This window comes from Lissotriton vulgaris, chromosome 5 (assembly GCF_964263255.1).
Source record: "Lissotriton vulgaris chromosome 5, aLisVul1.2, whole genome shotgun sequence".
In the NCBI taxonomy this organism is placed as follows: domain Eukaryota; kingdom Metazoa; phylum Chordata; class Amphibia; order Caudata; family Salamandridae; genus Lissotriton; species Lissotriton vulgaris.
In genome coordinates this window covers 1,281,885,091-1,282,029,269 of record NC_141693.1, presented here as the reverse complement: position 1 = coordinate 1,282,029,269, position 144,179 = coordinate 1,281,885,091, and positions in this window count along the sequence as shown.

Genomic DNA, 144,179 nt, shown 5'->3' with positions numbered 1-144,179 from the left:
GTATTTCTATTACTGCTTTTCTAATTTTCTTGTACATACTTGCTATACAATTCAGTTTATCATGGTTTCCGTCGGCTATATTTTGACCCCACTTGTTTAGTGCTTCCATCTCTTCCTGGTCTACTCCAGGCCTGTCTCGTTCTCTTATTAAGCAATTTATGAAGAAACGTAATATACAACCTTGAGTGTCAACTTTCTGGTGAGCCAGGGCCTCTTTAATACTTTCAGGATCTTCCCCAGTCTGGACAAAATGATATATTCTATCTAGGTGTTAAGTCATTCCTGGAAATAACACTAGGTAATCTGCAACTTTACGTAAGCGTAGTGATGCTAACAACATTCTATCGTCTTTACCGGGTACTGGATCATATCTGCAAAAAGGAAGGGGTTCTTTAAGCATGTCGAGATGGGGTGATTGGGGTGTACGTTGCTTCAACATGTCCCTAAGGTTTAATCTGTGTGTTGCTGGCGGGGTCTGGAGACCTCCTGTCGCACCTCCTGAGGCAGAGGCTTGAGCATTATTTCTCTGTGGAGTCTGTATGTGTACCTAAACTTGTCTCTTATTAGGATCAGGCGCAATTGGATTTGGTATATTAATCTTAGATGTGGGAAGTGGTGGAGGTGGAGGAACAGGTGGAACAGGCTGTCGAACGGGTGAATCTTGTTGCGGCAATGGCGGGATATTGTCTTGAGGCGGGTTGCCACCTCCGTCACCGTCAGTAGGCGGGACGCGGGCACGTGGGTTGGTGTAAGCGGGTGCTACATCATCTAGATAGGAAGCAAGGAATATGTCTTTGGTGGTCCTGTGACTTACTTTAGTCGGAACCCATGGCGGCAGCAGATTTTTTGGTATTTCTGAAGTGGCTTCAGGCAAACCCTCGGCCACAAAGTACATGCCATTTACAAGATTGTTTCGCATACGGTCTACTTGTTCTGCTTTTACTCGGATCCCTTCATTAACTAATTCGTTTTCTCAGACTCTATCCGACTCTTCTCTATGTCTGTCTTCTTTTCGGAGTGCTTTTTCGGCACGTTTATGCGATTCTTTACGCCAAAACTCTATGGCGTCTTTCTGAGATTGTCTGGCTTTCTTTTTCCATAGCGCTTCTTCTACCTTCATGATGCACTCGGCATCCCATGTTCCTGTAACGGGCCATCTGTGTCTCTCGTCTAGGTGCTTGGTATAATCGGCCCATAAATCTAGATACAGTATGGCATCTAAGCCATGCTTATGGTACATAAAATTTCCAGGAGTGTCCCTAGGGGGGATAGGAATTTCTTCCTCTAGTATCCCTTTCCTAGTTCCTATCTGTCTTAATTTATTGAAAAACGGCATCTTGTTACTTAGTACTGGATACTCGATACTTGTTACTTACTCTGAACACAGCTAGTTACACAAAAACGCAATAATGTACATCAAACAATCACTCATACCACGACATTAATTACATGAAAACATTTTGAACATATATGACTACCCACGATACTAGATGTACTGCTAAACAGCACAGATACACTGTTGAGAACAGTGCAAGAACTTGAATAACTGATATACTGCTAAACAGTACAGATACGCTGTCTAAAACAGTGCAGACCGTGTTTGTGTACCCAAACTCGTCTTTACCGGATACATAATAATGCACCCGTCTAGATGCGTCCCCAGCAATGGTACTCACCTGGAAGCACGGAACAGAAGGCCTCGGAAAACTCGACTGGACTGGACCGGACTGGACTGGACTCGACTCGACACGTGGATACTTCGGAACTGGTGGGCCTCTTGACACCTCGGACCTTGCTTCTTTCGGCTAGGCTCTGGTCGGGATCCTCCGCACTCCTCACCGCCTCGTCTGGGTGCTGATCGCAGTCTCCGTCACCTCCGTAGGCCTGAGGGAGATACAGGAAATCCTGCGGGTACGCGTAATTGTCCGTCTTGACTTATGGCAGGGGGCAAAGGTTGCAACGCACCAACCGGCGCGTAAGGTGGGGGAGGGGTCCCTATTCGGGCGCCAAAATAATGTGGTAAATATTTGATTTACCGTCTTAATTCCTATGCAGGTAAGTACTAAAAGAGAGAATAACTCAATCGGAAAGAAAGACGCAGAGTCCGTGGTGTTAGAGTTCTTAGGGGTTTTATTCCTTAAAAAGGAATGGTTCTTGAACCGGATATCATGTTCCTGACACCACTGGGGTTCAGGAAGGGATAGAGCATACTTTATTGACACGACATAACTTTTATACTTAAAGCATATACTGAAAACCAATACAGTAGGCGTAACAGCTGAGAGAGACAAGATAAAAGCATACACGTGTTAGCAATACGTAATCAAAAAGGCGTGAACTAGGCGTGTGTGCTAGAAACGTCACATGAAAGTGTCACAAGTAGGTGGGTACATAGCAGAATCTTGCAATGTCAGCAGAAATCTGAGGTCTGGATGCGCGCGCAGCTGCATGACGTGTGATTGACATGGAGCTGGAGGGTGCAGGGGACTTGACATTTACACTAGCGGAAAGAGACAGAAGTCTGGCATGTCAGATCAACTCGTTCCTATATCATATCTGATATCTGATGTTCGGGAACCATATTATCTAGAAGGAAAGGTCTCTTGGGCAGAGGCTATTCTATACTGACTGTGAGTGCGTGTATAAGCGTCTACGTGTCTGCATGAGATGCGAGGGGGCATGGGCCTACCATGGTAACAGAAGCTATGAATTACTTGCACGGAGACAGTGAGACCGGGCCCTTTGCTCTGCAGCTGGAAGGATGTTTACTTGAACTAGTAGGCAGGAATGTATTTTTTGAGGAGCGGAGCAGATAATTCGAAGGTTGAATACAGTCTTGGCAGGCAACAGGCTGAGCTAAGCGCCGTTAGCCGCGCAGGGAGTAAGGCAGAGGTCACGGGTACAGAGGCAGCCCAGGCTGAGGCATTCAGTGTCAGAAGGCAGGAAAAGGCTCAATGGCAGAATTCAGGGGCCTACTTCGCCAGAGCTGGAAAACGTGTGAAGTACACCACAAAAAGACGTTGGCATGGCATACTTAGGAACGGAATATTCAACCCGTTCAGGGTGGATCTGAAAGAGGACATGTTAACGTTGGACGCAAATGTATTTGCGTCTTCATAGCTGGCACAGGAGGGAAGTTACATGCACTTTAAGCTTGTACATGGAGACGGTGGGGTACACGTTAGGGAACATTTCTTGACCATAAAATTTATATTTCCTCAAACATTTAAAAAAACCTGTGAAATTCACTGAAAAAACCATAGGTTTCATGAGTGTGATAGTTAGCTGGACATTTCACTCGAACAAAACCATAGAAATATCTCTGTTATAGTTAGTTGTGCCAACTATAACTCGTGCGCCCGCAATGCACTGATGATGATGTCACATATTAAAACATCCATTTAGACACTTATTTACCCATTTATTCTTCCATCGACCTTTAGATATACATATATAAAAAATATTTATTTTTCAGAAATACACACATTCACTGGATGATGTCATCAGTGATGTCATTTGAGATGTCATCAGTGATGCCATGAGTGATGTCACTGACCATGTCAGAGTGATGTAATATGTGACGTCATCAGCAGTGCATTGCGGGCGCGCAAGTTATATTTAGCTGAACTAACTATAACGGGGGAATTTCAAAGGTTTTGTATGAGTGAAATGTCCAGCTAACTATAACATGTTTGAAACCTTTGGTTTTTTCAATGAATTTGCAAGGGTTTTTAAATGCTAATTCCTAACTATAATGTGTGTGAAACCTATGGTTTTTCAGTGAATTTGCAAGGTTTTTAAATGCTAATTCCTAACTATAACGTGTGTGAAACCTATGGTTTTTTCAGTGAATTTCAAAGGTTTTTTAAATGATAAATATTACATGTATTAATTATTATATTTCTTTCTTTTTATACTAATTTCTTACATTTTTTAATGTAAATATTTATATTTATTTTATTTTTTAAATTATATTTCATATTCTTAATGTAAAATAATTACAAAACTAAATTACATTTTTTTTTATTAATAATTTTTTTCTCCAAGATATTAAAATTGAATTCTATATAATTCCTTTTTCATTGTTTTTTTTTTTAATCGTACCGCACGCGTACGGTTACGGAATTACACCAAATTTGACAGAGAGGTAGAGTTCAGTTCGCAAATTGTGCTTTTTGTTAAATGGTGTAAATCTGTTCAGTTGTTCCTGAGAAACCCCCTATAGACTATGCATGTAGTGTTCTATGCACCAGGAAACTTGTCTTTTATACCTTCAATTCCCCAATCTGTATCCTTACACTTCCAGTAAACACTATCACACTTCTGTTTCATTATTGAAGTGACCATACAGCACTATGTGCTTATCTATACACTGTTCAAAAGAATCCATTCACTACAATAAAACACTAATCAGCAGATGTACAATAAGTGGTGCATCCCCAGAGATATGCCAGTTATTGTGTACTGTGATATCACCTCCTTCTGGCGCAGGGCTTTATAATGTGATGCACCTTCCAGATGTGTCTGATTGTAAATATTACACACCATGGCACATCTTTTGCACCACCAGTGCATCACAAAAGTGATGCAACGGCTGTGTTAAAAGAGGTACAAGAGGGTTTTAAATCCACCCGTAACACATAGAAATTCATCCAGGCAGTTTCACCACCAGTGCAAATTCAAGCATAGACTTGTAACATATTTATGTGCATATGTTACATTCAAGTGCTTCGGAGGTACTACAGTATACTATAGGTAAACTGCTTATAGATTTATGCTGTAGCAGTTCCTTATAGTTCTGCACTTTCACATTCACCATACATTAGTAATGTATTCATTCATTCATTTAGGAACTACACATTCATTCTGAGAAACTTTTATACACTAACATAGAAATATATTTCCTTCTTTAAACAGTGAAGGTAGTTTTAAAAAGAACAGTTTTTTTTAGGTTTTTTAGTTTTCTATTTTTTTGTGTTTTTTCAACAAGTTTTTTTTAAAACCAAAAAATATGGAACTGGAACCCAAAAAGTGTCCAACAGAATCAAAAAAATGAAAAAAACCCAACTAATGTGGAGGACAGTGATGCTCCTGCTTCCTGCGTTTTATCAGGTCAATAGACTGTTCCCCATAACACAAAGGTTTATCGCAATAAATGCATAGAATTTTAACTTCACCCAAATCAGAATCAATTTGTGGGTGTGGACTGCTTGCTGAAAATGCTGCTGCAGCAGTTGATGTGCTTGGTGCAGTAGCAGGAGGGTTGTCCTGCAACCTCCATCTTGCAGCTCGAGCAAAGTTGTTGGGTTGCAAGTTCTTCAAGTGTCGCACCATATTTGCTGTGCCAAATGAGTATTTTTCAGATGGATCACCCCTTGAAAGAGTTGTTTTGCAAATTTTACAGGTTACTTTTGGAGCATTAACCTTTTTTTGCCCTTCAGGAAAAGTAAGAAACCTCCAAATTAGAGCTTCTTTCCTCTTCTTTGGAGGTTCTTCAGGAATGAAATCTCCCTCTGAAGAATGGCTGGAAGATGAGTCCATTGCTGTTATTATGGTGATCTTCCTTCTATTTGACAGGATCTTCAGAAGAGATGCTTCTTCTTAGAAAGTCAAAGTAGAATGATTAAAATGGGACGGAACTTTCAACAGTTGGAATAAGAAGTGTTATTAACCAATCAAATCTCTTCTTTTAAAGTCACATGGCTTTGCGTACGCTTACGGTGTGCTTACGGTGCTCTTACGATGTGAGTACGCATGACATTGTACCGCGATTTGTGTAATTGCTTTTAAAAAGTATATACGATTGTCAAAAGTAAAAAAAAAATCATTTTCATAATTACCCTAGATAATGTGTTCTGTTAGTATGTACATTAAATACATAAATATATGTTTTGAAACAATTAAAAACATTTGCGCCTTTCGCGTACGGGGCGCCGTACATGACGTCACATGGAAGCTTTGATATGACACGTAACGTTAAAGTGTATACGTAGCGTATGCGCTGTTATGCGCTGAGTATGATTAGCAGTACAAAGTATTGGGCGATCACCCTCTTTGTGTCAAATCAGAGCACAGGGCGCGCTACGAGAATGGTTACAAGTGGTCACTCATTGGAGATCTGATTCTGGGCCTGCCTCTGCGCACATGATAACCCCGCCCCATATCTCTCTGTTGTTAATTGTTGGTGCACACACTCACACTTGCACATGCGCGGTGCACGCCCGCCCACACTCCCCAGATGTCAACACCTAGCTTTCTTGCTATTACTAAGCCTGGAAGCCAATACATTAGCCAAGGGGAGGTCCCCCAGGGCTGTCATTCTTGTAAAGCGTGAAAACGATACCAATGACGGCCCTGGACTTGGTTTGGTGAGCCCCCACGGTTCCCATATAATGCGGGCACTGAGGTGAGCAGGCTCTCTTTTGCCTGCCTGTGCTGCGCTAACAGACAGACTCTCGTCGTCATCGATTGTACTACGAGCTGTTTGCTCGAGCGGATGGGGACTTGTGACACTCGAGGTGATGTCACTGCTGCTGCCGCCCAGCCAGGCCACCATAGGCGCAGTAGCGGTGGCGCCCGCGCCCAGCCTACCCCAGGCCCAACCAAAGCCCCAGCCTTTGAAGACAAGACAAGATACAACAGAAGGAAAGGTAGGAGAAGCCGTCAGCCTCCGCTGTAAATTGTACTTGCAACATAGTATTTTTTTTAATTGTGCCACGTGGCCCTCCCAGCTCTGTTTTGCTTTATTTTTTTGCACCATGTGCTTTGTGCTTCTTCGTATTTGTTCCCTCCTAATCCTCCTGTGACTTTTAATTTTTATTGCTGCCTCACGTGGCCTTCCCAGGCCTTTATTCTTATTGATCGTATATGGTTGATCATAATATTTCCTTCTGCACCACGGGGCCCTCCTAGGCCTTTTTTAAATAAATTGTGCATGCATGAATTTCTGTGTCGTATTTTTTAACTGTATCACGTGCTTTAGCCTGTATTGTTATAAATTGTGCATTCATAATAATATTATTTTTTTCCTGCGTCACGTGCCCCTCCCAGCTCTGTTTTACTTTGTTTTTGTGCACCACGTGCTTTGTGCTTCTTCGTATTTGTTCCCTCCCAATCATCCCGTGACTTTTAATATTTATTGCTGCCTCACTTGGCCTTCCCAGGCTTCTATTCTTATTGATCGTATATGGTTGATCGTAATATTTCCTTCTGCGCCACGGGGCCCTCCTAGGCCTTTTTTAAATAAATTGTGTGTGCATGAATTTCTGTGTCGCATTTTTGAACTGTGTCACGTGCTTTAGCCTGTATTGTTATAAATTGAGCGTTCATAATAGTATTTTTTTACTGCGTCACGTGGCCCTCCAAGCTCTGTTTTGCTTTATTGTTGTGCGACAAGTGCTTTGTGCTTCATCGTATTTGCTCCCTCCTAATCCTCCCGTGACTTTTAACATTTATTGCTACCTCACGTGGCCATCCCAGGCCTCTATTGTAATTGATTGTAATATTCCCTTTTGCGTCAAGGGGCCCTCCTAAACCATTTTTTAATAAATTCTGCATGGATGAATTTCTGTGTCATAGTTATGTTACTCTTGATAGTAAAATACTCTATATATACTAGGGCTGCTCATGTAAATGCTACTAGTGGGCCTGCAAAAGTAACTGTGCCACCCACACAAGTAACCCTAAATAAAAAAAGTCAGGCTTGGCACTGCAGTGCCTGAGCGCCCTTTCTAAAACTGCCATGTTTTCAAACTGCATCCATTTGGCAGGCCTTACCCGTCCCTTTGTATGGACTGTACTCTGTATCCTTCACTTAAACATTGTGGGCATATTGAGCTGTGAAGACGGGGTGACAGTTGTTTTACTAATTATATATTCACACATCTTTATAGCCATTTATGTCTTTATACTTGAATGTGAGCATATAAAATGTGTTCTTTACATCTATAATGCTTTTCTTCTAACGTTTTTTCCTGTTTATCTTCATTTTCCATAGAAATGAATGCCACTAAGTACCAAGATCTTCTGGATTATATAAGCCGTAATGTGTATCCTGATGGTTTCAGTAAATTCCAGAAGCATGGATTGCATAGACTATCTAAAAAATTCTCTGTTGACGGTAGTATAATTTTTAGGTCGAGGTCTTGGTCAGAGATTTAATGTTTACTAGTATGGGTGCTTTAACCTGCCCCTCTTTTCCATTGGCTGGCTTCCTAAACGGAGGCCAGCCATTGGAGGAGAGGGGCATCACTCTGTTCAAGCCCCATCTTTTTCGGATTCGGGGGTGTTTTTTTTCTCTTCTTACTATTTTCTTTCTCTCCTCTTCCCATTGGCTGGAATTTTACCTTCCAGCCAATGGGAAGAGGAGAGAACGAAAACCACCCCCCAAATCCGAAAATGAAGATGCTTTCTCCGAGGCATTTCTGCTGGGCCTCGGAGAAACATGGCCCTGTGGAGCGCTCCTCTCTTGCCTTCTGGAGAACGAGCGCTTGTTTGTTTTGAGAATCTGGTCACCCTACCCACAGTAGTCAAAGTCTTATGATATAGATTCCGGAATTCATCTGTTTTTATATAAAGCGGTCTGCATAAATTCACACTCTTAACTGGTCAGGAAAGTGGAATGCTGTAAACTTATACCCCTTGCTCAATATGCTCATTTAAAGCCACTCGACATCTAGGTTAATGTTGTTACATGCTCGGAGGGTGGGGGAGACCTATAACGTGAATAAAGCCTACTGGCTTTAGCACTTCACGCAGACAGAAGGTTAGCGAGACCTATAACGTGAATAAAGCCTACTGGCTTTAGCACTTCACGCAGACGGAAAGTTAGCACTCTAGCTCTTGTTCAGTACTCCGAAGACTGACCGTGCCTCAGGAAGAGGTGGGCTGGGAAGAGAAGCTCGGTGTTCAAACAAAAGAGGGTTATAGCTGCATCGTAGCAACCGTCTTCATACCAACCATTGTATTTTGTTTTCAGATAGTAATTCCTATCGAAATCGCGAGACATGCGTGACATTCTCGTTGTTACTGTGCATATTTTAAATCATCGCAAAGGTGTCTAGAATGAAATATATTTTTAAGAATACCCTAGAACAAATTGATTATCTTTGCTTATGTTTTATGTATTTTTTTTAATGGGATGTTTAATACACATTAGCCTCCGTCGCATCGGTTAACCGTATTGTTTATATTCACTTGCCAGTACCGCTCATGCGTGAATCGCTCAAGTCACACAGAGGCCATGTTGGGCCTGGATGTAGGAAGTAGGGTGGTATCACATTTCAACCTACACGGCTTGCGGCCAGGCCATGAACCCCCAATTAGGTCTGTAAGGTGCACAAGGATTGGCTGCAAGCGTTGCACGTGCGCTTGAGGGTAGCGTGGTTGGCTGCTCAGTCCAGGAAGTGAGGGAATTTCTGAGGCTGACACTGGTCATGGACAAACTGCCCGGGCTAAAGTAGTTCGATGCATATCCAAAGACTTTGGAGGATTTCAGGATTAAGACCTGTGAAGGGGCTGTAGGTAAGAAGCAGTCTTATCACCTAGATACTGAGAATGGTTTGTTTCATACAGCATGAGCTTATGAATTGGGAGAGTTACATATCATTTTTTGTGAAAATACGGAGAGTGGCAGCCAGTTCATGGTTTAAAAGGGGAGAGACAGGCCTTTCGTTGTGCGCATCGGAAAGGTTCCTGGTATTCATTTTAGGTGACAGTTTCATTTGGCTGTTAATACTTCCCGTTCGTTGCATATGGATCATGAACGTAAACATCTCAGATGCACATTTGCTCTTTTTATGAATATTTGACAGTGTGTGTTGGTTCCAGTGTATATATATTTTCTTCTCCACTTTTTTTTTACATACATTTCAATTCAGATAAATCTTTGTCTAGACAAAGTCCAGTTGCTGAATTCCTTTCCAGCTGGTAACTGGATTTATAGGAAGGAAACACCTAATACTGTGTATGTTTGTGTGGTTAGGGTTGTGCAAGTCAGCAATTTCAGACGAAGAGCCGATCAAGTGGTTTGAGTTAATTTTTATTTGATATAAGAGATCTGAAATTATGAATAAACATGTCCTACCCAAGGACTAAAAACTTGTGCATAGTTTGAGATTCAATTATAAAAGTACGTAACACAAATCGGTGGAGAACATTTCGATATTGTGCAAAGTTTAGTACTGTGTGCTTTTTATATAGCGTTTACTACCCCCACGTTGGCACTGGAACACATTCTGCAGTGGCAGCATGCTGCTCTGTGATATGCTGACTGCCTTAGAGACTTGCATAAGAAATTACAGTTTATCATGTTGATTATTACACAATTTGAAACGGGAGTTGGAAACAATTAATCATACAATTTTTAGAGTAATTCAATGTACATGGATGTTACATGTCTATCTTGTTCTTTGGGTAGTAAGGTTGTTATATAATGTCATGAGAACATCATGCATTATATCTTTTTAGGTCTCGGCCTGCGTAGGCCGCACTTGCGCAGTCTCGTTGGCCGAGAAATGATGTCCTAGAGTATTGAGGTAAACGAGCCAGCTCTTCTCCATTGGCTGGCTTCCTAAATGGCGGCCAGCCATTGGAGAAGAGCTCTGTCTGTCCCTTTAAGCCCCGTCCATTTCGGATCGAGGGGCATGCTTTTTCATGTCCTTTTCTATCCGTGGCGTCATCCGTCACTCAACAAAAATACGCCCCCCAGTCTGAAAAGGACGGGGCTTACATCATCGGTGTGCAGCACTGTGGTTGGTTCCTTCCCCCTAGGAATTGCGGCAGCGTCATCGGCCTGCCGCGCTGGGAATGGCTCCCGCCTGCAGGGACTCCCACTACGTCATCGTGGGCTGCGCTGGGATTCGTCCCAGCCTCTGAGGGCTCCCCCTCGCTCATCCAGGAAGCGGAGCTGCTGCCCGAGGCAGGGGTGTGTCCTGAAAGAAAAGCCGACCACGAAGAGTTCTCCTTGCTCCCAACACTTTACAGTTTGCTCAAGCGAGAATGCGGTGATTTGAACCCAAACCTACTGGCTTCAATCTCTGAAGGTGAATCACTAGACAGAATGTACCTCCCCATGAAGCCTGGCTCCAGCACAGACTCGTGAGTGGAAGTCTGTTCGTAGTTAGCTTTATCTTTTATACCAAAAACGTGTAAAAACGTAATTAATAAAATTACTACGTAAACAAGAAAGTTGTCGGAAGAGGCAGTAGCGATCTTGTTGCAATTATTGCCCGGAGCTGGAGAAGGGTGGCGAGGGCTGGAGCATCCTGCTGCTGTGCGCACTTACAGTTACACAACGAGCCCCGCAGCCCGGTTCAGGAGAACAGAAGAGAGGGTCATCTTTGATCGTAAATGCCCCACCCTGACTGCTAACGCAGTATCTGCGAATCACAATATTGCTCTGATGCACGTGTGATCTGTGGCAGGGGGACGGCTTGCGCTGGATTGGGCTGTCAGACTGTGTTGGCTCTCACCTCCGGCGGGCATCGAGTCATCCGACGGACGGAGGAGCAGCAAACCTGGAAACAGAGAGGACACAGGAGGGCGGTGGCATGCTCAAGTTCTTAACCCTTTCGATGCTGATGACGAGCTCAGCTCGTCATCACCCACGGGTGTCATGTGCTGATGACGAGCTGAGCTCGTCATGGAAACAGCAAAATGGCAATTTCCAGCACTGGGGAAAAATCAGTGCAGCAGCAATGTGGTTAAACATGACGCACAATAAGCCGGCCAAGGAGCAGGTAAATGTTGAATAAACAACTGTCTGTCTTCGTAAGCAAAACTTGTGTCCATTCATTAATAGACGGAGATGTCAGACTTGGTTGCGTGGCTCAATGAACGAATAGTTGGAAGGATGAGGAGGGGGTGGTTGACTGAATTTAACTTTGGTTGAAAATGAATGAAGACTTCCAGTGGAGAACATGGTCTCAGAGCACTCGTAAATGGCGAGTGCTCAGGTATTGAATTTAGCTTATTCATTGCAACTTCAACAACCACCAAACACGCCGATCCTTATGAAACATGATATTCCTGAAAGTTTTGTAACATTGTGCGCTAATTTAGCGCCTCAAATAATTGCTCTCATCCACCCACCTCCTTCTTTAACTCTTTGTTCTCTTCTCTCGTGCTGATTTGCTGTTCTCTTCCACCCCACCACCTTCTCTAACTCCCTGTTCTCTTCTGCTGTGCTGATCTGCTGCTCTCTTCCACATACATCCTTTTCTAACCGCACACACACACATACATACAACCACTCACACACACACATACAACCACACACACACAACCACACAAACGCACACAACCACCACACACACAATCTCACATACAACCACACACACAACTACACACATACGACTACACACACACAACCACACACACAATCACACACAACCACATACACACACAAACACACCCAACCCCACACACAACCCCACACACAACCGCACACACACACCCACAACCACAACCACACACACACACAACCACACCCAACCACACACACAACCACAACAACACACAGCCACACATACAACCACACACACACACCCACAACCACACACACACATAACCTCTATCTATCTATCTATCTATCTATCTATCTATCTATCTATCTATCTATCTATCTATCTATCTATCTATCTATCTATCTATCTATCTATCTATCTATCTATCTGCCCCACTCTATCTATCTATCTATCTATCTATCTATCTATCTATCTATCTATCTATCTATCTATCTATCTATCTATCTATCTATCTATCTATCTATCTATCTATCTATCTATCTATCTATCTATCTATCTATCTATCTATCTATCTATCTATCACCCTCACTCTATCTATCATACTCACTCTATCTATCTAGCTATCTAGCTGTCTATCTCTCGCCCTCACTCTATCTATCGCCCTATATCTATCTATCTATCACCCTCTAGCTATCTATCGCCCTCACTCTATCTATCTATCTATCTATCTATCTATCTATCTATCTATCTATCTATCTATCTATCTATCTATCTATCTATCTATCTATCTATCTATCTATCTATCTATCTATCTATCTATCTATCTATCTATCTATCTATCGCTCTCTAGCTATCTATCTATTGCCCCCCCTCTATCTATCTACCTATCGCCCTCACTCTATCTATCTATCTATCTATCTATCACCCTCACTCTATCTATCTATGGCCCTCACTCTATCTATCAGTCTATCTATTGCCCTGAGTCTATCTTTCTATCTATCGCCCTCACTCTATCTTTCTATCTATCGTTCTCACTCTATCTATCACCCTCACTCTATCGATCTATCTAGCCCCCTCACTCTGTCTATCTATCGATCTCCCTCACTCTATTTATCTATCTATCATCCTCACTCTATTTATCTATCTATCACCCTCACTCTATTTATCTATCTATCGCCCTCCCTCTAGTTATCTATCGCCCTCACTCTATCTATCTATCGCACCACCACAGCATCACTCAGGGGCACCACAGCATCACTCAGGGGCACCACAACATCACTATGCGATACCACAGCATCACTGAATGCCACAGCATCACTCGTCGCCACCACATCACTCCTTGGCACCACAGCATCAATCTGTGCAACCATTGAACAACAACTGGTTCAAATATGTTCTCTCAATGTTTCAAGCTTCATTACAAATGTCACAAAAAGATGTTAATATTTCACTTCTGTTCTTGGATTTTCGTCACAATAAAATACACTGAACATAATCTTCACAAACGTTATTTACAAAAGTTTAAGCTATTGCCATTATAAATTACAATAACTTTTATTTAAGTATTAATTATTTATAAAAATTAAAAGCCATTGTTATTTATAATATCAATACATCTAAGTCACGTAAATAAAAAACATGTTGCATTACAAATGCTATAGGTGTCACATTTGCAAAATTTAAAAGTATTGGCATTGTAAATGACAAAGCTATTAATTTAGCTATTTTCAAAATCAACACATAAATAAAAAATGTGTCATTTACAAGATCAATAGCTCAAACTTTCCTACTGCACGACCTATTGCATTGCAAATGCTTGGGTGTGTGTGGCTCTCTGTTTACATTTAGAGTATGTTAAAAAGTATTGTGGTGTCTGCAACCAAGATACTTCATCAATGTATATGCAAAACTTAATGGTAAGTACCCTCAATGATTGAAGATGCTGAAGATCAAAATTAAGTGATATAATTCCTTGGGGTGTTTTGGAGGCATTAAGTCTCCAAATCACATTCGTCTGATGCACCATGTATCTTAAAATGACTCAGATAACTGAGACATTTGCAAGGGTCTTTTCAGAGTTACGTCCTCCATGATGCTTAGCACCCTTCCTAGTTATGGACTCATTACCACTTTTAAACTGAGTGTTGAGAGGTCACTATGTTTACTATGTAAATACATATAACGTTTTCATTTCAAAAAGCTATTGACCTTTAAACAATGCAATGTTAATAACAAGTTACTTTTCACTATTTTCCCAACAGGCCCAATGTTTCGAATGCAGCAGATGGGTCCACCTTGAATGTATCAAACCAAATGTAACATACTGGTTACCTTTTACTGGTTACAAATGTACAAAATGTATGTCTTGAAGTAAAGATGTGATCGCATGCAAGACGTCTAATTAGATCTTTTGCATACTCCTGCGATCTAGTGTTGTGTCCGAATTATCACAAGGAGTAATGTTGAGACACACTTCCTTTAGCTGTCACGATTTGCAAAATCCTTTTAGAGTTGGGCCAGACTTCCTCTAACATTCCTACTTAATTTTCTTGTTCAAATCAAGCAACTATTTTGTTAAGGTGTTGAAATATAAATTAAAATCTTCCTCCTCTTTGAAGGTCAACAAGCAATACCGCTTCTCCACACATTAATGTTCAATGGTAGTCTAAAAAGTAGTGGTAATTCCACTATCACTAAGGTAGACATCTGACAATATATGATATAGTTACACCACTAATCCATGGGCCTAATCCAAAAGGTGTGTTTAGAGTCAACAAAAAGAACAATTATGCACATTTTATGCTGGGCAGTATTGCTTCTAAACACCCTTTCACTGCTTTCTTCTATACCTTCAAAAAATATTTAATGGATTTACATGTATAGTCTTTCAGGTCTGTATATCTGTAATGTAAAACAAGCGTACTTGTTTTTCTTTTCTTTTGTCACTGACATATATAAACTCATCAGTCACTGCTATGGCAAGCTTTTACAATCCTGAATGCTCAGTGGTGGGTTTTGTGTGAGAGGGTGTCCATGCATAAGCATGCTAAGTTTTCTTTGGCTGCATGGAAACATGTAGTGTAACCTGTCAAACACTTTGAAATGCTACCCTCCTACTAGTCCTAGAGGCGGATGTAGAATTCAACCGTTCTACATAAAATAGAATTGGATGTCACTAAGTACAAAGTATTTCTGTATTATGCAAGCCTTAATGTGTCCTTTGAAGATTCCAGCGAAGTCCAGACACATAGTCAGTGAAACACACCAACCATTAGTAACCTGTAAAATTTGCCAAACAACTCTTTCAAGGGGTGATCTATACAAAAAATACTCCTTTAGCACAGCGAATATGGTGCAACACGTAAACAACTTGCATCCCAACAACTTTGCTTGAGCTGCAACACAGAGATTGCAGGACAACCCACTTGCTGCTGCACCAAGCACATCAACTGCTGCAACAGCACCTTCGGCAAACAGCCCATACTCACATATTGATCTTGATTTTGGTAAACTTAAATTTCTATGCATTTATTAGAATGAACTTTTGTGTTACGTGTAACAGTCTATCGACCTGATAAAAAACAGGAAAGGGGAGCATCGCCATCCTCCACATTAGTCATTAGACATTTATTGAGCTTTTTTGTTGTAACTACTACCCCGGCCGAAGGCAGTGTGATATTTGCACACTTGGTGCCTTTCTTGGCTGGGGTTATCAATTACTGTTCAATTTCATATTCTGATTCAAAGTCAAGGCCGTTTACCAAGCCTTTTTGTTGTAACTACTTCCCCAGCTAAAGGCAGTGGGTAATTTGCACACTTGAAACCTTTCTTATTTTTTACATTTTTTATCTTCCACTCAATCAACACATCATCTACACGTACACATACCTACTTGCTGCCTTTCTTGGCTATGGTTATCAACTATTCTATTTCATATTCGTATTCAAAGTGCAGGTCCTTTATCGAGCCTTTTTGTTGTAACAACTACCCCGGCCGAAGGCAGTAAGAAATTTGCACACTTGCTGCCTTTCTTGGCTGGGGTTATCAATTATTCTCGAATTTCATATTCTGATTCAAAGTCAAGGCCCTTTATTGAACTCTTTGTTGTAGCTATTACCCCGGCTGAAGGCAGTGGGAAATTTGTGCACTTGCTGCCTTTCTTGGCTGGGGCTATCAATTATTCTTGAATTTCATATTCTGATTCAAAGTCGAGGCGCTTTATCGAGCCTTTTTGTTGTAGCTACTACCCCGGCCAAAAGCAGTGGGAAATTTGCACACTTGCTGCCTTTCTTGGCTAGGGTTATCAATTCTTCTTCTTGTAATACAAATTAAAAGTGCAGGGCCTTTATTGAGCCTTCTTGGTAACTATTACTCGTGAATGGCAGTGGGTAATTTGCAAACTTACTGCCGTTCATGTACAATGAAAAGCTTAACAAAAGTCTCCCAACACTAAAATTGAGTCAGTATGGGCTATGGTTATCAATTCTTCTCTTTGTTATTCTAATTCAAAGTACAGGCCGTTTATTGAGCCTTCTTGGTAACTACTACCTCTGAATGGCAGTGGGTAATTTGCACACTTGTAGCCTTTCTTTTTCTTTACATTATTCATCTTCCATCCAATCAACACATCATCTACACGTACACACACCTACTTGCTACCTTTGTTGGCTATGGTTATCAAATATTCTCCTATTTCATATCCATATTCAAAGTGCAGGCCCTTTATTGAACCTTTTTGTTGTACTACTACCCCGGCCGAATGCAGTGGGAAATTTGCACACTTGCTGCCTTTCTTGCCTGGGGTTATCAATTACTCTTGAATTTCATATTCTGATTCAAACTCATGGCCCTCTATCCAGCCTTTTTCATGTAGATGCTACCCCGGCAGAAGGCAATGGGAAATTTGCACACTTGCTGTGTTTCTTCGCAGGGGATATGAACTACTGTTCAATTTCATATTCCTATTCAAAGTGCAGGCCCTTTATCGAGCCTTTTTGTTGTATCAACTACCCCGGCAGAAGGTAGTGGGAAATGTGCACACTTGCTGCCTTTCTTGGTTGGGTTTATCAAATATTCTTGAATTTCATATTCTGATTCAAACTCATGGCCCTTTATCGAGCCTTTTTGTTGTAGCTGGTACCCCGGCCAAACACAGTGGTAAATTTGCACACTTGTTGCCTTTCATGGCTGGGATTATCAATTATTGTTCAATTTCATATTTTAATTAAAAGTCAAGGCCCTATATCAAGCATTTTTGTTGTCACTACTTCCCCAGCTAAAGGCAGTGGGTAATTTGCACACTTGCAGCCTTTCTTCTTTTTTAACTTATTCATCTTTCACTCAATCAACACATCATCTACATGTACACACACCTACTTGCTGCCTTTCTTGGCTATGGTTAAAAACGGTTCTTCTATTTCATATTCGTATTCAAAGTGCAATCAATCCTTTTTATTGTAACAACTACCCCAGCCGAAGGCAGTAAGAAATGTGCATACTTGCTGCCTTTCTTGGCTGGGGTTATCAATTATTCTTCAAGTAAATCAAATTCAAAATCCATGCCCTTTATTGAACCTTCTTGGTAAGTACTACCCATGAATGGCAGTGGGTAATTTACACATTTGCGTCCTTTCTTGCGTCTTTTCTACCGCGTAGTGTGTGTACTTTGTGGACTTGCTTAACTCCTTAGATGAGATACCCGTTTCTCAGGCTCCCACTGCGGAATCCGACTCGCATTCTGTAATGGACTGGAAAACCAAACACCCATTTCCTTTACAAGGCAGTGGGTTGTTTGCGCGTCAGCTACCTTTCTTAATTTTTACCTTATTCTGCATCCACTACCTGAAACACACCTACCTGCTGACTTTCTTGCTGCCTTTGCCAAGTATTATTCTAATTCAAAGTAGAGGCCCTGAAATGGGCCCGGTGTTGTAATTTTTCAGCCCTACTGCCCACAGTGGAAACTTAGTGCACTTACATTGCTTAATTCGATGTGGTGGCTATTTCTCAGGCTCCCACTGCGTAATGAGCTAGGTATCCAAAGATCCACTTCCCTTACAAGGCAGTGGGTACTTTGCACTTCTGCAGCCTTTCTAATTTTTCACCTTTTTTATCTTCCACTCAATCAACACATCAGCTACACATACACATACCAACTTCCTGCCTTTCTTGGCTGGGGTTATCAATTATTGTTAAATTTCATATTCTGATTCAAAGTCAAGGCCCTTTATCAAACCTTTTTGCTGTAGCTAGTACCCCGGCGAAGGCAGTGGGAAATTTACACACTTGCTACCTTTCTTGGCTGGGGTTATCAATTATTGTTCAATTTCATACTCTCATTCAATGTCAAGGCCCTTTATCGAGCCTTTTTGTTGTAGCCACTACCCCAGCCGAAGGCAGTAGGAAATTCGCACACTTGCTGCCTTTCTTGGCTGGAGTTATCAATTATTCTAAAAGTAGCTACAAGCTCAGGAACAATATTTTCATTTGGAGACAAATTGGAAAGTAATCTTCTTTGTAAAACGTCTTTGCCATGTTCAGTCATTTTACCAATTCTTATATCTTGTAGAATAGTTCCATAATCAGCATCATTTGCTTGTCGCATATTTGTAATAAGTTCCTTTTATTCAAAATATGACCAAATGTTAACATTTCCAATGCTACCCAAAGCCTTTCTGGTATCTTCATGCGCAAGTGTTTTAAATACTGTTTGACCTTTTACAGGAGTAAGTTGTACCAGATCTCCAAATCTAGAACAATCATTTGGGTGAGTCTAGGTCTTGCTGCAACACGAAAACGAGTACTTAAATCTGTAGAAGAAATTGAATATTTAGCTGTAAAAGAGGCAGAAAGTACAGATATTGTGAAACAAATATGTTGTATACATATTATCCAAACAGAAGTCATCATCTTGAAAACATATGTCTCTATGAAGTGCTTCAAAACTGTATTTTTAAACAGAATATTATAGAACACATCAATAATGGTATATATGCTGTGATTGGTTCTGAAGAATGTTTGGTGAAACAAAGAAAAGGACATTTGATTAATCACTGAAAACTTAGTTGCAATACTCCTGACAAAAGAGAATTTTACTTTTTATCTCTTTTGCAACTCTTCAAGCCGTGGCGTTCAGAATAGGAATTACTTCAACACAACTAAAGATATTATAGAATGTCCTGTTTTTGCTAACTATGTGAAAATGTTGAACGACGAAATTGAGCAAGAAGCTACAATTGCAGCTGAGATTGCTAGAGACAGTTCTCAAGACAGTCAAACTTCTGCTCCGCTGAGTCAGGATCCACTAGGAGAACCAATTGTTCAAAATGAAGCAGCAACTGCTATGGAAGAGGTGGAAACAGCAATGTATCAAGCTCAAGAAGATGTAACAAACTTAGGAAACTTGGAAGAACAACTAAATGTTGAGCAGAAACAAATATATGAGCAAGTGAAAGAACAGATTGACCATGGATTACTTCATGAAAAGAAAGAGTGCTATTGCTCATCATTTCAACCGATCCGAATTTACTTGAGTGGACAAGCTGGAACAGGAATACGTTATTTAATTAAAGTAATTACAACTTATCTACAAAAAACAACTGAGTCGCATTTGTCTTGTGTTGTCACTGCTCCAACTGGGTTGGCAACACACAATATTAATCGAATTACTTTACACTGTCTATTAATGCTACCAGTAGAGCATGAAAACAAATTGGAATACCACAAGCATTCTGGAGAAGCTTGTTGTGAAGTTTCAAGAGTCTTGAAGAAAATTAAACTTCTCATTATTGATGAGGTAAGCATGGAAAGGGGAGACCACTCGGTCACCCCGAACGTATGGATGGGTGACCCGATCCCCCGGGAAATCGTTGCGGGCGGGGGGCGTGTCCCGGCCGGTATGCCCATAGTGGCGTGGCTGGAGCACGCCCCTACCGCCCAAAAAGGGGTGTCCTAAACATCCGCCCGGAAGTCCGTGTACCGATGGGCGTGATGGGGGCGCGGCCCCGCCTTCCCACTGCTGGATAAAAGGCGCGGGAATCCAAGGAAGCGTCCTCTTGTTCCTGTGCTCTGAAGGCAGCACCACTCGTCGCTCGTGAGCCCTCAAGGGAACAAGCTGCAGTTTTTTGAACTTGTAATCGTTGTTTTTCTGTTTCAGTCATCAAGGCGTAGCTGGAGTTCGAGTCACCTCGGGAAGACAGGCTGAGCTAACGTTGAACGCGGACATGCCTGGCAAGAAGTCTGGAAAGAGCTCCGAGATGGAACGCATGCTGCGTACATTGTTGAACCAGGTTTTGGCGATGGACCGAAAGTTCGGTAAAGTAGACCAGTTTGGTCGCGGCTTAGCGGCCCTCAGGAAACAAGTTGAGGCTCAAGCTGGCCCCTCAGGGCGACCTAAGAGAGTCATAGGGCCGGCTTTGCCAAGAGTTACCCCAGGGGGGTATAAGGGGAAAAAGAGGAGGGTGAAAGCGGGTGCTAGCTAGGCCCCAGTCCCGATGGAGGTACCACTGATCCCAGTAGCGCCAGCGACCAGCCAAGTACCCATACCGGATGGGGGTTTGCCAATCCCTATGGTTATCACACCGCTGGAGGATGATCAAATGCCTCCTGAATTAGTGCTTCAGTTAGCAGCTGTGTTACCCTGGTTGAAAAAGGGAGCAGGGGGATCCGCGGCTGTGGAAGACCTGGCCGAGGAAGCTAGACTGATTATTGAACAGTTACAGCAGACAAGGGGTGCTGGGGCAGCGAACTGCCTTCTATTTCCCCACAGGTGGCGAAGGTGGTCCCGGCAGATAACCAGGATAAGGCGTCGGACGCGGCTGGAAGTGCGGCGGGAGCCGGTAAGAGATCGCTACCGATGATGGGGGAGGGCGCGGTACCCTCAAGGCGGGAAAGCTTGGCGCAACATGTTCCCATGGTTACTAAAGAGATGGTGTGGGCTAACAAATACATTAATATGTTTTCACTGTTGACTGATCATCGAGAGTTAGAATATGCCAAGACCCAGAAAGATTTATGGCACCCCAGTGTATGGCGGGCAAAAATGGCGGAATTCAGGGTCGAGGAGTCGATGATGAACTGGATCAGGGCCTTTTCTATCTTTGTGGCAATTATCGCTGAACGTACACCAGAACTGTTGAGTGACTTGGCTTGTTGTCAGAGCAGGATCACGAGCTTCCATGAGAAGTATGGAGGTGAGGAGTGGAAAGGGTACGACGTGGCTTTTAGAAAAGCGAAAGAGTTTAATGAAGCATTGACTTGGGATTGTTTGGATACGGTATCATGGCATGCACAGCTCTTGCCAGGATCAGCGGGTGGTTCAGGGTCAAGCACAAATGGCTTCAGGGCATTCCCACAGAGGCAGTCACAGCCCTTTCGTCAGAACTACGGGGGGGAGTCTCAGCCTAGATCGGGCGGGAACGGAAACAAGCGAGGGGTGTGTTGGGGTTTCAATAAAGGAACGTGTAGCAGGCCGCAAGGAATGTGTAGGTTCAGGCACGCGTGCTCCGGTTGTGGTAACACCTCACACCCTGAAACTAGCTGCCGATCCAGGGCCAATGGCACCGGAAGCAAAGGGGCTACCAAGCAGGATTGATACGGTGCCCCGGAAGTCCACATCTTCGCCCGTCGATATTTCGGCTTTGACCCCTTGGCTGAACAGATACCCTGATCATGCATCCGCCGGGATTCTGCGAGATGGCTTCTCATATTGCTTCAGGATCCCGGCGGGTGATTTTCGAGGGACCGCCTCTTGTAAGAACCAACTGTCTGTTCAGCACAACCCGGCGGTTGCCGCTAAAAAGATCGCCAAGGAGGTTAGCTTGGAGCGAGTGGCAGGACCTTTTTGTGACCCACCAACGGCTGGTTTTGTATGCTCCCCATTAGGGGTGGTGCCGAAGAGGGACCCGGGGGAGTACAGGCTCATTCATAATCTATCGGCACCAAAGGGGGCTTCTGTCAATGAGGCAATCGACCTTGAGATTTGCAGTGTAAAGTATGCATCTTTCGATGACGCAGTGGTACTGTTGAATCGCTTAGGCCCCGGTGCGTTGTTAGCAAAGTCAGACATTGAATCTGCATTCAGGTTGCTTCCGGTGCGTCCCCAAGATCAGCGCTTGTTGGGTTTTATGTTTCAGGGGAAATACTACATGGATATGTGCATGCCAATGTGTTGTTCAATTTTGTGTGCCTATTTTGAAATGTTTAGCTCCTTTCTGGAGTGGGTGTTCGCAAAGGCCACAGGGCACCAACATGTGATGCATTATCTTGATGATTTCCTCTTTCTCAGCCCAGCGGGCACTCGGGACTGTGCACGGGCACTGCAGGACTTCTGCGTGCTCATGCGGGGTTTCGGGTTTCCATTGGCGCCAGGTAAGACAGTGGGGCCGACTACCTCCCTGGAGTTTTTGGGCATAGAACTAGACTCCGTGGAGGGGTGCTTCCGCCTGCCGGCGGAGAAGATCGCCAAATTCAGGGCTTCCTTGTTGCAGTGTCTCCAGACTGAGAAAGTTACATTGCACCAATTACAGTAGACAGTGGGTCAGCTTAACTTTGCATTAAGGGTGATACCGATGGTTCGCCCTTTCTCTCGATCCATTGCCCTGTCCATGGTAGGCCTCAGGGAAGGGCACCACCGCACGAGACTGTCAGCGGAGGTTCGCCAGTACATGCTCATTTGGCTGGCATTCCTGGCGGACTTCAACAGCTGAGTGGTCTGAGCAAACCCCCGGCCTCGTCGGCGGAACTCGGCCTATGGACCGACTCGGCGGGCAGTGTGGGGTTTGGTGCGATCCTCGGAAACCGTTGGTTGGCACAAAGATGGCCGGCATGGTGGCAAACAAACGGCTTGACGAGTAACATTGGCTTTCTAGAACTCTTCCCCATCTGGGTGGCTCTGTCGGCATGGCCGGAGGATTTCAGAGACCGCTCGGTGGTATTTTGGTCCGATAACATGACTGTGGTTGAGTGCATTAATCAGCAGGCAGCACGCTGCAAATGGATATTGCGATTGTTGAAAGAAATTGTGTTACGATGCTTGAGATCAAACGTACAGTTCAGGGCAAAACATGTGCCTGGTGTACTTAATAATTCAGCTGATGCGCTCTCTCGTTTCAAAATGCAGGCTTTCAGGGATTGTTTACCCTCAGCGGAGCTAGTGGCTGCACCATTTCCCGAAGCACTATGGCAAATCGGTGCCCCGGACTACAAAACCTCGTGGCAGCCAGTTTAGCCCCCAGGACAAGGAAAGCTTATGAAGGGGCGTTCCGCTCATACTGCGCCTTTTTGGGTCCGGTAGGGGAGCATAGATGGGGGCAGGAGGAGTCCTTGGTCCAGTTTTTAGCGGCACTTCATGGAGAAGGCCAGTCGGCGGCAACCGCAATTGGGTATAAGGCCGCCATATCATTTATGGCACAGCTCCATAGGATCAGGGACCCGACGGACTCCTTTCTAGTCAGGAAGGCTCTGCGCAGCTGGCAGCGCTTAGAAGGGTGCAGAAAGGATAACAGGCACCCAATAGGATTTGATAAGTTGACCACCTTGCTGGCTAAACTAGAAGAGACATGCTCCTCGCCTAGCGAGGTAATACTATTCCGGGCAGCATTCGCATTGGCGTTCTATGGGGCCCTGCGTGTGAGCGAACTAGTGGCGGCAAATCAGAGAGATACGGAAGGAGGTCTGCGCAGGGATCACATCCAAGTAAGGGGGGACTCTCTGCTGATCTCGATAGCCAGGTCAAAGACGGACCAGGAGGCCCAGGGGAATAGTGTTGTGTTGCACTGTGCCCCAGGTAGTCCCGGTTGTCCAGTAAGGCATGTTGAGGACTACCTAAAACAAAGGTTGACAACGTGGGGGGGGGGCCTTGCTGCGACATATAGACGGCACCCCGTTGACAAGGTTTCAGTTTCGGAGGGTGCTGGCAATTACGATTGCAGCAGCGGGCCTGAACCCAAGTGATTTTGGGACACATTCATTTAGGATAGGGGCTGCCACAGAAGCTACAGCTCTAGGTCTGCAGGCAGACGAGGTAAAGCAGTTAGGCCGTTGGTCTTCAAACTGTTTCAAGAGGTACGTGCGACTGCACATGTTGTAAGTTACTGATGAAGTGCACTCACGCTTGTTGTCTTTTGTTTGGATTACAGTTTCACGAGCCTGTGACGCAGGACGGAAATTGGGGCCGGCCCAGCATCAGCTAACCACCACTTCGGGAATAAGGAATGGAAGACGTGGGGTCTGGGTCGTGGGCCACTAATACGTGAGGCGTTCCGGGGACATATTCAAGACAGGTGATGCGATCCACACATCTGAGGAATATGGGTTCAGGGTGTCCGTCCATGGGAAGGGCGGCCTCTGTATTGACCGACTGCAAAGTTTTGTGGAGGAATTATTAGGGCGGCACAGGTCACGGCCATCTATAGTCATAGTGTACATTGGGGGCAATGACTTGGTAAGACTGGGCAGACGAGCTGTAGTTGAGCACATACTTTCTGTAGTTAGCTGGTTAGCCAAAAGGCTCCCAGGATGAACGATTGCCTGGTCTCACATGATTCCCAGGAGGGTATGGCGGGGTGGTTTGTCCACGACATCGTTGAACCATTCGGTCAAGAGGGTCAACAAAAAAATGGAGAAATTGTTTTGCTCTGCCCATCTCCAAAGCATATCTCATGGGTGCATCTGGGGCGATCACTGTTATTCTGATGATGGGGTACACCTGTCCAGGGTGGGTAATGACTTACTGATAGGAGACATGATAGCTTGGCTAGTGGGTTTGAGGAGACATGACCTATAGGAGGTGTGGGGGGGCCAGATAGTCGGTCAACTATCTGGCCTGTGGCGGTAAGGTCATGATCGGTCAGCAGTGATTTCAAGGTCCCCAGGGGGGGGCGCCACCCACTATGGATGGGAGCGCCCGGGGGGAGGCGGCCATTGGCCCCTCCCACGGGGGCAGCACCCATTACGGATGGGTCGCCCAGGGGGAGACGGCCATAGGCCCCTCCTCAGAATTTCCGGGGGCCGGATATTCGCTCCGGCGGAAGAGAGTGCGGGGAAAGGGGGGAGTCCACGCTGTCCTTCTTACGGATACCTCACACGGGAACTCGGACGACCTTAAGATGGCGTCGAGTGAAAGGGGGCCCCCACGACAAGGGAAGTTACAGTTGGCTGCGAGGGTAAAGTCCTCTGCGCATGCGTCACTCACAAGTGAGGGCGGGAATTTGGTGATAGGGATCTGACACCGGTTAAGACCTTGCCGTTGGCCCTTAATGTTAGGATGTACAAATTTGAATGTAATGCATTTGTCATGATGTTAGACTCGGCTAGGAAATTTTTGCATTAGAGATTTGTTAAGGTTAGCCTGAATACCTGTCTTCATCAAATGTAATTGAAGTTGAATTTGTACATGATACATGAAACGTTTTTATTTAAAGTTTTAGATTTTGTTTCATATTTTATTAAATACGGCTGGGGGGTCGTGAGGCCCCCCTGCCTTCCGAAAGTTCAAAACTGTGTCTGTCTCCTCCCATTGGGATTGGTGTTGGAAGGGGTGGCGGGCATCCCGGCTCATATGGTATCAAACTTAATGCTTGCCTTTGTGCATTTAAGAATGCAGCACATTTTTAAAACAGAGATGTATCGTAAAATATAGAGGAAAGCATGTCATAGTTTTTGGAGATCTACTACAACTAAAGAGACATTATGTTATGCCACACCATCTCAGACTTATGTCTGTCGACTAGTGCCTTTGATCTGCACTGCAGACAGCAGGGTTCACAACTTGAATTCAGCTTTACATCTACACTACGGACAGCAATCAAGTTGCAAATTGATTTACGTAAAGCAGAGACAATTTTGTTAATGGATGCCACAAAAAACATTCCTCAATGGCTGTACTAAGTATCAACAGAGTTTACTGCTTGATACCAGGAGCGCATTGGTAATACAGACAACATGGAATTTAGTCCCGATTTATTTAAGGCAGAGACAATTGTACTAGGCCCTCAGATTCTATTAATTGTACAAATTAGCATTCATCGATGTTTGTGTCGAGGAGTACCTTCGATCTACATTACGGACAGCAGGGTTCAGAACTTCAATTCAACTTTGAATATAAATTTGTCTTCAGTATCTGTGCTGAAAACTGCCTTCAATCAATTCTGCGCTCAGTAGAGTTGACAACTAGATACCAAGAGTGCTAGCACTACAGAAAACATTAAATACAATCTTCATTTATTTAGAACAGAGACAATTGCACAATGTCCTAAGATTTTCTAAAAGTTTGAACAGTAGGAAATTCAACCTTCATTTATTTAATGCAGAGACAATTCTATTATATGTCTTCACATTTTGTTTAAATAAGTGACAAAAAGCATTCGTCTATGTCTGTGTCAACAACTGCCTTCAATCTACGCTGCAGACAGCAGGGTTCACAACTTGAATTCTGTTTTCCATTTACACTATGAACAGCATTCAAGTTAGCCTTTATTTATGTAAGGCTGAGACAATTTTGTTAATGGATGCTACAAAAAACATTCCTCAATGGCTGTACTAAGTACTGCTTTCAAATGTACACTGCAATCAACAGAGTTTACAGCTTGATACCAGGAACACCTCAGCACTACAGAGAACATTGAATTCAGTCTCAATATATTTAAGACAGAGACAATTGGACACAACTTGATTTATGTAAGGCAGAGACAATTTTGTTAATGGATACCACAAAAAACGTTCCTCAATGGCTGTATTAAGTACTGCCTTCAAATGTACACTGCGATCAACAGAGTTTACTGCTTGATACCAGGAGCCATCAGTACTACAGACAATATAGAATTTAGTCTCGATTTATTTAAGGCAGAGACAATTTTACTATGTCCTCAGATTCTGTTAACTGTACAAAATAGCATTCATCGATGTTTGTGTTGAGTAGTACCTTTGATCTACATTGCGGACAGTAGGGTTCACAACTTCAATTCAGCTTTGGATGTAAATTTCTCTTCAGTATCAGTGCTCAGAACGGCCTTCAATTAATTCTGCACTCAGTAGAGTTGACAACTAGATACCAAGAGCGCCAGCACTACAGAAAACATTCAATACCATCTTGATTTATTTAAAACGGAGACAATTGCACAATGTCCTCAGATTCTCTTAAAGTTTGAACAGTAGGAAACTCATCCTTCATTTATTTAATGCAGAAACAATTCTACTATATGTGTTCACATTTTGTTTAAATAAGTGACAAAAAGCATTCATCTATGTCTGTTAACAACTGCCTTCAATCTACACTGCTCAGGGAACGTACAAGCTCAGCGCCAATGATATTACTTACTCAGTGCACCATAAATCATCGCAAAGAAGAGTGAACAATTTTATGTTCCCCTGAGACATACTGTCCCTTTTAAATGGAATTGAAGCAGAATTCAATCGACAAAAGACATTACTTCAATTACTGTGCCTCCCCCCGACCACACATCATCACAGAGTACGTTCAAGCTCAGCGCCAAAGGTATTACTAACTCAGTGCACCAGAAATCATCACCACGTGACCGTATTGAAAGAGATGACTTATTTAGAAAAAAATATATCATACTTTTTGGAGATATAATTCAACTTACTTCAGTGAATGGACAACCAATATTTATTAGAAAACTTAATTTTAAAGACTTTGCTACCAATGCGTCCTGCTTCGACCACGCATCATCGCAGACTCCACAGAACTTTGTTGCTTCAGGTGCAACTAACTCGTTCCACCACTTATCATCGCTGCGTTCACACACACTAAATTACCAATATTATACAGCTGTAATCAATAACATGTAGTCATGGGCTCTTGCTAACCACTGCCTACTCATATTCAGGCAGAATTTAACAGATTCTTCATTCATTATGTATAAAGTGCAGTACCAAATAAAGTTACCACCGTCAAACCTACACAAAATCACCAATTGCCCTTACTAAGCCAGAATTCACAACACAAAAAACATTAATATCAGTACGTCCTGCCCAGACCACACATCTTTGCAAGCTCCACAGAACCTTGTTGTTTCAGGTACCACTAAATTAGTGGAAACCAAACTAAGTATAACACCTATTTCATATTCTGATTCAAACTCAAGGCTCTTTATTGAGCCTTTTTGTTGTAACAACTACCCCGGCCAAAGGCAGTGAGAAATTTGCACTCTTGCTGCCTTTCTTGGTTGGGGTTATCAATTATTCTTGAATTTCATATTCTGATTCAAAGTCAAGGCCCTTTATGGAGCCTTTTTGTTGTAGCTACTACCTCAGCCAAACACAACACGACATGGCAGGACTATGAAAAACATCTAAATCTACAGTACTACATGCCAAAAAAAAATGCTTACCGTGTAAGTGACATTTTCCATCTGTAAGATATAAGATCTGTCAATAGAAAAGAAACATGTTCTCAGTGAAGTGAAATGAGTTTTTGTGATATATTGAAACTATTTTCACAACTTATTTACTGTTGTTTGTTGTTACAGTGTTTTTTTGCTCCTCACGTTCAATATTTTAAGCTACACTGCAACTAATTTCACAACTTTATTACTGTAATATCGAGGTTTGTGGTGCTCACATAAAATATTTTGTGATACCTTGAAACTATTTTTGAAACTTGTTTACTATAATATCAGTGTTTCAACTGCTTTCATAAAACATTTTTGGATACATTGCAACTAGGTGGTAACAGAAAATAAATGTGATACATTGTGCTGTGTGGTTTACTACAATATTAAAACAGAAGTGTGATAGTGTTTGCTGGAAGTGTAAAGATACAGACTGGGGTATTGAAGGGATAAAACTCAAGTTTGACGGTGCATGGAAGAGTGCATACATAGTCTATAGGGGGTTGAAGCAGTCCATGCCCTAAGGCCCACTTTGCATCATGAGTACTTCAGTACTAGCTGAATTATTACAATTCTGCAAGAAGAGTGTCTCAAACCTTCATTATTATATAATAATAAATGTATTCTTGTAACATCTCATAATTTAATAGAGCTTCTAAAATAATCATGTATCTCATTTTCCTGATTATCAATTTTAAAAGTCCTATGATCATACTCGAGGTCATCCAATGCTTCCACAAAATCAGCATCCAAGATTTTGTCTAGGAAATCACAACTGATATCTGCAGCATTCATATCTTCCTCTTCATTCCCACTATTTGTAAAAAGTATGTTCAGCTCTTCTATGACACTGTTACTAATTTCGAGACCATCTTCCAAATTGTTTGTTGATTTTCCATACTGAATTTCTTATGTTGTAGGTCCTTGTACAAAAACATACACACTTCATTTTATCCTTACTGTAATATCTGCATATGTGGTGATTCTCATAGAATAAATTACATATTTATATTGAAAATAAAGCAACAATATTTTGTACTTGAGTGTATATTATTTTATAAAAATTTGAAAAATAAATACAATAAATACAGTGTCACTATGCATTGGGTCAAGTGCTTTATTTAGGATATACAGGAATATGTTACCTTTGATTGTAATGACATACAAACCAAAACAAGACTGCAACTAAAGCACATTTTATAATGGTACAAAGCATGTCATTGAAATGATGAGTATTAGGATAACATACACAACTCAAGTAATGTCTTTCCAAGAAGATTTGAATATTTAAAAGGGTAAAGTAGGAGGGGAAGAACAGAGGTAAGAGGTTACATCTCAGGATGCAAGAATGGATGAAAAGGGTGGTCCAAGGTCTGCATGTACAATGGCCAGTGGAGACGTTTTGAGGGCGGGTACACTCAAGGTATTCTATAATGTGCAATAAGTGCTGACAATACCACCACACAGAATGGGCAAGAACAGATAAAATGATGGATTGTATGTGCTTAGACTATGATGAGAATACACTGTAAGAGGACCATGGTCAAGTGAAAAGATTAAATACTTAAGACATAGCAAACGAGGTGTAAACAAGGGCCAGGAGGGTCCAAGAGTGGTGGAGGCTGAGTTTCTTAACCCATGTCCTACCTACTGTGTTGCAAACTTAAAACAATGACAACAGGAGTGCCTTACTTTGACTCTCCCCATTACGTTGTCAATTAGGGTGGAGGGAGGGAAAGGAAAGGAGTAAATTACATGTCTATAGATGCACTGCTATATTCAGAACACTGGATCAAGCACCGAATAAACAAAGTCAGATACAAAACAAGATGCACAAAAAAGAAAGACAAAGGAAAGGTACACAAATAAGGCGGTGAATCTTCAACACAAACTGGTAAGTAAGCAAAAGAACAAAAATGCAAAGAACACTGCAACGGACGCTACGCTGTGGAACTCATTTTGATGAGAGGTAGAAAGATACTGTAAATAAAGTGGAATTCAAATAAAGAAAAAGTAAAAAGATACATGGATGACAAAGTCACTGGGTAATACTCTGTTCCCCAACACAAAAAAGATTTTGCAGAAATTATATGTACGAATGTTTAAGGAGCTGCAAAGGGACCCCATCCCCCGGGACTCCAAAAATATCATTGGGGACCGTGGGGGGAGCCCCAATACCCCCACAATCCCAGCCGGCTCTCCGCCTCCTTCGGCTCTCCACGTCCTTCGAGAGCCGGCATTGCTTTGCCAAATAGAGCAGCTTATATGCTGCTCTCTCTAACGAAAAGCAATCTACTTTCCTACTTGAAAGAGAGGAGATTAACTTGCTCTCTCTTTCAAATAGGAAAGCGGTTTGCTCTGGTAAAGTGGGAACCGCGACTCTCCCGCCCTACCATAGCAAACAGCAGTGTCCCGGGGGCAGGCACTCCGGGACACTGCAGGAGCTGGCCCTGGGAGATGGTGGTCCCCAGGGCCATCAAGGGCTCCAGGAGGGAGGACGAGCGACCCCCTTCCAACATTAAAAAGCCCCGAGAGGTAGTGGTCCCCGGGACTGGGAGGTCCGTGCCATCATGGACCCCCCTTTTTTAAATATTTCTGCCCCAGGAAGGTGGCGGTCCCCGGGGCGTGTGGAGGGAGGGCTGAAAACATGCTTACATTTTTTTTTTTAAAAAGGCCCTAGGGGATGGTGGTCCCCGTGGCTACGAGGGGGGCGTGAGCCCCCCTGCATACATATAGTTAAAGCCCCGAGGGCAAGCGATCCCCGAAGCAGGGGGACCCCTCTGGGCCCCCCATTATTAAAAAAAAGTTGCCCCGATATTTGAACCCTCCGGTGGCTAATTAACAACAAAGCGGTCTTTTTTTTCCCCAAAACACGTACCATAGGAGTACCACGCAATTTAAAAAAAAAGAAAATTGGCCCTAAAGATCCTTGTGGGACCCCCTGAGCAGGCCTAGAGGATCAGGATGTTTCTACCCTGCCCCCTTTCCTTATTTTTCAAATTTGTTTTACTGTTTTCTTGTGACTCAGTTCTACCGAGGCACAAGATGGCTGCCAAAACCTCCTGGTTTGGAGTGTTGACAGACAGTTGCCATCCAATCAACATGCAGCTCATGCTCGTAAATGTACGGTTTTCGGTACACTTACTCTACACGTAGGGGGGGACGGCTGAAAACATACTTAAAAAAAAAAATTTAAATACCGAGAGAGTTGCGGTCCCCGGAGCTGCGGGAGGGGGGCCGTAAGCTCCCCCGCATACTTCAAAATAAAACCCGGGGCTCGGGAGACCTTACAAGCCCCCGATTATGGACAAAAATTACCCCCAGGATTTGGCCCCCCTGGGAGCTAATTAAGAATAAAACGGACTTCTAGTTTTTTTCCCTTTTCCACCGCGTACGAGTACCATATGCGTACCCCGCAACTTTTTATTTAAAAAAAAAATTGTGGGGCCTAAAGTTCCTTGTGAGACCCCCTAGCAGGCCTAGAAGGTCAGGATGTTTCTACCCTGCCCCTTTACCTATTTTTCAAATTCGTTTCACTGTTTTCTTGTGACTCGGTTCTACCGAGGCACAAGATGGCTGCCAACACTGGTTTGGAGTGTTGACAGACAGTTGACATCCAATCAACATGCAGCTCGTGCTCGTAATTGTACGGTTTTTGGTACACTTACTCTACACGTAGGGGGGGACGGCTGAAAACATACTAAAAAAAAAAAATTAAAAAGTCCTGAGAGAGTGGCGGTCCCCGGAGCTGCGGGAGGGGGGGCCGTAAGCTCCCCCACATACTTCAAAATAAAACCCCGGGGGGTGGCAATCCCCGGGGCTCGGGAGACCTTATAAGCGCCCCATTATGGAAAAAAATTACCCCCAGGATTTGGGCCCCCCGGGAGCTAATTAGGAATAATACGGACTTCTAGTTTTTTTTCCTTTTCCACCGCGTACGAGTACCATATGCGTACCCCGCAACTTTTTATTTAAAAATAAATAAATTGTGGGGCCTATAGATCCATGTGAGACATCCAATCAACATGCAGATTGTGCCCGTAATGGTACGGAATTCCGTACGCGTGCAGTACTTCGTCTCTAGATATTACTATGATTTTACTTTTGATTTCCCAGGAACTACTGAACGGATTTACACCATTTAACAAAAAGCACAATCTGCGAACCGAACTATACCTCTCTGCCAAATTTGGTGTAATTCCGTTCAGCCGTTCGGGCTGTAGGCCTGGTTAAATTTCCCTATGGAAAATTGTATGGGGAAAAAATATTTAGGGACCCCCCTTTTTTCTCATCCGCCACTTGATGAATCACCCTTAAACTAACGAAAAGCAATCTACTTTCCTACCTGAATGAGAGGAGATTAACTTGCTCTCTCTTTCAAATAGGAAAGCGGCTTGCTCCGGTAAAGTGAGAACCGCGACTCTCCCGCCCTACCATAGCAAACAGCAGTGTCCCGGGGGCAGGCACTCCGGGACACTGCAGGAGCTGGCCCTGGGAGATGGTGGTCCCCAGGGCCATCAAGCGCTCCAGGAGGGAGGACGAGCGACCCCCTTCCAACATTAAAAAGCCCCGAGAGGTAGTGGTCCCCGGGACTGGGAGGTCCGTGCCATCATGGACCCCCCTATTTTAAATATTTCTGCCCCAGGAAGGTGGCGGTCCCCGGGGCGTGTAGAGGGAGGGCTGAAAACATGCTTACATTTTTTTTTAAAAAGGCCCTAGGGGATGGTGGTCCCCGTGGCTACGAGGGGGGCGTGAGCCCCCCTGCATACATATAGTTAAAGCCCCGAGGGCAAGCGATCCCCGAAGCAGGGGGACCTCTCTGGGCCCCCCATTATTAAAAAAAAGTTGCCCCGATATTTGAACCCTCCGGGGGCTAATTAACAACAAAGCGGTCTTTTTTTTCCCCAAAACACGTACCATAGGAGTACCAAGCAATAAAAAAAAAAAGAAAATTGGCCCTAACGATCCTTGTGGGACCCCCTGAGCAGGCCTAGAGCATCAGGATGTTTCTACCCTGCCCCCTTTCCTTATTTTTCAAATTTGTTTTACTGTTTTCTTGTGACTCAGTTCTACCGAGGCACAAGATGGCTGCCAACACTACCTGGTTTGGAGTGTTGACAGACAGTTGACATCCAATTAACATGCAGCTCGTGCTTGTAAATGTACGGTTTTCGGTACACTTACTCCACACGTAGGGGGGGACGGCTGAAAACATACTTTAAAAAAAAAATTACAAATCCCGAGAGAGTTGCGGTCCCCGGAGCTGCCGGAGGGGGGCCGTAAGCTCCCCCGCATACTTCAAAATAAAACCCGGGGCTCGGGAGACCTTACAAGCCCCTGATTATGGAAAAAAATTACCCCCAGGATTTGGCCCCCCTGGGAGCTAATTAAGAATAAAACGGACTTCTAGTTTTTTTCCCTTTTCCACCGCGTACGAGTACCATACGCATATCCCGCAACTTTTTATTTAAAATAAAATTGTGGGGCCTAAAGTTCCTTGTGAGACCCCCTAGCAGGCCTAGAAGGTCAGGATGTTTCTACCCTGCCCCTTTCCCTATTTTTCAAATTCGTTTCACTGTTTTCTTGTGACTCGGTTCTACCGAGGCACAAGGTGGCTGCCAACACTGGTTTGGAGTGTTGACAGACAGTTGACATCCAATAAACATGCAGCTCGTGCTCGTAATTGTACGGTTTTCAGTACACTTACTCTACACGTAGGGGGGGACGGCTGAAAACATACTTAAAAAAAAAATGTAAAAGTCCCGAGAGAGTGGCGGTCCCCGGAGCTGCGGGAGGGGGGGCCGTAAGCTCCCCCGCATACTTCAAAATAAAACCCCGGGGGGTGGCGATCCCCGGGGCTCGGGAGACCTTATAAGCGCCCCATTATGGAAAAAAATTACCCCCAGGATTTGGGCCCCCCGGGAGCTAATTAGGAATAAAACGGACTTCTAGTTTTTTTTCCTTTTCCACCGCGTACGAGTACCATATGCGTACCCCGCAACTTTTTATTTAAAAATAAATAAATTGTGGGGCCTATAGATCCATGTGAGACCCCCTGAGCAGGCCTAGAAGGTCAGGATGTTTCTACCCTGCCCCCTTTCCTTTTTTTTCAACTTCGTTTTACTGTTTTCTTGTGACTCGGTTCTACCGAGGCACAAGATGGCTGCCAACACTTCCTGGTTTGGAGTGTTGACAGTTGACATCCAATCAACCTGCAGATTATGCCCGTAATGTACGGAATTCCGTACGCGTGCAGTACTTCGTCTCTAGATATTACTATCATTTTACTTTTGATTTCCCAGGAACTACTGAACGGATTTACACCATTTAACAAAAAGCACAATCTGCGAACCGAACTATACCTCTCTGCCAATTTTGGTGTAATTCCGTTCAGCCGTTTGGGCTGTAGGCCTGGCTAAATGTCCCTATGGAAAATTGTATGGGGAAAAAACATTTAGGGACCCCCCTTTTTTCTCATCCGCCACTTGATGAATCACCCTTAAACTTTCAGGGAAGGAGCGGAGCAGGCCATTTTCTTGGAGAAATTCACAAAGATTCGTCCACCAACGCCAAAGTTATTCCAAATAGAATGTTGTGGTTTTCCTATGGAAAGTAGGTCCTAACTATAACTACTTACTGGCGACCACCAGTAGGTAATAGACACTCATGTAGTTAGTGACCAATTGATGCAGCAGGTTATACAACAACAGAGACAGTGATACACACATTCACATAGTTTGGTTACTAACCCGTAGATTTAGTGAGACATATTTAATTACTCACTTAAACAGTCAGACAGCTACTAAATTCTCCATCCAGACAGTTATATATTCGCTCAATCTTCAATACAGATTGCTATATATATATATTAGATATTTAAATTTCAAACAAAACCACATTCACTGGATGATGTCATCAGTGATGTCATTTGAGATATCAACAGTGATGCCATCAGTGATGTCCCTGACCATGTCATGAATGATGTAATATGTGACATCATCAGCAGTGCATTGCGGGCGCACGAGTTATAGTTACATATATAAACACACGTTCACAATATAGCTCATGGGTAAAATTACTATATAAGGATTCAACAGCTTTAGTAAGGGTCAATGATATGCTCTCCCATAAATTTTTTTGTGTTCAATAAATTTATTACATTTTAAGAAAGAAAAGAAATAATTAAATAGAATATAGAGTGATACAAACAAAATCCATTGGTGCATTAGGCATATTTGAATGAAGAACAAATAAATCCCGCAAGCAATATAATTGTGAAAAAAAAAAGAGAAGAAAACCATGAGGGGAATATCAGTGAAACACAATCTTCGTATAAATTTAAACTCAGCTGGTCCCATTTTGCCACTTCTATTAGCCACTGGTCTCCTAGATAAAGGTAACACCACTCACCAGAGATAAAGTGATTTGAAACAGATGGAGACACAAAGCACCGGACAATACTGTATGCAGATGATGCTGTCTTATTTATAAGCAAAACTCAGAATCCTTTTTTCCTGTGCTTTTACAAATATTCAATGAATAAGAAGAATATTTAGGTTATAGAACCAACTACTTTAAATCAACAGTATTGGTGATTTGTTAACGGGGGATAACTATCTGACGCAAATGAACATTTGTAGGAGTAGAGAAGGGTACCTTCGAAATGAGATCACATGCAGATGGTATATACTTCAAGGGCAAAACCTATGCACAGCATTAGCCAGGTCCCAGGAGAAAGAGGAGAGATGTAGAAACCGCTAACTCGCAATGCTGGGAAAGACCTTCATCATCAAAATGATATGTAAAGGTTGCTTTTGTCCTACAAAATACGTTTTTTGTAGTCCCTGCCTCCTATTTTAAGCAACTGAAATTAAAACGGAGAAACTAGCTGAGCGATGAGAGCTCACGGCACTTTGTGCTGACCATACTCTGCCAGTCTATAGTGGAGGGGCTTGTCCCAGCTGATCCTTATAGGAAGTGTAAAGGGGAGGTAGGCACCATTCTGTGTATTGTAACAGGATAGGTGTTTTGAAAAATATACGTGACACACTATCGGTACTGGCGAAAGGGGTACCACTATCGCCACAATACTGAATGATGTGGACGTGCCCAAATAGAAATTCAGAGTCTGCTATCCAGGACTCATGCTGGACAAACGAGACATAGAATGTGAAGTGTGAAACGCACAGGGTCATAAAAGGGAGAAATGATAACAGCAATGAGTTCTAAAAGACATTTCGAACATGGCTTGTGTTGTTGAAGCTTAAATGAAGCAGGAACAGATGCGCTAAGAAACTGGTTTAAACATGAGTGTAGGGGTCCACTGTAAGTGAATGCATGTCAAATGAAGTATAGACCAACAATGGACCCAGCAGCATACTGTCAGTCATCCCTCCCCTCCATTCCTCTTTCTCTCAGGCTTTATGTACATATGCCAATATATGATGAGAAGACAATATATTATAGACCAAACAGAAAGACTCCTGCATGGCTGATTAAGCCCCTATGCCAGATTGAATACTTTCTTTGCTCTTATTTGCAAAACCAGTTTTGACATCGAGTTATTAAGGGGTATAGGGCTTTTCTGTGTTCTGAGTGCCTGACCCGCAGCATCTCTTTATAGAAGTCCTGGACTGTTTTGCCTTGTTACCATTTAGGGAGTCAAGTGCTTCAGGGAAGCACCTGATATTTTAGTTTGGGGCTCAGTAGAAAAAACTCCAGTTGTCACAATTGGATTCCAGTGACCTCTGATGGCGCAGGGACCACCTGACGCAAACCCACATCTACTTATTGAATATAAAGCAGTTGGCGGTGTTGATGCTGCAACTTATGTTTAGGAAGTGTCAATTCGCAGGAAGGGGAGAATTCTGTGCTCAAATAATCAGTCAAGTTCATTATGGAAAAATGTGCACCAATAGGCTTCTCCAGCTTTCAATTTTGTAGATGTAATCAAATATAATAGTTATCATTACAGAAAGCGAAGGGTAGTTAGAATCAGTAAATTCACTAAAATGTAAAAAAATACCAAGCATCATTTAAGAAATTAATTAGCCAAAGCACATTATTAAATAGTAAATTAATAATAATCCCTAATTACAAAAGGACGACTTGTGCGTGCAAGAAAGAAAGCAGCAAAATGAACAATGCCGAACGAGAAACAAAATGAACAATGTCTCTTTAAAATAACAATCAAATAAAAAAGACTGACAAGGGGATCATTCAAACCTCAACTTGTGAAATATACATTGATTTGATCAACAATATACACATTGACATGAAATGAAATGAAATGAAATTGTCCCATCAAGTCCGAAGATAAGGCCAAAAGTACTGTTGATCCACTCTTACAAGAAGATACTTCGACTGGGACCAGACCCAGTGATAGCAAACTTATTTATGTGTTGACAAAAGCCAAACTGATTTCAAAAAGCAAGTAGTGGACACTTTTCAGTAATCAACATTTCTTTTCTTCTATGGGTCCTATTTTTGAATTGTTTTCTTCATCACCTTGATGCACAGTACGAAGAGCTATTGCTATGTATATATTGTTGATCAAATCTATATTTCATGAGTTTGGGTTTGAATGATACCCTTGTCAGCCTTTTGATATTTCGTTTATATTTTCCCAAGCTCTCAAGGGGGAAATGGGTTGCCCTTGTTTGTTGCAAATCTGTAAAATACCAAGCAGCGTTTTTCAATGTGCAATGCAGAAATGCCTAAAGTCGGCCATATCGCTAGCTCTCTTCAAATCACAATCAGCTTCTAAATTACGAAATGTCTGCAGATCTTTTATAATATTTTAGGCAAAGACAGCACACACTTTCATGGCATGTTATTGCGGTAAAACACAGCACAAACATATTTACTTGTACAGCAATCTAATCAAACTATTAGCTGAGTCCCAATCCACCCTAAAAAACCCTACTTGCATATGATTTGCATTGGCTAATAACTCACACCATTTAATTACATAGAGGAAATAAACAAGAAACAAAACTTAATACAAAGGACTGTTCTGCAGTACCATAACGACGGACATCGCAATGAAGATTCAGCACAGCCTTGTACTGTTTCAAAACACATCCCTTCGGCTGAGGAAGCTAGAGAAAGAAGTCCTTTAACCCCTCCCCTGCTGGTGATGGAACCACTCTGTCATCAGCTGCGGTCGCGCTGTGCTGATGACGGAGCGGTTCCGTCACGGCCCGCTCGGAACGCCTGTGCGGCGCGGATTCCGCGCCTGCGCTGAACGTTCTATTGAGCGGGCGGGGCCGTCATGAGCACAGCGTAACCGCGGCTGGTGATGGAGTGGTTCCGTCACCAGCATGCGCACACGGCGCGGCCACCCCACCCCATAAACGTACTGTGGCACCTGCTCAATTTCGATGATTTTCAGAAAAGCAAGGAAAAACTGCTTGCACACAACATTTAAAGTTGCACTTTCAATAATATGGCCTAGTTATGTCAAGTGAATCTAACCTACATTAAAAAAAAATTCCAAATAACATTTATTTTCCGCTGTGTAATTCTTGTCTGATTGAGTCGTTAGCAGTCGTGTAACAATAGCCCCCAGTGCAGTGTGGGGGCACCCTGCTCCAGCACAGGCGGGCCTGAGAGTTCCTGACAGTCCGGTGTGTGGGCCCCCACCCATGCACTTTACAGGGGAGTCCCCGCACGTTGCACTACACACAGGTCGTAGGTTTAGAATCATAGGTACCATCACCGAACACTTCAAGAGGTAACCACTGACAGGACTGGATTGCACTTTGACATGGATCCAATCTGTGTTTACATCTAAGACCTGAAGAAAATGAGTTTTCACTAGGTCCTATTAATTCCTCCATTCCTTGCCATCTCATGACAAAACCCTGCCTACAGCCTCCATTTCTGCTGACGCTAAAAAAAGATTGCATTACCAAACCCACCTATTCTTTGCAGTTAGCCGATTCATCAACAGAGAACCATGAGACATCTACGCCCTGTGTAAACAAGCTTGTTTTTCATCTTCTCCTCCCTGCTTGACAAACATCCTTGACAACAATTTCAGGTTATCTGAGCAATGGTCTGAATGTCAAACCTTGATCAAGCTGATTGAACAATGGTCTGAATGCCGAGCCTTGATCAAGCTGATTGAAAAATGGTCTGAACATCGCCATGATGAGGTCATCAACTACAAACACTTCTCCAGTGACCATGTGTGTGTTACTAAGCCATCGCGCCGAAGGGCGCAGGGGTCCCTTGAGTGAGCTGTCCATCACAGTGGGTAAATGGCGGGAAGACGGTGCACACCGCAAGTGTGTGGGCGGTGCCAAACGGGCAGGCCTTCTATGCGAATTCACATGCCTCTTGTGTGTCTAAAAGGTCAGAGACTGATCAGAGCAGCAGATGAGGAGAAATAAGCTCCTAGTCACAGGAACTGCACGGGGATTGCCCTTGTGAAAGTCAAGGATGCAGAGGCCTCCATCCAGCATCACAGCTAATTTTTGACTGTAGATATGGGTAAAAAGTGCACCTGCCCAGCCTCGACAAAGCTCATGATTGTTTTTGGGCTGATGAATGCGTTACTGAATTTGAGCTTCAACTTGGGCACCTGCTTTATTTATATCTGTAAGAGCTTCCTGTTGAGGTTTAATTTTTGTGACAGGAACATCGTGCAAGAATGAACCCTGCCCTTCATATTTATCCAAGAAGATGCCACCGGTTTGTGCTCAACTGCCCAAAATCCACCTGCAAGCGGATTTGCGAATTTTTCATCAATTTTGCGAGATTTGTGGATCGCGAAATTGCTGAAAATCTGCAAAATCCACGAGCGGAACGGATTTTGCGCCCACCCTTTCCCCACTCCTCCGTGAGGTGGGCTTTTCTTGGTTCTACAGATCCTCCCCATCACACCCTTAAAAACTTCTAAATGATTGATCACATCTGGTGTCTCTTATTTGTCATTTCCTTTTTGCACTTTTGATGTGCTGCACATGCTCATAGACATCGATGCTGGAGAGAAACCTTTTACTTCCTATTTTTAAATTAGGAGGATGCACAATAGTACACTACTGTACAAGTATTTCTTTTTTTATCAAACACAAAGCAATTCTGCAAACATCACGTTTTAAGGCACTAACAATCCTTTGGCTCTGATCTCTTCTGGTTAATTATAGTGCTGCTGTTAGATAGCTGTAGCATCTGCAAGGATTTTTTTCTTAAACATCAAGAAGCTTAAGGGAAGAGCAATAAGCACTTACAGTAGGCGTGGGAGGTATGAGTGGGCAGCCCAGGCTTGTACTGCTGGGCCGTTCTGTGTGTGTGCCTGTGAAGCCTCTGTGTTTACAGCTAGATGCATTTTGGTACTGCTATTGTAGCTTTTCTTGGCACTCCCAGGCCAGCCGAGACAGGACCTTGGTGTGCCCATTAAAGGCTTTGACAGTATGCCACAATAGCACCCTGGCTGGCACCCAGGCCATTGCAGTCAGGCAACAATAGAACCCTTCTAAAGGAATATAAACAGGCTATGGGAGAACCATCTTTCAAGTCATTCCAGAATACTTCTCTATAATTCTGCATAGGCACACATGCCACAGTAGAACCTATGTAATGCATGTATAATATTAATATATTGGTTTAATATTGTACTTCATTCTTCCCTTCTGCTATTTCAAAGCACGTTAAATACCATATTTTGCTATCACCCACTTTTATAAAATTGTATTTACCAACAATGGAAACATTGCAGACAAAGCCTGATTTGCTTGGAACAGAGCTAATGACCTTAAGATCACTGCAGATGTCTGTGGCGCAAGTTAAATTAGTAAGTAATACTGACATCTTGATTTAAGTCAAACAGCAGGTAAACTCACAAAAGAAGTTTCAGATTAGCCAAAGGCAGAGCTTTAAGAGGAATAAAAAAAGTGTGTGTGGGGGAGGTGCTCTCAAAGAGGCAGTGACTCCCCCTTACGTACATGTTGCCCATGTCCTGGGACTTGAGTCACAGGATGCATACCAGCATCATGGCGGCACATATCAGAGCCAAAAGAAGCCCTGTTGTTACTTGTATGCCACAAAAGACAGCCAATATGGAATGATCTGGGACACATGTGAAACGCCAAAGAGTGGGATACCGTACCAACTGTGACACACAGAACTAGCAGTCCGAATACATGACTCCCTAAACAGCCTTATTGCACAGAGGTGACACACCCACCATCCATTAACAAATTCCAAAATTGCTCGCACTACATGTCGCACCCACACTTGTCTGAGTGAAGTGCCTGAACAGATGAGTGACATACACGCAGGGAAGGTGTTTTGGAATGCATTTATTGGCACATGCTGTGCCTAGGGTCATTCATCGTACTGTCCCATCATTGCTAAGGACCGTCACATTGTGACGTCAACATGAGAAGAAATTGTCAATGATGGTGTTCCTATGGGCTATTCCTGCTGTGGCTGCAGTGGGGTGTGGTTCACCTACCTCATCTTCATCATCATCGTCCGGTGCATCTGGCACTAGTACCAATGGAGCATTAGTGCGTGCACATATGTTTTGCAACACACAACATGCGACGATCATCTTGCACACGATGTCTGGGCTGCACAGGAGCCTTCCACCTGTGATAGCGAGGCAACTGAAACGTGACTTCAACCCACCAGATGTGCATTCCATGATGCCCTTGGTGTGTTTTAGGGTCAAATTGTACTGCCTCTGGGACTGTGTGTTCGGGGCTCGGAGGGGTGTCATCATCCAAGGGCAGAGTGCATTTCCTTGATCACCTGTGACAGTGCAGAGAGGCATGAGTCAATACTTCGTACTGCATGATTTGTTGGCAGGCTCACTGGTTCATTGGTGTGTGATATGTGTGACTTAGTGATTCCTGTATGACATATACTGCTTGTTGCAAATGAGCAGCACCAATGTGTATTACCTAGACTCACTGCTGCTCCTCCCTCCCACCAAGCATAGTCACTAGTGTGCGCAGTACGGTTGCATCCCTTGCACCACTATGGCACACCATTGTCACGCCTGTCTGCGCATGTCCAAAAGCCTGACTACGACACAGTGATGATGGGCGCTGAAGGTGGCCAGCCACGCGTGTGTAGGCCCATTGTAAGAACAGGGCTGACACAGATGTAGAGCACCTGCCTGGCTGAAATCGCCATGCGGTTGAGGGTAGACATTTGGCGCATGCGGCGCTAATAGCAACACATACCACAGTTGGCATGTGTGATCCCTGACGCCGAGCGGGCATGCCCTTCCTCATATACCCCTTTGGCCGAGCTCGCACTCTTAGGGCATGCCACATATCAACATTGTCCATTGCGGGATGGGTGGCGCAGACACTACAACAGAGACACATGCATTAGTCACTTCTTTGGGAAGGCCTAAACTTAACCACACCCAGATCAACGTGTTGAAGAGCCACATCCCTACGCTGTACAGTCGTACGCCTGTCCACTCTTCTTACGCTCACAGGGAGGTACGACACAGCTACATGTCCCAGGTCTACCGCACTGCCTGCGGTGACATGGTTGCGCCCGCTGTACACAGCACAATGAATGTGGTATGGCCCAGGGCCCTCATGCATACATAATGACGACACAGACACACTGAGATAGTATGTGGAACTGGCTATGGGCACGTGTGCCCGGGCCCTTTTATTGCCAGGGTCACATGTCCAGTGACGACTGTGCTGGATGGGTGTTGGGTAGTGTAAACCACCCCTAAGGGGATGATTGGTGCTGGCAACAACCACAACAGTGATCAGACAATCAATAGTACAAGGTTCAAACAGCAAGGGTCCATGACTTGAACTGCACAGAGTTAGTGGCCCGGGATGCACTGCGGCCAGCACAGGCACACCGCCATGGGACAGTGACTTACGTTGCACTGAGGTAAGGCCACGTGAGCTGAGCGGGTCCTTGTCGATGTCCAAGGTGAATGTCGCGGAGGGTTGAGGCGGACAGTTTCAGCCACATGATAATAAAGACAACCCTCAGCTCATGGACTCAGATGCCACCAAAGTTCAACCAGAGAGAACCCATGAATTTCAGGGCACATATTTAGATGCATCAGAGATGAAAGAGGATGCAGTCTGCGATGAGGCCTTTGCAATGACGTAAACTCTGCCATGAAGAGGGCAAGACTCAGTTACAATTGCGTGACCTACTCGACCGCAGTGTGTGCCGGAGGCAGCGGTCAGCAGTGGCCTACAGACACATGTTTTTGGCTTGCGATGCACAGAGTTAGTGGCACCAGTGCAGTTGTTGGTAGTGTCCCATCACCTCCTTAACGGAGAGCCTTTTCTCCTCCCGACTGAAGCGCGTCTTCCTCTTACCCCTCTCCCTTCGTACTGTGACATGAACACTGCCATGAAGAAATCAAGACTCAGGGCCATATGTATCAAAAAAGACTTTTGCAGTCTTGAATTGCTCTTTTTTGTGAATCGCAATTAGAGAATCGCAAAATGCAATGTATGTAGGATTTGCTAAAAATTTTGCGAATCCTACATATTCCTTATTTGCAAATCGCAAATTGAGATTCGCAATTAAGGAATACCTTCTCATTCATTCCTATGGGCTAGAAGGCCCTTAGGAATGAATGGGAAGACATTCTCAATTTGCGATTACCAATTAGAGAATCGCAAATTGAGAATGCAATTTCAAGGTTGCAAGGGTGACAAAAGGATAGGATAGGATAGGATAGGATGTGAATTTATAGAGCGCGAATTGCTGCCCGAAGGCGTCCAAGCGCTAAGAATACCAGGTCCAACCAAGGGAACACAGGGGGAAGATGGGGAAGTTTAGACTGGGTGGAATAAGAAGGTTTTTAATTGTTTACGGAAGGCCGTAAGATTGGAGTTGGATCTTAAGTGCAGTGGAAGGGCATTCCAAGCCCTAGCAGCATTGTGGGAGAACGACCTACCTCCAGATCTGGATCTTCTTACTCTCGGAGTGACTGCTAGGAAGGTCTGGTTAGATCTTAAGTTCCTGTTGGGCCTATAGTGGTGGATTAGGTCCTGTGTGATCCTGGGGCCAGAGTTCCAGAAGGACTGGTGGGCTATGCACATGGCTCTGAACATAACTCTTTGGCGCACCGGTAGCCAGTGGAGAGTGACTAGCCCGGACCTTACTGACTGTCTGCGGCTGAGGTCGAGTAACATACGTGCGGCACAGTTCTGCACAGTCTGCAGCCTTTTCAAGGTGTATTCCGGGGCGCCGAGGTAAAGGACATTATTAAAATCGAGGCGGGATTGGATCAGGCCTTGTACCGCTGCTTGCTTGGCTTCCATAGGGAGGAGAGGGAGAATTTTTCTAAGCATCTTCATGATGCCGAAGCAGGTGGCCGAGAGTTTGGTAGCTTGTACGTCGAAGGAAAGAGATCTGTCCATCCATATTCCCAGGCTTTTAATGCTGTTTTTGGGGATTGGTGGAGGGCCCACGCTGGGTGGCCAGAGGGAAGCTAGGGACCGAGTTGCCGAGGACCATAAGCTCGGTTTTGTCTCCATTTAGTTTTAAGGACAATTGGGACATCCAAGTCTTTACCTCCTCCAGACACTCTCTGAGCCCGCTCTGTACAGGTAGGTTGGTATCCTGTGTCAAGGAGACCACAAGCTGCGTGTCGTCCGCGTAGGAAATGATCTTAAACCCAAACGGACGGACGACATCGGCCAGTGGTCTCATGTACAGGTTAAAAAGTGCAGGGCTCAGAGAGTATCCTTGGGGGATGCCGCAATTCAAAGGTTTGCTGGTGGAGACCGAATCACCATCGAACACCTGGAAAGATCTATCTTCCAGGAATGACCTGAACCAGGTCCACGCTTTGCCCTTGATCCCGACCTGGGACATGCGGTGCAGCAAGGTGACATGGCTGACCGTATTGAAGGCCGCACTGAGATCAAGGAGGATCACTGCCACTGATCCTCCCTGATCTAAGATTTTCCTAGCCTCCTCGGTGACCATGAGGAGGGCGGTCTCGGTCCTATGTTTGGGTCTAAAGCCGGTTTGGGTGGGGTCCAGAAGATGGTGGGCTTCTAGGAAGTTGATTAATTGGTGATTTATGTATTTCTCCAGGACCTTACTCGCCCAGGGGAGCAGGGATATGGGGCGGTAGTTTCTCAGATCCGTGGGGTCTAGACTGGGCTTTTTCAGCAGGGCTTTCATCATAGCTTGCTTCCAAACTGTAGGGACTTTACCCTTGGAGATGGAGGTGTTTAAGACCTCCCTTAATATGGGTAAGATGGTGTGTGAGGCCGCCATTATTATCTCTGGGGGGGCTGGATCATAGGGGGACCCAGATTTAACTTTGCGTGCCAGAGGCTCAAGCAAGGCAAGTTCCAGTGGAGGAAAATGGGACATCGTGGGTGGCTGTATGTTAGGGTCTGATTCGGTAGAGTGTGGGGAGGTAATGGGGAGAGAGAGATTGTTCAGGGGGAAGGCCGAGTAGATGGAACTGATTTTCTGATGGAAAAATTCGGCAACTTTGTTGCAGTGGGAGGTGGGTTTGTCCATCGGTAGGCTGGGCGGGAATTTAGTTAGTTCTTTTATGATTTTGAAAATTTCCTTCGGTTTAGATTTTGCGCGCAGAATTTTCTCCGAGAAGTAGGCGGCCTGGGCTTCTTTTATCAGACTTTTGTAGTCGCTAATAGCTTCTCGGTAGAGTGTTTTATGTTTCGATGAGTAGTCGGTTTGCCATCGTCTTTCGTATTTCCTACAGCGACGTTTTTTGTCTCTCAGAGTCTCCGTGTACCACGGGGCAGTTTTATGGAGGCGCTTAAGCGTGATTTCCTTTTTCGGAAGGACAATATCGAGAGATTGGGAGATCCAATTAACGTAGGCCTGGTTGGCTGGATCGGGGTTGTCGGTGAAAAGGACACCCTGTTGCACCCCTGAAATATGCTTGTGTGCACATTTTGCGCACATGCATGCCCTAAGGGAATGTATGTGTGACATATGGCACTTTTAAAAAAATTTAAAAAGTGATTTTTTAATGAAAATCGCAAATTACCACCAACTTGAAGTTGGTGGTCATTTGCAAATCCTTAAGGCCAAATAGCAAATTTCTGGTGCTTTCAAAAGTGCATTTAAGGAATCGCAATTTGCAATTCCTTAATTGCATTCGCAAAATAGAGAATCGGTAATTTTGCAATTCTCTATTTTGCGATGGCCTTTTGAGATGATACACCCCAAAAGGCTTTTTCCAATGTGCAAATGGGTGGATTCTGAGAATCTGCCCGTTTGCAAACGGGAAAAAGGCTTGATACATATTGCCCATAGTTCCAAATGTGTGACCTAGTTGACCACAGTGTAGGCCAGAGGCAGTGGTCAGCGCGAGTCAACCACTGTCCAGCCTTCTCCTCCTGGATCTCTAACACACAAAGTTGGAATGGCTTGTGGAGAAGATTTGTGTCTGACGGAGGTAGTGGCACCAGAGCTGAGCAGGTGTGCAGCCTGCGATGATGCTGTGTCCGGCCTGATATGGACTGCATTGTGGTTGGAATGCTATGAACAGAGTTGGTGGCACCACATCGAAGGGAGTATAGTGATATAAACTCTGCCATAAATAATGTTCTCTGCCATAGTGTAATCAAGTCTCAGTTCCAGATGTGTGACCTACTAGTCCGCTGTGTCTACCGGTAGAGTACGTCAACGAGAAAGGAGTACTGCAGGCCTGTGTCGCGGAGGACGTGATGGTCTGAGGAGGCTGCCAAGGTCGGGGTCCTTGGGCTTGAAAATTGCAGCTGCACATGGTGGGCCCTCCGTGACACACGCCGGTGTCAGCAGGTGAGCAGTGCTGCCTGGGTGCGCAGGAGTGGGCAAGATAGCTACGGGGCCCAGCAGCCCAGGGTGCAGCAGGCACACAGGATCGCAGGCACCATCACTCATGGCATCGGCCTCGTGACGGGGTGAAAGGTGCCGCCCTGGCAGGGACATTGGCCATTCCAGAAGAGACCCACCCCCAGGGCTACGTGCTTTTTATTCACACCCCTACGCTAGCCTGGCGTACGCAGGGCTAGCCCACTCCGCACATGCTTACTGGGGGATGTAACAAGCTAGATTTCCGTGATCTCTCCCACTGGCTGGGGTGACATGGTTGCATCCACTGTCCACTACACTCCCTACACCAGTGGTGTATGTCGACATGGATATGTCTGTGGTCTGCATACCGCAGTCTGCATCAATGCCACACTTGGCATTGTGGTGTGTAGGTAACAAGGACCCCCTGTAGAAAATAGATACAATTCCTAGGACAGGGAAAACATAAGGTGTAAGTCAAACCTAGCCATTTTGAACCAACTTAGAGGGAACCAAGATTGCAATGGAGGAGAACAATTGAGGCAAAAGATATTAAAATAGTATTATTTTTAATTAAACATACATATAATAAAAATTACAGTTCATAATAAACAAATCCAATAATAAACAATAAAATACATAAAAATATACACAGTTTGTCCAAATAGTCAATTTGAAATCAAAAAGTGGCAAAGATTAGTGTTGACGTGCCTTTCGGCGTTAGGAAAAACGCCTTCTTCAGGAGCCACAAATATTTCTGAAAAAAACATAAATAAATATAACTATTTAACTTTCTACAATAAACAATTTGTATAAGTTTAAAAACCATTTATAATATATCTTTTCAAATCTATATTTCATCCTAAGACATAACAACCTTTTTCCCTCTTTAAATAACAAACAGTAATTTCATTTAAAAATTAATCAATATAACAACAAAATGAGTAGCTGCATTTAATAGAACATAAGGGACGTTCGTCCTCAGAAAACACCACATGTAAATATACTATATTTACGGTGTGTTGACAATATTAAATGAATCAGGGAAGAGATGGATGTAACTTTATTTCATTGGGGCCAAGTTTGATGAAACCTGTAGATAATGATTCTCTAACCAAACAGTAAGGCCTGTATTGCAAGACACCTTTTTGTGTATAAATGATAGCCCTATTATTTCATCAGGTCTAAGCTTTATTGAAGATTATTTAAACCCACTAATAAAAAACGTACTTAAAACACGGTAGATGTTGTTTTCAGATATCAATATTCGATATTGAGATAGCAATAGCCTAATTTTCTTTAAAAACACAAGGCAGTTTTGATGGAAATATCACTGTCTGCACCTATTTGCAGTTAATGAAAAAGAATAAAAATAGTTATTATATTTCTTTACTCGTAATGAAAACAGGGTGAGGAGAATTATTTTTAAAAAATAGAAAGGGGATCAAAGCGCCATATATAGTGACTCGATAGTGACAGCAGTGAGGTCATTGTTAAATAATCTCCCGGTACAAGGTACTGTTAAGTGTTCGTCATGTAAGTCCTGCACCAATATTCTTGGTGGCGAACACTTCTCCCATAATGGCTTCTCCACTAAAGCGTGCGAAATCTGGAACTGCAAAACAGCAAACGTTGTGTATTTTATTGAATGCCCCTGTGGTCTAGGCTACATGGGAGAAACCTGTAGACCTATTCAGGTACGTCTTACCAAACATAGATCAGCTGTTAAGACAGGTAAACTTTCAGCACCGCTAGTGAAATACTTTTTAGAGAACAATCACAAAGCAGAAGATTTTAAATGGTGCATCCTTGAAAGAATCAGAATACCTGATAGCAAGGGTGGCTGTGCTATCCGTAAAAAGAAAGAAGTATACTGGATTTTTGTGTTGAATACTTTCAAACAGGGATTAAATGGAGACATTCCATGGGAAAATGCTATATTTTAAATCATCTAATTACATGGAACTTTACTATGTGATATGGTGACTGGTTTTGATATAAACTACCAGTGCTAACACCACACTACGCTGAGATTGTCCATCTGTGATTCACACTTTTATAGTGTAGTACTCTCATTCTCTCTGAGTTTAGAATTATAATTAGGTAATACATACTGAAGAAGATAGACTAATTAAACTTAGTTGGTATTTTTAGTGGAGCATATATCTGTATTATTTCTTGAGATCATATACCAGTTAAAGCGTATTAAATCATTATATGATTTAACATTGGCCAAACATATTGTGCGCTTTCCTGTCTTTTTATTTTTAGAATGTTAGAATCTCTGATCTGACACTTTGTGTCACTTATTTGACGTTGTTACTTTAAATTGTTTCACGTTACAAATCGCGTGACTGCATTTAGATCGGTAGTCCGTTGGATCCTGCAACACATTTCATCTATAGAACGCTGTCGCTTTAATCTGTAATTCGAGGTAAATCACATGATGGCCTAGAGTAGCATATTTAAAAAAGAGTCAGGCTCAAGGTAGGTGTTGCCGATTTTAACCGCCAAGAGGACGCCGACAGCCATCTCCTGTACGGGCCCCTGTTAACCTGACAAATGACCGCATCTTGGTAAGAAATCTTTAGACTAGGACACCGTCGTTATTTACTAAACTAAGATATGGAAACAGTCGGTAGCCGAACTGACAATGTTTTTATTCTTTTTCACGCACATAGACTCGTATTTCTCGAGCCTGCGTCACAGCGACCGACAACAGATTAGGAAGTCGCACTTTAATTTCACATCGCTATCTGACCCATGTGAAGTAATTCGAACTTACCCTGGGGATTATATTGCAACCCCATACGGTGAGTAGAGTTATACAATATTTCACATAACCATTTTGTGGAGAAGTGTGGCTCAATGGTTAGAGCGGCAGAGGTCTAGCCCGGGACCAGGGTTCAATTCCCCGCCTCGGTGGGTCTTGGCTCAAAATTCCACGGACCTGATAATTCTCGCCTCGGTGCCTATTCTAATCATAGAGTCCCACTCTGCAACTCTGGGCAATAGCTTGCTTAATCTCCACAACGTCCCCCACAACGCTAAGGATGCCTGGCCTTCACCCGGGGGTGCCCAGGAGTGGACGCCTCACAGGGAAAGCCAGGACGGGTTCCACAGCGGTATTCGTACAAGCGCCTTGAGATCCTTGCGGGTGAGTAGTGCTCTATACAAGTATCAATTTTGTTCATAATAGTTGCACACAACTAAGTACTTTAATACGTATCAGTACTTTTTAGATATCCCGGACCAAGAAGTTCCGACTGGGCCATATGAAGTCATTGTTACCGACTGACCCGCAAATGTCCAAGAGTAGAATTTAAGAAATATCTAAAAATAAATAGAACATCGTGAAAATAAATGGAGCAACCGAAAAGGTAAATCTGTTAATAATGTTGTTTGAATCCAGTAGTCTAGTTGCGATTAGTTAATGACTGGAGAGAGCCTAACAACTAATTGTATGCCTTTTTAAATATAACAGTGATCATATATAAAAACATCCCCCCGATGAGAATACATCAACATACGGTTGTCGTTGTGTTTCTGTGAAGGATTATATATTTATAGACACCGCGAATGGCAAGTTCTTATTGGTGAGTGAAACATATTATCCTCACTGCTGTCACTATCGAGTCACTATATATGGCGCTTTGATCCCCTTTCTATTTTTTTAAAATAATTCTCCTCACCCTGTTTTCATTACGAGTAAAGAAATATAATAACAGTTTTTATTCTTTTTCATTAACTGCAAATAGGTGCAGACAGTGATATTTCCATCAAGACTGCCTTATGTTTTTAAACACAATTAGGCTATTGCTATCTCAATATCGAATATTGATATCTGAAAACAACATCTACTGTGTTTTAAGTACGTTTTTCATTAGTGGGTTTAAATAAACTTCAATAAAGCTTAGACCTGATGAAATAATAGGGCTATCATTTATACACAAAAAGGTGTCTTGCTATACAGGCCTTACTGTTTGGTTAGAGAATCATTATCTACATGTTTCATCAAACTTGGCCCTAATGAAATAAAGTTACATCCATCTCTTCCCTGATTCATTAATTTTTCGATTTAATATTGTCAACACACCGTAAATATAGTATATTTACATGTGGTGTTTTCTGAGGACGAACGTCCCTTATGTTCTATTAAATGCAGCTGCTCATTTTGTAGTTATATTGATTCATTTTTAAATGAAATTACTGTTTGTTATTTAAAGAGGGAAAAAGGTTGTTATGTCTTAGGATGAAATATAGATTTGAAAAGATGTATTATAAATGGTTTTTAAACGTATACAAATTGTTTATTGTAGAAAGTTAAATAGTTATATTTATTTATGTTTTTTTCAGAAATATTTGTGGCTCCTGAAGGAGGCGTTTTTCCTAATGCCGAAACGCGCGTTGACACTAATCTTTGCCACTTTTTGATTTTAAATTGACTATTTGGACAAACTGTGTATATTTTTTATGTATTTAATTGTTTATTATTGGATTTGTTTATCATGAACTGTAATTTTTATTATATGTATGTTTAATTAAAAATAATACTATTTTAACATTTTTTGCCCCAATTGTTCTCCTCCATTGCAATCTTGGCTCCCTCTATGTTGGTTCAAAATGCCTAGGTTTGACTTACACATTACACTTGGCATTGTGTACATTCTCAATGATGGGGCACTTGCCTCCTTCACACATGCCTGGTTCCAGCATCTCCCCACATTCTGCTAATGTGTGGCTGTGGTGCCATGCTGTTGATGGCGTGTGTACATGGCTAGCCCAGGTTCCCACAGTAAGTTCGCTGTTGTGTCTGGTGGGTGGGCATGTTATTTGGCATGTTGTATGTGAGTTTGCAACATGTTTATTCTCAGAGTTGTGAATTGCATGATTGTGGATTTGAGGTGTGTGCTGTGTTAATTTGGTACTTACCAATGAGCAGTGCATTTCCAGAGGTGCCAGCGTGGAAGTGCTGGTTGATGATGGACTGTCATAAGATGTAGGAATCATGCACACTGCCTGGGTAGTTGGCAATGACGTTGGTGAAGAGTCCACTATTGCCTGCACATTGATGGAATGCGTGTGCTTTCTGTTGAGGTAATTGTGTGCAGTGTCAGCAGGGGGCAAAAGTAGGACATGTGTGCAGTCAATTGCCCCCAACACATGCGGGAAGCCAGCTATGGCGTAGAAGCCTTGCTTGGTCTCCAGCTGTTCCTGTGCAGTGTGGGGAAAGTATAGGTACTGGGGTACCAAGCTGATGATGGCATCCAGGACAGCTTTGTGGATCTTGATAGGGCTGGCTGTGAGACTCCTCCGACTCTGGCAGCTGTTGGTTGGAAGGTACTGGAGGCCAACAGGTGCAGCACAGCCAGCAGCTTCGTCTGAGGTGGGATGTTGGTTGTCCGCTGGGTTGGTACCGTCAACCTGTGAGCAATGTTGTTCAGGATGCGGAGGATGTTGGTCCTTTTGAGACTGTAGTGGGCAATGACGTACTCTGGTGTTATGTCTGTGAGGCTGGTGGATTTTCCGAAGGGCCTCTGTCTGTGTCTGCAGTGCCTCGGTGGTGGGCTGGGGAGGGGGCGGGCCTGGTGTGGTGGGTGGTGTGGCCCTGTTGGGGGTCCGAGCTGCATGATCAGTAGATCCATGGCTTCTGTTTGTCTTCAAGTGTGGCTCTGGGCTAGGCTCCCTTTTCTGGTGGAGGCTGCCGTCCGAGTTTACACCAGGTCAGAGCAGGTGTAAAATTCCTGCTGCTGACGCACCTTATCGCTTGTTTTGTGTTCTTATCGCCGATCTGCCTGGTCGTTGAGAATGCTGTGGAGTGTTGTTGTAGCGACTCTTTGCACGGGAACACCTACTCTGTATCTCATTAGCGATAGATACAGGGGTCCTCTGTGGCGATCTTTGATGCGGCTGCTATCGCAGGTAAACTGGTGATATGGGCAGATAGCACCAGCTTGTGAGTGGGGCAATATTTTTATCTCCACTTTGGCTGCGATAAAGTGCCTATAACTCAGCAATAAATCCTTGAGAATATGCCCCTGTGGGTAGCATAGTGTGCCACCCGACTGGTACTTTGCTGTTTCTGGTATTGCATTCAGATATATGATACAACAAGTAACATTATACCTGTAACAAGCCAGGAGTATTGGCTTTGTCAATGGCTGTTAGTTGCATACGATAAATAAGCAATAAATATGGCTTTGTTGTATAGAATATTGAAAATGCATCAGTTCTGAGATGATGAGACTGTGAAAGAACTAAAACAAGACTCTCTGAAGCAGTGGTACTGCTGCAGACTTGAGGGCTTTTTTCCCCCGGAGGGTAAGGGCAAAAATGGAGAGCCCGATAGGGACCCATCTCAGCACCTGATTTAAAGAACTGCTGGTGCTGCGCACTGGCAGGACCCAACCCAGTTAACGCCCTGGCCAAAGGGACACTCCGAGACATTCCAGACACATACCTGCAGGTCTCAATAGCACCTTGAGACAAACCCCAGGGCACTCATCAGCCCATTCCAAACAGGCACCAGCGGAACCCCGCCGCTTTCAACTCAAAGAACCTGCAGCACGGTCCAAGGGGATTAACTTCTGGGCTATTGTCCACCAGGCTACTGAGTGACCCTCCCATCGACCATTCCATCCTCAAGTCATTTTAACATGAAAAGTGTAAACGACAGGCTATTTCAGACAGCACAAACTGACGGTACCTATAGCTACTTTAGCAAGCAAAAGCGGAGCCCAGTCTTCATAGTGAGTTGGCATAGGTGGACATTTCCCGTTTTAGATTCCTGGATGAACAGTGGGGTGTGCAAGCGCTCCAGCAATCTCAGTGTGTTCTTTTCTGTGCACTTAAAGGCCCTGCCACATCCTTGTCCAGCTCACGCTATTGCCAACATGTAGGCGATACATATTTACCTTGGATACCGAACAGAGTGGCATAATATCAAGCACTGCGTTAAAAATATCGACACTTTAGCGGCAGAAAAATGCTGCTAAAGCGGCGATAATGGGCTTGATAATACGCCCTTGAAAATTCCAATAGAAGCCCATGTTGACACCAGAACATGGGTTTCTATTGGAATTCTCAAGGGCCTATTATCAAGCACATTATCGCCGCTTTAGCGGCAGTTTTCTGCCGCTAAATGGCGATAATTTTAACGTTGTTTCTTGATAATATGCCCCATAGATGGCTCCAAACTATTAAAGTGTGGTGTTGATTGGGTGGTCTGTAGGTGGCTGCCACTGCATGTGCTCAATTGTATCTTCTGTGTGATGATGTGGGTGTTGCTGTTGGCTGCTTCCGCTTCAGTGGGAGAGTGCTGAGTGTGCACTACGGGGGGCCTTTTTACACCTCACACAAACACCTACAAAATCTGCTGGGATAGGACAGGATTGCAGCAAGGACCAGACAACAATCTCAAGGGACCCGACAACTCATTTAATGTCAGCAAGAACAACAACAAAGAAGATTATTGGAACATGAATACTCCTGACCAGAGCAAAGGAGGTAAAACTTTAGTGGTGAGTAATTTGACTTTCTTTCTTTAGAAGGAACCAGGACAAACTGTTTTGGAAATCGGTCATGATGGTCTTACAGGGCGTAAGTATGTAGGGCAAACATGCATATATCTGTTATCCAAATTAAATAACCTACAACAACTTCATCAAAGGATATTAGAATAGGCAGTCCAAGTCAAGTGTGTGCTATTCACACATGTGATTGAATACTAAGTAATGCTACACAACATGCAACATTGGCCTGCTGTCTTAGGCCGGCCAAACACACATGAGCACTTAAGTTTCTCCAACCGGGCTGCATTGAACAGCCGCAAGAATTCACAAAGAAACCGGACAAAGGATAGGAGCACCGAAATCGAAACTGAAAGTCCCTGGGTCCCATGCACTAGAATCACCAGCACCCTGTGGAAATCCCTGCTTGTGCCCTCCTCCATGCCCCGTCTGCCGTTCCCACACCGGAACACTCAAGAAGGGTAATAAAGCAACACTCACTGCTGCTGTCATCTGCTACAGTGCACGGGGAAACTGCACGAAGGAGCGAAGGCCCAGAACAAAACTGAAAGTTCCCGGGCCACGCAGGCTCCCACCACCCTGCACATCGATGTGGGCCCTTAGCACTACAGGAGCACCGGAAGGAAGAAGGAAGAATGAAACTATATGGAGACTGCTAGAGTGCTCTGACCTCAGCAGCCCCGTTGACAAAGGATCACAGTACCCCAGAGAAAGGAACGCAGCCTCCGACCCCTACTGATGCTTTAGGGGGTAAGAATAACAGAAAATCACCCAGGCACTCACCTCATGTCTAACCTCTAATGTGGACCCAGTTCCGTGACTGAAGCAGCGGAAGAAAGAACAGTACAAAGACTCCATGACAGCACAGGCTGTCGCAGCTCCGGGATGCCTGACTCCATGATGGCCGCCCCGGCCAGCTACTAGCAACCGGACCCGTTACACTGCTGAGCCATCATGTGAGTACTAGAAGTGAGGTACTCAGACAGCCTCTCACCAACTCCTAGTGGGGCACGCCCCCCCTGCAAATTAAGTCCCGAGCTAGCATAACCCCCCACCACATGCCTGTGCCTGTCCCTAAGATGGCCGCCATGCCCGCAAATTGGCAGAATAATAACACAAACAACCTACAACTTATAACCTAACTGCGTCATCGATATCCGGACCTACATCCGACCTGCCCTTGATGCAGTGCAACCATCCCTCGCCGCAACCTGTGACTAGCCTCTCATCTCCCGAGGTGTAGAGCTTTCCAGTGCCAATCACAAGATGGCCGCCTAGGACACTGAACCCTGACCTGACAACCACAAAACCACCACCACTACATGGCACTCTCCCACCATGGATAGGAGCTCCGCGCTGTTCATTGTTTGATGTTGACTGTATTTGGTTTAATACATCCCTGATCTCATCTGGTCAAATACGACCACCTCTGAGTGGACAACACCCACCATGGAATGAGTTCTATGCTGCTCAGTACCCCCCCAACAGGAAGAGAGCAGAGAGATCGAGCTCACTTGTGACCACCATCAATTTGTGCTTAACCTTTAGAGAGTCGCCCAGGACCATAACTCTTGACAGAGGCGACCCCACAATCTACACCGCCTGCACCCCATTCCACCGCACCCCTGAGTCTGCTCTCATTAGCTAACCCATGTAATACCATCTAAAATATCTTCACCACTCTCTTACTACCCTCCGAGGACTCTCTGGAAACATTTTTCCGTCCTCAAGTAGGAGCCTGCCCCCTTCCCACTCACACACAATGCCCTCCGCCAGGGCAACCTGCACTGTCCCCACCCCATCCAACCATGTAACTCCGCACGGCCTGAACTTTCTCACGATCAGTTTCTCGCCTGACCTCTCACCTATAACAAAAAAGAACTTTAAACGGAAACTGATCAGACAGCATCCCTAATCACTTTTCGCAGACCACTGCTCCTCTAAAGGAAAGGTAAAAATGGACCTTATTTTCCACACTGAGAGACACAAAGTATGGAAATCCATCCTCAGATCGCAGCTCAACATTCCAAAAACCACCAACTCCTCACATAGCTGCAAACTGACAATATCACTCCCATACCGCTCAAAGCGTACTGGAAATAACAAAGTGACCATCTACAGCAACAGCACAGTCCTGATACAAGCCAACAATGACAATCTAGAATCCTTTAATGCGCTTTTCCCCTTTCTCCGGAATACACCCTCTCACAAACCCCTCCCCCTCCTGCCTCTACTCCCCGACGGAGAACCCACCCCCGCTCCGGTACTCCCTTCAACCACACATGCCCATCATTATGCGGCATCCACCCTACCACCCCCAGGGAGAACATGTCCCCCCCCACTGCCCCCGTCCGGCTCTCATCCCCATCCGACACCTATCCTTCCAGTATTCCCTAGCAACCTTGCACGCCCACCTCCACGTGACACCCCCTCACCTCCCCAGGGAGAACAGGACCCTTCTACTTCCCCCTGTCAGCTCTCACCTCCGGGAAACATCCTGAACAACGAAGATTGTACAACGACTTACCTGAACAACGAAGCCGGAACCACGACTTACAAAAACCACGAATTTCATTAAGCACGACTTCCCTAAACCACGAGTCTCTCCACTACACTCTGCACCTGTAAAAAATAACTCCAAAGAATTTAGGGATAAAAGGGGGGGGGGGGGGGGGTGGGGGGTCTCCCCCCACAAAAAAATGATGAATAAAAATAAAGAGATAACAGTATGCGTTGTAAAAGAATAAAAAGATAATACATTTAGATCCGTTTTTTTAAAAAGAAAGGTTCACGGAAGAAGTATTATATTTACAATAGTGCCATCTAATGGGCAAAAACGAGATATAACATTTCGTGGTTAAGGGAGTCGTGCTAAAAAAAGGTAGTGGTTAAGATAAATCGTAGTTAGGCAATCGTGGTTAAGGAAGTCGTGGTTCCGGTAGTAGTTGTTTAAACATACAACCCTCACCTCCACCTGCCACTTACTGCTCCGATACTCCCCAGCAACCTCACCTGCCCCTCCACATGACATCCCCTCCCCACCCCCGAGAAAACACAACCCTCCTTCTTCCCACCTTCAGCTCCCACTCTCATCCGCCACCTATTGGCTCTCATCCCCACCCACCACCTGCCCTCCACCCACCCCAATCCATTCTGAACATCCTTAAAACCCACCTCCCCAAGCCCACAGGCAATAAAGCTCCAACACCCCAGCAAGACCCTCGCCACACGACATCCCCCTCACTACCCCCATAGAGAACAGGATCTCTCCACTCCCTACCTACGGCTCTCAACCCCATTCGACACCTGCAGGCTCCCACCCCCACCAGCCCCTTGCCCTCCACTCCCCCCAACCCACTCCAAACTACCTGAACACCCACCTTCCCAAACCCACAGGCAACATAGCAACAATGCCCCAACAAGACTCCCACCAACCTGCACTCATGGCCCCGCCCAGACCCCACACGGACAATACATCCAAAACAAGCCTGACCAATTCTGTGAGATTCTTTCCCCCCAGACCCGACAAGGGTAACACAGCCACTACTAAGCTACCCAACACCCTGTGACTCTCCCCCTCTAGGCCAAACACTCCCACACAGGACCAGCCCCGATACCTCAGCGAGTCAAAGACTGAGCAGCGACTCTCCAGGATGGAAACCCAGATAGCAACTATAATACAGGGCTTTAGTAATATCCTAGCCAATGTCACGGCACCCCAGCAGCGTCAGCGCACCCACTCCTCCACCACCCATACACAACAAAGACCGTCCATAGTCCCCCCTCAGAGATGGGTAGAGAACCCCATCCCCAATCTGGCACAGAGACCCAAAAGAACTAGAGACGCTATGTGTGAGAGTGATGTGGCGGACCTCGCCTCATCGTACGACAACCCTTTGGCTGTCACCCTCCAATCCAAAATCCAGGTGATCACAGACTAGGAAGAGACCAAGCCCCTCCAAAATCACCCAGACCGCCGACCACCCGCACTAGCATCCCCACAGCCTCCCTAACTAAGAAACCCAAACCAGAGACGACCCCCACAAACTGCATGCTCATAAACTGCAGATCAGCCACCAAACATGCCACTGAATTAGCAGAATGTGTCCTCACTCATGACGTAGACATAGCATTCATCACCAAAACCTGGCTTAATGACTCCTCCCCACCACTCCTGGACACCCTCGTCCCCCCAGGCTTTATAATCACCAACAAAGACAGAAAAGACCAAAGAGGAGGAGGCATAGCAATCATCTACAGAGACAATGGGGCATATTATCTAGGGGGTTTATCTCCGCTTTTTTGGCTTTAAAAGCCAAGAAAGCGGAGATAAAATTATCTCCCTATTACCTAGCTGTCGCTAACACCAGTTAGCGACAGCTAGTAGGAGATAGCGACCATCTTGGGCCCCACTTTGCATTTCAGTGATATTTATCACTAATGACATGCAAAGTGGGCGTGCCAAGATGTTAGCGACTGAAAACAGTCGCTAACATCGCTATCTCCTATTACCAACTTTTGGAGATATTCGCGCTAAGAGCGAATATCTCCAAAAGCTAACACCTGCCCTGAGCAGTTCTTAGCCATGTTATCCAATGGGAGGTGGATAACATGGCTAAGAGAATTAGCTCGGTAATGCATGAACATCGCTGACTTTTCAGCGATATTCATGCATTGCGGTGATTTTTATCGCATTCGCGATAAACCTTGGTAATACCAAGGTTTATTTGCGGTAAAAATCGCCGCAGCTCAGTGGTACATTTTTGTCTCTAACCAAGCAATAGCGATAATTATCGCTATTGCTTGGTAATATGCCCCATTATTTCCGTGACAGAAACTGACTCCTTCAACTACAACACCTTTGAGTGCCTAACAGTCAACATCAGCACGAGCAACAACAAAACACTAACCTGCCACCTTATCTACCATCTCCAGGCAACTCCACCACTTTCACTGAACATCCGTCTGACCTGATTGCCCACTGCTCACTACAAGATCTGAATAACCTAATTCTGGGCAACCTCAACCTACACTGGAATGAAGACAACAACCCGCTAATCCAAAACCTGAGCGAGTTGGTACACAACAACAACCTTACGCAACATTACACAGAAGAAACACACAACAAAGGAGCAATCCTAGATGCCATTATCTCCAAACTTGACACAGTGACGATAAATCACACCCTGCCTGTGGATTGGTCAGACCACCACTTAATCCTCTTCCACCTCACTCAGCCAGCCAATCTACAACCCCCCATCCAAGAACAGTCCAAATGGGCCAGAAATCTCACCCAGATCAACATGACTGACCTGGAACAAAAAGTCACATCTGTAGTGAAAAATCCAATTTTTTATGCTTCGTTCTGGACAATGCAAAAAATAGGCCCAATGAACTATTTAAAATCATCAAGCAACAAACCACCAAGCCCCCATACCCTCTACCCAGGCCTCCAAGGAACTATGCGAAAACTTTGCCATCTTCTTCAAAGAAAAAATCTCCAAGATTGAGCTCTCTCTAGACATCACCCTCTCCTATCCAAAATTCTCGAAAAATGCATCCTCTCACAACTGACTCAGCACATGGACAATATCAACCTTCTTGATCCCCACCAATCAGGTTTCAGAAAAGGCTACAGCACTGAGACGGCCATCCTCAACATCACAGATGATATTCATAAGTCACTTGATACCGATCACTGCTTTCTACTCATTCTCTTCCACTTATCGGCAGCCTTCGACACAGTAGATCACCAACTTCTCATCAAGGGCCTACAAGAAAGGGTAGGTGCCGATGAGACGGTCCTCTGCTGGTTAACCTCCTTCCTCCGCAAAGGATAAAAATCAAAAACTTCACCTCCGTCAGCAGGGGTGTGCCCCAAGGTTCAGTGCTCTCACCACGACTGTTCAACATATACATGGAACCCCTCACCACCATACTTAAGAATGCTAATATCCTCTTCCACCTATATGCTGATGACACCCAGATCTATCTGGAAACCTCCTCCCCAGACAACATCCTCAGACTAAACAACACCCTAAAAGAAATTCAACACTGGCTGTCCCAAAATCACCTTAAACTCAACCAGGACAAAACGGAGATCCTCCTCATCTCCAACAAATAAGAGAACCCACAAATTGCAGAATGGTTTAAAGCTTTGGATGCTCTAAACGGTAATCTCAACTTGGCTAACTCCGTAAAATCACTAGGAATCACTCTGGACCCTAAACTGGACATGACCAAACACATCAAAAAACTCTGTAAAGACTGCCTTCCTCAACCTGACGCTTCTCTACAAAATTAAACCATTCATCCCTACCAAAGACCTCAAACAAGCCACCCAATTACTGGTGCTATCCAGACTCGACTATGGCAATGCAACCTTAACCAGCACCGCAAAAACCCACCTAGCTCCCCTAAAAACAACCCTCAATGCAGCAGGCAGAATGGTCACCGGAATCAGGAAATACGACCACATTTCACCAGCACTAAGAGAACTACAATGGCTCCCAGTTGAACGGCTTGCCTCACGCACAAAGCCCTACACACAGGAAAACCGGACTATCTGGCCTCCAAACTGTATGTTTAAGACTGCTCTACTATGTAACTCTTATGAAACACTGCTGTAAAGCGCTCCGATAACCCCGGGTCAGGTCAGCGATATATAAAACTCCTAAAATAAAAAATACAAAAAATAAAGAAACAGCACAGACTCCTGTGCCTGGACATGGAATCAAATGAGCCCGCTCAGGCCAATCCCTGCACTGCTCTAATAGCATGAGAGCACCACAGGGATTTCAAAGAGAGTCTGTGATGCTGTCCCAGTGCCTGCTGGGACAAGGAAGAACAGTGAGGCATTATTCGAGAGGCAGCTGGCAGCTTCAGGTAAGTTCTTTTAAAATATATATATATTATCAACCCCCCTCACTATCCCCGTATCCTCTCCACCCCGCCACCTTTAGTTTGTAGCCGCTACCACAGGTAAAATGGCACCCGCAGCTGCAATGCACCATTTAGCTTTTTATGGGGCCTGTTATCAAGAAAGCTCGATACATTATCGCCGCTTTTATCGGCAGGAAACTGCCGATGAAACAGCGATAATGAGCTTGATAATATGCTCTATGGAATTCCAATCAAAGCCCATGTTAGATGTGAAGATATCTAACATGGGCTTTGATTGAAATTTCATAGAGCGTATTATCAAGCCCATTATCGCCGTTTTATCGGCAGTTTCCTGCCGATAAAAGCGGCAATAAAGTATCGAGCTTTCTTGATAATATCCCCCTAAGTTTTCTAACCTTGATTCCCAGTCTATGACTGTTGTGATTCAGAGAGTTTTGATATATATGTGATTCTGTATTGCTGCAAGCACAGGCGATATCCGCATATTTTTGCACTATTTTCTGTACATCAGTTGCGCTTGGCTATTTCTTGCATCCACAGTATCAATCTTTGCAAATAACAACATATTGTCCCTGGTATGTGGTTGTGACGCATCAAGATTCAGCAACTTCTACGGCAACACATCTACTAGACTCAAAGCTTGTTTGTAAGCATCAACACCCATGTCTCAGGAGAGAAACCAATGGAGATCTGGATTTTTTTTTTAATTCCTTTGGGATTGTTCTTCCATTAACTTTATAGACAAATCAGCATGCTTCATGCTGTTGCCTCAAACAATCAGCAAGTGATGGGATACCAGATTATCATTAGCAGAATCCCTTCTGGTATTAATACCCTGTCCTAAATATCATCCACATTATTGAACAATTTACACTCATTGGGACAATATTTTTGTAAACTATATTTAGGACTTTATCTATATTGATGTGAAACAATATTTCTCTATATGATATTCTGACATACAAATGCAGCAAATGCCAACATGTCTGTAGCATCACCATAACCCTGGTCTTGAGCCTTCAGACCCATCTACTGGCCATACCCACTTCAGAAAATAAACATTATGGAGGGCCAGGAAATTGGGAAAAGAAGGGGTATTGCAGTCAGTAGTTAAAACATGCATTAAGGGCAGCTCCATATGAGGCAAGGCAAACTTTAAAAAACAGAAAGACACAGGATTTGTGAAGACAAGCTTAGGTTGGCAAGAAGATGGAGTGCCGAGTGGGACTGGGTTGGGGGATTTGACGTAATCTTTCCTGTACTTAAAGCTAGATATATAAATACCTAAGGATATGATTATTTGAAAATGCTAAATGGACATGAGTTTCACTGTACGAATCTCAATAGAAATAATGCCTTTGGACTATTAGAGTCTAAAAGCTTAATTAAGATAAAAAGATGTATTTGCCAAAATACAGTTAAATAACAATGTTCATAAGGCGACAAATATTAATGATTAAACTTATGTATGTGTATAGACAAAGGTGAAACAACTTCACTTGCACCTTCTTTGTGAAGTAATCAGTCTTAAAACATTAGCTATAAATTGAATCAGAACAAAATAAGCTTCTACATCTAAACAACTGAAGTCTCAACGACACTTAAATCATTCTTCTGTGTGTCAAAGTTCGTGCTCAGATAATCATAAAAACGATGTGAACAGTGCGTTTTGGCTGAAGCATTATTTCATTCACCCTTCATCAGGGTGAGTAACCATTCATTCTGAGGGACCCAACTGGTAATGGGTGGATCAGAAGGAAAGTCCTGGCATTGTGCCACATAAGCACAAACTCAGTCTAATCCCTGGATATGTACGGCTAAGCCTATCTGGGAGGTTTGTCAGAGGCCAAGTAATGGAAGTCACAAAAGATTATCTCTATCTTTGAACGGGTTAAAAGCAACAATGTTGTTGCTTAGTTGCATGATCTAAAAAAACCGTGGAAGGAACGAGACTATTCTTTTTTGTTACCGCCGTTTTTGACACTACTCAAACCTCTCACAATAGGCTTCATCTTGTGTATCCATGAATTTGATTGAGTTCATAATGGAAGGGAACTTTGGGACATCATAGTAAGAGCGTGACTTTCTCTGAACTTGTGTTGCACTGATCCTTGTTTAACACTATAAAATAATTCTGCAGAAGATATTCTTGGCAGAAATAGTATTTATTTTCTGGAGAACGCTATTGTGGCATCAAAATATAAACTTGCTGAGAACAGTTCTACATTATTCTCTACCATGGAGTAATGCAGGAAGTATGGAAGTAAAACGAACTGCAACCTTTGGCTTGGCTTAAGATCAAAATGAACTGACTGGACAAAAAAAAATCTTTGCGCAGGCCAAGGAAAACCGTCACAAACTTTGCAGGCAGGTACAATCTTTGAACAGCCATAGACCGTAAGAGTTTTGAGAATGTGAGAGAAAAAGCATGTGATATACTGGATTTGGGGCACACCAGTTGGTGGGTGGGAGGGTGCACTGACACAGACACCAAAATAGGTGCACCTAAACAACAACCCACCTGGCCTGTGCCGGACAAAACTACTGCTCACTAAATGACAACTGCCTGACAACCCCCCACCCCCACCCCTAAAGTTATCCCCAACATTGCAACTGAAATAAAAACATCCGCTCAGCAACCTACCCCCTACCCACCAACTGAATGACCACAGTGACCTCAATGACCTCAACCCCCCACCTACCAATACAGCCCCAGGCCTCCTGCAATTACGCCTCTATCTCCTTAGGAAAGCGCCACCAAGTACCAGCACCTGTTCCAGCGACACCACAACTCTGAACACCCTAAAATCCCAGTGCACCATCATCCAACAAAACCCCTCTCAACCTCGACAGGACCCTCCCCAAGGCAAGACCCCCGTGGCCAACCATCCATCCCAAGGGTAAAAAACACACAGGGAGGGAGGGCGGGACAAAAATTTCTAATGGACCACCCGGCTGCTGTGTCACTGCACGACAAACGGTGTGTAGTGACACAAAATGTCCGGTTTTATTAGGACCCGCCCAAAAGGAGCCCAAAGGGAGCCCAACTAGCCCAACCAGCCCAACTACGGAAACCCACAGTGCTCAACCTTTCCCCCCCCCTGCTGCCCCAAACTTCCCGGGGGGGGCAAGCCTCCCGCTGGTCGGCTGCCCCCCCAAATCCCCATTGGGGCACACCAGTAGGTGGGGGGGGGAGCACTGACACAGACACCAAAATAGTGTGATAAAGGCCGCTTTATTGGAATCAGGTGCTCCTAAACAACAACCCACCTGACAAAACTACTGCTCACTAAATAACAACTGCTTGACAGCCCCCCACCCCCACCCCTAAAGTTATCCCCAACATTGCAACTGAAATACAAACATCAGCTCAGCAACCTACCCCCCTACCCACCGACTTAATGACCACAGGGACCTCAATGACCTCAACCCCCCACCTACCACTACAGCCCCAGGGCTCCTGCAAATACGCCCCTATCTCCTTAGGAAAGCGCCACTCGGAAGTCGCTTATGACTTCCAACCCCCCCTAGGACTCCTGCCTCCTGGGATACCTGAGCACCCCCAAAGCTCCATCCAACGCCTCCTTCAACTGCACTATGTATAATTCCATTCCATACCTAGATAGGTGGACCCCATCCTCCCTGGAAAAATACACTGCTCTGTAGTGCAATTCCGGATGCTCCATCCTCCCCACCCCTTCCTTGGCACAAAAGTCCCTCATCTCTCGGTTAATCTTCCTCCGGGCCCTGTCTATAGCTCCGGGGCGCTCCGCTCCCCTCCACGCCCGCCTGGGGATAAACTCGGACCAGATCACATGACAACCCGCCCATTGCTTCTTGATTTCCCTCAGGTCCCTCTTCATTTGTTTGAGCAATGCCAGCCCCTTACACTGCACCAAGTCATTTTCGCCCAGATGAATCACCACCACATCCGGGCATACACCCCCTCTGACCACCGTATTCAACAAGGGCAAAAACGCCTGAGCTGCCGTCACACCCCCTCCCGACCGCCTGGGCCCAGCACCACCCAAGTCCCAACCCCCGTTGGTCCGTCTTTGAGCGACGCAAACGCACCACCACCTCCAGCGCTCGCAACTCCACATCCTCCCACAACACCCCCCGCCCCCCTCTTGCGCCCAGCAACTCCAACACTCCAAACGCTCCAAAGAACAGCCAAGACATCAGGGTAGAAAACCGCACCGCCTCAACCCCTTCCCTGCACACCGCCGGCAGCGCGCCAATGACTCCTTCCAGCAATTCCACTGTGATGGGACATCGCAACCGCACTTTAGCGCCCCTCTCCCTCGCCCACCTCTCCAGCAGCCGGGTCCCCAATTCCCCCACCGATGGGGAATAACCCCACCACAACTTTCCCATGAACGCCACCGCCGACAGCTTGCCCGCAATCATCACCTGTGACAGCCCTATATCCATGAGCGCCAACATGAACCTTACCACTTGTTCCTCGCGCATCCTCCGCCCCCCCCCCCGCCTTAACGCGCCAGACAACAGGAATTCCTCCCAGGCTTGCTCGTACGCCTTCCACGTCGACACCGCTATGGACGCCTTCACCAGCTGAAAGACCCGGCCTCGCCCACCGACCACAGTTCTTCCGGCCCCGGCGTCCTGACCTCCTCCGCCGCCGTGGCTAGCCCATGGAACCTCTCCCACTGTGAACGAGACAAAGCATCCGCAATGTCATTGTCCACTCCAGGGACGTGGCGCGCCTGAAACAGGATTTCATTCACTAAGCAACGCAAAACAAACACCCTCATCAACTTCAGCACTTGTGGGTCCCGGGCCGACTGCCTGTTCACCACCTGCACAACGGCCATGTTGTCCATCTGAAACAACACACGCTTGTGCGCCAGCACCCCCGACCACACCCTGACCGCCACCACCAACGGGAACAACTCCAAAAATGCAATGCTCCGCCCTCCTGCTTTCCATTGCGCCGGCCATTGCTCCGCGTATCATTTGCCATCCCAGTACAGACCGAAACCCCCGCTGCCCGCCGCATCCAAGTACATGGTGACGTCCCACTCCCAGTCCTCCGCCGGCGCCATAGGTTCTCCATTGAACCGTTCCAGGAACGCCCGCCACATGATGCGCAAATCCTCCTTCATCCCCGCCGAAAGGCGCACGTGGTGATGAGGCAAGGTCAAACCGGACAACGCCAAAACCAAACGCCGGCAAAACGTTTGGCCCGCCCGCACCACGCGACAAGCAAAGTTCAAATGTCCCAACAGCACCTGCACCTCCCTCACTGTCACCTTCTTTTTTGCCAACATCCCATCCACCAAAGCCAACATAGCTGACCTCTTTTCTTCCAGTAGGCGTGCTTCCATGGCGACCGAGTCAAGCTCGATACCGAGAAAGGACAACACCGTACTGGGACCGCACGTCTTCTCTGGCGCCAGGAGAACACCGAAATCCCCCATCAACCCGGCCAAACCGTCCAGCTGCCGCTGGCAGTCCGCCGCTCTGGGCCGACCCACCAGGAAAAAGTCATCCAGGTAGTGCGTCACTGACTCCGAGCCTGTGCGCCTGGAAAAAACCCACTGCAGGAATGAACTGAAACGCTCAAATAGCGCGCATGAAATGGAACACCCCATCGGCAGCGCCTTGTCCACAAATATGAGTCCCTCGAACTGAATCCCCAACAACTGGTGATCCGCCGAGTGAACCGGAAGGAGTCAGAAAGCCGACTTGACATAGCCCCTCCCCGCCGCCAAAACGAGCCTCCGCGCCACGTCCACCGACGAGTAAGTCACCGACGCCAAGTCCGCCGAAATGTAGGCATTGACCGACTCCCCCTCCGGCCAAGACAAGTGCTGTATCACCCGGAACTGCCCGTCCTCTTTCTTGGGCACCACCCCGATGGGGGAGATGATCAAACCCGGCATCGGCGGCTCCGTGAAGGGGCCCGCCATCCTACCTTCCCTGACCTCTTTGAACAGCTTCTCCCTCACAATGCCCTTGTGCGCGTTCACTGACTTCAGATTGTCCGCCCAGCGAGCAATCCATGGGCTTTCATAGCCCAGCCAAAACCCCTCCTGAAAACCTCGACGCAGCATCCTCCGCCCGCGGATACGCCGCTAGCCAGGGCTCCATCTGCTCGATCTTAACCGGTGTACGAGCCTTTGCCCAAAGCTCCGGCTCCCCCCCTCTGCCTACCCCCCTCCCGCCGCCCTGCCCCCCCCCGGATTGGGCACCTCCCTGTGCGGGCTGCTGTCCCGGTGGGCCCCCAGCAACGCAGCACTGGATGACGCCGCCCGCATTTTGAGCACTCGTGCCGGAAACGGCATGCCGCCCGCCCGCACCCTCCTCTTTTAAAGTCCCAGCAAGCCCCGACCATGGCCTGGCTGCTAGACTCCCCCTGCCCCACCCCCAATGGGTGGGGCCAGCTGCAAAGGGGGGCGGCACCAGCGGCAAACTTCTGGCAGTGTAGATGGTGCGGCCAAACTTGGCCCCGCCCATCATCTGCTGGTTAAGGTCCGAATCCAGCTCCCCCCATTGCGCCTCCGGGTCCGCCTTCATGCGCGCCCGGAATTCCTCGTCATAGTGCGACCACGCAAACACGCCGTATGTCACCTGCGCTCTCCGCACCACATCCATGTATTTGAAACACGCGACGGACCGTTCAGGAAACTTCTCACAATACACTCTCGCAAATATGAGGAAAGCCGCTGACCAGTTGTCCAGGTTCAGCGGCTCCTTTGGGTGCCTAGCCAACTCTTGCTCTTCCTCCTTCGACCCCTCCTTAGACGCAACTCCCTGTGGAGGAGCTTCAGAATGTCAGTGTACTCCCCCTTCCATATCTTCTCCTTCGTTGCCATCAAAAGGTGCGCCCCCAGCGGCTTAGTCAGCCCCATGTACGGTAACTTACGTACCGGCACCACACAACTCTCCTTCCCCCCAACTGCAGAGTCTTTTCCGCTGACCGCCGCCGACCCGCCACACGCGCCTGCTCCGTCGCCACCCGTCGCCGCACCGTCCGTGCCCACTCCTGCGTCCTGCACGTACCGTCCCCGCACCAGCCGCCAACCGTCTTCCCCCTCGCCCCTAGTCCTCACCGAGACTTGCACACAGCGCCGCTTGCCACTCCCCGCTTTACCTGGCGTCAAGGTCGGCGTCCTTGCTGGATCCCGCCGCCTAACCAGTGGAGCTGAGGGGGCCGTCACTCTGGGCACATCTCGCCTTGCCGGCACCTGTAATACACTGCCAACAGCATTACTCGCCCCCCCTCCTCCCGAATCTCTCCTTCCTCCTCCGACTCTCCATCAGCCAGCTCCACGCAACCCCGGCCCCCCCTTGGGGGTTCCAGCCGGCTCAACCCCGCCTTCTCCCGACACACCCGCATCAAATCCACCAAATCCACATTCCCACTCCCGTCCGTCACACTCGCATCACCACCAGAAGTATGTGCATCCATCCTCACTCCCCTACCCCGGCGGCCGTAACAACCCTTTGGGGAGGGGCCGGCAGAGACGACTCCCGCCTCCATTCGTTGCGGTCATTAGCCAGGTCCCTCGCTGGAGCTCGGCCGCCCGCACCAGACAGAGCCGGCCCATCCTCTCGGTGGTGTGGAGCCGCATGCTGCTCACCTGAGCGCTTCGCGAACAGCTCCTGCCAAGGAAAAAAGGTGGAGTCCAGCATGCCGGGGTGGAAAAACCCCCTTCCCCCTCCATGCACCCCCCTCTCCCCCAATGCCACCGCTCCCCGAATCCCAGCGTCGCCCCCGCCCCCACCCTGCCGAGTGGCCTCCACGCCGCAACGGGATCCCCCCGCCACCCAGGCCCCATCCCCCCCTCCCATTCCCAGCCCCCCGGCCCTCCCCACCCCCCAAACCCCAACTGGGCCCTGCACCCCCCTGCACTCCCCTCAGGCCCTCCCGCCGTACCCCCGCTTCCCTTCCCGTCGCCACCAATCTCTCCTGGTGTGCCACTCCCCCCCGCCCCCCCACTACCCCCCGCCCCACCCCCACTACCCCAACCAACCTACCCACTCCGCCCCGGCCCACCCGACCCCCCCGCCGCTTTTCCGCTTCCGCACTCTTCCCTCCCTGTACCCCCCGGCCCGCCATTCCCCCCCGCCTGGCCCCCTCCACCACGTCTCACCCGCCGCCCCCGCCCCAGTGACGAAAGCCTGCTTGGGCCCACCAGGCCCCCTCCCTCCTCCTCCAATGACGAACTCCAGTCCAGTTCCGTGTCCGCCCCCTCCCCCCCTCCATCTCCACATCTGTGTCCTCAATCAATAGTGGGGAGCCAGCCCCCCCACGTCCCCACCCCCCGCCCCCAGAAGCCCACCCTGTTCCATGCGCTGAGGCCCCGCTCCCCCCGCGTCCCGCCCCCCCGACAGCCCCGTCACCACCCCCCGTCCCCAGGCCCCCTGCCCCACTCCCCACATCCACTTCTGGTGCTACCACTTGGTCCCCCAGGCCTGCCCCCACTCCGCCCAGCCCTCTCAACTCTGTGTCCGTCTCGCGGGCCGCCCCCCACCCCCCCAGGCACCTCGCCTCTCCCCCCCACCCCTTCCACAAATGTCAGCGCCTGTTACTTCCCTCTCCGCCCGGCCCTCCCCGCCCCTCTCCGCGCCTTCTTGACGCGGCGCAGCCTCCTCGCGCTGCCCCCCGCCCCTCACTCCTCCGCCCCCCTCCCGCCTCACAGAGCCGGCCGTGGCCGCGATTGCGGCAGCTCGCAAGCCAGTACTGCTGCAGCGGCGCCGTTGGCAGCGCGCCGCTGCGGCCTTACCTGGAGGTCGGGCCGCACCATGTCCATGCGGCCCGCCTCGCCCAACAGACTCAGTGCCTCGGCCACCCTGGGGTCTTCAAAAGCCGCCATACCACCCGTATATACCGACGCACTGCACCGCAACACGCTGCCTTGCCGCCCAACACCAGCCAAGAACGCTCACCGCGCACAACAATTTAGAACCCGAACCAACAAAACTTTCTAATGGACCACAAAAACTTCTAATGGATCACCCGGCTGCTGTGTCACTGCACGACAAACGGTGTATTGACACAAAATATCCGGTTTTATTAGGACCAGCCCAAAAGGAGCCCAAAGGGAGCCCAACTAGCCCAACCAGCCCAACCAGCCCAACTCCGGAAACCCACAGTGCTCAACCTCCCCCCCCCCTGCAGCCCCAAACTTCCCCGGGGGCAAGCCTCCCGCTGGTCTGCTGCCCCCCAAATCCCCATTGGGGATCTATTGCTATCCAGGATCTAAACTAACCCTCGCCTCTATCAACATTTTGGACAGTGATAGAGTGGGATGAAGGGTCTCTGACTAAGACCACCTTCCTATCTAAAAACCGAATGGACACGGAGAGTAAGGATAGGCAAAGACTTCCTCCAGGTAGCGGCGCCATGGAGTTATAAACAGTCTGCCCGCCACTGCTCGCCAGTCTCTCTCCATCTTACAGCTCTCAAAGGAGATGTGATGGCCAGATGCGGGATATTCTTTCTGAATTCAAGTGTAAATCAGGAAACCGGCCCGGAACAGCCCTTCCTAGAAACACAGCAAGGATGGTGAGAGGCCTCTTTCCAAAGCATACAGATGTTGGAAGAGGCCATATACTCCAATAGTGGTGATCCTATATGTGATATGAAAATTGGAGAAATTCCTGTCAAGGTAACAGTTGACTCGTGTTCTCCTGTCACTATCTTATCTGATATATTTTTCTTTAAAGAATGGAAAAATGTTGATTTAATACCCCCTGACATTCGCACTGTAGCTTTTAATGGACAGGAGATTGTCATGATGGGTTATTTTAACGATAGTCTTACCTTTGAAGATAGGGTAATTGAATCTAAAATATACATAGCAAACAAGGGTTATAATATGCTTGGTTGGAAGGATCAATGGAAGTTTGGCATGGTATTAAGACCTGGCACTGATAATCCTATTTCTCTTGATCATTCCAAAAATGTGAGTTCTGTGTTCTCAGATGGTTTGTCATTAGAAGCTGTGATTTATAAACATCGTGATGTCTTCTCTGATACTTTAGGTTCAGTCAAAGGCTTTGAACATAAAATAATTTTGTACCCGGATGCCTTTCCTACTATTCACAAAGTTAGACATGTTCCCCTCAGTATTAGAGATAAGTTAAGAGAAAATCTTGATCAATTATGCAATGATGGAGTTATTGAGCAAATTGATTCTTCACTCTGGATTTCTCCCATTGTAGTCGCTCTTAAAAAGAATTGTGATGAGCTCAGACTGTGTATTGATCTGAGATCATTGAATAAGAATATTCAAATTGATTGTTTTCCCTTACCCCACATCCAGGACATGTTAGCCCAGTTAAAGGGAACGAAGATTTTTTCCACCATAGATTTAACAGCCGCATACCACCAAATTGAATTGCATGAAGACTCCAGAGACCTGACTGCATTTAATACGCCATTTGGTGCTTTCAGATTTCTGAGGTTTCCGTTTGGCCCAGCCTCTGCGGCTTCTGTTTTTCAGAAGTTAAGGTTCCAATTGTTTGGAGATGTTAAAGATGTCTTGGCTTATCAGGATGACATTTTGATTTTTACCAATTCAGTACAGGAACATCTTACCAAACTAGATCAGGTTTTAGGCATATTACACAAATATGGTATGACGGTAAAGAGGCAAAAATGCAAATTTCTACTAGATCAGGTTGAATACTTAGGTCATGTCATTTCTCAAAGAGGTATTAGTCCCAAACAAGATTTGTTAAAGGCTATTCGAGAATGTGTTAGACCTACTAATAAAGATCAATTGAGGTCTTTCCTAGGGTTGAGCGAATTCTATTGAAGGTTTGTACAACATTTTGCACTGATTAGTGAACCTCTAAGATTGTTAACTAGGAATAAAGTTACATTTATGTGGGGCAATGAGCAAACTTCGGCTTTTGAGAAACTCAAAAATTTGATAATTACTGCTCCAGCTCTCAAACCCTTTAATCAAAATTAATCTTCGTATATTACTGTTGATGCTAGTAATTGTGGATTAGGTGCTGTCCTCAGTCAGATGGTTGATGGAGATGAAAATATAATTGCATTTGCTTCATGTCAACTATCTTCTTCTGAAAAGAACTATAGCACTATAGAAAAAGAGGCCCTACCTTGTGTGTGGGGTGTTAAGCATTTTTCCACCTATGTTTGGGGTAAAGAATTTACTTTGATTTCGGACCATAAGCCCATAATTTTCATGTGGAATGATAAAGGGACAAGAAATGCTAGTCCTGGGCTGGTTCGCTTGTTTTCTAAACTTTATGATTTTAATTTTGTTATGAGGCACATACCTGGAGGTAAACATTTTAAAGCAGATTTTTTATCCAGCTGTCCCTTACAGGAATTGGCACTTGATTCTGTGTTGGATGATAAAGAAGTTGTAATCAGTCTGGTTGATGGTTTAAATTTTATGGAGAATGTTATTTCTCAATCTGATTGGGTGGAAGCTTCAGCAGAAGACTCTTAAGAAATTCTTAGACGATTCATATCTGTGGGATGGCCAAGGGAGAATCAACTTGATAAAAATGTGCTTCCTTTCTCTAAAATAAAGGATGAATTGAGTCTTGAAGGCAATTTCATTTTAAGAGGTTCTCTACTCATTCCTCCAAACTCAGTCAGAGATAAAATTATTACACTAGCTCATAAAGGTCATGGGGGAATCACTAGCACTAAGAAAAGATTGAGGCTACACTACTGGTGGCCTGGTATGGACATTAGTGTAGAAACTTTATTAAACAATTGTGTTGAATGTTCTCATGCTGAGAAATCTCTTTGCACATGCAATTCTCCGTTATCCCCAGTTGACTTTCCAAATAATCCTTGGGAGAAGTTAGGAATTGACTTTTTGGGTCCTGTGGTTGGCTTGAATCAAGGTTTCAGATTTATTTTGACCATTGTTGATTACCATTCCAGATGGGTGTCTTTCAAATTCATGAAGGATCCTAATACTGAAAATGTGGCCACATTTTTGAAGAAACTGTTCCGATCAGAAGGGGTTCATGCTTATCTGGTTTCAGATAATGGCGTACAATTTGTTTCGCATGTTATGAGAGATTTTTTGGGTACTCTTGGTATAAAACATTTAACTACAGCCCTTTACAGCCCACAGGGAAATGGTTTAGTAGAAAGAGTAAACCGTGTACTAAAAGATTCTGTCCAGTTGGCTATTTCTTCTGGTCTGTCAGTGCAAGAGGTTGTTGGTGACAGAATTTGGTCATACAAAAATACTCCACACTCTACAACTGGAGTTACCCCTTTTGCCATGTTGAGAGGGAGAGAGTCATTTAACCAACTTTCCCCAGAATGGGTTGTGAGTAAAACTCATTTTGACAGAAGTGTACCTAATTTGGAGTTAGTTAAAATGACTTTAAAAAAAACTTTAAAGTCTAAGGCTAGATATGAGGTGAATAAACATGTCAAAAATCAAGAATTCATGGTGGGTGACAAAGTTAGAATTAAAAGACCTTTTAAAGTTAGAGGGTCTAAATTCTATCCTGATACAACGATTGTTAAAGTAGGAAAACATTCTGTCATGGTTGAAGGTGGAAAATGGTGGAGCAACAGAAATGTTGCTAGAGTGGACAAGTTTGTGGAAATGAACTCTAAGAAGCATTCTATTCAGTCCTTTCATTGTCCATCTAATTTTAAGTCAGATTCATCTTCTAATGTAAGCGATTTTTCTGTGTATAATGATTTTAACCAATTTTCTCTTGATGGTAGGCATACTCATGATGTGGGGCATAAAGCTTCACATAATCTTGTATCAATTTCTGATGTGCACACTGGAAATGATTCTGTATCAGTTTCGGATACACAATTGGCGAACGATGTCATTTCTTCTCCAGATTTATGCAGTGCACAATTGGCGCACGATGTCATTTCTTCTCCAGATATATGCAGTTCTTCTGTTAGGTCTAGCACTAGGTTGAAGTTTACACCTAAATATTTGGAAGATTATGTAACTTAAAATGTTAGATATTGTAAGGTGAGGAGGTGTGTTATATCCTATAGTTATTTATTATTTCTGTTTATTCATTATTTTGTTTTACTATTCATGTATCTTTAACTATGCTGTATTGTTAAGGCATCTTTCAATTGATAGAGCTTAGCAGTTTAGAATGTTGGGCTTGTACTAGCCAGTATGAGCTGTAGCTGATTGAAGAAACACTCTGCCTGGATCTCAGTGCTGTACTTGTTTAAGAATAAAACTTATTCTTATTTACAATACCTTCTCAACTCTTCATTGGATGCAACACCATCCCTTCCTGAAAGCGCCAACAGGCACCAACGAGCTGTATCAAACGTGTGGTTATTGGTGGAGGAGATGCATCGGAACGTGCAGTAAGTAACAAAACCAAACACATTTTTTGGCTATTATCCGATAATCATGGATATGTGGGGAAAGCACGCTCACATTAAAACAGACAAATACGTTCATAACCTGAATTAGTTGAAGATGTGAGCATCGGCCTGCTCACGCTGCAGTAATGCGGCTCTGCAGAGTGGCAACCATTAATGTAAATGGAGACAATAGCTTAGGGTAGGATTGAAAAGATGGAAACTGACAGGGAGACGCATTGGAAAGGCTATTAGGTCTCACCTTGTTTAGCTATTGGAATACCAATGCTTTAAGCAAGGATGTGCAGCATCAGGAAACAAAAATATTAATAATAATAATGTGCGATGACACGAACGTGGTCATGACGCTGCCAGCGGCCGTGTCATTCCGAAGATGTGCACATGCCATACAGGGTGGTTTCTTTATCGGGGCCCTGGGGCATTGACCCTCTTATATTTATTACCCTGCTGACCCATACTTAAAATAATGTTAAGTAAAAGTTGTCTTTAACCCCCAGTCGTGGTGCTTTCATTTCAGCCACTGCCAGATCACACTGCGTGTGAGTGCCTTTCTTCTATCATGAGTGTGTGGGCAGGGTTGGGCTCTATTATTGACATCAAGCTGTCAGGGTCGGCCCTTCAGTGAAATGTGCATGTTGGATTGGACGGGTGTCTTTCTGTGACCAACCCGACAGGCCTCACCTACCTGTGCAGTGCTAGTGCGCTGAGGCTCATAGCCGCAGTCTCCTCATTCTATTAAGGATCGCTGGTTTGACCTGCCCCAGCCAATCCTGGCTGTGCTCTCATGCTGTTTGCTAATATAAACAGATAAGGAGTAGCATCTGGAGTGGCTCTACAGATGCTAGAAGGCCTAGTTTAACCCTTTCGATGCTGATGACGAGCTCAGCTCGTCATCACCCACGGGTGGCGTGTGCTGATGACGAGCTGAGCTCGTCATGGAAAATGTAGTTCACAAAGAGCCAGCACAGCGCAAAAATCACCGCAGCAGCGATGCGGTTAATAGTGAGACAGCGAATGGGTGGGTGGTTTGTGTTGACAAAACATGGACAATCACTGTAGGTCTTTATTATGGCGCCATGCTGTGATTGGCCATTTTCTATCCCTTGCTAGTCTCTACTGTTCCATTTATAGGCCTAGTGCATAGCACTCAAGGACTGAGTAGGAAACCTTGTTACAAGGGCTAGGCCTGACTGAGAGTTTACTATTCATATTTCTGCCCTCCATGCGGTGTCCCACACATATGCGAAGCGTAGTAGTAAGTACTACATCTCATCTGCTGCTAGTTTTTTTTCGTAACAATATTCTCTGTGCTGGAGTTAAAAAGAACTGGCCCCTTCCTAACGCCCCCTGGAGCTCAGGACTAAGCATGGGCGAATTTTGCGAATCTCGCGTTCGCGAATTTTGCGGATTTGCGAACTCGCAATCCGCAAAATCCGCGAATTCTCGCGAATTTGCGGATTTTTTTTTTGTGTTCGCGCGGGTTTCTGCCAGTTCGCGAGGGTTTTGTACAATTTCGCAAAACGTGAACTTTCCTGTCGGGTCGCAAGTTTCGCGAACTTGTTGTTTCTACGTGTCCAGCCTGTTTGGGACACTCTTCTTCATCACTGCCACTCTCTGTCACCACTGCCACTCTCTGACTACTCATGCCACCCTCTGGCCCACCCATGCCTCCCGCTGTTTCATCACAGCACCCTCTGGTTGTCCAGTCAGTGTACATTATTGTGGCAAAGCAAGCACACCTTCCCTGCCTCAAGTGACCTGAATTAATTTGGGGCTGATTAATGTGTCACAGAATATTTTTTTAGCTGGCACCTGCTTCCTTAGTGCTTCCTGATTAGTGATCTTTTGCACTTGCTAAGTGCTTTCATTGTTGCAAAATTAGTTACAACACCTGCCCTGCCCCAACTGACAATAATGAATTAGGGGCTGATTAATGGATTTGAACTTCCAGCCTGGCTCCTGCTTGTCTCCCTTAGCTGTAATTCAGGACCTTTGTGGCATATGTGTAACTATTCTGAGGTTCAGAGCAGGGTCACATAATAGTTGCAACTGGCAACTGAACTCTGGAGGGGCCCCTCAGGAAGCACTACAGGAAATGGCTACTAATGATGAGCCTGAACTTTTCAACCTGGTAAGTAGTTTCAGTTTTGCTAAGATCGTATTTCTGCAATTTTGCGCTTATTCGCGGGGCGCGAAGTTGTAGCAAGCCATAAAATCCGCTGCTCGCGGATTTGCGGATTTTGCGGGAGATTCGCAAATCTCGCGGATTGCGAATTTACCGAAAATCCGCAAAATCCGAGAGCGAAACCGATTTTCCGCCCATGCTTACTCAGGACCTAAGAAATTGCTGGCCCAGAGACGTGCAAGGTAGGCACCCAGCCACATTTAAACCAACATGCTTGACTAATAGTCTAGAATGCGCTCAGTGTGTGTGGGAAATGCTTCAGGGCATGTGTGTGTATGTAAATATTCAACAGAGTGCATTATTCTGTCACTTTCAATATTTCTAAACTGCAAAACACATGAACTGCCGATAGCTGCTGCACAGTTTCATTTGTCCGTGAAGTGGCCATAAAATTTCAGTGATTTCAAGTCATTCCATGCCAGCACATCCATTTCCATGTGCACCTTTTGCATTCTGCTTCTTGTGGTTTTACATGCACTATCATATCAGCAGGACTACAAATACCAGAATGCAAGAGTTAAAACCAGGACTGGGTTTAAAAACAGGCTGGCTGTAAGTGCCAAAATCATGACTGGCTTATCTTCTCCGTCTAAATATCAAATAACATTTTTTTTGGTCTCTTCTTTTGTTTGTTTCACATAACCTTGGTGGCAAGCTGTGGTCGAACTACCCAGCAGGCAGTCCCATTCCCTGGCGCTATTTTTGTGTTAATGAGGAGCTTAACGAGAACTGCATGGCCATCGTGTTTGTTTGGTGACAAAAGACACATTTTTACCAGTAGCGTCTCCTGGAGGGAGGGTGAGGCGGGGAGCAGTAAACTACAGCACACGGCCGAACCGAGGTATGTACATAAATAAATAAATAAAACAAATTACATTGCGCACACTGCAACGCCAAATGGTGATGCAGCGTGCACATTGTAATTAATTTTATTTATTTATTTATGTACTAACCTGGGTTCGGCCGTATGCCGTAGTTCTCTACCCTCATCCTACCCCTCCTCCACCCGCAGCACTCCATCCAGGAGCCGCTACTGATTTTTACTATCTCCCGTCTTGATTTGCAGCAGCCCCTTTTGCCTTCTTTTTATTCCCTGGGTGGTGGAGTTTTTAGCCCTGTGTGCTACTTTTGCTGCGTGTGATTTATCTGAATTTGTGCAGTAGTACTAGCATTTAGCAAGTAAAATGGAAGAAAAACATGTGTAACTTTACGTTGCACTACAAAATGCATTCCTCTTTGTGGGGCTTATAGAACTCTCCGCCCACCTTCCCACAAATTGCTTACTCTCTACTAGGTAATTTAATTGCATATTTAGTCCAAGATAGCCTCTTTGACATATTGTCAGTTGGTTGGTTTACGGGGAGCATCAGAATCATCGCATTCCCGAACTACTTTGCATTAACTTCCATCATGACGAGAGCCCTTTGTGTTGCTAAATCAAGCATGATGGCCCAGATAAGAGGGATTACTGCTGGTCATGATGGCTTTGTTGAGCCTCTACACCATCAAAACCAGCCACATCACTCACAATCTTTTTTGATGCTGCTGGTTTTGATGATGTAGTGTTCCGGCAAGGGGAGCTAATGAAGTTCTATCAGTAAGGGGGGAAGTGATCATATTTCCTCAGGCACTGTTCCCTGGATAAGACATCCAGTGGCCTGAAGGTTGTCCTTTATGGCTTTTGTCTTTCTGTCTCCAGTCAGAACACACATAAGTAGATCTGGTATTTTCTTAGTAGCTTTAATTTGTAAAGATAATAAAAAAGAAATCTGTGAGGTACTAAGCATATGGGACACGATTTAATGTGTTTAAATGTTAACAATTGCTTTATAACCTTCTTGCTTTCTCAAATTTGCTTTGAAATGCGCCATTTGCTACTTTTGTTTCAAAACTTTCTCGGGGGAGTTCCCATCAGATCTACCTTGTGTCGGCTGGGCTCACTTGCTTCTCTCCTGACATAACACTCATCCACACCTTTTAACCCCACCACTTTCAAATGTCACCAGCTGCCACTGGCACATGCATGATGATATATGTGCATACATGCACAATGATGAACTGATGCTTGTACAATTTTGTGTTTTTTACTGATTCAAGGAGGTGGACGGCTCTTGGAATGGTAAGTCAAAAAAAAGTACTCGGGTGAAAGTGTCTTCTTTGGCAGCAGAATGGAGTGGCCCAGGAACATATAAACCATTTGGTATAGGGACCCCAGAGGGATGTGGATGCCACAGAGGAGTAAGGGAAGAGCAGGTGGTGGAAGGAACCTACAGCAGGCCAGTAGAGTAAAGGAAGAGTGTTGGGTCAAGAAGAGGGGGAATTAAAAAAAAGCTGAGGTGGGGTAAAGAATGGATAGAGTGTAGGTGGAGAGAGTATCACAAAGTGTATGGGGCGGGAGCAAGTGCTAAAAGGGAGAAGCAGCACATGAGGGATATGGAAAGTGTGGAAATGAGGCAGTAACACTGAGCACGTGAGGTGGGTGTTGGAGACGTGGAGTACATAAGGGAGAGGAATAAAACACCCATGGAGTGTTTAATGGAAAAAGTAGATCCCTGAAGGTGAGCAGTAGAAGGATAAAAGTTATACAATCAAAAGGGTGGTAAAGAAGCTATGCTCAAAAGGGAGGGACAAACACAAGAAGAGGAAGGAAAGCCACTGACTAAGAATCAAACAAACAAGACTTGACATGATCAACAAGACTTCAAAGCAAAAAGAATAGTACAAAACAAATGCCAACATACTCGATGCTGAGGGAGGGCCAAAAAAATATTAATTTGTACATATACATGACATACACAGGAGAGAGAGTGCATGAGAGAGAGATATTCAGGGCCATCATCCTTCCTGAACAGAGAGGCCACAAGCACCTACCATCTTAAAACACTGAGAGGTATTCCTCCTCTGGTACTTGTTTATTAGGCCAAGCATTCGAGACCTCTTGTATATACTTTAGTATATATTTATATACTTTAGTATATACTTATATGTGTATGTACTTTGTGGGCTCTAGAGATCAGCCCTAGGACTTGTCTGCTTCCGAGTAGGGACTTTTTTTTTCTGTTCAACTGAGTCTATTTACTGTCTTGATAGAAAAGGACCAGCAGAGGTCAGTAAAATATCAGAATGGCTTTTTGCTGAGGGACTTTCTTTTTAAAGTTTTTCTGGCAACTACCTCTATTTAACTTTCGTGATAGAAAACGACCAGCAGAGGCCAGTAAAATGCCAGAATTACTGTAGCATTCTCTAGATTCCAGTCTATAGAAATTGTCTTCCTCGAGCATCCCTAGACAATAATATTTGTTTCAAATCTTGAATTTTCAGAGATATGACCACTGAAGGCCATGATTTTATATTTAAAACAGAGCTTAGGACTATACCATTTCCATCTGTAAGGCAATATTTCTCTCCATGTGTTCCCACACTTGGTGTGTCACGCAATTTGGTGATTACTTTCCCTCCACGTTAAAGAACAGTAGACGTTTCAGTACCCAGGCTAATGTGCTGCATAGCTAAATACATATAAGGTCCCAAAGGCGAGACCGATTGCATTGCAAATGCTTGTCTGTAGTGGCCACTGTAACATTTCAGTGCCATCTATCCATTTAATGGGAAGTATATTATATATGCATACATATGCATGCAAGGGCAAAAGTGCAATATGCCCATTTTCTGCAGGGATATTGCATACCTTTTTTGAAGTGCTCATAGTTGGAGAATTGATTAATTTGAAAAACACAATTTGCTTGGTTACAAACGCATTGGGTTTCTAGAAGAAATTTACTGCGTATGCTGTTTTTTCTCCAGAACCCAACAAATAGCACTGATTGGCGTTGTAATGATTAGGTTTTATTCATCCTTTAATTAATTGTTGAATAAACAATGGACAACGTTAAGGCTCTACAGAGCGATGTGGACTGTCACCATGATGCAAGTTCTTCAATATATAGAAAATATTTCAGTGAAAGATTGGTTTTTATACCACAGCATTTTGTGCAACGAAAGCAGGAAAAACAATATACCACTAAAACACTTGTAAGACATTTAAATGTCGTGTGAAAACACTAGCACATTATATCACAACCAGCTGCCCCACAGAGAACACCATTCACTTGTCAAGCAAAAACATTCAGCTGCACACAGAACATTTTAGCACCAAATTTGGGGCACCATAGTCATAGGGCCCAAAAAGTGCATTCAGGTAACATCCTACAAATGTTGCAAAAGCTTGTTGCATGGCGTTATCCAAAATGTACACCAGCAGTGGATTTTCCACGCCCTTGCAAATTCCATAGAGATGAACAATAATAGCCAGTACGCAAACGCTTGACACAGCAACATCTCTCTTATCACCATACTAGGCAGTTGAACATGTTTCTGGCCCAGTGCAGAAGAAGACCTTCGCCTGCATGATGGATGATTGGATGACAGCAAATGGGCACATCTCACCTCATTCACGATACAATTCACAGATACGTTCCCTGGAAAAACAAACTCCATCTATTCCGAGCCTGTCAGTCCTACTCAATACACCCCATAACAACAGATAGCGTCCATCAGCTCATGGAGGTCATCTTTTCCCTAGCCTCGCAAAACTCAGCAAAAAGACATTTTCATCAAACATTTGTTTATTTGTTAAACATACAGTAGTCAATCCGCAGATACAATACTGTCACAAGCAAGATATATCACAATAAAACAAGCCGTATAAAAACATATACAACAATATAATATCATCGTCCCAACCTTGTTCAAACCACTGTTGAACAAGAAAAGGTTATATTTTAGGGTTCCAATTCATGCCTAATTCCTCCAATAACATCTACAAAATGTTAAAAACGTCACAGTAAAAAATTCTCATACTGTAGAAGAGATGACGCTGTTAGCAAAAGTGCAGAGTGATTTCTTAAAACAATCATAAACGAATACATACAGCCGTTTAAAATAAAAAAAAATGCCGTAGAAAGTTTTTCAGCCAGTAGCAAGTATTTACAGAGGGTGGATGCAACATTAAGAATTACACCGCCTCACGTTACACAGGAGAACTTATTCCATATTGGAACAATATATTTAAACCTCAGAGCTTCTACAACTGGACAAAAGACCAGCACATTAACTAAATCTTGTATAAAGTATCTACCTATTTTTACACCACTGTTACCCTCCCCTCCTAAATCTTTTGTATACCACCCTTCAATCTTGTAGAGCGCTCTGATATCCTCTCGGGTCTGGTTCTCGCTCTATAAAACTTTAAATAAATAAATAAATAAATAAGCGTTACTAAACTGACAACTGTGTGGCTCTTCAACACTTTCAAGTTCTGTCTACAAATTAACACTTAATGGGAGCAGGCCACATTTGAACTTCATATAACTAGACCTCACCTGAGGCTCTAAATGTTCTCAAATAAAATTGCATTGCACCATGAGTAACAAAAGAAAAGTTTAATTGTAATCTTGAAATCTGCTAAATACGCACTAACTTAGATAGCTTTTGTGTTTCATCTGTTTTTTCAACTGAGATGATAATCAAGTTAGTTACAATAAGTTCATCTTTTGCAAGATCTACTAGAAATACTGAATAACAGAATAATATTGCAAAAGTAAAGCTTTATCAGAATAGTACACAAATGCTCCCCACATGAGTTCTTCATGCCTAGAAAAGAGCCTATATGCATAGCGTAGGGTGTGATCAAAAGGCCTGCAGTTAGTACTTGTTATTGACAGCTCTAAAAGAATAATTTATATTGTGGATGATTGTCCCACACCTAGATAGAATTTCCAGTTTTTACTCAATGCTGGCATAATTTTCAGGGCAACTGTTGTGTGAGCTTCTGTTGCATATAATACTACTGACTACAGAAGGTATTTTAGGGACGTACACCTTTAGCAAACTTGTAATGTCTCTACCGCCCCACAGAATTAAAAACATTTCTTCAGACCAAACACAATTGCAGAAGTTTTAGACATGTGCCACTTTTTATGGGTCGATGATGAAAGGTTATTCGAAATAATTGTCCCCAAAAGTTGTGCGCCTGTACAGTTTCTAGTTTGGACCACTCATAGAAACATTTGTTTCGAAATATCAGACCAAGATGTCTTTCCTTGTTTCACTCTTTAGTTATGGGTTTCTGAATAAACTACTTGAGCATCTAGTGGACTTTGGAGACCAACTAGCATGAGACACATAAAAATTAGATTGTCGGCATACATTAATAGCGAAACTGGCTTGAAGCCTGACTTAGGACGATATGCATTGGTGATCAGTTGAGGAACGTCAGCCAGTTATAAAGAAAAGAAAAGTTGTGACAAAGTACAACCCTGCTTTAAACCATTTAAAACTGCAATATCAGAGGAATATTCTAATCCAGAACTGAGCAGAACTTTCAGGGGTATATATTCACAAGGACGTAACTCCGTTATAAGCCCACCTTACCGCATCAAAAGCGGAGATAGATCTAACACTCCTTTCACAAGCTGGTGCAAACTGCAGACATCTCCAGTATTCCCACGATAACTGCCCCAGAATTAACCTCTACAGTGGACACCACCAACTAACCCATATGAGATACAGAGTAGGCGTTCCCGTGCAAAAAAACACACCACCACTTGCACAACGAAATGCCCGATCCGCGATGCAAACCAAAAACTTGCATTAAGCCGCGATAGCAGCGGGAAACGAACACCTGCCCTGACCTGGTGTAAAGACGGACCACAGCCTGCACCACAAAAGGGAGCCAAGCCCAGAGCCACACCTGAAGGACAACAGATGCCATGGAGCCAACAATCGTGCAGTTCAGAGCCCCAGGAGGGCCACAACATCCACCACCACCACCCCCAGGGCTCCCCTCATCGGCACCCCCTCAAACAAAGACATGCCACATCAACTACACTCAAACTTGTACCAAATAATCTGCATGATTTCGCCCAATCACATCTGGTGACATGCATATGTCACAAAAATGAGCAGCACACATTCACTTACGAAGCAACAAATGATAATTTAATAAAATAAACACGGAACAGAAATGAAGACACATGGCGGCTCCCCTCCAGACAATCGGTAGGACACAGCCTTCAAGACAAAGATCAGGATGAGAAGGGGTGAGAGAGAACGAAGGAGAGAGAGAGGAAGAGAGGGGGAGAGAGAGAGAGTGCCGCACCTGTGCACCCAGGCCACACTGCTCACCTGCTGCCACTGGTGTGTCTCCAACCATGTGCCGGTATGTAGTGCAGTTCACCAGGTCCCACATCTGAGACAGACCCATCTTCTGAAACAGAGTCCAGATACATGAATGGCACAGTACAAACAATTGCACAAGACATCATCGCCTGCCCGCCCCTGCGCACCGAGACAGAGGCACCCCAGCCCCTCCGAACATGCCTGCCCCTGCTAACCCAGGCAGAGGCACCCCTGACCCTCCCACCGCCCATCGGAACATGCCCACCCCTGCGCACCCAGGCAGAGGCACCCCAGCCCCTGCCACCTCCCATCGGAGCATACCTACCCTGCGCTCCCAGACAGAGGCACCCCAGCCCCTCTCGCCACCCATCGGAACATGCCCGCCCCTGCACACCCAGGCCTCACATCTCACCTTCCTCCACCAATGTCTGTAAAAGATGTCCCACCACGTGCCGCTGCAAGCCACAAGCCCAGGACCCGCGGACATGGCACCCTCCACATCATGCAGCCCGCTCCGCAGGCCACCAGGTCCCACATTTGATGCTTTGTCTTGATTCCGCCATGGCAGAGGAGGTACCAGTGCACAGGGCATCATCGCAGGCTGAACACCCGCTCAGCCCAATAGGTGCCACTGACTCTGTGATCCCGGATGTGATGCCATGTGGTGGTAGGCCCACGCTGCCTGTTGGCTCTGGCCTACACTGTGGTCCAGCAGGGCACACACATGACGCTGAGTCCTGAGTCATCAATGGCTTAGACCACATCAGTGCACACCTCATCATCACAGGCTGCACACCGCTCAGCTGGTCCGGTGCCATTAACCCTGTGCAACCCAAGTCAGCGCCACGTGGTGGCAGGCCCATGATGGCCGCAAGGCCTCGACTGCCACTAACCCTGTGCAGCCCAAGTCAGCGCCACAAGGTGGCAGACCCATGACAGCCACAAGGCCTCGGGTGCCACCAACCCTGTACGCAACATCTCATGAGCCCTTTATGATTGAGCACCGTGGAGCATCTGTCATCCATTCTCCACCGGCAGAGGAGAATGTGACGTCATCGGCCCCTTATATTTGCGTGGTCACATGGCCTGTGACGCCTGTGCCGGATGGGTGTGGTGTGTGTGCAAACCTGCCATCAGGGAGTGGCCATGACATGCTGACAACTAGACCAGTGACCTGTACAACACCTGCATGAACACTTGCGACAGGTAGCTTTGTGCCCCCCCCTTGGAGCGTAAGCGGAGTGGTCTGGCGCACGCCATGCCAGTGCAGGACTTGCAACTATGACTCGGGGGCTCTGGGCGTGGTTCAGTCCATGTCTGGACCAGGAAGTGATTAATGCTTGTCCCTGTTGCAGTGTTCACGGCACACGGTTTAAAATCAGCAATGTAGCACACTGTGACTTGACGTAAGGGGAATCACTGTCCCTACAATTATCCACACATACATACATGGATGATGAAAGACATGACACAGCACAGCAGTACGTTACTGGATGTTTATTGCACATCTAGTGGAGTCATGCAGCTGGAGCGGTACAGAGCCATGCCTAGCACACCACACAATATGTGCCCGTGGAGGGCCAGCCAGACTCCACCCGGGGATGACAGGTACTGCGGAAGAGGAAGAGTACAGTCCGCAGTCTGGTCGCCGTGTCATTGGTCATCAAACAGGAGATGGCAGTCCATGTTGCAGTCCAAGGTGAGTGCAGCGGAGTGTATCGGGGTCTGTGGAAGGTCATGAGATCATGTGCGGCACCAAGCAGAAACAGGCCAGGTGGCGGAGATGAATGCTAGTGCCTCCTTCTGACAACAATCCCATCCACGTCCTAATCCGCGGATGTGTGCTTTGCCCCACCTGCGGGCGTTGCAGGACTGGCTGAGGCACTGTGTGCCACTGACACATCAGGGGCCGGAGGAGGATTGTCAGCCGCACTGTGTGGCAGTGACACATCAGGTGCCGGAGTGAATACGCCTGCCGCACTGTGAGGCACTGACACACCAGGGGGGGGAGATGTGGACGGTGTGGGGGCAGCAGCATTCATCAGTGCCACGCCTTGTGGCAGCAATGCCATGATGAGGATCTGCAGGGCATTGTAGATCCCAGCTACATCTCGCTGATGTGCAGTGTGGCTGCCATCCTTTCCGCCTCCATCCGCACCATATCCTCCATGAGCCTCAGCATATGTGCCAGCTCAAGCTGGTATCGCTGGAGCCAGTCTGAGCAGTAAGGTGTTCTTCTCTCTGCGTCAGGACTCCAGCGATGTCAGTCAGGGCTCGTTGGAGACCATGGAGTGGGCAGTGGGTTGTCCGTCAGGGACTAGAGCTAGTCCCTCATGGGACCTAGGCACCCATAGATGGCATCCAGTTTGGTAGCCATGAGGCTGAACCCCACCTGCACCTGCTCACCCATCTTCCTCTGGCCCTCCAGTGCACGGCGTTGAAAGGCCATGGTTCCTGGGGGGTCTTGGGAGACTGTCGGGTCAGTGGGTGCCTCCTGCTGGGTGGTTTGGGTAGTGGGTGGGGTCTCTTTGATGCAGCTGGGCTGTCCTGATCCTTGAGGTGAGTTGCGGACCATGTCCATGATGTGTTGGAGGGCTTGGGTGTCGATGCTGGGGTTGTGCTCCTCGTCATCAGTGAAGAGTGGCTGGGACTGCTGTGCAGGAGGTGTTGATTGTGCCTCTGTAATGTGGAGGGGAGATGGTGTATTACAATGTGGCCACATGTATGTGGCCGCATTGAACAAGTTGACATACAGACAGCATGGCATTGTACATTGTGACAGTGTGTAGATCAGGGCCATGGCCCAGAGTCATTGTGGGTGTGCACTGTGCTCTGCTTGATTGTGCATGTGTTCCATTGTGCCCTCTCCACCCATCCCCCAGTACCTGGTGGTCACTCACCCTGTTGCTGTTGTGTTGTGTCCTGTCGAGCAGTGTCCATTCCCCCATCTCCGGCCACAGTCTCCACACTGATGACTGTCAACAGCAGCTCCACCATGTCATCCAGCTCCAGCTGTGGCACTAGGCTCCCACCTCCAGTCTGCATTGCTGCCTTCTGGTTGGCTGCGAGTTTCTGCTTGTTCTTCCGCTTGATGTCAATCCATCGTCTCTTGGCCTCATCCATTGACCTTTTGTGCTCCCCAACGGCATTCACCTTGTCCACGATGTCCCGCCATATCCCATTTTTGGTGCCCAATGACACGTTGTAGGTGACGAAGAGTTGTTGGTGGTGTTCCATCACCTCCGTGATCAGGATCCTGTTTTCCTGCCAACTGAACTTCGTCTTCCTCTTCTTGTCCTTGCCCTTCCCTGTCCCCATGGTCCTGGGCTGGTCGTCCGGGGTGCTTGTTGTGTTGCGCTCGTCCTCTGCACCTGCTCCAGCGGCCTCCATGGTGCTTGGGTGTTGGTCAGTTTGTGTTTGTGTGTTTTTTCTACTTTTATAGTGATTCTTCCCACCTGCCATGTGTGTATTGCAGGCCTGACGGTGCTTATTGCTGATTTCCTCAACGCGAATGGGCTCATGGCACGTTTTTCATGTTGAAGTTTGTGTTTTTATCTCCGTCGCTGTGGTTGTATCGCGGACATTGGCTGCGTTTTCGGTGAACTATCGCATGGTACCGCGGTGTTGTGAATTCCACATTAACACAGGGTTATTTTCCCGTGATCGGCTGCAATGTGTAAAGGTGTGTTAGCATTTTTTGGTGATATTTACCACATGTTCTTGTGAATATACCCCTTAGTCTCTTATCAGAGTATAAACAAATTTGGGCTGTCCCAATGTATTAATTGGTACCACAGTGGGGGACTAGTAATTTTGTCTTAGGCATTACTAAAATCAACAAAAGTCACATAAAGCTTAGTCTTTCTCACCTTTACATAGTATTCTGCAATATTGTAGAACAGCCTTCCCTAAAATCACATTGCTCCATTGGGAGGAGATGGTTTGAGTTTACCCATTCTAAAAGATTTTGTAGAAGGCATTTGGCAAAGGTTTTACTATTAAAACAAAAAGGGCAATCAGTCTATAACTTTAGGGATCATTTCAATCACCCTTTTTTCATAAAGGAATAATAATGCTTCCATTCCGTGAGTCTGGAACAGATATAGAGGTTAAGCAGTGTTGTCTCAAATATATATTGCCCACGAATTGGGGCACATTTTAATATATCCAGAGAGAATGTGTCCAGACTGGCTGCCCGAGAATTTTTCCATCATATGATTACATTAGTTTTTTGTTTTTTTTTTAGTCCTCATACACCGTATTGGGCATTCTTGAAGGGATTCCTCCACTCTTCTCATTTGGCTTGCTCGTTCCAGACCAAATATTGGGCCAGTGATGATAATGAGATGAGGTTCCTTCAAGTCAGAACTGTTTCCTTAGTCCACTCCTGTTCACCACAGCTCCCAAGCCATGTGTTACTTAGGAGAAAAAGAACCAACAGTACCCAGGTAAAATCACGGTACCACTTACTTATTGCGCGAGGCCACAAGGGCCAACCATATCTTATCCAGGCTCGTATTGTCACAGGCAATATCCGATTCACTAGTAAAAATTATATGTGACAGGCACTCTGCAAAAGTCGGGGGATTTGCAAATTTCCCTGCTCTACAAATCTCTCTCCTAGCTAGAATAACAACATAGAAAATAAATTTAGATGCTAGGTCTTTCAAGCAGTAGTCTGTAGTCAGGCCGAAGAAGATTGTCCTAGGGTTAACCTCCACCTGTTGTTGAAGAACGTCTTCAAGAAACCTTTTCACCTCAAGCCAATAGCTGATGATCTTTGGAAGATCTACAAACATATGAAAGTCGTCGGCCGCCAAGTACTTGCATCTAGGACAATGATATATTGACCCTAATGCTTAGCTAATTTCCCTGGGGTCCAGTAAACCCTATAGACCGTGTAGAGATGATTTATCTTGAGGGCAGCTGGTTTTACCACTGTCCGCAACAAGGTGAAAGAATCCCCCCAGATGTCATCTAAATTATGCATATCGGGACAAAAAACATTGCCCCAAAGATGCTGGGTTTCAGATGCCACCAGACTTTCATCTTCCAACAGGGCCCAATACCAGGAAGAGATTTCTCGCTTAATGCTCCCTTTACAGAGACAAAGTTAAACCTGACACTCAAATCTTCGTGATCCCACGACTGGGTTGCCCACCACCCCGACAGTTGATAATATTTAAATCTGGTGAGCGTGCCACCTGTTATGTTGGAGAAAGATTCCCAGCTCAACACCTGTGAATCCTTCTGGAGATCACCCCAAAATTGAATCCCTGCAGTTTTCAGAGGCTGCGAGAGATGATCCCTGAGACAAGCAGGAGTGCCCGGAGAAGTCCCAAATGGAGCCTGGCATGTGTAGTACAGTATTTTGAGACTCTTCCTGACGTAAATCCAATTATTTAATGCAGCCCCCAGGACCTTCAGCCTGACTTTTTAAAAAAATGTAGGGTCCCCGAATTTGAAGAGAAAAAAACCCTGTCCTTGAGGAATATCGTGGAGTAAAGCCTGAAACAGTAAGCCCAAATGAGGACGGAACATGTTTACTGGCCAATATATCTTAGAGACAGGAAGCAGGCTGTGTCCCTCCCCCCCTTCCAATCTTCCTTCTCCTCTGTGCCCCATGGGGTACCCCAAGGCTCGTCCATCAGCCCCATTCTTTTTAATGTTTACCTAAAACCTCTGGTCACATTAATAAAAACCCCTGGGCTAAAAACCATTAACTACGCAGATGATACACAGCTTATTTTCTCTTGGGATGGGTTAGAATCGATTCCTCTAGAATCATTTCACGATTGCCTGAGAGACACCGCTAAGTGGCTGCACAACAACTCCTTGCAGTTCAATTCTGCCAAAACTGAGGTGTTGTTTTGTGCAGGAAGTAAGATTCCCCGCCCGCTCCCAACCGATTTCTGGCCCCCAGAGGCTTCAGAAAAACCACAGCCGGTGTCTACTGTCCGCAATCTGGGGGTTATGATAAACAACAAACTAAGCATGGAGACTCAGGTTGCGAGAACAGTGTCCACCTGCGCGGGCCTACTACGCTCTCTTCGTAAGATTATGCCACTCCTTCCGGTACAAGCCCGGGCGTTGGTAGTCAGGTGTACTATTCTTAGTCGCCTTGACTACTGTAACGCTTTGCTACTTGAGTCCCCAGCTGTTCTGTTAGATCGACTCCAAAGGACCCAGACGGCTGCCGCCAAATTAGCCCTTGGCTGGACATGGAGATCTTCGGCCACTGCGGCTTTAGCCGAACTGCACTGGCTCCCTCTGAAGCAACGAGTGGCTTTCAAAGCACTCTGTCTTGTGTTCAAGGCTTTGCACGGAGTCGGACCTAGACCCTTGCAAGCTATGTTCACTTGGTATACCCCTACCAGAGCCCTCCGTTCAGCTTCAGCCTACCTTGTCTCAGTCCCAAGATTCAACAAAGTAGGACTGGAGGAAGATCCTTTGGAGTTGCAGCGGCAAAACTATGGAACAGTTTGCCCCTGGACATCCGCCAAATACCGCAACTCCTTCCTTTCAGAAAACGCATCAAGACCTGGCTCTTCCCCTAACCTTTGTGTACTTCAACCTCCTCCCCTTAACCTTGTTCAAAACCTCCTATTTTAGGTCACTCCTTCTTATCCTCCTTATCTTTCCCCCTCTGTGGAGCTACTCTCTGTTTAGCGCCAGGATGCCTGCAAGGCGACAGCTGCGCTCTACAAATACTTTAAATAAAATAAAATAAATAATAAATAAATATTCTAAATTTTTTAAAATGAAACGCATGGCAATAATTAAGTAGATCTGGTAGGGCTAAACCCCCCTATTTAAATTTCTCCTGAGCTTTTTCCAAGCAATTCTGGGCGATTTGGTGTTCCAGATAAATGAGCCGATTTTTCCCTGCAATTTTGAGATATCCAAAGCACAAAAAGATACTGGGATAGAGTTCAATAAAAAAGTTAACCTAGGCAAGACAATCATTTTTATTAGGTTTACCCTACCAAATATATTCAACGGGAGGCTTGACCACCGAAGGAGGAGACTACAAACCTCTTTGGAGACCCTGCTCCAATTGATCTTGGGGATATCCTATATTTTCTGAGCTAGTTGGATTCCCAGATACCTCATACGAGATTTAGTCCCTTGTGTTCCATTAGCCTGATTCCACTCCATGATCTCAGTCTTGTCCCTATTTATTCTGTAGCCCGAGATTTCCCCGAATACTTCGGTCTGCTCTACCAATATAGGTATAGACTGTGCTGGATTGGTTGTATACATAAGCAGGTCATCTGCGTATAGGGCAAATTTTAGCACGAGGTCCGAGATTTTGAAAGGTATAATTAACGGATCGGTCCTGAGCCGGCTAACAAAAGGTTCTATATATATAAAAAAAAAAGGGGGTGATAGGGGACACCCCTGCCTGGTGCCTCGGGAGATATTAACCCTGTTCGAAAGAGCGCCGTTAACTAAAATTTTCGCTCGGGGAGCAGAATAAAGAGATCTAACGCTAGAAAAAAAATCGCTAGGAAATCCAAAACTATTTAAAGATACCCAGAGATATAACCAGCTCACCTGGTCAAAAGCCTTACCGGCGTCGATGGCAACTAAAGTTAGCAGGAGTTGTTTATCTACCGCCACATCGATGGCGCCAATGGCTTGGAAAGTGAGTTCGTTCAACTGTCTTCCAGGAATAAAGCCCCTTTGGTCTTGATGTATTATAGTTTTAATAATTTTCACGGGTCTAGTTGCCAATACACCAGCAAAGATTTTATAATCTATGTTTAAAAAAAAAATGGGTCTGTAAGACTCAGTTTTTAATGGATCTTTGTTGGCTTTAAGAATGAGTGTAACCGTGGCTTCAGACCAAGAATTTGGAAAGGGCTCTCCCAAAATATATTTTTTATTGAAATGATTTTTTAGGACAGGCACTATTATATCAGATAAGGCAAGATATACCTCTGTGGGGAGGCCATCCGGACCGGGCGCCTTACCTCGGGCCATTTTCTTAAGCTGAGCCTCTACCTCGCCCTCTGTAATGCTGGAATATATAAAATAGCCCGATCCACTTGAGACAGCTGAGGAAGATCAATCTGATTTAGCCAATCCTTTGCTTCCTGAACGCAAAAATTCAGATCTTCCTTATATAGGTCCTGCATAAATAGTCTAGCCTCCTCCCGAATCTCATCATCGTCATGTAATATGTTTCCTGTGCTTTTTTGAGATAGACTATTTATCTGATTCCTTGCTCTATCCGCCCTGGCCTTCCAAGCCAGGAGAGAGCCACATCTTTCCCCATAACAAAAGTTTTGGAGTTTGCTGGCGTCCCACCCATCCTTTAAGATCTTATCCAAATTTGCCTGAAATTCTGCCCGGAGACCCTCAGGCTCAGTTTGTAGACCTGGGACTTGGTTCTGAGCGCTTACCGAGGCCCACTGCAGCTCCTGATATTTCTTTTTAATCTTACAGAGCCCATCCTCCTCCAACTTTCTCTTGGATTTGTTTTGTCTGATCATTAGCGAGGTTAACACGCCTCTTAAAAAGGCTTTAAAGGCCTCACATACTATCTGATCATTTGTAGTGCCGAGATTATAACTAAAGTATTGTTCTGCTTGAGCTACTACTTCCGCCTTGACCGCCTCTTTTAATAATAGGGATCTAACTAGGGTCCACATCATCTGACATTTTTTTGCTTTAGATTCACTGCCAGTACCACGGCTGAATGATCTGAGAGAATAGCGGGGACATAGGAGATTGAATCTACATCCGAAAAAATAATCTGATCTACCAGGAAATAATCTATTCTACAGTGGTGTCTATATTTTTTACTATAGAAGGAGAAGTCTTTTTAAGAACCATTTTTCACTCTCCATATGTCTAAGAGACTAAATTCCTTCATGAGAGTTTTCAACTCAAGATATGATCTACGGGGAACAATGTATTTGGCTTTAGAAGTGCAATCCAAAAATTCCTCGAAAACAAGATTGAAATCTCCCCCCAAAATAACAGGAGCGGATGTGGCCAATAGGCTCGTCTTTAACTTAATCATAGCCCCTGGATTATCATGATTCAGCCCATAATAAACTGCACATACCAAGGGTGTGCCATGTATCGAGAGAGTAGCCACCAGCCACCTTCTGGATTGATCTGTTTCAAACTTTTCAACCTTTATCCCTGTGTTACCTCTAATAATAATTGCCACACCCCGGGAACTACCCCTTTGTTCCGAGTACAGGCCTTCCTGGATCCATCTGAACTTACTGAACCCTGTCCTACACTCATGAGCTTCTAGATGGGTTTCTTCCAGGAAACAAATATGGGCCTTACAGTTGTAAAGAAATTCTGTCACTCTAGATAATGTTCTCCTGTCTCTCAGGCCATTCACGTTCCAACTTATTATTTTAATTCTTGTAATACTAGCCATTTAATAACATTTTCAAAAAAGACATACTCCATATCCACGCGAGTGATGTACTTTCTTTTACTTTAGTTGTATCAGGACTAATTTTTTTATTTTGCTCCCCTCCCCCAAACCCCCACCCAACACCCTCCACCCCCTGAGGAACCCCCTCATACTTCCCTTCAGCGATCATTGTCGCCTGTTCAGTACTACCCTTACACCAGCAACAGGACAAACCCCTAATAAGTGAAAACATAAAACCCAAAATTAAAAAGAACAAAAGCAACCCCTTTCAGACGTTGACATTATGCTTAAGGCTCAACAAAATGTGTTTTATTTACTTTTTTTCCCCACCCTCTTTCTCTTTATTTTATATATATGTATATATATTTTTTATTCCTTTCCTTATTATTCTTTCCTCTACTATAATAAGGAAGGGGGGATATATATTATGGCATTAACCTCCAAAACTAAGACTTAAGGAGAACCAGATGAAGAGTTCTCTTTCATTAAGATCAGGAAAGTATCCACTTCCTGGGGGAAGCTAAAATTGTGGAGTTTGTTCCTCCACATCACTTTCAGGAGCGCCAGGAACTTCATCTGGACATTCGCCCCCAAGCTCCTAAGCTTGGGCATTCTTGAGCCCAGCTCCCATTGCTTTTGAACAGTTAGTTTACCAACATCAGAACAAATTTGATAATTAGCAGAATTAAATTGTAGTGTTGTGTCTGTTAATGCTCTTCCCAAGAGCAGCTCCTTAACTGTGTAGGTATGGAAATTAACCAAGATCTTTCTGGGAGCTTTCCTGTCTGGATGGAGCCTGAAGGGATCCCTATAAGCCCTCTGAATTTCCTGTTGTAGGTCGATATCAGGCCTATCCTTCAATAGCCCTTCTCTGAGTAATTTGCAATACGAAAGTTTTAACATCACCATGAATTTTCAAGAACCTAAAGTTATTCCTCCTAGCTTGCATTTATAGTCTCTCTATATCCATCTGGAGTGAATTATTCTGTGTCTTCAGATCTCAAATGTTTTTTGTATTTCCCTGAACTATTTCAGTGAGTGCCTTTACTTCTAATTCTAAGGCCCCAGTGCGCTTCTATATATCGTCTAGTTTAGACTCCAGAGTTTCACATTTCTCGTGTATAGCTTTTTGGTTGGCTTCTGAGGTCTCAAATTTAGAGAATATATCCCCCCTGAGAGACTGAAACAGGTCTCACAGTTGCGATTGCCCCTTATCCGACTTTTCAGGCCAAAACTCAGGCTCTCCGGAGCTATAACTGCCTACTGCCATCTGATTTTGAGCTCCGGCGTCATTGCTGTCGGAAAAGACTGATGTGAAACTTGCCAGAGTACTAGTCGGGTCCAGGCTGACAGTGGGTCCAGGGCACAGAGGCGGTGTAACAGTGTCCATCTGATCTGGCGGGACAGGGAGAGGAGACTCCGATACACTCACTTCATTCATATCAGGGTCACAAGGCAAAGAGGCATACCTGTTCCCAGTAGCAATGGTAGAAAACTCTTGTTTAACGGGAGATTACGGGGTCTTCCCCCCCTTGGAAATGGCCACCTGTTCCATAATCTTGAAATATGATTTAAGTGAGGGTGTGGGCTTTAAGGGAAGGACAGAGTCCCTGAAGTTTTTTCGCTTTCTGAACTCTCCAGCCTTTGCACTTTTTTTCTTTTTTAGACCCAGCTATATGCTACCCTGCCCCTATAGGAACAATTCAGCCGGATGGTCCGTACCTGCAATTAGAAAAGGTAGGGAGACCTGGGCAAGTCTATTGCTTTACAAGTCCCTAAGCTCCATACACAGAGAGTTGGTACCACTGGAAAAATTCTTGTAACATTCTTATATGCTAGAAACTTATAAATCAATTGGAAAAAAATCTATTCAAAATGTAAAAAGGTTCTGGCTCAAGAAGGGAGCTAACATAGAGATGTATTTCACAGATATTTAAAGAGGCTGCTAACCTGAACCACGAAAATAGTGGTTTTTAAAATAAACTTCAGCACACTGGCCCTTTAAACAAATAAACGGGTCACCACTAGTCAATAATCTGCGCAGACTGATTATTATAGCACGAGCACTTAATCTTCGACTTAAAGACAACAGACAGGAGAGATACAATATAACTAGAGGAACAACATAGACTAGTACCAAGCATTTACCCAGAGCGGACATCGAGGGCCTCTACTACATAGTAGCAACAATGCATTATGCAAGGATTGGTTTAAAACTCACACCTTTAATAAAAAAAAAGGGCAATCGTTTTCACAATATTTATTGTTCTTACAGATTTTACTCAGTGAATATCTATTTATTTATTTATTCATATATTTAGAAGCGTGTGAACATATGACTGTTTAGGTATGTAGTAATCTATACACTTTTGTATTTATTTATTTATATATTTATTTATAGAGATGCCGTGTACTTTATAATAACAAATGGTAAATGAGTATTGACAGACAATTATTGGATGTATGGTTAACTAGTAGTATTTTCACTCTAGGCAAAACTTTTTGTGATATTCCTTCTATGTCTATGGTCTTGTAATATTCACAACATTCCCTTGTCACTTAAAAAGGGTGGAAAAATAAGGCAGCGTCGTCATTGATCAAGGTCCGGCTGGACCAAAATGAGTTATTGCCGACAAATAAACAAGGATTATTTGCACAAAACTTGTGGTCCGCGCCTGATTACAACAAAACAAAAGGATTTGGTGTGAAAGCGAGCTGAGATTAAGGATACATATATATGTATATATCTATATACTTATCTATATGTATATATGCACTCATGCATCCACTCATCAATCCACTGGCTTATCCTCCCATTCACCCTTTGACACAAAGTCACAAACTCATAAACATATGTAAGATAAATTAAAGGATTACTAGCAGGAAAAATAAAACATGCACCTTCTAAACAAGGCAGGCATAACAAAATTAAACACAGCTAAGTGTGTCCAACTTGCAAGTGTATTGTAACTAGTCTACCATTGTTTTAAAGTGCAAGCATGGCTGCCTCATTTAGAACCAATGTGTTGGCTATCTTGGCATGGTAAAAATGATACATTATAGACAACAGCATTCCATAATTATCTTCTTGGTTAGGAGAAGTAGTTATGTGGAATGTGGCGGACTACAGATTGAATGAGCGCCAAGCAAGCAACACATCAGCACTGCCTGGAGACCTGTAGTATCCTGATATGAAACATTAAAATAAAAAGTCGAGAAGCAAAGAAATGAGAGGGGAACTGTATAAAGAGAACATTTAGAATAAAAAACTGTCCAACCAGTTCTGATACGGAAGTGCACTCATTTTCAGGTGAATGCATACAAGTTTTCTGAAAATGCAATCATTCATATGGCAAAAGAGCCAATGACTGATGCAGAATGAACCATTACCCAATGCAGTTCAATGTCATTGATGGAGGCAGATTGCAAATGATAGTCAGATTGACCAACAACAGAACAGAGTTGACTCAAAGACCCTCAATGTTCTGTATATTCTGTATTATTAGATCCACTTTATATTTATACACTGGTAGCACTTTATACTACACTGTATCGCGCAATTTGCACATCTAACCAATTTGGATTTATGTTATGTTACTTGTTATGTTATGTTACTTAGTTTTTTTGAGCGCACAGCTGCCTCAGCGAAGGGGCGTCCCGGCGCTATAACTGAAGAGGCAACATAACTAACAGAATAAATGGTCAGAAAGTACTAATAAGATAGGGGGAAGAGATGCGTTTTAACCGCCTTCCTAAAAACCAAGAGGTCTTCCAAGGCTCGAATGTGCAGAGGGAGCGCATTCCAAAGCTTGGCAGCCAACACAGAAAAAGAACGACCACCTAGTCTACTTTTTTTAAATCTCGGAACAAGTGCTAGATTTTGACTAGCGGAGCGAAGGCTGCGAGATGGCGTGTACAAGGTCAGAAGATGCTGGAGGATAGTAGGGGTGTCGGTTTTAAGAATTTTGAATGCGAAGCATAGCGTCTTAAACTCTATACGCCTGATTACTGGCAGCCAATGTAGTTTACAAATTGTACTGCGAGCTGAACAGAACCGTGGCAGGCCTACCAGAGCTCTGGCAGCCGCGTTCTGCACCCGTTGGAGTCGCAGGACCTCCGCCTGATTGGCACCTAAGAACAGTGAACTTGCGTAATCAAGCCTTGATGCAATGCTGGCTTGAATCACCAACTGGCGAGTGGGGGCATCAAAAAATTTGAGGATAGGCCTCAATCCACGCAAGATGCCAAAGCATGTAGATGCCACCTTCTTAGTATGCCACGAGAAGGAAAGTTTGGAATCCAGCCACACGCCAAGGTTTTTAAGTTCGGAGACCGGTTTAGGCGGGGGACCCAGCTCGATTGGCCACCAGCTCGCGTCCCACAGATCTGGATGTCTCCCTAACACCATCACCTCGGTTTTGAGGGCGTTGAGCTGAAGACAATTGGTGGTAAGCCAGCCAGCAACAGCCCTCAAACCATCCGCAAAGTTAGATGCCAACTGGTCAGAGTCCCCATTGAGAGCCACTGCCAGCTGGGTATCATCGGCGTTAGATACCAAAGTGAGACCCCAACTCTTCGCAACCGCCGCCAAAGGTTGGACGTATAAGTTGAAAAGAGTGGGGCTCAGCGCCGAACCTTGCGGAACTCCTTGAGTAATGGCGTGAGGTTTTGATCTGAAGGGTGGCACTACTACCTGAAATGATCGTTCCGAGAGAAACGATTGGAACCAATCCAACACCTTGCCAGATATGCCCGCCTCACCAAGCCTGCGGATAAGAATGGTGTGGGATACAGTGTCAAAGGCGGCACTTAGGTCTAATAAGACCAGTGCCGCCGTTTGACCTGCATCTAGTACAGAGCGGAGGTGTTCCACCATATATAGGAGTGCCGTCTCTGTACTATGGCCAGATCTAAAACCATTCTGTGTGGGATCCAAAAGGTGAGCGGAGTTCAGATATTTCGTTAAGATGTTGTTCACATGGGCCTCTGTGATCTTTGTCACCCATGGAAGGAGGGAAATGGGTCGATAACTCTCCGGCTTCACTGGATCCTGTCCCGGCTTTTTTATGATGGGCATAACACAGGCCGCCTTCCAACTAGGTGGCACTGACCCGATGGTGAGGGATTGATCCACCAATTTTCGAATCGGTGGGAGGCAGATAGACGCCGAGTCCAAAAACTGGGCCGGTCTCAAAGGGTCATCCGGCGAACCAGACTTAACCTTGGCTGCTAGCCAAAACTACCAGACTTAACCTTGGCTGCTAGCTTAATTTGCACTAGCTTAATTTGCACAATCATTAGGACCTGAGCCCACTTGGGCAATACCAATTGACAATTTAGGTCCCTCTATGAGAGGTTTAAATGTGTATTATGTTTACATATCTTATTGTTGCTTTTTAAGTATACGGTTGATAGTTTAAGCATGAACTGGATTTAGTAGGTTTTTGATCAAGTTGACAACATCACTAGGTTTTATAAGTATTTTAGCTATTTATGAGCTGTGGTTTTACTCGTAATATGCTATGCACGTTTTTAACCTCTCATGTACTGTATGGTTTTTTCACATAACCTATGGATTTTATGATTGTTGCAAAGCTAATGTATTTTTACAGAGATTATGAGATGGCAATTGCCCCTATTCCTTAAGTTGCAGTGCAAGCTTACAATTTACAGGCATTTATGCAGTAATATGTTGGAAAAGTATTTCTTGTATGTCTATTTGCGCGTCATGCACCTTTCACTTTAAATGGGTGGCCAGCCCCCATGACTGCGTCATGTGATCAAGGCTTTGGCCGAAACGCGTCGTGGCAAACTGGTGTTTGGGTTCACAATAAATATTTAAACACCAAGAATTGGGTCTCGCATCATCCTTTGGCAGCACATGCTGAGTTGAGTCAAGCTGAGGACGACACATACCGTATATATATATATATATATATATAGGGCCATGTGATCAAGCTGTAAGGCGAAACGCGTAATGGCGGCGGCAGGCTTGCTGGTAATAAATCACCTCGATTAAAGCACCAAGAATTGGGTCTGTTCCTTCGTCTTTGTTGGAGTGTTGGGCTGAGGCGGCTGCTTTTGCTATTGACGAATTTTCGTGCATATATATATATATATATGTATATGTATATTCGAACACTTTTTCACTCCAAATCCAGGCTGAAAGGAGGCCAGCACACAGGTATCCGTTTTCGAGTTCCTTTATTGAAAACCCCTCACCCCTAACAGACACGTTTCGCTTGAAAAAGCTTCGTCAGTGTCAGTTTGTGTGCACACAGTGACGCAATTTTAAAACCACATTGTGATGGACATTCATCAACATAAAAAATGGTGTTCCGTGCCTAAATTACATTTACTTTTACAAAAGACAACGGTCCTTAGGATCAACAAGATGAACAATAGAATGGAATATAGACTGCAATCAGTACTATATCAAACAATTTCAGTACCCAGCCAGGCCTGAAAAGCTTTTTTCAAATATAAGCATGGATAAACAAGACCACCAGAGGGGTCAAATTCATTATCTGATAGGGTACAAGCCTGTACCTATCCAGAAAACACTCAAACGAGGTTCAAGAGTGAGAAAATAGGAAAAGTAAAAGAAAAAGGCAAGGAATATCAGGCAAGAAGGGCGTGGGAGCCAACTGTCCCTTGCATTATCACAACAATTTTAAGCAAGTTCGGACAAACAATTACTGTAATGGAAGGAATAATCACAATGGAAAAGATTACAGAATTGCTAAAAATGTCGACGACGTTTCGATCCCTGGCTCCTAGTGAACTGGAATCATCATCAGGACTTTGTATTAATTTGCCTGTTTTGCTTTTGAAGCGCCTGTTCAGAGTAGGGAAATGAGAAAAGAAAAGAAAGGAAATTCTTATTTAAACACAACACCTCTGTCAGACAATATACACAGAATTTCACATGTTATTCTTTAGCAACATGTCAGAGTGCCCAACACTAGGTTGTACAACCCCATTCTCACTAACATTTCACATTTGTGAGGGTCCACTTTTGCATCTTAAACCGTCCTATTTCCGGACGAGTGCACGTGCGGTACGTGTGCTGAAGACTACCGCGATTTGGTGGATAATGAACAAGAGTGATTATTAACGGTATCCTGCTAGTAGCTAGAGTGCCGATAACGATTTGCTAAGTGCTTGAACTTTGTACGAACATCAGTGAGGTGGTTTGTGTTCATGCAGGTCGTTTGAACCAAAACGGCGGAACAATCTAGGTGCCTATCTCGAAACAACGTTCTTGCCATGAGTAATAATTCGGAGGACAAACCTGTCAGTGCTATTGTACTGCAAAAAGTCAGGAGTGGGGGTGAAACGGCGCTGGTGGGTTGGAGGATGATTCCTATAAATAAGGGAAGGTGGGTTAATGCTTAACCATATTGCATGCAGCTCAAGTTGTAACGAGGGGAGTGCATAGTTACGTCAGCGTCCTAATGGACGGAGAGCTGATGGCTGTCGGTCACTTGATGCAAAGTCTTTTTCCAAATGGGGGTGTGGGCTGGAATTAATCCACACGCTAGAAGGGACATGGAATTAGGGTAAGTAAAATCAAGTCTAAGGGAAAGAATAAGTTAATTGCCCAGGGGCTTAGAACCTTACCGCTGTTCTGCAGTCGCTACAGCCTTGCTCACGAATCGAGCAGTGATCAGTCGGCGCGCTCAATGGCACTGTTCCGACGCCGCGAGAATCCGGAAGTGATTTTGGTATCTAAACAGCGCGGTGCATTTAAGTGAGCGAGGGAGGGGAAGTGAGGATGCGTGTAACTATCGCAGCCATATTGGAAAGGAGCCCCTTGCGCCGAATCGACAATCAGAGACCCGTGACTGAGAGCTTAAAATCAAATATATCATACAATTTACAATTGTTTTTACAATTTTCGGGAAAATATACAATCAACAAGAATTAACTGTATCACTAGACCTCAATTGCGTTTTCAGAAAATGTTTTGGAAAAGTCTTTAGAACAATCCACAGAGGAGTTTAAGGAGTCCAGCCCAATCTTCTGTTCGATTTAGGCCATTCTGTATTGTGTCCAAAAGTATTATACATTTTAGTTCCTCTTTATTAAGAAGTTGGGACATGTTTCCTCCTCTGGGTGGCAGCTTTAGTACTTTCAGGATGGTCCATCGCAACTCATCTTCCTTATGCTTGGCATTGATGAAATGTTCCACAAGTGGGGCATTGGGGGTTTGGCATCGAATGCGGCTCTTGTGCTGGCAGATCCTTGTCTTAACCCTCTGCGTTGTTTGACCCACATACATTTTGTTACAAGGACATTGAACCATATATATAACATTGCTCGTGTTACAGTTTGAGAGGGAAGAACTTGTGAAAGTAATGTTGTTAAATACCCTTGTCTTTCCCTCAATGGTTAGATCACATACGCTACAGTTACCACAGGGCCGGCCCTAGGCATGTGCAAACTGTGCAACTGCACAGGGCCGCCAAACCCCAGGGGCCGCCACGACGAGGATCGGATCGGATCCACAACGAGGAGGATCAATGATCTCGTGGCTCTGGCAGCCCCCTGGCAGGATTTGGCGGCCTCCCGGCTTCCAATACTAAGTTCCGACGACGACATGAGTAGTTCCAAATCCAATCCAAGCCCTGACAGTCAGGACGAGTCACCCCCCTCCTCCCGAGTCCCTTTAACTTCCCTGGCGGCTCTGCCTCTGTTCGACGTTCCTGATTGGGCAGCAGGCCGCCGGGGTGTTTCAAATCATGACTAGTGACGTGCCACCCGGCTGGCTCAACTGGCACTCACAGACCCCGGAAGCCAGCCAGGATAGAGTGATCTGCGTGGCTGCGCAGACTCAACCTAACCCTGCTTCCCCGCGACGTGCGTAACTTGTGGTGGCATGGCGTATGTCGTACACTAGTACTCCAGCTCCTCGACGTATGACTCTCTCTCTGCAGCTGCTGCCAGCCATTATTTGGTGGTCGTCGAGTCTGTCGGAGTGAGCTCAGACTAGTGACTGAGCGAGAATAAAGTGAAGAAGAATGCACCTGCCGGGTAAGGGCAGATCCATTCTCCGTCCGTGATCTCTCAATGATGATATTTATTTTCTGCAGCAGCAGTGCTTGTGGGCACAGTAATCACCGCGTCACATGTGGCATTGGCAAGCAAGCGATTAATGAAGATAGGTTTCCGTTTTGCCAATACTGCAGCCGCCGGGTCCCGGGACGAGTTATGCCGCAATGCGTAGTATACGCCGAACCCAACTTTTCCCAGCAGGCCCCATAAACAGTGCCCAGTCTAGTAGAGAACCCTTAGTGACATAAGGCACGCCTGATAAAAATAGACCAGGTTAAAAGGGGTAGAAAGGTCTCTGTGCAAGATTTGGAGGGCGACACATGAACAGAGAACGGGGCTTTCCAAGAATATGCAGTCGGCTCCACACTGCTTGTACGCATAAACCGCCCCATATCTTGAAATCCAGACTGCATGCACTCTGTGCATGTGTATGCATACGGGTCCCCAAGTGCATGCATGTGGTCTCAGGGCTAGACTGCAGACTTTAGAGCTGGGACACCAAGGTTCGAGCCTCGGGGCGACTCCACGCCCTGTGATTCTGCAAATCTTTAATCTCCCCGTGCCTACCAAAATCGAAGGCAGCGCCTCCTCCCCGTGGCGTGTGCCGAGGGCCACTGACAGGGAGATACCTGCGCCGAGATTCCCGCCTCCTTGAGAACCAGCTGGAAGCGTGTCCGTGACCGTGATGAAATAAACAAGAGAGACCAGTCTGCACGAGCAGACCCTGCCGTGACGAGGGGGGCCACTGAATAACTCAATATCCGGTGGGTTGGTCTGGCCGTGGGTCTGTCCGGTCTGCAGAAAGCATGAGTGACCCTGCCTGGGATCGGGGCTGCGGCCTCAGGTTTCAAAATTTAATTGCATGCATTAGGAGTGACTCACACGGAAGCCCAGCCTGGTTCCGCGGTGTAAGGCTCTGTGAGCCCCCCCTGTCACTCACACCCCATCCGCTCCCAGGCTCTGCCCTTGTAGGCCAAGGTGATGTTAAAATATAGGGCCACTGACACAAATCGGGGATGCAGCTGAACTGGGCACACACTTCCCTATACAAATAAAGACCGGTGCATAGCATTGAAAAAATAGCTCGGTGTTTATAGCAGAGATTAAATGACTAATGTGTTGAACAATTTTATAGAGCAATTGAGTTATATTGTATGATAAATTCTTCAGCAGTGCGCGCTACATCCAAGTTACAACTAGTATTTGGTTCACTATAGAGATTACTTGTACGCATGTTTGGCAGCACACGAGTCAGGGTCGCGCGCAGTAGTTGTGTACTTCTGTTTTAAAACAATAGAAAGTAGAATTTAGAAGGCAAGGTGTGCACAATACATTCATATTCAGCCCCACACACGTGCCAGGTTCTTAGTTCATTAAAAGCGTGTTTTCTCAGATGTCTTAAATCCTCGGCCTCTTCCCTCCTCCTCCTTGGGCAGCCAGAGTGCATTTTCCTTAGTTTAGTCATTTCACTCCTACATTTTCAGTTTCTTCGTAAATCTACCAAGAAGTGCTCTTTTGTTTTATTGGTTTCCTTTATGGTTTTCTACAGCGGTTTGCGTTAACATGTTGGAATTCAAAACAGTCGACAATCATATGTTTTGTAATCAAGTTACGGAAAGGTATTCAGTTCAAAATGTTCCGCCTGATGCTAGGAACTGATGAAATGTTCTCTCAAAATAAACCAAGAAACAAGTCTTTTAAAACGTCTTAGAGCAACCCTGAGCACAAGTGGCATTTCCAGGTGGCGGCCAGGATGCTTGTATCCGGTTCAGGGACGACCTGGCTCGGCAGTTCAGGCTGGATTGTTCCCATGAGGCATAGGGTCAAGACTGATTTGCGTATAATTGGGTCTGAACTGAGGTGGCTAAGTGAGCTAAAGAATGATGATGGATTCAACCCAGATCTGTGACTGGGGGTGAGTATCTGAAATGTTTTAGTTCTCCGTCCATCCTCTCCTTGTGTTTGCTCTGGATTTGTATTGTGCCCATTCTGTATGACGTATAAAAGAAAACTACATGTCCCATCGCAATAAACGTGTTAAAGGATAAAAAGTTATCCACAGAAAGTGCTACAAATGACATGAACGTATTAGGCAGTAACTTCCCATAAGGGCTGGAGTATCCTCTTTTGATAACGCATAGGTCTCAAATGACAGGACTTGCGGGGTGACTTAGCGATGCTTGCTGTGCTCTTGCATTGCACTGTAGGTAGGGTCCTAGGCTCTGATAGTTTTGGGCTACGGCAAGTATTATCTAGAGTTTGAGTTGTCATTGCAGAGCTTGGAGTACCCATTTGAGGCTTCAGTTAATGGAGCTCTGCTGCTAGCGTCTAAGTAGGTAGCAGGGGCTCCTCTCAAGACTTGGCCTGGGGCTCAGGGGAGAGTGCACTGACTGGTGCACTCTGCGACGACAGTCTATGGTCATCAATAGAGGCTGCAGAGGAGTCTGTCAGATCTTCAAACGCTGGTCTTTTAAAGACAGTGTGACACTGCTGGAATCAGTTGGCAAGTGTGTGGCCCCACCACATGGGCAGGTCAGCTGATCATGTCATGTGGGCTTTGGACCGCCCACATGATGGCAGAGTCCCACCAAGGTGATTCTCCGGCAATCATATTTTGCCTCTTGACACCTAGAAGTTTGTGTGGTGCTAAAAGTCGTGAGGGTGTGACACCATGACTTACTCGCACTGGGTGACACCAACCCTAGTGACGCCACTGCCCATCATGTCCTTTACCGTCATCTCCCGGGGCCCCCCCTACGCTCCCTGCACAGGGCCACCATGAGCCTAGAGCCGGCACTGGTTACCACATTTCACATGTCCAACAATGGGGGACAGACCCCATACAGCTTCAAGCGTGGAAGATTGAGTGGGACTTGGCAGTGCTGCTCGGACTTAATGGTCCTTCAAGTGTTTGCTTTTTTTAAAAGCAAATAACGGACGTTCAATTTCTAATACACCTGCATTAATGATAGGCCAGTGGTGGAGTACCATTTTTCTCAGTTTGTTTGATACTGGTGAAAATGTTGTGACACAGGCCAACCTTTCTTGTGCTTTCTTTGGAGTGGGTGTAAGCAGGGTCTCCCTGGGTCTGTACCATGCTCTCTTGAGTGCATTTTTAACAATTCTCCTAGGGTAACCCCTAACTTTGAGTTTGTCTGCTAGAATGGCACTTTCCTTAAAGTAATCCTGCCTGCAGGAGCAGTTCCTCCTAATTCTCAAAAACTGGGAGAAAGGGAGTGAATCGCGAAGAGCTCTCGGATGGTTACTAGAATAATCTAACAATGTGTTCCGCTCTGTAGGTTTTCTGAATAAACGAGTCAGAAGAACTCCATCTTGGTGAAAGATGGTAAGGTCCAAGAAGTCTATGGAGAATTTATTTGATGTGAGAGTAAAATGAAGGCCACAGCAGTTATTATCCATCCAATGTAGAAAGTGGCGTAGATCATTGAATTCACATCTCCATATCATGAAGATGTCATCAATGTATCTTCGCCACAAACTGATTCCAGAGTAGAAGGGGTTTGATGGAGATAGGACCACCTCACTTTCGATCTCGTTCATGAACAGTACTGCCAAGTTTGGAGCAAAAATAGCACCCATACTGGTCCCCTTTATCTGCTGGTAGAAGAGACCATTGAATGTAAAAAGTTTCTTGTCAGGCAGAGTTCAAGGAGTCGTAAGATGAATGAAGTCGGTATTGCATGTGGACGTGGACGTGTGTCTAAGGTTTTCTGAATAACCTTAAGAGCTGCCACCTGAGAGAATTCGTATAAAGGGACTCCACGTCCATGGTGCAGAGAGTATCTGTTGCCGGATCAAAGGGAAGATGTTCAATCAGCGAAATCATGGACATGGAGTCTCTAACGTAACACGGAGTGGAGGGTACAAATTCCTTGATGAAAAAATCAACAAAGGCTCCTAGTGGTTCAAGGATTGATCCACAAGCTGAGACAATAGGGCGGCCTGGTGGTGAAGTCAGGTTTTTATGGACTTTCGGGAGGGTGTATATCACCGGTGTCCTGGGGCTTTTTATGTTTAAGTAGTTAAATTCTTTCTTTGACAAGAAGCCCTCTGCTACCGCGTCTGTAGTGATTTTATGTATTAATTCCTGGATTTCTTTTGTGGGATTAGACGCTAGCCTTAGGTAATGTTCCCTATTGTCTAACTGTCTTTGTATTTCTGTGGTGTAGGAATCAAGGTCTTGGAGGACGATTCCTCCGCCCTTATCCGCACTCTTAATAACCAATGAATTGTTCATCTTTAGTGTGGTAATAGCCTGTTTCTCTTTCAATGTGATATTATAAGGTGTAAACCTTTGTTTGTTCTGCAGGATGGAAAGGTCTTTTAATACCAACTTCTCAAAAGTAATTATCTCTGGCGGAATCATTCCAGACGAGGGCAAGAAAGTGGAAGGTGGACGGAAAGGAGTTAAGGTTTTACTCTCATTGCTGGGATGGAGTTGAAAAAATGCCTTCAGGCGAATACGCCTGAAAAACCTCATCAGTTCCGTTTGAAGCTCCAAAAAATTGGGTGGAATTGTAGGTACAATGGTCAGTCCTTTTTTAAGGAGAGAGACTTTGTCGTCTCCTAAGGAGTGGTTAGAGATGTTAAATATAGGAATGGTTTCTATCTGTGCGGAAACAGAATCTACCATTGGTAGTAATTGTTCCTGGTCCGCCGCTCTCCCGGTGGGTTGACCCATCTCTGGGTTTTCTTGACCTTTTCTCTTTGTGGTGTACCTTGTTGGCCTCTCTGTAAAAAAGCGTTTGTACCTGTGTTCTGATGTGCACCACCACGTCTAGAGGTGCTGCTACCTTCACCTGCGTCAGAGTTATCGGATGTTTCAGCTGAAGTATCTGAGAAGCCTACCAAATTCCGGTGTCTATTGTACCTGCCCCAGGGTCTATACTGATGGGGGTTGGAGTATACCCGATTAGTATAGAAGTCCTTTTGTAAGTAAGGGTATGTTACCTCAATATTGTATGATTTTATGTCTTTCTTAATCTTGTTGGATTTTTTATTTTGTTCAATTCTGTGGTACTCCACAATGGTCTTATCCACCTGTTCAAGGAGTTTCTTGCTGTCTTCGGATGTACCAGAATCCTGGATTTGTTTTAGGATATCTGAGATCTCAACCTCAAGGGATTTCAATGTCTCAGCGGCAGTGTCAATGCCTAATGCCAACCAATGGCGTGAACAAGTTGTTCCTATATAGCTAAAATTAGATGTATATTTGGGATTATCTGTGAAAATACCCAGTATATTGCGGACTTGTAGCCCTAAGGGAATTACATCGGCTTTTATTGTGGAGTGGTGTGGCTCACTGGTTAGAGGTGGCAGACCCGGAAGCAGAGGTCGGCCTGGGACCAGGGTTCGATTCCCGACGCGGCAGGGTCTTGAGCCATGGTCAGCGGACTTGATAATTCTCGCCTCGGTGCCTACTCCAACCATGGGTCCCACTCAGCAACTCTGGGCAATAGCTTGCTTAATCTCTACTAATGGCCCCATCAGCGCCGGGGATGCTTGTCTTCACCTTGGAGATGCCCAGGAGGGACCATCTCACAGGGAAAGCCAGGATGGGTTCCCCAGCGGTATACAGCGCCGGGACGCCCCTTTGCTGGGGCAGCTGTGCGCTTTACAAGTATACGACATTTAACATTTACATTTTTAGGTAGTCTGTTAGCATCAATATCATCAGTTGCAAACGGACCTGCTTCTTTTTTAATTTTTCTAGCTGTTCAGGGATTGTAGTATTCTCCTGACTGGGAACTTCTGAGTTTTCCGATAGTAAGGAAGGACCAGAGCAAAGTTGTTTCAAATAGTCATCTGTGTAGAGTGGAGCATAAGCTGACATAGTGCGACACTTAGGATAAGATAAAGGGGTAAGGAAAAAGAAGGGACAAACAGAATGCGGTCCAGTCTAAAAAATGAGAAAAAGGATAGAAAAATGGGAGTATAGGGAGGATTGTAGTACTAGGAGACCCAGACCCAGTGTGGGTTTGGACAATAAAGAGCCCTTGCAAACCAGCGTTTGCGCTCAAGTCTTTTTAGTAGTAACAAGAGAACCCAAGAGGTACCTAGGGACCATGGGCAAATTAACTTTTACAAAAGACAACGGTCCTTAGGATCAACAACATGAACAATAGAATGGAATATAGACTGCAATCAGTACTATATCAAACAATTTCAGTACCCAGCCGGGCCTGAAAAGCTTTATTCAAATATAAGCATGGATAAACAAGACCACCAGAGGGGTCAAATTCATTATCTGATAGGGTACAAGCCTGTACCTATCCAGAAAACACTCAAACGAGGTTCAAGAGTGAGAAAATAGGAAAAGTAAAAGAAAAAGGCAAGGAATATCAGGCAAGAAGGGCGTGGGAGCCAACTGTCCCTTGCATTATCACAACAATTTTAAGCGAGTTCGGACAAACAATTACTGTAATGGAATAATCACAATGGAAAAGATTACAGAATTGCTAAAAATGTCGACGACGTTTCGATCCCTGGCTCCTAGTGAACTGGGATCATCATCAGGACTTTGTATTAATTTGCCTGTTTTGCTTTTGAAGCGCCTGTTCAGAGTAGGGAAATGAGAAAAGAAAAGAAAGGAAATTCTTATTTAAACACAACACCTCTGTCAGACAATATACACAGAATTTCACATGTTATTCTTTAGCAACATGTCAGAGTGCCCAACACTAGGTTGTACAACCCCATTCTCACTAACATTTCACATTTGTGATGGTCCACTTTTGCATCTTAAACCGTTCTATTTCCGGACGAGTGCACGTGCGGTACGTGTGCTGAAGACTACCGCGATTTGGTGGATAATGAACAAGAGTGATTATCGACTGTATCATGCTAGTAGCTAGAGTGCCGATAACGATTTGCTAAGTGCTTGAACTTTGTACGAACATCAGTGAGGTGGTTTGTGTTCATGCAGGTCGTTTGAACCAAAACGGCGGAACAATCTAGGTGCCTATCTCGAAACAACGGTCTTGCCGTGAGTAATAATTCGGAGGACAAACCTGTCAGTTCTATTGTACTGCGAAAAGTCAGGAGTGGGGGTGAAACGGCGCTGGTGGGTTGGAGGAGGATTCCTATAAATAAGGGGAGGTGGGTTAATGCTTAACCATATTGCATGCAGCTCAAGTTGTAACGAGGGGAGTGCATAGTTACCTCAGCGTCCTAATGGACGGAGAGCTGATGGCTGTCGGTCACTTGATGCAAAGTCTTTTTCCAAATGGGGGTGTGGGCTGGAATTAATCCACACGCTAGAAGGGACATGGAATTAGGGTAAGTAAAACCAAGTCTAAGGGAAAGAATAAGTTAATTGCCCAGGGGCTTAGAACCTTACCGCTGTTCTGCAGTCGCTACAGCCTCACTGATGTTCGTACAAAGTTCAAGCACTTAGCAAATCGTTATCGGCACTCGTCCGGAAATAGAGCGGTTTAAGATGCAAAAGTGGACCATCACAAATGTGAAATGTTAGTGAGAATGGTGTTGTACAACCTAGTGCTGGGCACTCTGACATGTTGCTAAAGAATAACATGTGAAATTCTGTGTATATTGTCTGACAGAGGTGTTGTGTTTAAATAAGAATTTCCTTTCTTTTCTTTTCTCATTTCCCTACTCTGAACAGGCGCTTCAAAAGCAAAACAGGCAAATTAATACAAAGTCCTGATGATGATCCCAGTTCACTAGGAGCCAGGGATCAAAACGTCGTCGACATTTTTAGCAATTCTGTAATCTTTTCCATTGTGATTATTCCATTACAGTAATTGTTTGTCCGAACTTGCTTAAAATTGTTGTGATAATGCAAGGGACAGTTGGCTCCCACGCCCTTCTTGCCTGATATTCCTTGCCTTTTTCTTTTACTTTTCCTATTTTCTCACTCTTGAACCTCGTTTGAGTGTTTTCTGGATAGGTACAGGCTTGTACCCTATCAGATAATGAATTTGACCCCTCTGGTGGTCTTGTTTATCCATGCTTATATTTGAATAAAGCTTTTCAGGCCCGGCTGGGTACTGAAATTGTTTGATATAGTACTGATTGCAGTCTATATTCCATTCTATTGTTCATGTTGTTGATCCTAAGGACCGTTGTCTTTTGTAAAAGTTAATTTGCCCATGGTCCCTAGGTACCTCTTGGGTTCCCTTGTGACTACTAAAAAGTCTTGAGCGCAAACGCTGGTTTGCAAGGGCTCTTTATTGTCCAAACCCACACTGGGTCTGGGTCTCCTAGTACTACAATCCTCCCTATACTCCCATTTTTTCTATCCTTTTTCTCATTTTATAGACTGGACCGCATTCTGTTTGTCCCTTCTTTTTCCTTACCCCTTTATCTTATCCTAAGTGTCGCACTATGTCAGCTTATGCTTCACTCTACACAGATGACTATTTGAAATAACTTTGCTCGGGTCCTTCCTTACTATCAGAAAACTCAGAAGTTCCCAGTCAGGAGAATACTACAATCCCTGAACAGCTAGAAAAATTAAAAAAGAAGCAGGTCCGTTTGCAACTGATGATATTGATGCTAACAGACTACCTAAAAGCCGATGTAATTCCCTTAGGGCTACAAGTCTGCAATATACTGGGTATTTTCACAGATAATCCCAAATATACATCTAATTTTAGCTATATAGGAACAACTTGTTCACGCCATTGGTTGGCATTAGGCATTGACACTGCCGCTGAGACATTGAAATCCCTTGAGGTTGAGATCTCAGATATCCTAAAACAAATCCAGGATTCTGGTACATCCGAAGACAGCAAGAAACTCCTTGAACAGGTGGATAAGACCATTGCGGAGTACCACAAAATTGAACAAAATAAAAAATCCAACAAGATTAAGAAAGACATAAAATCATACAATATTTATTTATTTATTTATTATTACTTTATTTCGGCCAATTTGGCCATAAAAGTCACATACATACATAGAAAATAAGCAATCAAGCAATATGCATGGCAACAATTAATTAAAAAATGGTGCTTAGAAAAAATAGTTTTTACATTTTCATTCTAAAATACATTTCATTTTGGTAATGTAAGGATTTTATAAACATATACCATTTAATATTTTTCATTTTTCATTTTAAAATATGAAGGTTTTGTAAACATATACACCTGTCCAGCTCAAAGTACCTGTCCTTGTTTCTTACGGATTATATAAACAGAATAAAGGAATTTACTTATGCTAAATACAATGTACTGGGTTGAATTACTTTTCATGATCCTGTAGGCTATAGAGCAGGATCTGGTTCCCAAGAGGTTACACATTGGTTTTAGCCATTTCTTTCTAGCATTCATGTATGCACTACAGAAAAAAAACATATGAACCTCGTTCTCTATGCAGGCATTAGAACACATAGGGCAACACCCCGTTTTAGCATTCAATTCTCCCAGTCTTTTTTGTGCCCATCGTTCTGTATTGTGGTTCAGCATAAGTATCCCGTATCTGAACTTTAAGTAAAGGGTCTTTGCGATGGGTGGCTCTATCTCGTCCAGAAAAGATTCAAAGTGAAACTCATCCTTAAATGATAAAAAAACCTGAACTGCGGACCCAACACTACTTCCATCCACTATTTTGTCAATCATGTGAGTCCAGAAGGCTCGCTTGAGTATTAGTTTGGAAAAGGTAGGCAATTTGTCAGGAGTCTCCCACATTGAATATAAGCCCAGGAGTGTAAACCATGTTTTAATGTGCACTAGCCATTGGATGGAATTAAGAGAATCAAGAATCAACAGTTCTTGTGAGCCATTTCTGTATTCTATCAGTTCCGGGGTGGTCCAAAGCCTAACCCAGAATATTAGTGGTCTTAAAATAGCAAAATAGTCTGTTCTCCTAAAGTTCAGGTCAAGTTGGAGAGGTAAAAGAGGTGTACTATTTGGGACCCTTACAGTGGCACGCATGAATTTATTGTCCAGGCTCTGAACACTATTTTTTGCCCAAGGGCCCCATATCTCTGCTCCATATAGCACAGCAGATTGAATTTTAAATTTAAAAAGTTCTAAAACAGGGGTTACACTTTTGCTTGTGCTGGCATTCATTTTGCATAAGATCGGTTTGACATTTTGGGCATATGATATCTTACTTTTCTCGATTTGGGCCTTCCAACTTAGTTTCGAATCGAGTACAACACCCAAATAGGAAAAGTTTTCCACAGTACCTAGTTTTTGACTATTCAAGGTCAAGAACCCTCTGTCTGGTATACTGGGATTTAATGGCATACATTTTGTTTTGTCAGCATTAATTTCCAAGCCCTTTGTCAAGCAGTAGCAGCTGAAGGAGTTAAGGAGTGCCTGGAGGCCCTTTTTTGTCTGAGATATAAGTATTGTGTCATCTGCGAAGAGCAACGCAGGCACCCTTTCTCCATTAAGCTGCGGGGAATCATTGACACAGGCATTCAAATATTCGGGGACATCATTAATTGAGGTAACATACCCTTACTTACAAAAGGACTTCTATACTAATCGGGTATACTCCAACCCCCAACAGTATAGACCCTGGGGCAGGTACAATAGATGCCGGAATTTGGTAGGCTTCTCAGATACTTCAGCTGAATCGTCCGATAACTCTGACGCAGGTGAAGGTAGCAGCACCTCTAGACGTGGTGGTGCATATCAGAACACAGGTACAAACGCTTTTTTACAGAGAGGCCAACAAGGAACACCACAAAGAGGAAAGGTCAAGAAAACCCAGAGATGGGTCAACCCACCGGGAGAGCGGCGGACCAGGAGCAATTACTACCAATGGTAGATTCTGTTTCCGCACAGATAGAAACCATTCCTATATTTAACATCTGTAACCACTCCTTAGGAGACGACGAAGTCTCTCTCCTTAAAAAAGGACTGACCTTTGTACCTACAATTCCACCCAATTTTTTGGAGCTTCAAACGGAACTGATGAGGTTTTTCAGGCGTATTCGCCTGAAGGCATTTTTTCAACTCCATCCCAGCAATGAGAGTAAAACCTTAACTCCTTTCCGTCCACCTTCCACTTTCTTGCCCTCATCTGGAATGATTCCCCCAGAGATAATTACTTTTGAGAAGTTGGTATTAAAAGACCTTTCCATCCTGCAGAACAAACGAAGGTTTACACCTTATAATATCACATTGAAAGAGAAACAGGCTATTACCACACTAAAGATGAACAATTCATTGGTTATTAAGAGTGCGGATAAGGGCGGAGGAATCGTCCTCCAAGACCTTGATTCCTACACCACAGAAATACAAAGACAGTTAGACAATAGGGAACATTACCTAAGGCTAGCGTCTAATCCCACAAAAGAAATCCAGGAATTAATACATAAAATCACTACAGACGCAGTAGCAGAGGGCTTCTTGTCAAAGAAAGAATTTAACTACTAAAACATCAAAAGCCCCAGGACACCGGTGATATACACCCTCCCGAAAGTCCATAAAAACCTGACTTCACCACCAGGCCGCCCTATTGTCTCAGCTTGTGGATCAATCCTTGAACCACTAGGAGCCTTTGTTGATTTTTTCATCAAGGAATTTGTACCCTCCACTCCATGTTACGTTAGAGACTCCATGTCCATGATTTCGCTGATTGAACATCTTCCCTTTGATCCGGCAACAGATACTCTCTGCACCATGGACGTGGAGTCCCTTTATACGAATATCCCTCAGGTGGCAGCTCTTAAGGTTATTCAGAAAACCTTAGACACACGTCCACGTCCACATGCAATACCGACTTCATTCATCTTACAACTCCTTGAACTCTGCCTGACAAGAAACTGTTTTACATTCAATGGTCTCTTCTACCAGCAGATAAAGGGGACCAGTATGGGCGCTATTTTTTCTCCAAACTTGGCAGTACTGTTCATGAACGAGATCGAAAGTGAGGTGGTCCTATCTCCATCAAACCCCTTCTACTCTGGAATCAGTTTGTGGCGAAGATACATTGATGACATCTTCATGATATGGAGATGTGAAGTCAATGAACTACGCCACTTTCTACATTGGATGGATAATAACTGCTGTGGCCTTCATTTTACTCTCACATCAAATAAATTCTCCATAGACTTCTTGGACCTTACCATCTTTCACCAAGATGGAGTTCTTCTGACTCGTTTATTCAGAAAACCTACAGAGCGGAACACATTGTTAGATTATTCTAGTAACCATCCGAGAGCTCTTCGCGATTCACTCCCTTTCTCCCAGTTTTTGAGAATTAGGAGGAACTGCTCCTGCAGGCAGGATTACTTTAAGGAAAGTGCCATTCTAGCAGACAAACTCAAAGTTAGGGGTTACCCTAGGAGAATTGTTAAAAATGCACTCAAGAGAGCATGGTACAGACCCAGGGAGACCCTGCTTACACCCACTCCAAAGAAAGCACAAGAAAGGTTGGCCTGTGTCACGACATTTTCACCAGTATCAAACAAACTGAGAAAAATGGTACTCCACCACTGGCCTATCGTTAATGCAGGTGTATTAGAAATTGAACGTCCGTTATTTGCTTTAAAAAAAAGCAAAAACTTGAAAGACCATTTAGTCCGAGCAGCACTGCCAAGTCCCACTCAATCTTCCACGCTTGAAGCTGTATGGGGTCTGTCCCCCATTGTTGGACATGTGAAATGTGGTAACTGTAGCGTATGTGATCTAACCATTGAGGGAAAGACAAGGGTATTTAACAACATTACTTTCACAAGTTCTTCCCTCTCAAACTGTAACACGAGCAATGTTATATATATGGTTCAATGTCCTTGTAACAAAATGTATGTGGGTCAAACAACGCAGAGGGTTAAGACAAGGATCTGCCAGCACAAGAGCCGCATTCGATGCCAAACCCCCAATGCCCCACTTGTGGAACATTTCATCAATGCCAAGCATAAGGAAGATGAGTTGCGATGGACCATCCTGAAAGTACTAAAGCTGCCACCCAGAGGAGGAAACATGTCCCAACTTCTTAATAAAGAGGAACTAAAATGTATAATACTTTTGGACACAATACAGAATGGCCTAAATCGAACAGAAGATTGGGCTGGACTCCTTTAACTCCTCTGTGGATTGTTCTAAAGACTTTTCCAAAACTTTTTCTGAAAACGCAATTGAGGTCTAGTGATACAGTTAATTCTTGTTGATTGTATATTTTCCTGAAAATTGTAAAAACAATTGTAAATTGTATGATATATTTGATTTTAAGCTCTCAGTCACGGGTCTCTGATTGTCGATTCACGCAAGGGGCTCCTTTCCAATATGGCCGCGATAGTTACACGCATCCTCACTTCCCCTCCCTCGCTCACTTAAATGCACTGCGCTGTTTAGATACCGAAATCACTTCCCGATTCTCGCGGCGTCGGAACAGTGCCATTGAGCGCGCCGACTGATCACTGCTCGATTCGTGAGCAAGGCTGTAGCGACTGCAGAACAGCGGTAAGGTTCTAAGCCCCTGGGCAATTAACTTATTCTTTCCCTTAGACTTGGTTTTACTTACCCTAATTCCATGTCCCTTCTAGCGTGTGGATTAATTCCAGCCCACACCCCCATTTGGAAAAAGACTTTGCATCAAGTGACCGACAGCCATCAGCTCTCCGTCCATTAGGACGCTGAGGTAACTATGCACTCCCCTCGTTACAACTTGAGCTGCATGCAATATGGTTAAGCATTAACCCACCTTCCCTTATTTATAGGAATCATCCTCCAACCCACCAGCGCCGTTTCACCCCCACTCCTGACTTTTCGCAGTACAATAGCACTGACAGGTTTGTCCTCCGAATTATTACTCACGGCAAGACCGTTGTTTCGAGATAGGCACTTAGATTGTTCCGCCGTTTTGGTTCAAACGACCTGCATGAAAACAAACCACCTCACTGATGTTCGTACAAAGTTCAAGCACTTAGCAAATCGTTATCGGCACTCTAGCTACTAGCATGATACTGTCGATAATCACTCTTGTTCATTATCCACCAAATCGCGGTAGTCTTCAGCACACGTACCGCACGTGCACTCGTCCGGAAATAGAACGGTTTAAGATGCAAAAGTGGACCATCACAAATGTGAAATGTTAGTGAGAATGGGGTTGTACAACCTAGTGTTGGGCACTCTGACATGTTGCTAAAGAATAACATGTGAAATTCTGTGTATATTGTCTGACAGAGGTGTTGTGTTTAAATAAGAATTTCCTTTCTTTTCTTTTCTCATTTCCCTACTCTGAACAGGCGCTTCAAAAGCAAAACAGGCAAATTAATACAAAGTCCTGATGATGAACCCAGTTCACTAGGAGCCAGGGATCGAAACGTCGTCGACATTTTTAGCAATTCTGTAATCTTTTCCATTGTGATAATTCCATTACAGTAATTGTTTGTCCGAACTTGCTTAAAATTGTTGTGATAATGCAAGGGACAGTTGGCTCCCACGCCCTTCTTGCCTGATATTCCTTGCCTTTTTCTTTTACTTTTCCTATTTTCTCACTCTTGAACCTCGTTTGAGTGTTTTCTGGATAGGTACAGGCTTGTACCCTATCAGATAATGAATTTGACCCCTCTGGTGGTCTTGTTTATCCATGTTTATATTTGAATAAAGCTTTTCAGGCCCGGCTGGGTACTGAAATTGTTTGATATAGTACTGATTGCAGTCTATATTCCATTCTATTGTTCATGTTGTTGATCCTAAGGACCGTTGTCTTTTGTAAAAGTTAATTTGCCCATGGTCCCTAGGTACCTCTTGGGTTCCCTTGTTACTACTAAAAATAAATTACATTTACGGCAGCCATCTTGTAGTGTGTTACTTATAATACAATATTTCAGGGGTGTTATAGTTAGCTGGACATTTCACTCCTACAAATCCATTGAAATTCCTCAGTTATAGTTAGTTGTACTAACTGTAACTCTCGCGCCCGCAAACCATTGGTGATAATGTCACATATTATATCATTCATGACATGGTCAGTGATATCCCTTATGACATCACTGATGCTATCTCAAATGACATCACTAATGACATCACTGATGACATCATCCAGTGAATGTGGTTTGCTTCGATATTTAAATAAGTATTATATATATAGCAATCTGCATTGAAGACTGAGTGGCTGTATAAGTGTCTGGATGGAGGATTTAGTAGCAGTGTGATTGACTGTGTAAGTGACTAATTTAAAGTGTCTCACTTAATATATGAGATAGTGATTAAACTGTGTGCACATCTGTATCACTCTATCTCTTGTTGTGTAAACTACTACATAAGTTGGTTACTAGCTATGTGAAAGTCTATAAGACTCAGTGATTGTATGAGTAACTGTATAGAAAACTGTATACTTGTAATAGTGATTTTATAACACACTAAGTATGATTTACTATCTATATGAATAAATAAAGTGTTTTTTGTATAAATATGTAGCTTACTAAATATAAATATAATCAATTGTTTGCATAAGTGAGTAGGATTACTGCATAAGTGAATAGGATGTGTGCAGGCGTGTAATGTCGATGTAGGTGTATAAGTATATTTAATAGTGTTCTATTGATTTTTGTTTGCATGTATGAGTGAATCTATAGGTAAGTGATTGGATGTGTTTGTAGATGTAGGAATCACTGAGTGGGTTTTTAGAAACGTGTATTGGTGTCAATGGTTTCAAATATGGTACTCCATATTTTATAATGAGTGTTGAAATAGTCTATGATGAGATATATCAAATTGTCACATAGATGGTGTCATCAGTGATGTCATCAGTGATGTTATTTGACATGGTATCAGTAATGTCATCAGTGATGTCATTGACCATGTCATGAATGATGTAATATGTGACATCATCACCAATGGATTGCGGGCGCGAGAGTTACAGTTAGTACAACTAACTATAACGGAGGAATTTGAATGGTTTTGTATGAGTGAAATGTCCAGCTAACTATAACACCTCTGAAACCTATGGTTCTTTCAGTGAATTTCTAAGGTTTTTTAAATGCTAATTCCTAACTATAACCTGCTTGAAACCTATGGTTTTTTTCAGGGAATTCTGAAGGTTTTTTAAATGACAATTCCTACTTATAATGTTGACCACTTTCCCATATTTTCAACAAGTAACCAAATCTGCAATGTTACCTAAAAAATCAGGCAATAGTTCCACCTACCACTAACAAATTAACATCAACATTTAAGTACTGTAAGAACGTCGAGTATGTACTGCGTGAATTACATTCAACTTACACCCATGTTTAAAGACCAATAAGTGAGACAGTTTCTAATTATAAACTTCCCACACCCAACAAAATCAAAATACCCAGCACCACGATCACCACAACCATACCCACGGACCCCTCCCCCTTACTACCTCAGAGGCAGCGCAAAACAGTACTACAAACCTTTCCAAAATAATATATCCCCTCAACAGCACACTAGCTCAATGTACAGAGATGTGGCAACCAAGTATGTATAAGGGAAAGAACTCTAACATCAACAATAATGTACATAATGCTAAGGGGGTCATTAGGATGACGGGCGGACTTTGTTCGCCTGCCATCCTGTTGGTATGCGGGACCGCCCGCCATGAGGGCGGGGAGACCGTGGGGGGTATTACGATGTGCCCGCCACAGTGGCGGGCAAATCCTGTATTTTTAGCATTGTAGCAGGTGGTGCTCTCTGCACCGCCCGCCACAATGCTAAAAATGCATTTCACCATTTGCATTTACAAAGCGGCAGGCACTGCCCGGTGCCTGCCGCTTTGTAAATGCAAATGAAGGGGGGTACCACAGGTACCCCCCGTGTGTACCCCCTACCTCTCCTTCACTCTGGGGGCCTGCAGGGGGCCCCAGAGTGAAGACTGCATGCCTTTCCGTGGGGGCATCTGTAAACAGCCATCATAATATGGCTGGCGGTGTCTAATAGACACCGCCACCATATTATTCCTTTTCCGCCCCGGCCGCAAGGTGACCGGGTCGGAAAAGCAGCGGACGGTCTTTCCGTCCGCCGAGGTCCCCCCGCCATACTAATATGGTGGGGGGGAAACGAGAATGGATGTCGGGCGGATTGCCCCCGCCAGGCTGGCGGTGGCTACCGTCAGCCTGGCGGGGGCAATCCACCCGACATCCTAATGGGCCCCTAAGAGAACTGGTGAAATACTACACACAATTCACTATACAAAACCAAAAACGTTTCCGTGTGTAGATATACCATTGATACCTGTAGTGACTGAATAGTGGACGCAACCATATTATCGCAGACACTGGGGAATATTTCGGTCATGTAGCTGTGTTCACCCCCCCTTTGAAACAAAAGCAGAGTGGGCTAGTCCTACGTAAACAACGTCAACGTAAGACTATAAATAATTAGTCTACGCCTTGGGAGTGGTTCACTTCTGCAAAGAGAAGAGACTGCGCCGCAGCGAAGGTCCCCACCCTCCCACGTGGCTGCTGACTTGACCGCGTGCTTCCTCGATACAGGCCGAATGTGAACTCAGCGCCACAGCACTGCAGACTTATGTCTGTATCGACTAGTGGTTTCCATCGACACTGCAGACTGCATGGTTCACAACTTGAATTCAACTATCTAAATTTTTCTTCAGTATCTGTGCTGAGAACTGCCTTCAACCTATTCTGAGGTCAGTAGAGTTGACAACTTGATACCAGTTGCGCATCAGCACTACAGAAAACATTGAATTCAGTGTCAATTTATTTGAAGCACAGACAATTGTACTATGTCCTCAAAATTTCTTAAAGTTTGAACAGTAGGAAATTCAGCCTTCATTTATGCAGAGACAACTGTGCTTTATGTCTTCAGATTTTGTTTACATAAGTGACAAAAAGCATTCGTCCATGTCTGTGTCAACAACTGCCTTCAATCTACACTGCGAACAGCAGGGTTTACAACCTCAATTTGTGCCTCAACCTCCTCCTCCAGAGAAGTATACATCAATTGTCTGGAAGTTTTTTACTTTTCCTCCGATGCAGATGCTGTGCAGGGGTGATCCTACAAAAAAATAGTCTTGTGGAACAGAAAATATGAGGAAACTTCTTCTGACAAAACATCCGGAAAAATCGCAAGAGAGAAATGAGGATACTAAAAGATTTCTGCCTTTGATTTACAGTTCGGTCAGTAGAGTTTACAACTTCATATCAGTGGTGCAGAAGCACTACAGACAACATTGAATTCAATCTCGATTTATTTAAGGCAGAGACAATTATACTGTGCCCTCAGATTTTGCTAAAGTATGTGACAAAAAAAAGCATTCCTTGATATCTGTATCAACTACTGCCTTCAATCTACACTGCGACCAGCACGGTTCACAACTTGGTACCAGTGCCGCTTTACCTCTACAGACAATATTAAATTCATTCTCGATTTATTTAAGGCAAAGACAATTGTACTGTCTCCTCAGATTTTGTTAACTGTGACAATAAAGCATTCCTCGATGTTTGTGTTCACTACTGCCTCCAATTTACACTCAGCAGGGTTCACAACTTGCAGTCAACTTTGCATGTATACTACGGACAGTAGGGAATTCAATCTTTATTTATTTAATGCAGAAACAATTGTATTGTATGTGTTCTAATTTTTTTTAAATTCACATGAATTATCGCAAAGAAGAGTAAAGAGTTTTATGTCACGGTGAGACATACTAGCCCTTTTAAATGTCCCGGAAATATACATATTTTAATAATGTATTCTATCTTCTACTTCCACCATGATTGCAGATGATGCAGTCCACCCTAACATCTACATTGCGAACAGCAGGGTTTACAACTTGACTTTAATCGGTTAAACCAAATGCTCCCAATCTGCAACATCGCCACCAGACATACATCCCCATTTTCAGAAAGTTAGAATGCACTACGTGAAGTGCAATCATTTAATTTGTTCTGGGGATCAATCAGTAGACCTAGTTTGCAGAACAACTGATAACCATCGATGGTAGTTCTTTTTTCCCCCTCAAAGTACATTGAATCCAGTATGCAACATTCAATGCTTTGAGTGCAGCCTATTCAGACCACTAACTCAGTACACCATAAATAATCGCCCGAGGCTTTATTAAGGCAAAATTCAATAGTCAAAAAACATTACCCCCACTGCGGCCTATCCAGACCACGCATCATCGGAAGTTGCGTACACGCTCAGTCTCAAAGGTACTACTAACTCAGTGCACCATAATTCATCGTCACATGGCCGTAGTCAGGCAGAATTTAACTGATTCTTCATTCATTATTTATACACTACAGTACCAAAGAAAGTATCGTCCCTCAACCTACACAAAATCACCACATGGCCTTACTAAGCCAGAATTCTCACAGGACAAAAAACATTACTATTAGTACGGCCTGCCCAGACCACACATCATTGCAGGGTCCACAGAACCTTGTTATTTCAGGTACCACTAACTCAGTGGAAACCGAACTAAGTATAACGCCTATCAAACCCTACACAATATCCCTTTATTATGCCTTCTTTAAAAATGTATTTTATATCACTAGCACACTGCACACATGTTCTATCTTCCACTTCAATTATGATTGCAGATGATGCACTCCACCCTAAAATCTACATTGGGGACAGCAGGGTTTACAACTTGAATTCACCTTTGCATCTACACTATAGACAGTAGGGTATTCAACCTTGATTTATTTAATGCAGAGACAATTATACTGTATGCCTTCAGATTTTGTTAAAATAAGTGAAAAAAAACATTGATCCATAACTGTACTGACTACTTACTTCGATGTACACTATGCACATAGGGTTCACAACTTGAATTTACCTTTCATCTACACTACAGACAGCTTTAAATTCAGCCTCGATTTATGTAAAGCAGAGAAAAAAATAATGCTGTTGCACTGCTAGTATTCACAAGTTCCTTCAATCATTGCATTCTATGAACTATGATAAAAAACAATGTAAAAAATTGCGGCAAAATGTACCTAGCTCCACCACCGGCAATACCAAGTACCTCTGGAACATCACGTTCATCATCGCCACCAGACATATGTGCCCATTTTGAGAAACTTAGAATGCACTACGTGAAATGCAATCGTTGAATTTGTTAAGGGGGGCAATCAGTAGACCTAGTTTACAGAGCAATTGATAACCATTGATGCTTGTGTTTTTCCCTCCCCTCCCTCAAAGTTCATACAGTCCAGTATACAACAGTGAATGGTTTAAGTGCAGCCCGCTCAGACCACGCATCATCGCAGGGTGAGCACACAATAAACACCACACATACCACTAACTCAGTACACCGTAAATAATCGCCACGTGCCCTTGTTAAGGCAAAATTCAATAGTCAAAATACATTTTTACCAGTGCGGTCTGCCTGAATCACGCATCATCGCAGGCTCCACACAAACCGCACCTACTTCAGTGCGCCACAACTCATGAACCCTTTACAATAGAATGTTCTGTACATTATTTCACATACACTGTTCCTACCTTTGTACAACAGAAGTCATAAACAGTTATGATTAAATATCTCTATATGATATAATGATTACTATTCTATTTGTTACCAACAACAAAGTAATAAAATGGAGTCGAGCACATGTGCCCGTATCCACTTGAACTATTTATCTGTCTCTGTGTATTTATTATGTTTGTAAAATGCTGCTCCTCCGCCCTACCACATTACATCGTGCTATAAATAGCATATGCAACCAACTTACCTGTGACAGTCATTGTTGGCTACTCCTCTTTTTTTTTTGAATTATATTTATATAGCGCAAAATCAACCCAAAACTATACCAGCTATTTACATGAGCACCATATTTACAATACATTTTCAGGCACGCGTACATTACGTCATTACTCTACAATACCAGGATGTGGACGCAACTCCGAGACTCAAACACTGATTTCCAGCATCAAGTTCTTCACTCCACCTGAGTGACCACATACGTATATATATTAGCTGCCCTTCATGTGCCAAAAGCTGCAACTAAAACCTTTCACAGCCCTGTATTACTACAGCTCCAACACTCCACTGAATGTACAACAAACATTCATAATCGCAAAAGTGTGTCATGTCCACCATCTTTTATGTGTGCAACTATGAACGAATATAGAGTTAGTGGTACCTCGTACCTTCCATGTTGGCCAAGTTGTAGAACTTTACAGATATAATGACACATTTGCGTTTAATATACGGGTGACGTCAGCACTATAAGACGGACACCTGAATCACTTGATTTCTCATATAGTTCCCAACGGGATCACACCCATACCTCCTGAATCATGGTTCAGAGCCTCGTGCAGCCCTTGTGTTCGTCAGGCCAGCCCACTCCGCTTACGCTTCCAGGAAGAAAAGAAAAAAACGAAACATTGCCCAGATTTCCATTGTACTGATTCCTTAGTTCCAGGTCTAGTAGTCAGAACGGCACACACACTCCCTCATGGCTGGTATACACTCACACCACACCCATCCAGCGGATCCGTCACTACACATGTGACCCTACCTATGAAAAAGACGGGGCGTACGTGCTCTACGCCATTTCAGAGTTGCTCCCATCCCAACCGCTGTGATGGCCTGTCCTACTGGTTCAAACGCCTCATGTAGGCCCGAACTACAGAACAAGGGGGCCCACTACCACGTGCATGGCCTCTTTGATCACTGAGCTAGTGGTACTGCAAGGACTGAGCGGGTGAAGAACCTGCGATGATGATGATGGGAGCATGAGTATGTTATTAGCCATAGCGATATCAAGACTCAACACCATATGTGAGACTTCTTGGTGGCAGATTGAGACCACATGATGTAGAAGGTGTCCTGTCCACGAAAAGGTGAGCAGTGAGGCCTGGGTGCGCATCAGAGGGAGTCGATGGGCTGCAGCACACTGGATACAAAAAGGTGACTCAGTGATTTAGACGAACGCAGTCCTATATGGTGTATCAAATTACATGTATATATGTTTTTTCCAATAGCAGGAACGTTTTTATAATCGGTCGAACATATGGAATATAAACTATACAAATAGTTCTTTTAAATGTGAGAGGGAATGTGTGTGAAAGGGTGATGTTATTCAACTCCACATTAAGATAGAAACAATTACCAATCATAACATCTTTCTTTTACTATCTTTTAGATGTAGAGCTTCAGGATGCATTATGTCCCAGCACGTGGTGAAAAACACACTGGTGACAAAAAGTTGAGCTGCAAATATTCTTTGCAGTCACTCTCTCACTTCCTCTCTCCTTTGATAAAAAAATTACACACAATGTTAACTTCCTTTTTATTTTACAGGTTGTGTTTCACAAATTGGCGTCCCCCCCAACACCTCTAAAACTCAATGTTCGAGGATTCTGCGATGATGCGTGGCCATCGTGACAATGTTTGAGAAGGCGCTACGACACGTGGTGCACCCTCTTTGAATCACACCAATGTCACGAGGTGAGCAAAAAAGCGTGTTTCCGAAACAAGTCATCTGTTAAAGGAGAGAGTGGGTAGTGTGCAGCAGCTTCACTGCGTAGGAATGTACAATTACCTCCAAGCAGTGACAATAGATAGATTACCACAGTCTGAGAGGCAAATCTACAAGCCCCTTATGCCACTTTTGTATGTACTATACTATGACTAAATCTATATACTATATTTCAGATCACTAAACTGGAGGATGCACTATGAACCAGCACGTACTTGGACACACAACCAAAGCAAAAGGTGAGCTACGAGTATTTTCTCCACTATTAACTGCTCCACCTATAACTTTCTCTTTCTCACAGTTTTAATGTAGTTTTCTCTCTCTCTTTCTCTCTCTCTCTCTCTCTCACATCGTTTCTCTTTCTCTTTTAAAGTTATGGCCGCTGCTATCCACTCTGCCATGACCAACCAAAGCTGAGTTCATGTTGTGAATTCTGCTGGTCACAGTGTTTACACAAGGTAAGCAGAGCGGCCTAGATATACAATCCTTCCAATTAAATGCATTAGAAATTAAAGAGCTTATTTACAAGCCCCTTGCACCACTTTTGAGTCACTTTCAACATGAGAAAAGTAACACTAAAGTGGCGCGAGACTCTTGTAAATAAGCCCTAAAGAATATTGTCCTGCATAATGACTTGTTCTCTCACCTAATTCTGCCTCATCTCTGAATCATTTTAAAGACCTGTTGATCAGTAATGTAAATCTGACGCAGTAGGCACTTCCAGACAGACACCACATGAACGCAAGCCTATAAGACAAGTGAAATGTTTCAGGCACACTGCACACGTAAAAATAACGAAATATCTTCAAGTGTTATTTTGACTTGTAATGTTTCACCTCCTTTAATCACATCAACCTAATTTTAAACTAATTTTCTTTTTTGTTTTGCAGATTACCTACCGTACTTCTATTGGAGTCCCTATAACATTTTGTTTATTATATTGTTTTGTTATAGTTATGTTTCTAGTTATTTATTGTATTATTATCTCTAAGTTACGTTTCCAGTTATTTATTGGTTTAATAAAAGTTAATTAAAAAAAAGTATATACGTTTTTTTTGTGGCGGGGGGGGGGTAGCGGTCCCCAATAGAAATTATATTTATATTTGAAGTATAATTCTGAGGCTAACTCTTTACCAGATCTTTAGCAGAGTCTATACCTACGACTAAGGGTTCCTATGGAAAAGTTTAAAAACTCCAGCACAGTAACTTTTTTCCATTACCAACATAGTGTGGTGAACTTCTAACCTCTGTGCTCATTTAAGTGTTCCATGAACTGTTACTATGGTAACAGGCAGAAAGGCGTTTGGGGGTAGGGTTGAATGGTACTGGATGTACAAAAAACATTACATTAACCCTGGATCCTCTACAAGACCAAAAAGGAAACAAAACACTGTGTACCAGATTTACAACCCCCTTGCACCACTTTCACGTCCAAGGCCCCCATACAAAAATAGAAGTGTATGGGCCTCAACGACCCCTCAAGCCCCTGAAACCACCACCCCCGGAAATTTGGGTATTGTGAGAGACAGACGGTGTGACCCTATGCCTAGAGCCCTCGAGAGCCCTGGAGACCGCAACGTCTGACGGCCGGCTCATGCAGTGCCTCCCCAGGACACTGCTGTTTGCTTTGACAAAGCGGGACTCTCACGGCTTCCGCCCTCCCATAGCAAACTTAGGGGCATATTACCAACAACTAGCGATCATTTTTGTCTCTAACTTGTTTAGAGACAAAAATTATCGCCGCACATCGGCGATTTTTATCGCAGATAAACCTTGCTATTAACAAGGTTTATCGCAAATGCGATAAAAAACGGCCGAAATGCATGAATATCGCTGAAAAGTCAGCGATATTCATGCATTATCGAGCAAATGCTCTTAGCCATGTTATCCACCTCCCATTGGATAACATGGCTAAGAACTGCTCAGGGCAGGTGTTAGCTTTTGGAGATATTCCCGCTTAGCACGAATATCTCCAAAAGTTGGTAATAGGAGATAGCGATGTTAGGGACTGTTTCCAGTCGCTAACATCTTGGCACGCCCACTTTGCATGTCATTAGTGATAAATATCACTGACATGCAAAGTGGGGCCCAAGATGGTCGCTATCTCCTACTAGCTGTCGCTAACTGGTGTTAGCGACAGCTTGGTAATAGGGAGATAATTTTATCTCCGCTTTCTTGGCTTTTAAAGCCAAAAAAGCGGAGATAAACCCCCTTGATAATATGCCCCTTAGTTTGCATTTTGAAAGACAGAGCAGAGAAATCTGTTCTCACTTTCAAAATAGAAAGCAGATTGCATTTCCACATACAAGTTAGCATCTCCCCTTGTGGAAAAGCAATTCCGGCTCCCAAAGAACGCGGGAAGCCAGCGGGACCATGGGGGCATTCTGGCTCTCCTCACGCTCCCCAACATTTTTTATAAGGTCCGGGGGATAGGGTGCCCGGGGATATTAGAAATTACTGATAGGGGCTATTTTTTTACGATAAAATTACATGTTGCGCACCCGGCGCAGCCCTAAGTGTGGCCCCCTGGTGTGCACGAGCTGGATGCATGACTTATAATCTGTAGAGTGCGTGACTCCAGCGCCTTTGATGCACAACTTCTATGCGTTTGCATGGGCATCCGCAGAAATTTTTCCAGGGGGGGGGGGTAAAATGTTAACGTCATCACCCTCCTCCGACATGATGTGTGCCAGGTGGGGCACAAGAAACACTGGGACACAGGAGGAGCCATGGGGGGCAGGAAGCAGGCCGCATATGATCTCATACACCATACGGTTGTTGTGCCACAGCCATCTCTTTCTTTTGTGGCACCCCAACATCCATACCTGCCCTGGTCCCTATAATTACCCCCTTGCACCCCAAAACCCATACCCACCCTGAACCCTAAAATTACCTTACCCCCCTAAAACTCATACCCTCCCTGAACCCTAAAATTACGCCCCTGGCACCCCAAAACCCATACCCACCCTGACCCCTAAAATTGTCCCTCTGGCACCCCAAAGCCCATACCCAACCTGAACCCTAAAATTACCCCCTTGGCACCCCATAACCCATTCCCTCCCTGACCCCTAAAATTGTCCCCCTGGTACCCCAAAATCCATACCCGCCCTGAACCCTAAATTTTCTCCCCTTGCACCCTAAAACCTGTACACCCCCTGAACTCTTAAATTATCCCCCTGGCACCCCAGAACCCATACCCACCCTGAACCCTAAAATTATCCCCCTGGCACTCCAAAAGCTGAACACTACATTCTGATTGAGTATCGCACCATCTACCTGCTCAGGGAGCATCTGCTGGTCTGGATCGGCTCGCCCTGGTCTGGTTCTGCTCGCCCTTCTCTGGAGCTGTTCTGCCTGCCCTGTCCCTCTTCCGGACCCACCGAGCCTGCCTCCGTGCACACTGCCTGGACCTACTTTGTCTTGCCTGGTTCTTTCTCCTTTGGATCCGCTGTCTTCACTGGCTGAGTTAGGACACAGGTCTCACTTCTCTGAAGCTGCTCTCCCTCGCCCAGACCCCCCACTCCCTCTCCACTTGCTCTCTCATCTTCCTTCCTCCCTACTTCTCAGTCTCTCTTTCCCCACTGCTTCTCTATCTCTTTCTCTCCCCCCTCTTCGTTCACTCTCACCTTCACCGTATCCGTCTCCCCGACCCCACCAAGTCTTCCTCTGTCTCCCCTCTCTTTACTTCCTCCTCATGTTGGTGATAGGGAGCCGGTACCCTCTCTGAAAATGCGAGCTGGAGGTGACGTTAAGTGTGAAAGCACCAAAGTGTGAACCTAGAGAAGAGGCGGGGAAGGAGTGGGCTGCAGGTAGAGGGTCAAAGGGGGGGCTGGCTCTCAGAGAGGTGATAAGGGGTGGGGAGCAGCCTTTGGACAAACACAACACCAGAGCAAGAGGCAGACGCTCTGCGGGGAGCCTGGTGTAAACTGAAGAAGCGTACACTACTTAGAACTACAAAACAACCGAAGGGCTCCTTTCACTAGATCCAAGAACCTGACCCATCGCGAACAAACAGCAGCCACGGGAGAAACCAGCAGTGTCATGAAAACAACAAAGGACAGAGTGACAGACGACTGCCGCCGAAACCTGGAAGTACAACTTACACCTTTACACCTTTAACAAAAGGCAATTACTGATGCATGCACCACACGCCAGAACACTATAAATATATAAATCTCCCATCTTTACTTTGGGAACTGGACCAGTACCTGTGCTATCCTGGAAATCTTCCTGTCCTGAGGTTTGGGGTGTTAGTTACAACTTGTGGCGCCCCCTGCCGAGAAGGTCTATGTATGCGAAGGATCTCGGAAAACGGGTCCTCCATTATGCAAATCTCAAAACCACTACATTTAGACCCTACATTCTTGTAAGCACCTACTGGCTATTTAGTTGGCTGCCTGTGTCAAATGTATGCAAAAATAAAAACACGTGTTATGGCCATTTATAACGCTTTACTGTGATTAAGAACAACTGTGAACAGATGGACAGAAAAAGAGATTCAGCCCAAAGTTGAAAAAGGATGGAACGATGGCCTTTTTTGTCACGTTCCAAAGTACCTAATTATGGATTCTCGACCTTTTGTACTGTATTTTTGGTAACTGGGGAAGGGGATGATACATGAAAATGAAACAGATGTTTCTACAAGCTTTTTTCTCTATACCTCACAAATTACATTTACCTTTTGTACTGATGTTACTTAACTTGGTTACCTTTATCAAGCTCAAGCAGTCTTGGAGCACGTATTGCAATTCTAAAATTAGGTCAGAGTGGAAGTTCGAACTGCTTGGTTATCGCTGCCCCACTAACCCCTTGTTTCTGACGTCACCAAATAGTCACTTAGTGCAGGTGAGGAATGCAGATGTCTTTTTGGCAGGATGCTACGGAAATATCTTCCCCAGTGTACTCAGGAGCACCTGCTACGCTGAGTTTGTGTTATGTTTTCATACTCATTTCTGTGTCATTGCATTACTCCCCGAGTTTTACTGTTTTCTCTCTCTGACCGTCTCATTTTGACGACAGCACGGGCCCAGACTCTAGTGCACAGGTTGGGAGACCCTTAAGTGTGTATGAGGGACTGCCCTAGTTTTGGGGCCCACCAGTGGTAAGAGGTAGCTGCAAAAAGTGGCTCTGCCATCGGCAGCCAGGTGCTTTCCTCACTTTGTCTGTCTACGGTCCTCACAGAGGTCTGAACTCCCTGAGGCCACATTCACCACACAAGCGCAGCCACAGCATCTTAGTCTAGAGCACACGGGTAAGGCAGGCCCAGCCTTACTCCACCAATCACACTCTACGCTGTGAATAGAATATGAGGCACTGCTGCTCCCTGCTCTGGACTACAGTGGTGACTACACATGAGCTCAGTCCCTCTCCTCTTAGCATTCACGCTTCCTAACCCATCTGGATATCCCCCTCTGTACTGACTTATGTCTCACACTTCATTTCCATTCGTTTTCTGTTTGTGTCATCTTTCTTGATAAATGCAACTTATTAAATCAAAAATCATCCATTGATGTCCACCATTTTATGTCAGAGCGGTGCATATGTTACAATATACTCTTTTATTTAAATGTGACTGTTCTTTCCGCTTAGTAATGAACTTAACAGCAACTGATATAGGCAGTCCATCACTATAATCCAATAATTATTTGAAAAGACTTTGCCTCAATCTTGTTATTGTGTCAGAGCGCGCTATAAAGTCAGAGGTCTCCTGGCGCTTCTGACTAAATTATAAGATGGAGGGGGTGGGGGCAGAGGGTACTCAGAAGGTTCTAGAAAAGAGCAGAGTCTCCAGATGTTGTCTAGATGTGACGTGCGATGAGATGCACAGGAGTTCACCTAGAAGAGAGTGCCAAAGGGACGGTGCAGGAAAATGAAGCCCGCGTCTTGTCCTACTGAGCCCTGGGATGCAGAGGAGCTTCATACTAGAACAGAGAGTGCGAGCTGGATAGGTACAGTGGCTGGAGCACCATGTGCAATGCATAGTGGCATGGGCGTCCGCAGGGGGCAGGGCCTGCTTTAGCGCTGGTGGCACCCAGTGCGACAATGTTAGTTGGCGCACCCAATTACCACCTCCACCACGGGTTCTCTCACTAGCACCCTTTAACACTGACCAAGTCTCCATAACCACTCTCTCTCAGATACATTGAATCGTTATATAGCGCTACTCATACCATTAAATTATGTCCAAGCACATTGCATCACAAACACATTACACTGACAATCAATCCTACTTGTGTAAATCAGTGTATAGGAAATGTTACATAAGCCAAAGGACTAAAAGTGTAGGAGTCACACGTCATCCATACTGGTAGGCAGTATAGTTTAGGAGTGCTTAGTGTGGAGAAGGACAAACTCAGAGTCGAAAAAGAAACAGCATAGGTGGGAGTTTTCTTTAATAATAAGAATCCTTTTCTACCCAAATTAACCCTTTTTGCAACATTAATCAATGTTCTATACTTAGCAGAGTGTATGCACTTCTATGATGAAAGTTAATACCTCACTCTTCTATATTAGGACTTTAAGTTATAAATTGAAAGTAACAAAAGGATGGCTCTTTTAAAAGCAGTAACTTACTGATCTATTTACTTTAAATGCACTCTGTAATCTACTTGGTAAACGTTCTTTGCAGTAGGCATATTAACCCTCTGTACTACCTTCTCATAAGTCAAAAACCTCAACTACACAAAACTCTGATCTCTGGCCAGGAAGAACATTAATCACAGGATTTATCTTGACATTTCTGTGAGGCCCCCGTGAGTGGAAGAGGAAAGGAACGGGCAGCAGGTGCTTTTAAAATCATAATTAAGTTGTAAACACGGTGCCCCAAGGAAGCCAGCACCCGGTGCGATGGCACCGGTCGTACCACCCTAGAGCAGGCCCTGGCAGGGTGGACAACGAAGGGTACTCCAGGGGGGGCCAAGCGCACCTCCTTGCTGTTCCGATGCCGACCAGCCCAACACCGCAGGAGTGAAGAACGTCCCAATCCTCTACCCTCCCCGTGACCCCCAACACCCGCGACCAAAACGGATGGTGGAGAACACGACACCGGGAGAAGGTGGGTAACAAAACAAGGGAACCCAAGGTCTTGGGGAACACAGCTCGTCTCCTCTAGCTTCTTGGCAGCTGACAGCTTGACACAGACGAGACCGCTATAAATGAAAAAAGGGACAAGATTAAACACACCCCTACTAATCCTTCGTGAAACCACTCAAACACAACGTACAACAAGATGGTTTGGATACAAAAAAAGGTAAATAACGGGATGCCAGAACTCATAGGAAATGCAGCCGCGAATCCCAGAACGTCACCGAATATCAAAAACAGGTCCCCAATAAGGGTTCAGTAATGCCCAAAGGAATAAGAAACAGGGTAACAGGGAAGAAGGGGATCAAACCCCAGCACTAGAAAAGACCGCTGGAACAGGGCTCGAAGGAAAGGGAACAAGGAAGAACCACAGGAACAGGAAACACACGGCAAGGGACCAATGAAGAAACCAAGCACCTGTTTCCTGTTGGCAGTCCCCTTTTAAAGCAAGCCCTAGGGAGCAGCCATAAATTTGCATATGCACTTCGCACTTTAAGCTAAACCTGCTGAACGGGGAACTAGACAGAAGGCACCAGGGCCCCTTGAACCCCAACACTTGCCCCCCCCTGCGGACGCCCATGCGCGTTTGGGAGTTGGCATTACTTTTCCACATCACGAGCTACTAACATACAACTCCCCATGTGGAAAAGCAATCTGATTTTGATTTTGAAAGAGAGAACAGATTTCCTTGCTATAGGAGGTCGGGATGGACACCCCGGGGCACTGTAAAAGCCGGCCCTCCCACAATACATAAAGCCCTGGGGAGTGGTAGTCCCAGGGGCTTTGGAGACCTTACAGCCCGCCCTCCCCAGCCATTTGTAGGCCCGTGGGCAACGGGGCCCTCAAGTGCTCCAGTAGGGGAGCCATGAGTCCCCCTCCCACAGTACATAAACCCCCAACGGGTGATGGTCCCCGCGGCTTTCACGATCTTCGACCCCTCCCCCCACCATTTTATTTCTTTTTAGCCCTGGGGGCTGACGATCCACGAGGCTGGGGGGCCCCTCTGGGCCCCACGTAAAATTTTATAATTTTGCCCCCGATATTTAACCCCCCCGGAGACGAATTGTTAAAAAAGCTCCTTTTTATTTAATTCATTTTACGGCACAGTGCATGCACCCTAAACGCATCCTGGTTAAAAAAAAAATGTGGGCCCTGGGAGTCCTTCTGGGACCCCCTAAGCAGGTCTAGAGGGTACAATTATTTCTACCCTGCCCCCTTTCTCCATTTTGAACACATATTCCACTGACTTCCTCAGCCTTGCTTCTACCGAGGCACAAAATGGCTGCCATCCGTTCCTGGTTTCAAATGTTTACAACCTCTTGACAGCCAATAAGCATTGAGTGCGTGATCGGGATGGTGCGCTTATGCTACGATGCCAATCCTCGCACAATCCGCAGATCCACTGCGCCCATAGATATATAAATTACTTTAACCGTAATTTTCTCAGGAACTACTGAACAGATTGACACCATATAAGCAAAAGGCACAAGTCGGAACTGAGGACTACCCGTTCAGCCATTCGGGCTGTTATGTTATGTTATATGGTCTCTTTTATAGCGCATGGCTAAAGGTCCTATGGGAAATTTTTTCTCGGCCCCCGCTTGACCAATCACCCCCAAACTTTCAGGAAAGGAGCGGAACTAAGCTGGCCTATTGTTTGGAAAATTTCGAGAAGATTCATCAATCGGCACCAAAGTTATTGGCAATAGAATGTTGCGGTTTTCCTATGGATAATAGGTCCTAACTATAACTACCTTCTGGTGACCGCCAGTAGGTTATATATATATACATACATACATACATATATATATATATATATATATACAAACAATGCAGGTAGCACACGAACGAGGAAAAACACTGGAAGCTGAATACAGGCTTTAATGATTTCGAACTCTTGCTAGCAGCAGCCCAACAGGAAACCGGCATTCTTTACAATTCTAGCCAGACGCGTTTCAGGTTCGTAAGACCTTTCTTCAGTGGCAGCAAAGACTGAAAGTTCGCGCTGCAACACAACACTAACATTTATAACGCACACCTGCCTCAGTGGGCGTGGCACTCCTAAGCCTTCTGGTGCTTGTAGGCTGTGTGCTTTTGTATTCCCAAGTGGGTGCGTCTTTACAGTCTTAGAAATAACTTCAATGATGAAAATAACTCCACAGTGGGTGAATAGAGCCATTCCTATTTGTCCGCTGCCTTGCTTTAATGACGATGAAATGCCCTCTTGCAGACTCCACCCTGACATGGGGTCTGCATCTTCCTCCCGATCATTCCCAGCGCTGTGTGTGGCCGAGACGGGCCCGCCTTGCCGCAGTGGTCTTTCCTCAACGGCCATATATATATATACACACACACACACATACATATACACACACACACACACACATATATATATATATATATATATATATATATATATATATATATATATATATATATATATATATATATATATATTACCTACTGGCGATAGCCAGTAGGTATATATAGTTAGGATTTTTTTCCTATGAGACTTTTGAAAATTCTATGTCTAATAACTTTGGCGTTTGTGGACGGAATCGGCTGAAATTTTCAGGAAAATGGCACATTTTGTTTCTGAGCAGCTCCTGAAAATTTGGGGGGGGTTCGTCAAGGGGGGGCCGAGAAAAAAGGGGGGTCCCAAAACGCGTTTTTCCCATGTTAATTTCCATAGGGCGGTTGGACTCACTTTTAGCCCGAACGGCTGAATGGATTTCCACGAAACTTGGCAAAATTGTAGGGACTGTTAGCCCGATGTGCCTTTGCTAGGTCTCAATATATGTGCTTCAGTGGATTTTGAGAAATTAACGTTTAAATCAAGATATATATCTGTAACAGCGCTCCGGGCAGCGCTCCGGTTCGCGAACTTTTCGCGTATCGGAACTTTGCAAAGCGAAGCTGATTGGCTCTCCGGTGTCTGTCAACATTCTAAACAGTCCGGTGCGGCCGCCATCTTGTCTCTCGGTAGGATCGAGAGACAAGAGGAGGCCAAAACAAAGGGGGAAATGAAGGAAAGGGGGCAAGGTAGACCCCTCCTGACCCCCTGGGATTGATGAGGGGGATATTATAGAGCCACGCCGGGCCCAAAAAAAAAAAAAAAAACATCCGATTTTTTCGCCGTAGAGACGCGTCTTGGTTCGCGAACCGGGCAGCTAACCGGGCAGCTAACCGGGAAGCTAACCGTCAGTGTAACCAAAAAAAAAAAAAAAATCCGATTTTTTCGCCGTAGAGACGCGTCTTGGTTCGCGAACCGGGCAGCTAACCGGGCAGCTAACCGGGAAGCTAACCGGCAGTGTAACCCAAAAAAAAAATCAGATTTTTTCGCCGTAGAGACGCGTCTTGGTACGCGAACCGGGCAGCTAACCGGGCAGCTAACCGGGAAGCTAACCGGCAGTGTAACGGGAGTCTGAGGAGTAGCTGATTGGCTGTCAATATTGTAAACAGTCCGGAGCGGCCGCCATCTTGTCTCTCGGTAGGATCGAGAGACAAGAGGAGGCCAAAACAAAGGGGGAAATGAAGGAAAGAGGGCAAGGTAGACCCCTTCTGACCCCCTAGGATTTATGAGGGGGATATTATAAAACCACGTGGGGCCAAAAAAAAACAAACAAAAAAATCCGATTTTTTCGCCGTAGAGACGCGTCTTGGTACGCGAACTGGGCAGCTAACCGGGCAGCTACCGGGAAGCTACCGGGAAGCTAATCGGCAGTGTAACGGGAGTCTGAGGAGAAGCTGATTGGCTGTTATCATTGTAAACAGTCTGGAGCGGCCGCCATCTTGTCTCTCTGTGGGATCGAGAGACAAGAGGTGGGAAAAAAAAAGGTGTAAATGAATGAAAGGGGTAAGGCAGACCCCTCCTGAACCCCTAGGATTGATGAGGGGGCTATTAAAGTTCCCTGGGGGGTGAAAAAAAAAAATTTGCGATTTTCGCGGTAAAGGTGCTTCCTGGTACGTTAACCGGGCAGCTAACCGGCAGCGTAACGGGAGTCCGACATATTGTGTTTTTTGAACGTTTGTGATATGTGCACGTGTGGATTTTGTCTAATTAAGGTTAAAAAATATATATATATCTTTAAGCGTGTTCTGGCGCGCTTACGTTTTGGGTTTGGTTTGCGCTGCAGAGACGATACGTCACGGTTATGCGATGCATCATGAGGCGTCTCACGGGCTACGTGATACGTCACTTAATAAAGAATATATTTTACAGCTATAGATATTAGCTTTTAAAAAACCAATGAAATTCACAGAAAAAACCATAGGTTATAGACCATATATAGTTAGGAATTTGCATTTACAAAACCTTGAAAATTCACTGAAAAAACCATAGGTTATAGACCATATATAGTTAGGGATTAGCATTTAAAAAACCTTATTTTATTTGCACAAAACCATTGAAATTCCATATATAGTTAGTTGCACTAACTATATATCGCGGACCCGCAATCCACTGCTAATGATGTCACATATTACATCATTCATGACATGGTCAGTGACATCACTGATGACATCACTGATGACAACACCCAGTGACTGTATGTTTCTGTAAAGTTAAAATATGTCTTACATATTGAAGAATGAGTGGATGTATAAGTGTCTGGATGAAGGATTTAGTAGGTGCATGACTGACTGTATGAGAGAATGATTAAATGTGTCTCACTGAGTGCATGGGTTAGTGATTAAAGTGTCTTAATTTGGCAATCAATATTTATGTTCTTCTGTAAACTGCTGCATGTTTAAATCAGTAGCTATATCAGTAACTATATGGGTTATTGAATGGTTGCCCAAGTATTTGTATGGGAGACTGAGTGTGTGTGTGGGTGGCTGGGAGGTGTATAACTCTGTGCATAGATGTGTGAGCGGTTGATTCCCTAGGTGTATGGGTTCAAAAGTGCATGTAGAAACAGCTGTATGGACAGTTGACTGTGTGCATGAGTATATTGGTGAGTGAATGGATATCTCAGTTCTACATGTCAAAGTAAGTACATATGTAAAGCACACTCCATGTGAGAGTTGACATATATAAATAACTGAACATAAGAGTCAGTGAATGTGAGAGTGGCTGTATGAATCATTGTGAACTTGTATCAAGGATTGTATAAGAGAGTAAATATGTGTTAGTATATGTTTGAATAAGTAAGGTGTGTATAACTGTATAGTTAAGGAAATGGAGATGTGATTGATTCTTTGCATGACTGAATAGGTGTGTGAGTAACTCCATGGATGTGTGACAGTCTGTGAGTGCCTGTTTACACTGAGTGTATCAAAGGTTATATTAGAGTCTGAAGATGTATTATCACATAAATGATATCATCAGTGATGTAATCAGTAATGTCAAATGAGATGTCAGTGATGTCATCAGTGATGTCATTTGAGATGTCATCAGTGATGTCATCAGTGATGTCATTTGAGATGTCATCAGTGATGTCATCAGTGATGTCACTGACCATGTCATGAATGATGTAATATGTGACATCATTAGCAGTGGATTGCGGGTCCGCGATATATAGTTAGTGCAACTAACTATATATGGAATTTCAATGGTTTTGTGCAAATAAAATAAGGTTTTTTAAATGCTAATCCCTAACTATATATGGTCTATAACCTATGGTTTTTTCAGTGAATTTTCAAGGTTTTGTAAATGCAAATTCCTAACTATATATGGTCTATAACCTATGGTTTTTTCTGTGAATATATATATATATATATATATATATATATATATATGTGTGTGTGTGTATATATATATATATATATATATATATATATATATATATATATATATATATATATATATATATATATATATATATATATATGTACATATATATATATTACCTACTGGCGGTCACCAGTAGGTATATATAGTTAGGACCTAGTTACCATAGGAAATTCCGAACATTCTATTGGAAATAACTTTGGCGCCGATTGAGGGATCTGCCTATAATTGTCCTTAAATTTGCTTAGCTGCGCCCCGCTCCTTCCCTGAAGGTTTCGGGGGGATTCGTCAAGTGGGGGCCGAGAAAAAAGGGGGGGTCCCAAAACGTGTTTTCCCCATGTTAATTTCCATAGGGACATTCTGACAAGGCTACAGCTCGAACGGCTGAACGGAATTACACCAGATTTGGCAAAATGGTAGGGACTGGTATGCAGATGTGCCTTTGCTATGTTTGGTGAAAATCCCTCCAGTAGTTCTTGAGAAAATTGAATTTGAAATTTTTCAAATGGCATTTTCTATGGGACCTTTAGACACGGCTACAGCCCGAACGGCTGAACGGAATTACACCAAACCTGGCAAAATGGTAGGGACAGGTATGCTGTAGTGCCTTTTCTTTATTTGGTGAAAATCCCTCCAGTAGTTGTTGAGAAAATTTAATTTGAGAAAATTATATATCTATATGCGCTCACCGTACGTGCACCATACGCGTACGGTACGCGTACCGTACGCGTACGTGCGCGTACCCTTACGTGCGCGAGCGAGTTTATGATTGGCTGGCATTCGAGTGTCAACATTCCAAACTATCCAAACCAGGAAGTGTTGGCCACCATCTTGTTTTTCAGGAGAACTGAGGCACAAGAGAGCCCAAAACAAGAGTGGAAAGCACAAAAAGGGGACAGAGTAGAGACCCCCAACCCTCTAGCCCTTCTCAGGGGGTCCCAAAAAATTCAAAAGAATCGCGTGGTACGTGCACCGTACGCGCACCGTACGCGTACGGTACGCGTACCGTGCTCGTACCCCGTGATTTTAAAAAAAAACTTGGTGGTCCTTCTGGGACCCCCTGAGAAGGGCTAGGGGATCAGGGGGTCTCAACCCTGCCCCCTTTTCGCGTTTTCCACTCTTGTTTTGTGCTCTCTTGTGCTTCACTTCTCCTGAGAAACAAGATGGCTGCTCAGGTGGTCCCAGAAGGATAATAACATATATAAACTAATAGAATTAGCATTTACAAAACCTTTGAAATTTATTGAAAAAAAATATAGGTTTCACGCCTGATATAGTTAAGGATTAGCATTAAAAAAACCTTGCAAATTCACTGAAAAACCATAGGTTTCAGGCCTTATATAGTTAGGAATTAGCATTTAAAAAATCTTGCAAATTCACTTAAAAAACCATAGGTTTCAGGCCTTATATAGTTAGGAATTAGCATTTAAAAAACCATTGAAATTGCTCCTATATAGTTAGTTGTACTAACTATATTTCGCGCACCCGCAATCCACTGCTGATGATGTCACATATTACATCATTCATGACATGGTCAGTGACATCACTGATTACATCACTGATGACATCTCAAATGACATCACTGATGACACCACTGATGACATCTCTTTTGACATCACTGATCACATCACTGATGATATCATTCATGTGATAACACGATGCACCTCCTCACACTCTAATATAACCTTTGATACACCCAGTGTTAAATACAGACTACCATTCTTGAAACCATTGACACACCAATACCGTTACTACATACGCACTCACTGATTCCTAGGTCTACACACACATTCACTCATTCACCCAAAGAATCACTCATACATACAGTCACTCATCAATACAACATTATCATATGCACTCATACACCTATACAGACACTCACACACTGTCACTCATCCATGGAGTTACTCACACACCTAGTCAGTCATGCAAAGAATCAATCACACATCCATTTCCTCAACTATACAGTTATACACACAACACCTTACTTATTCAAACATATAATAACACATACTTACTCTCTTATACAATCACTGATACAAGTACACAATGATCCATACTGCCAGTCGCACATTTACTGGCTCTCATGTATAGTCATTTACATATGCCAACTCTCACATGCACTGTGTTTTACATATGTACTTACTTGGACATGTAGCACTGAGATATCCATTCACTCACCAACACACCCATGCACACAGTCACCTGCCCATATAGCTGTTTCCACATGCACTCTTGAACTCATACACCTTGTGAATCAACTGCTCACACATCTATGCATGGACTCACACACTTCCCAGCCACCCACACACACACTCAGTCTACCATTCAAATACTTGGGCAACCAATCAATAACCCATATAGCCCCTCATATAGCTACTGATCAACACATGCAGCAGCTTACACAACAACAGACATACTGATGCACACATTCAGACAGTTTAGTCACTAACCCATGCATTTAGTAAGACACATTTAATCACTCAATCATACAGTCAGTCACACACCTACTAAATCCTTCATCCAGACACTTATACATCCACTCATTCTTCAATATGTAAAACATATTTAAACTTTACAGAAACACACAGTCACTGGATGATGTTATCAGTGATGTCAAATGAGATGTCATCAGTGATGTCATCAGTGATGTCATCAGTGATGTCACTGACCATGTCATTGTAATGGCTGCCCTTTTGGCTCCTTTAAGGGGAAGAATGATGGAGAGTGACTCCAGCCTATCACCCCCATAGCATAGGGATTAGGACTATAGACAGGGCCCCTGCCTTCCATATATTAGAGCATTTTCGTGTCACTTTCCTTAGTGTAGGGCTTATGAATTTAAGTTAGGGGTCAGATATATAAGTATTAGTCATGATTTGCCCATTTGCTAACATGTTAGGATATTTCCCATGGAGTTACGCATATTGTGGGCCCTGTAGGCCTTAAACGAGACAGACTCCATTTTGCTTTCTGCCCGGTAGCTCGAGAAGGCTTTCTAGGTGAAGTGTAATGTTTTAGTTTTAAGCTGTTGTTCGCTTGGAGAGAACCGGCTCAGGCTGGCCCTTATCGAAGGAATGTATTTTTCTCCACACCGAAGACACAACTTCAGGCCGGCCGGCTGGGAACGTGTCCTTGGTACGGGGAGGTACAAGAATTTGGTGGACGGCAGGTTACTGGCCGTAGCTTTCCATGAAGGAACGGGCTTTGATATTAGCGAAGGTGTTAGTCAGTTTGTCAGTTAGTCCGTAGGCGGCATCTAGCCGTTAGCATCTCTGCCATTAATTATCTCATGGCGGACAGTCGCCATCTTTGAAGTCCGAGAAAGATTTAAGACCGAAACTCTCTGAGAAAGACTGAAGGAGAATTAGCGCGGAGCGCACTGATACAGAGAGAGAGAGAGACGGTAGCTTATAACCAGCAAGGTTCCGGTGCCCTGGAAGGAAGCAGACGAGGTTGAGCCTAGCGGTGCAGACGTGTACTTGTGACGGCTGGGGTGTGACTGCAAGGCGAGCCAGGACACAGAGACGAGAAGGGAACCTAGATGACTGCCGAGTCCAGACTTCATATTAACCAGGTGATCTCCGTCCTTTTCCCAATTAGCACGCGTTCTAATCTTTATCTTTCCTTTGCAGAAATTATGTTGCATAGTAATGTGATTTGTGTTTATTGTCAATAAATACCCTAATTCTTATAGAATCACAGTGTGCCTTGTGTTCCTGTTCAATCTCGGTAAATGCATCTCCTAGTTGAGAGTTGTTTATGTGAACGGATGTGAAATCCCGATCAGGTAAATGGTGATCGAACAAAGAGGGAGTGAGTGGACCTTTGATGCCAAGAATAGGAGGTACATCATATAATTTGGGAACCGTATTAAAAGTCATTATTATAGTTTTATCCCGAGTAGATAACTGAGACATTGTCCTGATGACTGTTCATAGGAATGTGGTCGTCGTTGATATGCGGCGTTAGTGAGAACGTTGGGTAGGAGACCAGCGCGTATACCCACAAGATTGTGGCTTGAATAAGTGAGAGCGTCAGGGGGGAGACTGGCGTGTAGGTTTGCCGGATTGCGAACCGTTTGGAAAAGGGAGCATTGGGTTCTGCAGGCCCATGTGTAGACGCACCGGATTGTGTGTCAGATCTGCCCTAGGGTAGACCGGTCTGGGTCGGGGTGGCCGCGTGACCAACTGATGTGAATAAGATATTGTAGATTCCCCCATCCTTAGGTGCGACCTGTATATATATCTGTATATCTATCCATTGTGAATACATTCTAAGGAGGGAAGGTGAGTACGTTTTGGCTGGGTCATAGGGGCCCCTGGGGGCTGATCCCATCTGAGCGGAAAATCCAGCCATTACATCTGGCGTCACAAACTGTTTACGAAGCCTGTGTGCATTGTGTTGTTTTAATCTTGTTGGTTTGCGCTCGGCTTGTACGTATAAAATTTTGTTTATAGTTGTGTATATCGTTTTTTTTTTGTGTCAATATGTTTGCGAAAAAATCATCGTCGGTTTTCAAGTTACCTATTCAGATTCCCGGCTGGGAATGTACCCCTTACGAGGCCTTGGCCCGCGAGTGGGCTGATTCTACTGGTTTGAGTGAAAATTGGTCTTCATGCTTGGAGCAGGCGGAGCCTGCCGATGTGGTATCGTGCTTACAGAAAGCGCCAGTAGTGAAGGGTGATGAGCTTCCTATTTTAGGACGCAGAGGTTGGATTGTTCTTAATGCATCCAGAATACTGCATGAGAGGTTTGTTCAGCTACAAAAGCAGTTTAAGGACATGGAAGGACAGTGTGTTGAGTTGCAAAATGCGCATACTCTTTTGCGTTGTCAAAATAAATTGCTTGCCGACAAACTTGAAACATATCAGACCATAGCCGAAAGAGCTGCGGTCCGCATTGCACGATATAAGTATAAACATCGCCGACTTCGTCAGCCCGCACGCCCTCCCCTCCGCTGACTACATCCTCCTGGGAGACCTCAACTTCCATCTGGAGAACAACAACGACCACAACACCAGCACCCTGCTCGACAACCTCGCCAACCTGGGACTCAAGCAACTGGTGTCCACCCCCACCCACCTCGCCGGACACACACTCGACGCCGTCTTCTCATCCAGCACAGACATCGACTTCAGCCACGCCACAGAGCTTCAATGGACGGACCACAGCTGCGTCCACTTCACCTTCAAGAGAACGACGACCCACCAACACCAGCAACACACCGCCCGCAGAAGCTGGAACAAGATCACAGCAGACCAGCTCGCCACCTCCCTGAGCCAACACCCTCCTGCCAGCTCAGCGAACCCCAGCCAGGCCGCCGATAACATCACGAAGTGGATCAGCAACTGCGCGGACGAACTCGCACCGCTGAGGACCCCGCCCAGCAGACCCGGCAGCAAGAAGGCCCCATGGTTCACCGACGAACTCAAGAGCTCCAAGAAGAACTGCCGAGTCCTCGAGAAAGTCTGGAAAAGGGACCCGACACCGGACAACAGGACCTCCTACAAACTGGCCACCCGGAAACACCACCAGCTGATCCGCGCCGCCAAGAGAACAGCATTCAAGGACCGGCTGGACAACAACGCACACAACAGCAAGGAACTCTTCAACATCGTGAAAGAGCTCTCCAACCCCAGCGCAGGAAACAACGACATCAACCCATCACAAGACCTCTGCAACTCCCTCGCCTCATACTTCCACAACAAGATCACGGACATACACAGCAGTTTCAACAACCAACCAACGCACACCACGACCGACCAGCCACCCCAGCCCACCACCACCCTCCACGCCTGGACTCCGATCAGCACAGAAGACACCATCCGCACGATGAACTCCATCCACTCCGGATCACCAACCGACCCCTGCCCTCACCACGTCTTCAACAAGGCCGACGCTGTCATCGCACCCCACCTGCGAGACATCATCAACACATCCTTCGACACCGCCATCTTCCCTGAAAGCTGGAAACACGCCGAACTCAGCGCTCTACTCAAGAAACCAACAGCGGACCCC